This window comes from Xiphophorus maculatus, chromosome 13, assembly GCF_002775205.1.
Source record: "Xiphophorus maculatus strain JP 163 A chromosome 13, X_maculatus-5.0-male, whole genome shotgun sequence".
Classification (NCBI taxonomy): Eukaryota; Metazoa; Chordata; class Actinopteri; order Cyprinodontiformes; family Poeciliidae; genus Xiphophorus; species Xiphophorus maculatus.
Window position 1 is genome coordinate 1,449,484 of NC_036455.1, and position 142,563 is coordinate 1,592,046.

Here is a 142,563-nt window from a genome sequence, read left to right on the forward strand (position 1 = left end):
AAATTCAAATTAAAGGTTAGACTTTTTTAAAAAAAAAAGGAAAAAAAGTTACTAAAATAAGAGTGTTGTTTTTTAAGGCTTTCAAAACAAAAATAACAATACAAACATACTTTAATGTAAAAAGAATGTACAAATTGATGAATGTTACAATAAATATTTTCAAAAATATATATTTTTCTTTTTTATTTAACAGGTTAATGGCAGTCTGTATTTTTATTTATTTAAGAAAAAATAAACAGATGATCTCTATGAAAAGGAAATTATTATTTTTTTTTCCAAAGCAATTTCTTAGCATGACCTTTTTCCCTACATATTTAAATTTGTATAAAATACCATAATATTTCTCCATTTTCTGACGAGACATTATGCTACTGCAAGAAAGGATGAATGCATGGCGAGTTTGATCTCGCCTGGAAATTGACTGTTTTTATTTTCACATGATTAAAACAAAAGAAAAAATAGGTGAAATATAGCAGAGATAATTTGTATATTTTGTGGTTTAATAACATTTTTATAAACTTTTATAAATAATCTCTGCTTTGTGGTTTATATGAATAGCCGTATAAAAGGTAAGCAAACAAGACAGTAGAGTTAAAATACACCGACTTTTCACATGGGTTTTCTATTAATATCGTCTTTCCAATTCACAGATTTATTTATTTTATTTTTTTTCTATTTTTTTCCCCCTCTAGATTCAACTTCAAATCGTTGATTCAAACCTTCCCAACCATTTACCAACAAGGAGTGTCATTATTGTCTCACATCCATAATTATCGGTCACATTTTGTTTGTGTTATAAATGTGGTTAGAAAAAAAAAAAAAAAAAAAAAAAAACGCCCTAATGGGGTCGCTAATTGGTTTCCAGGAGTTTATATAACACCATCTTTACATATACCCACAAAATGATCTCTGACATCCTGAAGATGCGACAATTACTGGCAGGTATTTATGTAACGTGTTTACATAGCAGATGTCAGAATCGACAGCAGAACAATTGCTGTTGCCTCCTCACATCTGGACCTAAATGGACAGCTTTGTTCTTTCAGTGATGAGAACAGAAACCCATTAGACTTTTCAAAATGAGTCATTAGCAGTCTGTGTTTGGGCTGCTGGGATTCTTTGAACTGCAAAAAGTGAGTACTTAAGGGACATATTTACACTTTTCAGTCCAAACTCATCCTTTATAGCAAAGATGTGAAAACATGTCCTCAGTGGTGTTTATTTAAAAGAAGCCTTGCATTTGCTGTGTCTAAATGGCCTTTTTGTGTTGTTTTTACTGCACTTAATGCGCAAATAAAACAGGAAAGTCCCATTTCATTTAACTTGGACTGGTACAGCTTCACATCATTTTCTCTCCCTGAGGTTAAAGGAACATTTCATGTCACGTTTATTTAAATAAAGAATTGTAGATCCAGGAACTGGTTTTGGTTTTACGTGCTGGTTTTCTAAATAGAAGTGCTAAATATGAGAATATTGTTGCACACACTGAGCACAAACTTCGAAATCTAGTGCTTCATCCTCTGGTCATTTTCATTTCACTCAGATACTGGACATTCTGGGCTCCCAGCTGCAACAGACTTAAGGATAATCCCCCCCAGTATTTCTAGCCAGCTTTGTCTGATTTATGAAGAAGTGACTGGTGCTGGATCTGCACACTGGCTCTGCAGAGACTGGAACCAGTTTCTCTACCCTCATATTAAGGAACTGAATTGATAAAACACAGCGCATAACGAAATATTCAGATTTTGTCTGAATATTTTGGTATGAACCACCAACTTCAGTGCATATTTTGGGCACTAACAGACAGACAGTGCGGCATAATTGTAAAGTGGAAGGCTAAATTTGAAAAATATAGTTTGGCTTGTAGATCCACTTTTCAATAACATTACAGCTAGTGAATTTTTGACCATTATCTCTGCAAAATACCTCAAGATTGGTCACATTGCATAGAAAGAATCAAATTTAAATGCTGCTATATGTTCTGATTTGATCTGGACTTTGGCTGCGTCATTCTTAGACATGCATATTCTTTGGTCTGACACCATTTATTCATAGCTCTGGCATCGATGGTTAACTTCCATTATAACCCCAACACTTTAGGAGTTCCTGGAGGTTTTTTACTCCGCTCAGTCCCCTAGACTATTATTTCCCATTTTGTCGTCATCAGTCCCCTAGACTGAGCTGTTTTGGAGAAAGATTTAGCTCCATCCCTCCTCTCTCTGACCAGCCTTTCCGTCCCTGTAACCTCAGTGGAGTTTACTGCGCATAAACAGCACATTACTGCACTTTAAATTAATCTGAAAGTGAACGCTGTTGCTAAATGCTGTATGTTGCTGAGTCCATTTTCCTAAATAACAAACATGAGATGAACTCACGACAAATCTTTTTTTTTTTTTTTAACACTGTGAGCCTGGAGCTTCCCAGCTCCTTGGGGATCTTGTTATCAGAAATCAGAAGTGCCTACTGATTCACAATGGGTTGTTTTAGTCCAGTTATTTCCCATTTTGTCGCACATAAACTTTTAGGCTGCCGATGGCATCGACTTGTTGGACTAAGGGGAGCTTACGAGAAAATTTGAGCAAGGTTCAAGTTTCACAGAACTATAACAGCAGTTTATTAAAAACCAGATCAATTCTGGTGCTTGATATTAATGATGGGGTGGATAGTTGGATTTCCATAAACACTATATATATATATATATATATATATATATATATATATATATATATATATATATATATATATATATATATATAATTTATTTGAATAATAAAAAAATGAAACAAATATTATATACATTTTTTTACACAGAATTTAAGAATTTACTCTGTTAGAATATTTTTGAATAATATTTTATGTAATTATTTGTGGGTGTGCATCAAACTCATTGAAAACATAACTGTAGCTCATCATCATCATCATCATCATCATCATCATCATCATCATCATCATCATCATCATCATCATCATCATCATCAACAACAACAACAGTTAAGTATTAAATTAAAAACTAACTCATAAGTAAAACCCTCTATTATTCCTGTTACTTCCACCACCACCATTAACAATGATAATAATAACGATGGTGGCAACAATAATTTTAATTTAAATTATATAATGAAAATATTTAATAAAAAAAGCCTAATAATAAAATAGCTAATACAACTTGCAATACCACCACCTATACAACAACAACAACAATAATAATAATAATAATAATAATAATAAATACATAAAGTGGTTGAGAATTTTTTTCCTTCCCAAACTTTCTCCTTCCACTCAACTTTCCACGTGTCGTTCCTTCTGTGACCTCTCCTCCTTGTGGAGGGTTTCAGTGACTATCTGTTGACCTACAGTCAAATGATTAATCTTCCATTCACTGGCCATAGCATTTCTGTATTAAAAATACTTTATTTAGTTGTTTTAATTAATGCAATGTTTTTAAGAAAACGTATTGCCAGGTTTTTGTTAACTTTATGTCACAATCACCAAAATGAACAAAAACAATTGGAGGAACTTTTCATTTTCTAATGCACCTGTCTCTCTATCGACGGCTCATTTAGTTAAACTTCAGTTATTCCTTTTCTACCATAAACGTTTGTTGCGCTTTGACAGTAATTAAAAATCTCTCTACAGCTGGTTCTGAGTCGGGCGGACTCGGTTCCTTTTGGAGGCGTTGCATGGTTCCTGCTCACTATCTCCACCCTCCGGGGGAAGAGACTTCTCCGCGCACCGAGCAGTTCCCCCCCCTCCCTCCCGCCAAGCTCCGCCGATAAATCTAAAATAGGTGTGACTGCAGCGCTCAAGAAGGCCAGTTCGGCGTCAATTAATATCAAGATTCAACCCTCTTCCTGATTGCAGCTTTTTTGGATTATGGGGACGTCGGTGTGTGCCAACTGCAGACGCTTGCCAAGATTAAACCATCATCCGGAGGTAGAAGACAGGATCACGATTTAGAAAAACAAAACAACAACAAAAAAAAAAACAACAAACAAACCAAAAAAACCTAATAATACGTGCGTGAATGCGATTTTCTTTGAATTTTTCGGTGCGCGTTTTTTTTCTGTGATTATTCTCCGTATATTTGGACGCGTTTTGAGGGTTTGGAGCGCGCGGTGAGCGGTAGCAGCAGCAGCAGCGGGGCTGTTTCCAGCTCAGAGTTATTGGCATACCCTGCAATCATCATCGTCACCGTCATCATCTGATTGGTAACATTCATTTTAATATAACTGGCATGAGCAGCTGTCACAGTTTCCTCCCGTTTTTTTTTTTTTTTTTTTTTTTTTTTTAGCGCTACGGTGTGTGAGGAACGGTGAACCAGTCTGCTGCTGCTGCTGCTGCTGTGTGTGACGAGATTATTTCCAGATACAGAGGGGCAGTTTGGAGTCTCATGCGCCCAGATCAAACAATTAAGATGACAAAAAAGGGTGATTGTCTCCATTACCGAGCGAGCTGCGTTGGGATTGCGTTGCATTTCGTTGGGGGACAGAGAGCAGAGGAGGAGGAGGAGGAGAGGAAGGAGAAGCAGAGGAGAGCAGCTGAACCGCCGCTGACTGGCAAGCTGTGGCTTCAGTGATGGACTGATCTGGAGGTGAAGGGATCCCAGTCACAGCCTCAGTTTCATTTCTTCCCCCCCGCCCTCCTCCCTCAGGATTCTTTAACAAAAACACCTCTGGACACTCTGCAGCACAGGTGAGGCTGCAGTGAAAACCCAACGAATTGTCCTGATGACTGAAATATTCAAGCTTTCAGAGATCATACCTGGATCGCCGTCTCTGTAATGCCTTCACAATCTGATTCCTTCAGCGCACCGAGAAGGAATTAAGCCTCACAACGCTCCTCTTGCACTAAGTGCCCTGGAGACCCACCTGGATCCAGTCTGCACCCCCAGATGTTCTGATTTCTTCTCCAGAAAGTCCTGTATTTTTGGGTAAGTGCCAATAAACGTGGGTGTATTAAGGAAAGAAAAAAAAAAGTGGCAAGCAGTAATGCTTGGTCTCACTGTGAAGTGTTTAGGGAGTGTTGAATTCAGCAGCTCTAAGGAAGGTGTTAAACCTTTCCAGCCTGTATGTGGACAGCGTAGGTAGATGGTCTTAGACTACAGGTTATATGCAGAAAAGAAACCGCCGAGAGCCGTATAGAAATGTCCAGCAGCTGCTTTTTTTTTTTTTCTCCATGACCTTTGCTTTCCCAGCCGTTCAGATTACAAAAATATTATTTTCTGTTGTTTAAAAGTCTTCAGGCTGTAGCTTTTTATTTTAGAAGCCTTCTGTTGTTGATTAAACACACAAAGCCCTATAATATCACATGCAACATCAGCTCAAAACAGCTGACTGGTATAAGCTCTCATGTTTTTGTATTAAAGTTGCAGGAGGATCTGTTGCTGCTCTAATGCCCATTAGGAAAATTTCAAGTAAAGTACTACTAACTTGTGATTTTTACACTATCACCAGAACAATAACATCATTTTGTTAGCTATATGCTACGGAGAAATAAAAAAAGAAAGTATATTTTATGGTTGACACAAATAGATTTATTTCTGTTTACATACATATTGGTGCCCATACTGCAGCACAGCTAGCTGGCGCATGGAGTTAGAAGAGTAAATGGCCATGCGCTGTTCAATTGTAAAATGTATTTTAACATAATTTCACCGTGACCACTTACGCTAGCATTATCATGCTAACAGCAGTGTTAGCATGTCAGTGTGGGTTATTTTAGTGCAACTTATTTTTGTAAGTCATGAAGCTCTGACTGACTTCGGGCCACAACTTCTGGACATGCTTCGCTTCATGAAAACAAAACGCCACCTTCTTTGGGTGTTCAGCTTTTGGCTCTGATCATTTTCTTTGTGCCTGATTTATGATCCACAGTTCTGCCATGTTTGTAGTTTTCCTCAGATTTATTCTCTTTTGTGGTCTGCTTATTTATTTTAGACTGTTCCTATCATAATCTATTAGTGCTGCTGTTTTGTTTCCTTTTTGTGATTATTATTCTGGTTATTTACTGAGTTCATCACATCCATTTTGGGTTGGTTTATGCTGTTCATTCCTATGTCTTCGTTATCATTTAGAAGGATTTTGCTATGTAAGTTTTCCTTAGCCTTTGTTTATTAATTTAATATGCTACGTTCGTTTGCATGTTTGTATTTCTTAGATATGTGTTTTTTTAGGGGTAATTATCTACTTGTCTGCCTGGCAAATTCTCTGTTATGTTTGCATGTACTGTGATCTCCACGTTTCAGTTCAAGTTTACATTATTTTAACCTTTTTTACTTTTAAGAAAATGTTCAATGCCACACCTGAGTGGCTGTCTGTGCTTTGGCGTCATGCATTACGATGCAATGGTTATCTTCTAGAGCAAAAACAGATTAGACATTTGGGAATTTCAGCTGTTTTAGTTGAAATGGGATGATATGATGATAGCTGCATCTTTATCTCTCAAATATCTGGAGGGTGACCCAAAGAAATTGTCTCGATTTAAGTAGTTTAGCATATTATCTGCTTGACAATTTTATTGTTACAAACAAAGAACAAATGGAAAAAAAATCTAAATTGCTGGGAGCATAATAATTGTTAATTTGACACCGTTGTTTTGTTGAACGTGGATGATATCACGGATGAAAAGACCTTGAAATCAAGAACCATTAAGTCATTACTTGTACAAGGACAAACACTAGAATTATTTCTTAAAATTAAATATAGCTGATTTTTTCTCAGCAATATGTTTCTTTAAAAATGCTACATATTTTGTCCTCCGTCTGCTTTCAGTTGACAAGAGAAAGTTTTTTTCCAGTGGTTAGCTGATGGAAAACCAGCTAACTTTGAGCTCACTTTGAAAAGCCACACCTGCTATGTGATGTGCTACCAGTCTTCACAGTAGGAAGCGTCTGAAAAAAGTTGATAAAGTCAGAACAGGCGTCACTCAGCCGAAGCGGAAAGACAACAAGCTAATGTCGACCCTGGTTTGTTATTGTTCTGTCATCAATCGGACCTTACCCGACTGAAGCAATGACGCAGAGAGGGTGAAACAGAACAGTTCAGGATATTTGAGAGACAAGTACAGTTTGCTGGCAGCTAGTTAACCCAGGAAATAAACTTGTGCTCATGCACTGCGAACAACCGGTTCATCATTTGAAAGGTTGTGTGCACTCCACTTCCACGGTGTTAAAGTGCTGTTGTATTCTGTGCATAGTGATAGCTGTGTACATATCTGATGTAATGCTCAGGGCGTTCTTATTTCTTGATGCTTAAAGTTGACTAATTAGCTTTCTCGGGGGGCTCCACTGACACCTGCAGGCTCCACAGGGGGCCTCCGCCAGCTTTATAATTAGTGGAAAAGCTGACTCACACAAAACAACAAAATGTTGTTTTCAGGATTGTTTTAGTTGTCCAGCAGGAAGCTTGTTGTCATAATACATCCTGGCAATACATAGGTGAGAAAAATGAACCATCGATTGTGAAAATGTTCAACCAGAGAAGCTTCTTGCATCGCTGGATGGATATTACTGCAGATACCTATTCAGTGAATTATTCAATCTCTGCTGTGACAGAGTCCTTCCATCTCAGCTGGCATCAGATGCAGCGAATGTTTGGGTTTTCTGAATGGCCACAATCTTCATGGCCCATTGTGTTGCACACAGTGGGCTTTACCAAAAAAAAAAAAAAAAAAAACCCAGAAGGAAAAAGCACTAATGAAACATCAGTAGTTTCACTTTTAATGGAACAAGATAACTCCTGATTGCTCTTACTCGTTCCCCTTTGCTTCCTCTTCCTCTCCCTCATGAAGCAGCTACCAGCATGCCTCGGTGATTTTGTTGGTTGAGCTGCAATAAAAACACGTGAATCACCGACATCAATTAATTTCTCCCAATTCGTCGCAAACTGTTGAGAATCTGGACTGCTTGCTTCTCTGTCGCAGTTGTCATCTGAGAGTCTGACAGCCGGCAAAGCGTCGACTTTCCTCCAGCACTGAGTTTCCGTCATAATTCTCCCCTTCTTCAGCCATTGTCAGTGTAACGCATGGACGGAGCTTTATCGCTCTGCCAAGAACAGAAAGGATCTGTCAGTCTGCTTAACTTTCCTCTAAAAGTGTAGAAACCTATTTGAACTCATTTCCGTCCTTGAGTTTGCTCAAATTGTTTCCTCTTGCATCCAACTTTATTCCACCTCCCATCAGCATTAAAATAAAAAAAAAAAAAAATTGACCCAACAGAAAAACACAAGATTACTTTTGTCGCCATGTTTTTTGATTGAGTAAAAAAAGTAGAAAATCTATGAAATAAAAGGGTAGGGGTTTTTGATGAAGGGAATTTATTTGTAAGCAAAAAAAAAAGAGGCTTTACTGTTATGAAACATTTACAGGCCTCTCAGGAGAAAAGGGTTTCATGGAAAAATGTCAGTGTGAGGTGGAGAGTCAAGAATTTAAGGTTTCCGCCTCACCTTTGACACTGAAACCAGAAAAACACTTTAGCAGAGGAAACCTTACTTTGACCTGAGTCTTATTGTCCAGATGCAACATCTTGACCTGTGATTCTGACGTCTTGATTCTCGGCCTGCGTGATGGAGAAATAAATCTCACTGCAGCTGTTTGAACTGACCTAATGACAGTGGCTCTTTGTCCGCCGCTGGATGTTGGAACTATTTCCCATTTTGAGTCGCTTTTGTGAACTAAACTGAGTAAACACAAAATAAAACTTGGGAATTTTGGAACTTCACCCAGAAAAATAGATGAAATTATCAAAGCTTTCCTTACAGATAAAACATTTATGCCTGGTTAATTAGGCTGTAGCCTGACTCAGTTTGGCAGCGTCTTGCTGCTCGCGTTTCTCTCTGTGTGATTGTGAGAAGTCGGCTACATCTTCAGTAGAGAAGGAGTATTTATGAGGTTGTTGAAAATGTGTGGCCATTTCTCACTTTTCCACCAACAAGGAATATAATCTATTGCTTCCTCAATTACATTCCTTGGACAACAAGAAGCAAAAATGTAAACAATCTCTTATGGATAAAAAAGGCTTAGCTAAAGCTAATTCACATGCAAGGGTTTCAACATTTAGTCATTGTACTGGGTTTACCATGTTAGTCATGTCAAGTGGTGACTAATCATGGATCATTTTAAAAAGTGTTACTTTCAGACAAGCCTCTTTGAGCACAACACTTCTGAAACATTTCTAAATTCATACATTGCATGTTCAGGACAGCATCGGGGTGTGATGAGAGGTCGTTCCAGCTAAATGCAAGACCATATTGTAAGATCTAGTTGAGCACAGATAAATGTGTGAGATGTAAAATGTGGTGTGTTTGTAAACATTACAATGTAGATTTCAGTCAGAATTATGTCTCTACTCCTGCTTTTCCGCTATTTCCTTGGAGAATGTTCACCTCTCATTGTCAAGTGCAGAAGCTGCACCGGAGCTGCAAAAACAAACAAAAGAGTGTTCATTGAGTTTAAATAAAAGCTTCTCAGTTGCAGTGCAGATGTTTGCATCGCATCATCAAAGTAAGTAGACGTTTAAAGATGCAGTACGCTATGATCAAAATGAATATTCAGACTTTAAAAAGAGTGACAAAGCACGAGCAAAATCAAAAAGGTTTTCCACTTAAGCACAATCCGATCCTCTGACTGCCCACATGGCCACTACAGTCTGACAGGTTCTCATTTTTTGATGTAAATGTGTAAAAAAATAATTGAATTTTAATAACTTAAGCAATAAAAAACGGATTATTTCATTTATTTGTGCCCATTCTCCTAAAGTACTTCACAGGAGCTTCAATTTTTTGCTAATGTACCTCAGATTTTAAATAATAGGTTTGCAAAGTCTTGACAAAGTTGATGGTGTAACTTCAAGGTGAAATTTCTCCCAAATATTTTTCCCAAAGATGTGCTGGTATAAGTGTCCTGTAAGATTTTTTTTTTCTCTCTCTCTTTTTCCCCTTTCATGGTCTCAATATGTGCAATAAAATAAGATGATTGTGATTGTTTTACTAAGAAAAAGTGCATTCTGTGGAAGGAACAACTTAGGACAGCATCACACATCTAGTTCTCCCGTCGTCTTTTTGAAGCTGTGCTGTTGTAATATTAAAAAATATGCCAACATGTCATCTATAATGAAATATGTGTGGATATTCCTGGTAACAGAGCCGTCTTAAAGAGAATTCATTTCGTCTTTCAGCAAAGAGTGACAGAATTGCTTCTCGTAGGGCCCTGATGCTTTCCCACAAAGCTTGGCACTTGGACCTGTTGATGATAACAGTCCAAATGGTCCATTTTATTTTGGGTCTGGAGAACTTTCTGTCCATGTCCTTCTAAAAAGACAGAAGAATGCAGATACAAATCTCCCAAGACAGAAATCTTTTTCGAAATGGTCCAGCGCTGACATGACCTGCACCTTTCTGCGGTTTTATATGATTTTTAAATAGTTGTCGGCCAATTTTAAAGGACTTTGCTACTGTTTAGGTTTGTTCTGAATGCAGCATGCTAGTAACTGATTCAATACAACTTTGACTAACATAAAAGTAAGTAATAAAACGTTAATGACTAGTAAGCCTTATTTTTGTGCACAAAATGCTGAACTCGGTGGAGAATTGTTAGAATTTATGGATTAATAATCACACTTTCTCAACTAACAAGATATTGATCCAAATCCCAATTTGATGTTAGAAGACCTGAACTACTTTACACTGATATCTGTGAGAATTTCACCGGTGAAATGTTCTCACCCAAACACTTCTGGTCAAATAAAATGATTTCACTCGGTGCTGCTTAGAGATCCAAAGTCTTCTGCATTTCGCAAAAACACTCTAGACACAAGGAATATTCGACATCTAATAAATTGATCATGGTTTTGGATTTCTCAGTAGGCAAAGAGAAGAATATTGCATTTTAATGAACTGTTTTTAAAGCAAATATTATACCAGATTTAAGTGAAAATTCAAAGCAGAGTGTTTTCCCGCACCTGCTAACATGACTAGGAGGGGATCTCAAAACGCTGATGTGTCTGTAGGAATGCTTATCAATTAATCATGGTAGCAGCTTGTGGTTGAGTAGCTTGGTGACATTTAGTTTGGAAAGGGCAGCTATAAAAGGCTGCATGTAGAAAAACCTCCATGAAAAACATGATGTTTCAGAGTGCAATCAGGACTGATGATACGTCATTTCATTCAACTCACTCAGATAAACAGTGGCTTTTCTGAGAGGAACTTTCTGCTCACTAGAAAAAAAATAGCAAATTGCAAAAATTAACATTTTCATATTTTATTTTGCAATCACAAGCTGATGCATTTAGAAAATTATATGTGAGAGAACACAAAGTAGTGCTTAACAATGAAGAGGAAGGAAAATTTTAAAAAATGCACTGAGGATTTTAATAAGGTTTGTTTTGCAAAATAGCTAAAGTTCAGACATCAATTTTCAGGTTGTCAGATTTTCTGTTGGTCTCTTAATGCAATATTTACTGCTGCACACTTTTTAGTTTGTCTAATGTCTTTGTTTAGATGTATTTGAGCAAAATAAGCGCTCTAAAATTCCCTGTTTGATTGCCCAATTACAAATAGTAAAAAAAAAAAAACTGTTCTAAAAACTTAAAAAGAAGTGAAGTGTAATTAATCTTGAGTCTAAAGAAATGTTCAGAACCTTGATTTACTCTCACAGCTTACATAAGTTTTGCTTCTCCAACTCCAGCCACTCAAAGCTACTATTTTTCTTTTATATGCATCCCTGTTCCAACATCTGAATAAAATGAATGAATGATTATCTAGTCTGTAAATTAGACACTTGATTCAGGTGTGTTTTTGAGCCGGAATGCATCAAAACGTTGCGGGAATGTGACTGAAGTCGGAGATCCCTGGAGAAGCCGTTCGTGTCTCCAGTCTTCAGGTTCCAGTGAAGACGTTTCTCTGCTTTAACACACTTGAATCTAATAATGGAGTCATTAGCAGGACTGTGTTGAACTTGATTGGATGCTGAAGAGGTAATCAGCTTGGTGTGTTGAAATGGGGACCGGTATCCTGCAACCATCGATGATGAGTCTGACACCCTCTGATATAATCGGCTCCGATCAGAAATATGTGTTGGAATTACAAAAAAACAAAAGCAAATGGGAATCCCATTACGCTGTTGCTGATATAAAAACTGTTTGTTGTTTTATTCCACACATATACCTGATTTTATTGTTTTTATTTTTTATTGTTTTTCTTGATGGTAGCTGTTCATTTTGGCTTTTTAATAATCGTCCCCGTCTCCGAACATATAAGTAGAACGGCTTTGAACTCCGCAAGAGTCTTTTGGATTAAAAGTCCAGTTTTCCATGACAAGCTTTCTTATTTCAGAGCTAGCCTTCATAAATTCGATTATGGTATAATTTTGTCAAACTACTATTATTGTCACTCGCTGCTTGCTGGGTTTTCTCTCCCTTTGTGTGCATTACAAAGTATTCACTCCCTTGAATATTTTCCCCTTTTATTGCTACATATCAATCAACAAAATTTGGTTTTGACAAAAAAAAAGTGAAAACTGATTTCTACAAAAATAATAATAATAAATATTTAACATAAAATAAGTAATTGCATAAATATTCACCTCCATATTTAGTATATCTTCCTTTGGCTGCAGTTACAGCGTCTCTGTGTGGATAAGTCTCAGTCAGGTTTGCACTTCTGCTCGTAATTCTCCTCAATTCTTCTTTGTAAATCTTTCCAAGCTCTGTCAGGTTTTGTAGGGATTGGCTGTGTGAACTGCCCTAAACAGGCTTAGCCACACATTCTCTATCAAATTGAGGTCTGAGCTTTGACTGGGCCACTCTAGTACCTCCACCTTGTTGTCTTTAAACCAGTGTAGCTTCAGCTGGATGCTTTGGCTCACTGTCTTGCTGGAAAATAAATGTTCTCTGAAGCCACAGTTCTGAAGCAAATTATCCTCCAGGATTTTCCTGTGTTTTGCTTCATTTGTTTTATTTTCTACCGTTCCAAGCCTTCCAGGGCCTGATGCTGAGAAGCATCTCTGCATCATGATGCTGCCACTACTGTGCTCCACTGTTGTAATGGTAGCCAGGAATACTAATTGACAACTACAACTAACATCTCTTGACACACACTCACTACACTCAGATGATCTTTATTCTTTATTCTCCATTCAATTGGCTGAACCTCAGTCGAAATTGGTCAGTCCCTTTGAAGGAGATGAATGTTTATTCAATTATGTTTGTCATTATTTTGAAGAAACCAGTTTTCACTTTGACATTAAACGTTTTTTTGTCTGAATGCTTTTTGTAAACATTGTCTATGCGCACACAGTCGAACCAAACAGCCATAACTGAGCTGCTGTAAATCTGGAAACTGTTGCTCGGCTTAAAAGTAACTTCCGAGATTAAATCACTTTACAGATTAAACTGAAGCTGTTCCATCAAAATCTATTCATTGCCCAGGATCCACAAAGAAATGTATTTTGTGAAGATCTATACTATAGTTTAGCAGTTGGTGACCTTTGACCCTGACCAGTTCATTGTAGCTTTGGCTATCTGCTCCAGACTCAAATCTTTTACAGTTTCCTGTCAACTCTGAGCTATTCTGATTTTTCCCTATTATTTCTGTCCCTCCTAAAGATACAGATGCCCACAGCATGATGCTGCCACCACCACCATGTTTCATAATGTGGATAATGTGATCAGTGATGCGTGGTTTTAGTTTCCATGGAGGCCAAAGAGTTTAATTATGGTAATTATGTAACTGGAGCAACTTCTACCACATGAGAATTTTATCATTATTTTCTCTCAAAAATTGGTTTATTTAAAAGTTTAACCTTGACTTGTCTGCTGCGTTCCTCGGGTTCCATAAAACTGTTTATTTACTAGAGCTTTAAATGCATTGTTCTATTATTTTTTGATCATTATTTAGGGGTATCAGAGTAATGGGTAGTGAAAACAAATGCACATTTCAGATTCATAAAAGACTTTGAATGTAAAAAAGTAAGAACATTTTGCATTTTCCTCCCACCTCACTACTACACACCACGTTGTTTATTGATAACGTTCCATTAAGTTTGTGATAGCATAATCAAATCTGCCAAGGTTCAAAGGTGCATTTTTAAATAATATATTTTCACATTTCATGTGTTGTTTGTTTATTTTTTGCCTAACATCTACTGTATGTGACTGTTGAGGTTGTTGGTTCATTAAAACTGAAAGTGCAAACTCTACTTGTGTCTGTGCCGTATAGCTGCATGGACACTTCTTCAAAGACGTGGCTGCCGCATCAGGGTCAGTTTGGCTTGGTTGGTCAAGCGGAGGTTTGCTGTGGTGGACCGGGAGTTTTGACGCCAAGTGAGTCAGTCCAGACACAAACCCGTCTGCTTCTCTGCTCCTGTCAGCTTTGTGTCGTTGCCCAGCCTCGTCCTCCAGTCCATGCCTTGTGGTCCGCTGAGGTTTTCTGTGTTATCTGTGTTTTTTATATGTATTCGCAAGGCTGTTGTTTGCTCTGTTTTCAGTGGTGAAAGGTTTTTAATGCCCGTCTGACTTCTGCTTTTCATGTCATGACTTTTCAATCCTTTTTTCCAGAAAAAATCCCCTTGTGCACTGAAGTTTTTTTTTTTTACCCTTTTCCCTGTATCCTCCACTGGAGCGTCACGTTTCCTCTGAGCCCTGCATTGACAGACTCCTTCTGTTTTATGTTGCCATCCTCTGGGTTAGATAGTGCCATTCCCTTTTTACACTCTCTTTGATAGACTCCAAGTCTTCCTTCTCCCATCCGTGGATTAAAACGTCTTCTTCAATTGGCTCCAGGACAGTCAACTCAGCGCATAAACCTGTTGTTTTTTTTAAATATCAAAACAGTAAAATAACAGTTTAAAAAATGAAAGGCAGAAACAAACTAGAGACTGTTTGTTTGCTTCCAGCTGCTCTGGGAATTTACCTTGTTTGAGCTGCATGTCAGTGATGTAATATGGATGTCGGGGAGCTTCTAACTCACACCAGAGTTTAAGAATCTTAATACCGGTGGCGCCACCTAGGGGAGGGGGCAACAACAAACAACACAATGCTTGCAGTCAAAAAGAATGAACAGCATTAAAAACATATTGAATTACTTACAATAAGACTTTATTTTGCACATCGGAGCAAAAAAAAAAATCTGGGTGTTCACTTCACCCTTTCTGTTCCTCTCTGCTCCCCATGTTTCACACCGTGATTTGCAAGTTAATGTTAGCGTAGCTATTATTACTACTTAATAAAACATTCGATATGTTATTGCACTATAACGATGGCCGAGGTGAAATTAACATATTTGTGATTATATTTGTTGGTTCACTTCCACGTTGCCAGATAAGAGAAAAATGTGCGTTAAAAAAATTAACATTATGGAGTGTTAATGTCCTGGTTAATTAATTTAATTTATTAAATAATATTTTAAAAAATGAAGAGCGGAAGACATGAGGAGACTGGTGTAAAACTCGCCTTGACCTTTCATTTTTCAGGCAAAAATTAAATGATGGAACAAAATATTTATTTAAAACACATCAGCAAGAAATTCTAATAAACAAAATCTATTTACTAAATGCATTACATATTCATGGGTTAAAGAGAGGCGTTTTGATGTGTTGCACAGTTGATTGGTTTATTATTTTATGTGTTCTCTATTTCTTTATCCACTTTTTAACACTCATCTCCCTGTAACAGTATAACTCTGTCGATCTGTTACTGCTTTTAGTTTTGAGGTTTCTCCTCCAAAGCTGCCATTGGCTCCCGTATCTGGTCATGCCCTTGGTGCATCTGCAGAGTCACGCCTGCTTAACTCTAGTTATTTCATTTGGCTCCATCCATTCACAAGCACAGTAATGACGCTTCTAAATACATTAGCAGAAATGAAGGTAGTTTGATGGAGAGCAGTGCACACGCTAGCAAACATGTTCCTATGGTAACGAGGCCACACTCCCCTTTGGCTAGAGCTCACACACGAGCACAGAAACGGGCAGGAGGAATACAGGAATGCTGAAAAAACACACATGATGGAAAACAAGTTCTGCTTATTTATTTAGGCTGTTGTTGAGGATTTTCACTGTAGCTGCTGCCGGTCACAAAACGCTGGAAGTCCAAACTTTTTTTGTGTGTGTTTGTGAGCTTAGCCGGTTTTCTCGAAAAGCTTGTCGGGATTCAGACTGATTGCAGTTTTTTTTTTTTTTTTTTTTCTGTGGATCTCTCCTGCCCACAGTGCCGCTTCTCCCTGAACCCCTCCACCCACCACTTTTTTAAAATCCCGCTGCTCTGCCTCTTCTGTGCAGTGTGCATTTACCTCGTTACAGTGATGTTTCTAAACATAGCACCGGAGTGGCTCTGACTACAGCCAGAGGTGGACCTTTTTTTTTATTTATATAAAGTAAACATATCGGTCCAAATTACTTTCTTTAAAATCACCGTTTGGATGTACAGCACGCTCCATGCTGTCAATATCATGTTCTCTTTTGGCACTAGAGTAGCATCTAGTTTTCTACTTGGTTTGAGCACAGAGTTAGGATCATTGACCAATCCTACTTTCACAATCTCTTTTGATTTAAACATTTTTTTTTTTGAATATTGTGTCCTTTATTATGGTCATCTGATCTTGCAAGTTTCTACCAGACCTTGGTCTGCAAACTCAGCCTAACCTTTAAAAAAATGTTTATTATTTCATAGTGAACCACTTTTGTTTGGCATCCTTATTCTGCGAAAGTATTTAAGTGATCTACTTTCTATTTGCTGCTAAAATCCTTCAGTTTTCATGAAAATCTCCTGGTATTTCAAAGAGTTCATGATCCCTTGAAACTATGTGTGACAGTTTTATGTTTTACCTCATCACACTACTGCACCTCTGTGTTTTGTTGGCAGACGGTTATCACTGAACTGGACACTTAAGATGTTTTTACATCCGTGTTTGTTACCCTTTGAGGGTAGACGCAATCCCTTCGCATTTTTTCCTATAAACGGCTACAGCGCGTTTGGCATCCACGATTTCATTTCTGTGTTTTGTAAATCGCAGCTCATACTAAAACCCCCTGGAGTGTTGCTGCTGGCCTGTCAAAGAGCCACTAAGTGGTTGCCAGGCGGTTTTCCTCCTGTCAGTCATGCTGATTGTTTGGACAGCTCTGCCCATGATGTGGTTTTAACTTTCAGCACATTTGACCTATTTGGTGGTTTCAAATGGTAAAGATTGCTGAGGTTAATATGGAGAATAGCCACTTTAGTCTGAGTTATTCAAGACTGGAGTTCAGGACAAAAATCCCACACAAGTGGAAAACACTTTTATTCTTTGTTTTGTCCAAACTTCGTGGTGTCTCTTCTAAAACTTCTGCACCAGAAGTGGCTGTATAACACTTTTTACTGTGCTTAAGCACATTTATTTGGATACCTGCAGTGACTTCCCACTCAAACTGAGAAATAACACCAACCTGTCACTTTGAATGGGCCAACTTGGTCTAAAAATATGGCTTGCAGTGAGCCATTCAGATCCGAAGTGGCTCAGTTTTGACAGGCAGAGCTCAGACAGGTAATCTTCAGCCTTTTTACTTTTCCATGTCTAGCCAAAGCTTCGACATCATAACACATCCAGATGTAATCCGTTAGAAGTAGGAACTTCAAATCATTACTAGTCTTCAAACAAAGTAAGTTAACAAACTGCGTCCAGGTGTGTGCACATTAAGTATTTTAGCTGATAATTACTGTATTAATTATCGAGAACCTAATATCCAGTAGAGCTGTTCAGGTCAAATCTATAACAATAGAACATAATTACAAAGCATTTAAAAAAAAAATCTCTATAGCGATTTTCATTATGTTATTTGACCTCCTTTCAATTCTAAAGCTTCGGCTGTTTGGCTTGAATCTCAGGTTTGAATTAATTGTCACAAATTCTATTTTGGCTTCATTTTTGTTTAATAAATAATCACAGCGTTAGAACCTTGTGAAGCCTGGATGAGTTGGGCTGTAGACCACTACAATAAGAATAGGTTGTAGTTTCTTTTTATATCATGAATGTTTGGAAAACACTGAAATCCTAAGCATAAAACTTATTGTCATTGTAGCGAGACAAACTATCACATCAACACTGCAAGTTCAGATGAGTTTTAAAATTTTTGATCCTTGTATCCTCAGAGGATTAAATAAATGTTTAATTAACTCATATTAGTACACCAGAGATCTGATTATTGTGGTAACTAAAGTACAAAACATAGTTCTGGTAATAAATAAAGCTCAGTGTACAAAAAATCTTAATGGTTCTTTCTTTCAGATTTTATTCTGCTTTTGGCTTTGTTTTCTATCTTTGATTCTCACAAACTCCTCTTTTGACCTTACCTGGCTCGGTTATATTAAAGATTTTTGAGATACCTTTGCTACAAATAAGCTCATGTAACCTAAGAAAAACATTACAAATGCAAAGGTACTTCCTTTTTTGTTACAGAAGCTGTTTACTGGAAAGACTTGATACTTAAAAAATTGACATTGCTCACTTTTCATCTCTTGATTCACTACAGCGGAGTCTTTTGGGAGAACGGCCTGTATCGCCTTTTATTAGATCTGGTCTAAATGGCAAAGTTCTGCATTATCCGATTTCAGTTTCTCAACATTAAATTTACTGTTTCACAGTTTATTTTAGTCATAAAGTGCTGAATCATTTTAGCAATAACATTCACACACCTGCATTGATTTTAACACCTTAGACTGTTGACTGAATTCAGGTTTAACAGGTTTTTTTTTTTTCTTCCAGCGACAGTCCAGCTCTTTTCATCAGAGTTTTATTTTACATAACTGGTGGCAAGAATCTGGCTTGGAGAGAAATATTACGCTGCTGTGCGTCGCCTATCTGCAGAAACTGTGAAATGGATTTGATAAATAAGTGCTCTATGTGCTTTCTAATTTTAGCTAGGCCATTAGCAAATTTATTATATTATGAGACTGAAGTAATGCTTATCTTGCCACATGCTGGTGTTTCTGAAAACTTGCTTGACAGTAGTCTAAACTGGAGCTAAATAATTTGTGAAAGATCAAGCCCTGTTAGATGACTGAAGTATGTGTACAGATAATTAGTGTGTTACTTGCATTGTGTGTGTAATTTGATAGGGGTGTATAGCTGATTTTGTGCTAGAGATCTAGGAAGTTAAGTTGAATTTTGATGCCACATTTTTCTTTTTTTATCATTAAAATTGCCTGACCATCTTCGGATAAAACTTCAATACTCTATACACCGTTTATGATTCTTCTCAATTTTTATGAGTTATTTATTGAATTACTTATAAAACAAGGCTAACCTCTGTCATGTCTGTGATATTAAGCATTCAGCATGGCGAGGGGAGTAAATCCTCATCAGTGCAGACCGAGTGTCTGCATAAAGATGAAGGAGATTAAATCATTTCATTGGGTCGTTATAAGTCACTTAAAGCTACTGATATACCAATAAATATAGGACAGATAGTGTTATGATGCTATAAGTATTTTTATATCTGGTTTGGGTTTAGCTGCAAAATCTCCCTCTGCTCTTTTGTTGCAGTCTGTTGTTTACATACAAGTATAAGTCTGTATTATAGAGCTTAAGAGGGGCACAATTCACCTCGCAGCCTCTCAGGCCACCTAAAAAATGGGCAACAGTAGCTAACAGAATCACAAAGAGAAAGGTGTATAATATTTACGCTATTTTAAAGCAATGTATTAATACTTATAGTTGCAATGAACTACAATTCAGTCTATTCGTGGATAAGAAATGGGTACGGAGAAAGTGTGTTCAACCGTGGTCTCCAGTAGGCGTTTAGCTTCCCAGAGGAAAATTTGTCAAACATCCAAGAGGTGGGTGTTGCTGGCAAGTCTCATCAAAAACCAACAGAAAATCCAACATAATTTATCAGAAATGGGGAAAAAAAACCCTCAAGATTCTTAGCTGTCGTGCAAACTCAGCATCTGGCTAAGATATGTGGGAGTCACTAAGGCAGCAAACTATATGTGGGCAGTTTCAGTAGGCGTTAGTCACAATATAGTTGGAAAGAAAACCACTCATGTGACTTTTGTGCCTCGAGAGAACGTTTGTTGTCTCGAGGCACTTTACAATTATTTATGGCTTGTGTTGTCATTTATTGCTTTTGTCTCAGTTCATTAATTCTGAGAGAACATTGTTTAATGTATATGATTCCAAAAATAAAGAGTAAAAAAAAGCAAAGTTGTGCATCTGTCAACACTGTGATTTATAATAGCCAACAACATATAAATATTTGTAATGGAATTTAATGACAAAATGCGTAGCAGATGCTGAATTCAAACAGTTTTCCTCATACAAAGAAATCAAAACGGAATAGCTTCTAAATCATGTTTTGTGTAAAGTGGAACGACACAGAACTGAACATAATTTATTCTACAGCAAAGCCTCTTTTGTTCACTGATCTTTATTTATTTCCATACATTTTCAATTGAATTCAAGACACGTTATTGACTGGGAGAGTCCAGCAGTTTTATTCTCTGAAATCAAAAAAAGTTTATATTTGGCTTTTGGATTCTTATCAAGACTGTCCCTGTACAATTTTCTCTTCAGCCTTCCTTTAATTATATAAACTTTGTCACTGCGGATCAGTGGAGAAAGTAGTTGTCCCATAATCTAAAAGTTGTTTTAGTTTCAGCTTCATGTCACATAACAGTGAGCCTTTGGGCACTCAAGTTGCAAACCGAGCTTTGCATCATGTAAAAAAGTGGGAGTAATTGTCAATTCAGCTGGGTGAAAATGACACTAGATTTAAAGCACTAAGGTTCATAAGATTGGATATACATTATGTAAATTCAGCCGATGTCCCACTTTTATATTTCCTGATTATTTGACCAGACTATTGCATATTCTCCCAATATTTCTGACGTCTTCTCAAAATGTTGTGTAGCAAACTTGAAACTAGCTCCAACATAGTTTTTCTACAGAAGTTCAGTTTTGTGCAGTGTGCATAGAAGTTGTAATTGTTTAGTTCAAATGCAATACTTGATAATTCCGGGTCTTTTTGCGGCTCTACATCAGTGGTCCTTTGCCTTTGGAGCTATGGATAATAAGACCGATTTTTTTTATTTATTTTACTCTTCTGTCAGAAGCTTTTCCAAAACCACATGGGGTGAGAAATTTTAAAATATGACCATGACCAGTCCCATCAGTATGTTTTGTAATGATAAGGATTTTGAAGGTCTTGAGAGTAGTCTTTGCTTTTAATCATAATGAAATGCTCCTTGTGTGAAAGCATGGTAATGAAAAATCTTTTTATAGCCCATCCGACTGAGCTGGGCGACAATTTAATTTGTATCTGCAAAATAATTTGCAGATGAGAGCAGGAATACATTAAAAATACGGACAAAAATCAGCTATTCTTGGCTTTCTTTGCATTTGTAGAGCTTGTTTTATGTTCAGTATTACCTGCGTCATTCCATTATTAAACATAACCTAATTTAATTCAGTTCAGTTTATTTACATAGCGTAGCGCTAATTCAAAACAAATGTTATCTTGAGGCACTTTACAAGCAAGCCATTTCAATTCAGTCACACGTATATTATAATTAATCCCACTTATCAAACATTTCAATAAGTTTGGTTAATTATTTAAATTAGTTTAAGAAGTTTTCTATCTATTGAAACCCAGCAGGTTGCATTCAATTTTGTGAACTTCCGATTACACTAGCCTAACCTTAAAGTAATAAATACATGGTTCAGTTTTTTCCAGTCGCTCCTGGAAAAGATATTTCTAAAACTGGCAATGTTCCTTTTAATTTATTCTAAATTTATAGATGTATTTGTTTTTATTCCTGACTGGGTTTTCACTCGGGTCATTATCAACATCTGGCTTCAATTTCACGTCATTATCATCAAGAGAAATCTGTTTACTGACAAAATCAGGTTCAACAGTCACTATCTTTGCACTGTAATTTGAATTCAAAACATATTTTACCAACTGTAGATGGATAGAAAATATATTTTAAGGCAACCTAATTGACCTACATTGCAGATTGGAGCCATCAGAAAAAGAGCAAATGCAAATTGTCTTCCCATAATTGCTGGTTATCTGCTGTCATGGACTGTGTTTACTGGATGGAATATGGCAATTACAGACACTTCCATATGACATGAATGCAGTATCTGCCCCAGCAGGCCTGTCTGTGAATCACTGGAGGCCTGTTGTTGTCAGATGCTCCAGACCAGTCACACTGAGATCCCATGTTTGTGGCCTGTGACTGGAAATACACCATTCAAGCTAGAGTGCAATATCAACAAAACAGGCAGCCACAATGAAATCTATTTCAGTCTTACTCAGATCTATCACCTCAATAGCATTTACCTAAGTTTTATTCTTTAGTTTTTTGGAGTTAAAGACATATAATGCATGTAGCTGCTTGACTGCACTTTGCTGAAATGGACACATTTAGTTGAATTTTGTCTGTAATAACCCAACCCAGCTGAAACCTGTCTGTTTTTCTCTGGGACTTTGGGCCAGAATTTCATTCTTGACTGTGCAGTTTTCTCCAGAGAACCCGCAACTCTGATAACACTGTGAGCAAATGAAACGGAGAGAGAAGGTTAACAGCTTCTATACTATGTGCGAAAACTTGATCACGTTGAATCTTGGGACTTGTTTTTAATAAGACCTGAGAACAGGGACTTCCTTCGCTACTTTTGTTGTTTAAAACCCCCACTCCTCTATACTGATACTCTCCAAATACCATATTTAGTTCATATTAATATGCCAGTTTTTGTGGGAATAGTTCTCTAGGGATTTAAATAATTGGAAAATCTACTTTGCATGTTATTTGCAGCTTTTAGCACCACTGAAGTTGCTAAAAGAATACATTTTTACACGGGCATATTTGCATAAAGACCTGTAATTGTAGTACATAAAGCTTCGACCAATTTTATAGTTATTACATATATATTATGTATATGTGTATATGTTAAGATTAAACAGGTTCTGTCTGCTTGAAAGCATTACAAATGAAAGTTGCCCTTTTGGATCAAACATTTAACTTTAAAATATTTTAAGGAAGTCCAGCTGCTTTACCCAAATTAAAGTTTAAATAACGTTTCTGCCTCCTCTACAGGTATCGCAACATATTTTAGATCAGAAAATACCAGAAATACAATAATCTTTGGTTTGGTTCTTTAACTGTTTGACTTTGAGCCTCTATTGAATGATTGATGTTGAACTGTGTACATTACTTTTTAACAGTATAATTTAATCTAACAAGTTTATGTTCCACCATCCTGTTTAAATTCAATTAACACCTAACGGTCAAATGTCCGCCTGGATATTTTTTGCTTATTTTAATTGTACGCAGTTCTTTAAATGTCCTGTGATTAAATATATTTGCCTATTTATCCATAAAAACCAGAACTTTCAATATCTAATAAGTTATTTTCGCAATTTAGCATTTATTAAAAGATTGCCCCTCAGATTAATTCCACTCCCTGCTACTGCGGGGGTGAAATTACCGTAAAAACTCGATATTTGCTGGAAACCGCGAAGTCTGCCCTTTTAGAAACCGTTGGAACTTTTCAGATTGCGCAGTGTGGTGGAATTACGGTACTGCAAATTTGGCCGGATCTTCGGTGCTACGTTTGGTCTGGAAGGGATAATAATATAGAGAAAAGAACATCAAACACAAAATAGGCTGTATAATAATAAAAAAAAGAGTACAAGTGCAGGGCCAATAGACAGTTTATGTACATAATACTAAAATTGCATGGCTGATGGTAGCATGCATAGATGACCAGAGCTCCTTCTTCTTCATGTTTGCTTTATTCTCTACATGGCTTGTGGAAAAGTACAAACAGGACTTCTTACTTCTTCTTTTTAGCAATGAAAAGAAAAGGTGTCACTTTTTCACAAAGGACAGATTTTGTGGAGTTCACAGGTAAAAGTTCTCCAATCAAAATACTTGCTCACCTGAGCTATGGCTCTCTGCAGCTACTCCAGAGTTGTTGTTTTTTTTTTTGCATGTTTCTGGTCTCAGCTGATTTCATCTGATGCTCTGAGATTAAAGAATATTAATAATTTTGCAAGGCACTGCACAATCCACTTGTGCCTAAATTTAAATAAGATTATTCTCATTCAAACCCAATCATGTAGTCACATTATAATCCAGCTACGTATGGATCCTAATTACAATGCAGAACAATTAAAAGTAATTTCTTGGACTTTATTTCACAGTAGCTAAAGTTCTTATGTCTTCTATCCTATTAAAAATTGTGGAATCGATATCTGTTCATGCACTATTTTAGACACAAAAAGTGTCAAAAATACAAAGTTTCCCAACATTTATTAATAGATATGATAAAGGTTGACTATGTTTCTTTAACACCCACTCTTAGTCTTTCTCTCTCCGTCTTTCTCTCTCCGTATCATAGCTAGCTAGAGGCTGTTGCCACCCACACGCTCCGTCTTGAGAGCAATTTACATTCAGAATGGCTCGACCGAACACATCCATCTGTTCTAATATGTCACGTCTACTTTAATCCGTCCTCATTGGAAAGCGACTGTAGATGCACGCAAAAAAAGTTTTTTCCCCCCCCACAAGGTCATTCAATTGATTTGCTGTGTTGTGATTTAGCTCCATGTGAACACACTCATAAAAATCTGAAGTCTTTCCCCCAGCTGAGGGTGATTGCCCCTCAGAGCCTGCTGATGACTCCTTTCTTCACGTCTGGTTTGAAGAAATGCAACTCTTTGCGCTGTGTTGCTTGGTGTTTTTTTTTTATCATCGTTGCTGTGCAGCTTTTTGTGCCAATATCTTTTACACTTCAAGTAGAAGCCCTTGGAGTTGTTTCCATGGGTACCAAACAATTAGCTGTGATTCAGAATAGAACCTGAAGAGTAGCCTACTTACAGGCACCGAGAGCGAGGGAATCAAAATCATAGGATGACGGCGTGTCTTGATTCTCTTTGAGAAATAAAAAAGAAAAAAAAGGATGAAACGGCTCCTCAGGGTAATGGCCAAGTTCTAAAAAAAACCCCCGAACAGATCAGTCACTGCCCAAAATAGAACCGTGGAGTGAAAAACAACATGAGACCTGCGTCTAGATTAAAAAAAAAACAAACACGACGCCTTACAGATCAATCTGCACGTTTTATTACATAACCAGAATAATCCAGGTGTAAAACTGCAGGAATTAAGGAAATATGTTACTTTATAAGAATTTGAGTTTATACTCACATTTGTACTTAATAGGCTTATTTGTGTTTCATGGCAAATTTACAAAATGTATAAATAAATCTTGAAATGCAGATTAAGTGACATCCATTCTGTTCAGTCAATTAGCTGAAATTGACTTTTACGCTCTACATTAGTTAAGTTAAAGGCCCTCTGAAATATTTTTAGTTCCCCAGTAATTGTGACCAAATAGGTGTTATATATAAGATATAATTGGCTGCCTTGCTAAACAACAACTTAAGCTGATTAATCACATTTTCTGGTTTGATTTCACAAACCACACTTTGAAAAACGCTGTTTTGGGTAACCAGAGATCAGAAATGGGGGCCAGCATTGTGTCCAGAATTAATTTTTTTTTATTAATATTTCTGTTAGCTGGAATAATGAAACATCTGTCTGTTTGTGTAGTTAAACTGCTTCCCTTCCTGGATTCCTTGCAGATATTTAGAAGGATGCATCATTTACTTAAAGTGACATAATGGACTTTAAAAAATTTTTTTTTTTACAGTTTTTAACTGTTTTTCTGATGGAAATGTTATTACTTTTCAAACATCTTAAGGATTTACTGTCATTAACATGGGAAGAGAGGACAATAGGCAGTGTTTGGGTCCAGGAATTATTTGTTATCTCACATTTATTAAGACTTGTGCCTTTATTGATACTTGACATTATGAGAAGAAAACAGTTTCTCACATCTGATGTGTGCAAAAATTCTACTAAACAATAACAGTAAAAATGGTAAAGAGGACGGAAATTAAAATATACCATATTCCACAATGTGTGGCAGAAAGAAGCAGCATCTTAAAGTTCACAGTAAAATAATAACATATTTTACCCTTGCAGAGCTTTAGTAAGTGCAACAAATACTCACTACTGTATGGTTATCTTTAAAGTCCTGCTTAGGTCAGCCTTTAGGCAAGGAAGGAAGAGAAGAAATAAAGTTATACGTGAACAGGGTTTGCACCCTCCTCATTTAGGTTTACATTGACATCATCTTTCTTGGCCATACAGAGAAAGCGTCAGCTGAGATTTCCTAAAGATAGTTGCTCATACTTTCATAGATCCACCACCATGTTGCTGAGTTTGTGCAAGCATAAGGACAGACTAAAGCTATATGTATCCAGATGAGTCATCACAGACTGTGGGCTTCACCTCCGATATTTCTCTTGCACCAACTTTTCTTTTGCATAATTTTACACTAAGCTGTGCAGTTCGAAACATTTCCTAGGCCAAATGTTGATCATTTTCTCACAGTCGATATGTACAAGCACCTTTTGACGGCTACAGTTTGCTTTTTGTGTCGCGGGAGTCCTGAAGCTGCACAGCAGCCCCAGACCATCATACTACCACCACCATGTCCGACTGCTGACTTGATTTATTGTTTTTCTTTGAAATGCTGATAGTTGTACCACAAATGTGAACTTTTATATTCCGCCCACTCTTTCACTGTATGTTTTTGTTGTATTTCAGAGTGTTGCCAAGAAAGTTTCTTTGTACCGGCCCACCTTGTGCATAGAATGGCAATAAAGCTGTCTTATCTTCTCTGTCTTATCTGTTTAGATGTGGCTGTGTTGTGTTCCTTTGAGATTTGTTGGCCTGCTTCATGTTGTCAGAACGATTTGGATGGTTTTCGTCATTGTAAAGTTCTGGCATAAATTAAAACTGGGTGTGGTTCCTAAAATTTAACTCAGCTTTGCTAAAATCGTGGCTAGTGGCAGCAACTTGAAAAGACTTTTTTATGTATTTGAAAACTGTTGAAGTACATATATTTATGTTCTTTGTATTTCAGAAATTGCAAACGGACGCTTTATGTTCAATGTAATGAACAATATAGTATTCAATGATAAACTTTCATGAGTAATAATGAAGCGTCATGCAGTTCAACAAAGATTGAATGTGGACAAAACAATAAGGTCTAACAGACCATAAAATCTTCCACTGAAATCTTCCAATCATGTTGACTGTCAGAATTAAAATATGTGGTATCTTAAGACCATCCTTTTATAAATAAGATTTATTCTGAATATAAGATAATATAGAACATTAAAGAGCACAACTGATTAGTTAGACAATGTAAATCTTATTCATGACTGATTTTCTTGCTTCCTTTTTCATGACGTTGTCCTCTTGCAGACCAATCCCGCAGGGCAAGTTTTGCCTCTGTAAGACAGTCGAGTATGGAGACTCCTCCTAACACGACCCCTCAGCCCTTCAGGCAGCCGGTGAGTTCAGCAAAAACACCAGAATGTGTTTTTCTGGTACAGACCCATTGAGACTTTTATGGGATCTTTTGTTTGTTGTGTTTAATCTTTAGAGTTTTCTCAATCGGAGGCTGAAGGGCTCCATCAAGAGGGCGAAAAGCCAGCCGAAGCTGGACCGGACCAGCAGCTTCAAACAGATGATTCTGCCCCGGTTTCGTAGTGCTGACCAAGAGAGGTAAGTCATGAAACGAAAGCCCCGAAACTGTGAAAATTTTGCAAGCTTTACTAGTTTGGCTTGTGGAAACAAAAAAATTGATACAGGTTTTTGAGTTTTTTGGAAACATTCCCTTCACTTCTGGCTTGTTTTGGTCTATCCCAACACAAACCGGCACTCAGATGTTTGATTGGGCTGCGACAAAAACTCGGAAAAAGTCAAAAATGTTGTTAATACTTTTGAGAGGCAACATTTACAGTGGCACCTAAAATTATTCAGCCCCCACTGCTAGTTAGGTTTCTGTGCAAAATATACATGCTAGATCCAAAAAGATAAATAAAACAAGAACCACTTGACTAATTCTACAAATGCTTTCTTCAAATTCCACTCAAAATGTCAATTTTAAATACCGGCCTCAAATTATTCAACCCCATCAAGATCAGCATATTAAAAGCTCAAAAGACCAACCTTTGGTTCCTTTGACCTGCTGCAAATGTGATTCATGCCTGGACTGCAAAGTCTGGCAGGATCTCTGAGGAATCTAAGCTCACTAGATGCAGGTGAATGGACTTCAGTTCATTTATATTCCTCAGTTTCCGTGCTGTCACAACCTTTTTCCAATCCCACCAGAGACTTTCAGTAGAGTTTAAGTAAAACGACAATGAAAGCAACACTGGACGTTTTCTGAAACCGAGCCTTGATGAACTCTGAGATAAGCTTGGGAGCCGTGGGATTCTTGCTGAATCCGTCTGCTTTACACTCACTGCAGGCTCCCAGTACCAGGGGAAGAAGAGAAATCCCAGAGCATCAATGTGTTTTACTTTAGGGTTGTAATTCTGTTCAATGTAAGCTTTATTCGTCTTCATCCCGGCATACTACTGATAAGGTCTTGCTAAACGTCTTTTGCAGTCAGTCCAGCGTTTTTGACCAGCTGGATTCTGGTAGCAAAATCTGATGCCAAACAACATTACTTCTCTTGGCCCACATCCAATGGGATGCTGGAAAAGATTATTGTTGTGTCCAAGTTGTGCTAAAAGGAGCTGACCTACCACCAAAGCTGCTCAAACCTAAAATATAAAACATGTTGCAGCAGCACGGACGTCCCTAATGCTAATATCAGCATTCATAGTCCACATTTCAGAGAAGCTACATCAACGATCAGGTGTTTAAAAACAATAAATATCTTTGTTGTTGAGCTTATGTGTCTACTTATCCCCCCACTAATGAAGCCTTTGAATGTTTGCATTTGATATGCCTGAGACTACACCTGATTTACAAATGTGCGCTCTGATGCATAACGGTAACCAATGGGTAAACATTGAAACTAGGATTTATTGTTAAGTTTGGACAAAATCTCTCCAAACTATTTAAACTGTTCTTTTGCAATTTGTTTATTGCAAACATCTGAACTAAATGTGCAACTAAAACTAGTTTGCAGTGGGGCGGTTAAATAATTTTGTATGCAACTGTGACACATTTTGCCTTGATAAAAGAAGTTTAATCAGTAATGCTTTCATAATGAAATTTAATTTAGTAAAAAAAACAGAAACAAAGTGAAGCTCTAGTGATACCAGAGGAATTGTTTTCACCACATGCTTACATTTATCTTGTCTGAGAGACTTTTATTTATTTAGCCCTTTTTCTTTTTTTACATTTTGTCGGAACGCAGCAGCTCGCAGCTTTGGAGCGTCTCATGACAGACTTCTTTTGTTTTGTGTGTGTGTGGGGGGGGAGAAGGGGGAGGTCACATCCTCAGCTGGATCTTGCGCTTCAAAATTTTATGCAACCTTCACACAATCCAGTCACGAAGCCCATATGGGAAATACAAGAATGTCAAGAGGGAGTAAAAATGTATCGCTGACGGCACACTTTCCCGTCACAGCGGGAGGCGCTTTGCAGACATATTTGGGGCTGGTGTGGATGTCCGACATGGGAGAACGAAGAAAGTGTCATTTAGCAGAGGATGTGGGAAAACCTCGTGTGCTAGAATGCAATGTTTCAGATGTCGAAATAAATCATAAATTAACTCGGTGGATTGTGTGGGGGCAGCAGGGATGGAGCCTGTGAGCGAAAGCTAAATGATGTTGGGGTTTGAGTCGGCGCGCCCCTCTCACCGCTGCCTCAGACAGCTGCCCGCACAGCTCGCTTTGAGTCCTGCCCACACACGCTTAATTCACTCGGTAGCATTAAGTTGACTTTCCTGTAAACCCTCGGCATCCAACTTCACACTCGAGCTTTTCGACACAGCTGCTCTGGCTCGGCTGCCAAAGTCTGTTGATTTTATCAGAGCACTTTTTATGCGCGGCGGTCATGATTATTCAGTGATGATCGGCATTAAATCTGCATATTTATCAACTGTTTTATCCGGTATTTTTTGTTTCTGTCAGTCCTCCTGCCTTTTTAAAAAAAAATAATCCAACTTAAATTTCAACATTTTCACAGTTTCAAATAAGGAAACACGATGAGGGAGAAAACATTCCATTATCGTAGTCTGTGTGAGATGGAATAGAATTTCTGAAAACTGACCAGCCTTTTTTTTTTTTTTTGGTACTGTATTCAAATCTGTGTGTGCCGCCAAATCAATTTGCCACTTCTTATTTAGCTTCAATTAGATTCGCCTGACCCTGAAATGATTCGGGAGCCAGTGATGGAGATGATAACACTCCCATCCTTTCTCAACAATAAGGTTTATTCTCACAGAGTGCTTCAATTTGGTTCACCCTTGTGCATCCACTTCCACCACAGAGATTAGACCAGTTTTTTCAAGGCATGTACCTTGCGGTATATCTTCTGTGCACCAGTACAATTTTTAGATCAAGCTTCAACAAAAAAAAAAAATAACAAAGTGTCCACTTTAAAAGATTACAGGAATGTCTCACTGCTTTGAAGAGAAAATGCTAGACTTGACTGTAGAACCAGTTCAGCCTAAGATGCACGATAGAGAGGATTTCAGAAACATCATATTAAAATACCTAATCTTACCTCGATGTTAGTATTTAACTCCAAAAGTGAATGTGGATTTACAAAATGACAATGTTATACTGAAGAACATTCAAGCTTGTTATTTAAACCCTAATGTCAGACTAGCCCTTTCCTTGTTTTAGGTCTGTTTGGATTACCAAAATTATTTATATTTGTTTCCTTTTTCTCAGAACAGTTTGCTGAGATGTTGGCTCATTCCTTTCTGCAGTATTTTATTTTCATCTCTACCTACAATTTTTTTTATGGAACAGAAATCAAGGCTTTGTGATGATCAAACATTGAGTTTATTTTCCTGAAGACTTGTGTAACAAACTGGACACTGAGGGATCATTCCTCATTTGGAAGACCAGTTTTCATGAAAGCTGCAGCTCTCTATCTGAGATGTTGCTTCAGTATTTCCACAAAACGGTATTTTCTCTTGATGCGATTTATTTGGTGAAGTGCACCAGTCCCTCCTGCAGCAAACAGCTCAGTAACATAATGCTGCCACCCTCACAGTTGGGATTGTTTTCTCAGCTTTGCAAGTTTACCCCTTTTTTGTCCAAATGAAAAATGGTCAATAAATAAACACTTTAAGTTTAGTTTCACCAACTAAAAGCTAAGATCAGGACTCCACAGCTAAGATCTATTTCTCTGAGTGCATCTGCAAACTTCATTATATACGTCTTTTGGATTATTGACTATTTCATCAGGGAGTGGCCTTTGTTGGCATACGAGTGGATTCAATGTTTATAATTGTCCCACTCAGGTATCTTTTTTTTTAAAAAAAGATGAGCATTCACACCAGTCTAGTCGGGGTCCAACATATTCTTTTAAACTTTCACCTTGATTTATTTAGATTTTTCCATGTCATACTTAGTATGTGGTCTGTTTGACATGTTGCTTTACAAAAACATTAAAATTTGTGCCTCCTTGTCTTTCAAATGTTGTGAACAAGCTATTAGAAGCTTGTGACATAATTATCAGCTTTATGTCTCCATCTTTAATGTCATCTCTCTCCAACCTTTCAGTTCATTGCTGTTTTGTTTGCAGAGGTACTATTAGCTAAAATACAAACATTTTGTTTGCCCTTAAAAGAGAAAGTGGGAAAGCAAATCAGAGAAGTGTGTTTTCCAACCATCAGCACAGTAGCAGCCACTGCGGGCTATTTTCTAGCACTAAGCACCAGCCACAACAATAACTCATTCTGCCTGATATTGTGTAGGTCTACCTCGGGACACCTCTTACCCATCAGGGCATCCTGCAGTTGTGCCATATTCTGTGTGAAATCAAGGTGTCTTTGTTATGATTCTGCTGCTCCAGAGCCTTTTTATGATGCTGCAAAACTACATTGTCCTGCTGAGGATATGGAGCAATTTTAAAACCAAGCACAAGCGAATAAAGGACATCTGACACAACTTCCCAAGGACAAACAACCACACACACACAGGCCCCCACACACACCCCCACACACACACGCACACACACTGCAGTTAAACTTTGTCGTTCATTTTCTCCAACATTTCATGTCACACCATACATCGCTTTATTTCTGTTTTGTAATTAGCCTGCTCTAAAATGGCACACTATATTTAATCACTAGGATCATTTTAATATCAATGTGTGCAACATCAGAAACTATAACTTTCAGTATGTGGCAGGATAAGATTGTTTATTTGTTAAGCACTCCCTATTTCACTGTGTTTTCTCCCCACAGCCAGTTTATTTTAGTTTTCAAGATGTTAAAGTTCAGAGGTAGAGATGGACACATTGTTATTGCAGAAAAACAATCTTTATTATTTGATCCTAATACCAAATGAAATATGTTGAAGGTTCTGAATGTCGTGTGGGGTGTTAATATTTTTTTAAGGGTGTGTAGGTGTTGATGGGCGGTAAAGTAACATCCATATGAATCCCAGGAACCTGAGCTTCGCCAGGCCGGCCAGAGCATTGATGAATTTATTTTTCTTTTTTTCTACTGTTTTTAAATGTCATCCCCGATGAACTGATGCAAGCACAACATTCAAAGACATCAATTTTTGCATGTGTTCCAGCTCCAAGTGGTAAAAATAAATCAGCAGGTTAAGTGAAATTTTCTGAAATACACACCAACACTCGATGATTTTCCTCTGCTGTGACTCGCGTTGTAAAAACATCCATATGAATTCTGAATCCAAGTCGATGTCTCCTTCTCTCACCAGGACTCGGTTGATGCAAAGCTTCAAAGAATCCCACTCCCATGAGTCCCTCCTTTCCCCCAGCAGTGCTGCAGAGGCTTTAGACCTAGTTCTGGATGAAGATGCCATTATCAAGCCTGTCCACTCTAGCATTTTAGGACAAGAGTACTGCTTTGAGGTGTGTTAATCTCTCTAACCTTTTCCTTTTCTGTGTTTTTTTTGCCTGCCTGTCACTTTTTTTCTCTTTTTCTCCAGCTGAAATTATGTAACATTTGCGCTACGGCTGCACAGCCTCTTCATTTCTGTCTGGAGCTTATATTTTTGATAAATATAGTTCATTAGTTAATTAGAGCTAATATAATGAAACAGATTGTTGGAGTTACAAGTTTTGTTGAGCAGAGATATTTAACGATTAAGGCTTGCAGGTTTGGGGGTTTGTGTCGTATGTCATCTTCGAAAAACACGTTATAAAATAAGCATATTTAAATCAAGTGGAATTCATCCCCTACGCCTACTAAATGCATGACGTTTTGGGGATATTTGCAGGTTGCCAATCCATCACAGGGTAATACAGATCCCCTCTGGGCTAATTAAAGTGGTTAATTATTCTAACGTGCATATTTATGGACTGTGGGAGGAAGCCAGAGAAGCAACAATTTCAAAATGCCATTAACGAAGGCCTCTGACTGGAATTCAACCCCAGCACCTTCTTTCTGCAAGGCAACAATGCTGATAACTGTGCAGCCTAGATGCAGCACAATGCAGTAAAGTTCGGTTTATTATGCCAGTATTTTGTTGACATAGCGATCAGTTTAGGGGCCAGTATTGAAGAATAGGCTTCATTAATCTAATTTTAGAGAAATTCTATTCATTTTAGATTAGTCTAGATCAGCTCTTTCCCGTCTAAGTGCTCTTACCACATTTGTGCTTGTCCCTGAGGTAAGAGTGGCTTTTCATACTATTTTTAGTTCAGCAGAACAGCTGCATTTCACTCAAGAGATATACAGATTTCACTTAAGCCTCTTAGGAGGCAAAAATTGGTTTACACTTTGTATAATCAGGGGAGGATAAAAAGAAAAGACCTGAAGTGAAAAACTCAAGTGAAAACTAATAAGCCTGTCCTCCACGGAGTGTTTTAATTTAGTTGCAATCTGCATCTTTACCCCTAAATGTTTCTGAATCTTACAACTTGGATTGGAAAAACAAATCAGTCGCAAAGAAATCAGTGTCATTAAAAATGCTTGGTCTTCAGGTAACCACCAATTCAGGGACAAAATGTTTTGCCTGCCGATCAGCTTCTGAAAGAGACAAATGGATTGAGAATCTGCAACGAGCGGTCAAACCAAACAAGGTATTCTCAGTGGATTTTTTTTTGTGTGTGTCCAGTTAAGTTTAACATTCAAGCCTCCTGGGTTGTTTAACGCAGTTATAGCACTCTTTTCAGGACAACAGCAGGCGGGTGGAGAATGTGCTCAAGTTGTGGATAATTGAGGCTCGAGATCTTCCAGCTAAGAAACGCTACTACTGCGAGCTTTGTCTGGACGACATGCTGTACGCGCGCACCACCAGCAAACCCCGCACCGACACGGTCTTCTGGGGAGAACATTTTGAGTTTAACAATTTGCCAACCATTCGTAGCCTTCGTTTGCACCTTTACAAAGAGACAGATAAAAAGAGACGCAAGGTAAGCATTTCGTTTCAGCACTTTTTATATGTTTGATCTAAAAAATACAAAGCATATCAGGGTTAAAATCCGTCTTGCTTGCAAACTAGGAGAAAAGCACATACATCGGCCTCGTCAGCATCCCAATATCCAGCATCACGGGCCGGCAGTTTGTTGAGCAGTGGTACCCGGTGATACAGTCCAGTGTTTTAGCCAAAGGTGGCGGCGTTGGAAGTGCCAAAGTGATCAATGCTTCGCTGCGTGTCAAGTCGCGCTATCAGACTATGAATATTCTCCCAATGGAGCTGTACAAGGAGTTTGCCGAGTACATCACCAACAACTACCGAACACTGTGCGCGGTGCTGGAGCCGCTGCTGAGCGTGAAGAGTAAAGAGGAGGTGGCGTTTGCTCTGGTGCACATTCTTCAGAGCACAGGGAAAACAAAGGTAAATAAAGAATCAACCAACAAAATATTTGGGCTGTGTTTAGCAAATATCGTTCAAAAGACGATTTATTAGCAAATCAACAAATTTACTCCTGTAAATATTACTGTTTACGGCAACTTTTCTTAAAACTTCCTAATAAATAAATATCTTAGTCATTTATTTATTAGAAATTAGCATTTTAAATGCAATAGTTATGTTTTAATATTACTCAACTTTTTTTTGCAATGTTTTTCTTTTAAATGTATTTTTTTCTGACAGCTGTAGCTAAATTACCTTTGAGATTAATGATACTATAAACTCCCCTTGCTTGCAACTTTTCTGTTTTATTGAACTTCACGTTGTGTCTCCTCGTAGGAGTTTCTTTCAGACATGGCGATGTGTGAGGTAGATCGATTTATGGACCGTGAACATTTGATCTTTCGGGAAAACACACTGGCTACAAAGGCTGTGGAAGAGTACCTCAAACTAATAGGTCACAGATACCTCAAGGAAGCTATAGGTAAGACCGCCAGTAGCTCCGGTGTTAAAAATATCTAATTTAAAAAATGACCAAAAATGAGATGATCGCTTACAACATCGTGGTGTCTTCCTTGTATAGATCCCTAAATACATTCAGTAGTTGCCATCTGATTGGTTAAGTCACCATTTGTGTTTACAAATAGCTTAAAAGGTGTATCCAATAAAGACTGTTGACTAGATCTTTCAAAATGTACTATCTCTACTTTTACTTCCTATCTAAGTTTTCTAGCCATCTTAGCAGATGTTTGACAAATCTCATACCATTTACTCCTTAGCCTTATTTAAAAGGTAATGCTCATTTTCCACCTTACTGACCTCCAGTAAGAGATATTTTCCTTATGTTTTATTATGTTGAGAATAATATTAACACTATTATTCAGCCTTGATTCAACTGGTTTACTGACCAGATGAAACTGATTTAAGTGAGACCGTTCATTTTTTTCTATCTACCTTAGTCAGGATTGCAGTAGCTTTAATGACTTGGCCTTTGATGTACTCTGAAATGTGATGTTCTGAATTTTAAGTTTAAATACGACAACAACAAAAATAACACCTCCCTGAAGTCATAATTCTGATTTGACAATTGGGGATCCTCAAGCAAACCTGAATTCAGTACTAAATGTGGTTGACGTGCATGTCAGATATTGTAAGGGTTGCAGGTGCTACTTTGTCTCTGATGGTTTGCATTTCATATGAGCAGAAACACAAACAGCACTGTATGGCAGTCTTTGTAAACATTTGTGTTTTGCAGATTAAATGGATGAAAAAACTCCTCAGGTTGTGTTGCTAATAGCAGTAAGCAATCCAAAGTAAGCAAAAGACAATGTGTTATGAATCTTTGATGAATCCTAGACCTAGTAAAACGCCTTGTTCCGAACTGAGTTAGCCTTAGTGATAATATATATAAATCCTAGAATACCTGTCTCTGTACATCCTCAGTATATCTATCAGTAAAAGGTGAGAAGAGGAAAAAAGAGGATTACTGATGATTTTTGGCTGGAGTTGGTGGCATTTTTCCATGCAAGCTGGACAGGCCTGGAACCCCCTGGTTGTTAAGGAAAGATTTATGAAGATAAAATTTGACTTGTAGGAGAAATGCAATGGGCTGTTTTTGCACTGTGGTGAATTGTGTACCTGTTAGTACTTCATGGGTGATCTTTTACATAAATTCAAATTATACCAAAACGTCCTTTAAAAACCAATGCATTTTGCCCTTGAAGTGTAAACAGTGGGGTTCATGTCGCCTTTAAAGAATGCCGATGTGAGGAGGCTCCGAGACCGAGTAATTTTAATAAAATAAGGATTTATTTCAATCAAGCCCATCACCCAGACATTGCCATTTTTGTCATTCTCCACTCTTCAGGCACGATCAGGCATTCCTTACCAGGCATTTTTTAGCCTCTCGGCATATATCTTTGGCTTCGGAATTTCCTCTAAGTCCCAGATCTCTGTTGTCCACTTTCCAGGTGATTTCATTCGAGCCTTATACGAGTCTGAGGAGAACTGTGAGGTGGACCCAATGCGTGTCCCACCATCAGTCCTTGCTGACCACCAAGCCAACCTCCGGATGTGCTGCGAGCTTTTACTCTGCAAGATCATCAACTCCCTCTGGTCAGTTCTTATTCCATATTCATTGTTGAGGATAAATTTATGATTATTTGCATTTGAAGACTCTGTGACCATGTGCTGCACTCTCAACAATTCAAGCCCTGAAAATCTGTAAAACGCCTCAAACTTGATTAATCTTTTGTCAAAAATCAATGTATTTTACATTATATCATATGAACAGAAGCACAAATAATTAGATCTTTCTAAAAAAGTCTTAACATTTTTTTTCAAACACCAAATATATCCTAATATGTATGGTGAAAATGGAAACTGTCAGTAAAAGCTAAAATCCACAGTCTTCCTTATTTCCGCTCTTGGCATTACAGCCAATCAAAGGCAACAAAAATGTCAAGTAGCAGTTCACCTCATTATTCATGTTCATGTTGTCGGACTGCTTCTGCTTAAGTGATTTCATTTTATTTTTATTTTTTTCCCCCAATTCCAGCAGTAATCAGAGCTGGATGTGACTCGTAACGTTGAACTAAGAAATTGTGGTTAATCACAATTAATTCTTAATTGAATAAGGGAAAATCTGTTACGGAGAAAATACTTTTTTCACTGCACTTCAGGTAACAGAGCCTGTGCTCCACCTCATTTTCACATGTCAAGGATACAGAAAGTGATAGATTACTGGCTAAAGTTCATTTTGATCAAGTGTACATTAAACAATGGTTTCAGCTGCATATATTTTTGATAAATTGTGAAATTACAGCTATTTCCTTTGAATATGTGTGCTCAGATTAATGTTTTGTTTTTATATAACAATTGCTTTTACTTAAGTTGGGGTAACATTGATTAAACACACCGGATGCTGTTTTGATGTTGCATGTTTCAAGATAAGGTTAAGAAGTCTGTTTGATTTCAAGTGAAATTGTTCGTCTGTGTAACAGAGAGGTATAGAAAAAACAACAACAGCACAAGACTTCACTGTAAAAAAAGAAAAGAAAAGTATTCAACAGAAATGTTTCCTCTTGAAGAGAGTAATATGGCTGGGTAACTTTCTATAACTTTCAGTCTCCCGGCATTTCCACCTCGCTGTTCTCCCTGACAGCTGCTGTAATAAGAACAATGTTCTTGTTTCAGCATCTTTCCCCGGGAGCTGAAGGAGGTTTTTGCCTCTTGGAGAGCCAGATGCGCCGAGCGAGGAAGAGAGGATCTCGCCGACAGCCTCATCAGCTCCTCCCTGTTCCTGCGCTTCATGTGCCCGGCCATCATGTCACCGTCCCTGTTCAACCTGATGCAGGAGTACCCGGCCGAGCGCACGTCCCGCACGCTCACGCTCATCGCCAAGGTGATGCAGAACCTGGCCAGCTTCACCAAGTGAGTCTCCTCGGCTCTGCTGCGCTGATTCGATGTGGTTAATTTTTAGACCTGCAGACGCTCGGGTGGGATGGCCTAACCTCGCCGAAATAGAGGATTGCAGTTTTGCCTGCGAGGGTTTAAGCTGTTACTCACACGCAGTGAGCTCAGAGCCTCTCTTCAGTGACACATTTCTTTCAGTTTGCTCTCTTTACTGACACTCTGATTAAAGCGAGAACACCGATGTGTTTATTTAAACCTCTGGCTTACAGAAGCACCGGCTTCAACAATCTAGTTGCACGTCATCAGTAGAATTTATCCAACTCAGTCGAAGGACATTGAAACTTCTCCTCACACTCATCTTATTGTGCTTAACTGGATGCTCACTAAACAAAATGTGATTTTAAGGATACAGTGTAGTAAAGAAGTTATTGCCCTGATTTCTTCGGTTTTTGCGTTTTTGTCACTTAAATGTTGTAGTCAGAGAGAAAAACTATCCAAACCAATAAAGTTATTGTATTATAAACCAGGTAACTGACTTGATGCAGCAGCTGCATCTTTTTGCCTACTTCATGTTGCCAGACAAGTTCTATTTAATTGATATGTGTTCTGCAGAGCAGGTTATAGTCTTTAAATTTAACGACGCTAGTTTTTCAATTATGGCCTGATTGGTTATGACCAATTTTTACCCCAAATACATGAAAAACGGCCCTTTCCATTTTCCTCTGGTTATCTTTGTTTGATACTAAAGAAAGTAAACAGAAATAACATTCAAATGACTTTTGACAATGCTGCCTACTTTATCCTACATTTGCTTTAAAGGTCCTTAAAAACACTTTTATGTCCAAGCAGTTCTGACATAAAGTTACTGCAATGTCATTGGTACTGCAGTACTCTGCAGTACTATATATAGTGCAGTATTTAGATGTGAATATGTTTGTTCCTATTGAGTCAAATTCAGTTGAATTCTGCTCAATTTAGTTTAATGGATTTTTCTAATTTAAAACAAATGAATCTGTAGATAAAGCACTTTGAATAAAGTAAATAAACCTGATTGAGATCTAGCTAAATACAATCTCATCGAATTCATTTGTGGTCCGCTTCGGTTAGGAATAGCCTCATTTAATGTATTTATTCAGTATAATTATGAAACGGCAGTTTGAAAGTGGAGAGATTGTGTGAATCATCCCTTCGATTTAATATCTCATCCTGAGGGCGCGCAGCGAGGCAGAGTGGGGGGTAAGAAGGAGAAACTCACTCCAGCAGAATCAGAAATAGCCTCTGTCTGTCTTGTCCACCTGGGAGGTGAGAGGACAGAAAAGCCAAACAAACAAGAACAAAAGCACCAGGTTAGAAATGCCTGGTTGCTTCCAGCACAACTGCAGGAGGTTCAAGGTAATCTGATGGATCGCCAGTCAAGACTTTGGGCTTCATAAATGTTTTTGGTCTCTTCCTAAACACAGGATGGTGGTACTTTTTAATCCAGTTACATGCTAGAGATTTGAATTCTCCGAGATGTATATCTAATTCACTTAGGATTATTTATTCACCAATAGTGAGGCTCATTCTGATATGTCACCAGAGACGGACAGAGCAGCCAAAAATGTTGCTCAAGAGCAGCGATACTGTCATGATATTACTCAAGTAAAGGTCAAAATTATGGCGCAGTAAAAAAACTCCAAGAAGTATTTTTCCCCCCAAAAAAGTTAAGTAAATGTAACTGTCAAGAATAAAAGTAGCGTTTGACAATAGCAACTTGTAGGCAGCTATTGACTTTTTATTAAGCTCACATTTTTGTTTTTATCTTTTTTTATTACTCTGATGTAATATTCTGATCTTAAATGTTTTGTTAGCAGAAAATCATCCTAATTAACAGAAATAAGGACTCTCAAACACCCATCCGTCCAGCAAAAACACAAAATCTGACTATGTACTTCTGTTTAATTTCTAGTGCAAATATCTTGGGATGCTTGAAATGGGACAAAACTAACTTACAAGTAACTTTTCATCTTAATATTGCAGCTTGTTTAAAGTAAATAATGTCTTTATATTGATGAAAAAGTACTAGTTAAAAATGTAAACGCAATATGATATCGCTTTTATTCCTTCAGTGCTCTTCTAATCATCGCCTTTTCAGATTTGGACCCAAGGAGGAATACATGTATTTCATGAACGAGTTCCTGGAGATGGAGTGGGGCTCCATGCAACAGTTCCTCTATGAGATTTCCAACATGGACACTGGAGGAAACGCCGGAGGCTTTGAGGGCTACATCGACCTTGGTAGGGAGCTGTCCATGCTGCACAGCTTGCTGTGGGAAGTCATGGGACAGCTCAGTAAGGTGGGTCAAATTTTATTATTAGTCAACTGTGAAGGCTCACCACTGTTCCATGTTTGTTTGAAAAATAAAATAAAATAGCACAAAATGTTAAAGCTCACTGAATGAAGAATTTGAATTCTTGTTTATTGCATTGAGCAAATAAAAATATCTTTCTTCTTAGACCCGTTTCTCGAACTGATAAAGGCATAACATTAACTTATTCATTTCTGGTCATGCTTGTTCATGTTTGTAGCGCCAACAAAAGGTTAAGGAGTGTATTTTATTGTTTTTTACTTTAAAAAATAAAAAAAATCTCCCTGCAGGATGCAATTCTCAAACTCGGACCCCTGCCACGGCTGCTGAACGACATCAGCGTTGCCCTGAGGAATCCGCAGCTCCACATGCCCACAAACCACCAACCGGAGAGACCGAAGGACAGACTCTTCTCCCGCCCATCCTTCAATCGCCTTATGTCCTCTGATTTCCAAAGCCTTATGATGCGTGATTTAAACAGGTATCTTGTCATGGCCCCCTGTCGTTTCCCCACATTTTCTGTTGTCATTACTTCTGGGCACGAAACTTGCATTTGCATGTCCCCGAATAGAACAAAGCGCCAGCAGGATCGGTCCCCGCTGTGGCTCTATAAAGACCCGGCGCATGGCTGTGATTGCTAATGTGCACCTAGGCTGCATAAAGAGAGGATTTACAGCTACACAAGGGTGTTATTAACAGGGACTCATAAAAAGGCCAAGTGTACACAGGAAGTGAGAGTTCAGCAGCTCATAACAACCCTGGTGTATTTCTAAAAGGCCCGTAATGCTAATGCTAATGCACCTCAACCGGCTGTCAGAGCGTTCATCATTCCCTAATTGCCAGCACCATCTGTTTTCCCAGAGTCTTTTCTCACCTTGTTTTTGATTCTTTAGTTCTCCAGAATTGTCGGGAGACATTGGACTGGGTTTTAATAACAATATTAAAGGAGATCATTTAGACCAGGGTGCTCACGTCGATCGCGGGAAGGTTTTCAGTCGATCTCAGCAGTAGGTGACAAACTGAACGCCGCCAGGAAGCTGAGACCAGCACTTCCTTTACTGACAGGCTTATCAGAAATATTCACCAAGATCCAAAACGTTTGTAGCTTCATCAAAGAATAAAAATGAAAAAAAAAAAAATAAAATAAAAATCAACAAAACGTGTTAAAAATGAATAATCTCAGTAGTTATTGTTTCAACTAGGTGTTGCGCAATTTAGTGCGTTTCGGCTCCATTAACAAAAGAAGGCGAATCAAAGACCGACTGACTAACAGAGCAGGAGTTTAAATTAGCCAATCAACCACCGCTGTGTTCAGGGAAGCGCTGATTAATAATCGAGAAATAAATATTAAGCCTGGAAACCTGATATCGTAACGGACTGAATGTTATGTTTTTAACCTAATCTTTGCTCGTCTTGCGGGGCGCAGGCAATTGCCATGGCAACGGGTGTGCTTAAATGACAGAGACTAAAAAGGTAGGAGTGGTTTTGAGTTGATCACCTGTTCGGGTTATTTTACCTTTGTTTACCTTTGCTGTGGCGCATTACAGTTTCTGAACGTTCATTAAACGACAAACTTGGCTTAATTACCTCGTTCGTTTGCAGTATACGTCACAACAAACATCAAATAGGACAAATATATTTGATTAAGTTTTACCAAACAAATGGCTTCTACCACGATAATTATGTGAAATTAAATTAATTATATCCCAACTTCAGAAGATTTGCCTTTACCTTTACAGAGCTCTTTGGTTCCTCCTATCAGTCTGTAGCTTCTCATATTGACGTCATCAAACCAAATGTCAGATCTACCATAACTGACTGACACCTGCTGGCCTCAGGTTTGCAACCAGCTTCTGACTGAGAAACCAGTAACCTCCTCCCAGTGTCAGAATCTCACTGAGGAAGAAACTGCATTAGGTTTTCTATCACTTTATTATTTCTGCTATAACTGATGTATATTCGCATATAAAATAAGTCAGTAGGGTTTAACTTACAATTTTTATGTCTTCATGTCATGAGGTAGATCTCAGCCGGCTGGTGAGAGAAAAAGTAGATCTTGGTCTCAAAAAGTTTGGGCACCCCTGATTTAGAGGGTCAGCATGAAAGGATTACTCAGCACTTTAGTGACGCAAATCTGGTGCAGGTGGAAAAGTGACGGGTAATGCCAGAGTGATGCCGTCTCACTTTGTTTGTTCCCTCTGCCCTTGTGTTTTCAATTCCTTACTTGTGTCCTGTCATCCCTTATTTTCTCCCTCATTTCTATCTCTCTTCCTCCTTGTAATTTTTTTTTGCCCCCATCTGATTTCTTTTGTCTTTTCCCATCATACTTGTCCATTTTGTTTTGCTATTTAGTGTTTTTCTCCTCTCCTTCGCCTGTCTTCCTTTCCTTCTACCCTTCTTTGTATACTTCTTCTTTCCCTTTTTCCTTGTGTATTTCTTCCTGTTTTGCTTCACTCCTTTTTAGTGTCCCGACTCTCTTTCTTCTGTTTCATCTATCCTTCTTTTCATGCCTTTTTGTCTTTCCTTCCTTCACTGCTTTGTTGTGGCCTACTTCTCTTCCTTCCGATTATCCATTCTTTCCTTTATTCCTTGCACTCTTCCTTCTTTCCTTCCCTTTTTTCTGATGTTTTTCCCGGTTCCATATGAAAACCTTTCTCAGTCTGCCATTTATTCATAGTGAAATAAATATCAACTACTGAGAACTTTAGACAGTTGGGTTTTGAAGGTCTGGAAATATTGTGCATGAAAAATTGTGTAGGAACCCTATTACGCGCTTGTTATATAATCACACATATATACTGTGAAGCCTCACAGACGAGTGTGTGGGATCAAAACCAAGCAATTCTTCAGCCTCAGTCCCAAAATAAGTGAATAACATCAAGCTGCACATAATCCATCAGATCTGAGGGACATCCTTCCACAGTATAGTCTCTTCTTCTGCCTGTCTGCAGCTCGATAGACATCTCGCGCCTCCCGTCGCCCACGACCGGAGTCTCAGCTGTAGAATCCCTCTCCTCCAATCTGAACATGAGGCGTCAGGCCGAGCGAGACCTCCGTTCTTCGTCCAGGGAGGTGTTCTACGTCACCCGCCCACCTCTGGCTCGATCCAGCCCTGCGTACTGCACCAGCAGCTCGGACATCACAGAACCCGATCCGAAGGTAGAGTGTGTAAATGTTTATTTCGTCAACTGATGGCATGATGGTGTTTTAACTCAAATTTCAATAAAAATGGCCAATGTTTGCACATGCTACATTATAAAAGATAAAAAACAGGTGACATTGAGAAGTAATTGAAAGTCGATGTTTTTTTTTAATTTTGATTAAGTTAAATTGCATCCAGATCTTTGCCTTGTTTTTATTTGGCTAGCCTCATTGGTTGTTTAAAAATCTCTGATTGCATTTGAAAAGAAAGTTTCCACATTTCTCATGACCGCTGAGGCGCAGCGGCTTGCTAAAACATTCATCCTGGATGAACGTTTTCACATTTTGTCACCACACAACAGACATCAGTGCATTTTAGTGAATGACCAACACAAAGTAGACCCTCCTTTCACATTAACTTTAACCTTTAACCTTTAACTGCTTTAAATCTTGTGTGAAAAGGCTGGAACAGAAAGCACATTGAAACATAAATGTTTTGCCAATTCTACTTTGCAAAACAGTCCAATCTCCTTCAGATTGGACAGAGTACGTCTGAGGGCTTCAATTCTCCAGTCTTGCCGCCAATTCTCAATTGAATTTAGCTCCACACGTTCACTGGACCATTCTAACATGAACGCACTTTTAACTGTTCCATTATAGATCTGACCGTATTGCATTCAACATTGTCAAACCTTTTCTGATGTCATGTAACCAGGACATCGTCTTCCACAGATTAATTGTAATCCTTGTGTGGCTTTTGGCAAGACGCAAATGGGACTCATCCTTCCATGGCGATCAGATTTTTGGAGTGGATGACTAATAAACATTAGTTTATAAACCTGGCTTTGACAGATTGTCAAGCCAGGTTTTGGATCTCAGTGTTTCCTTTAGCGGTTTCATAGACCTCCAGGCTTCTGACCTAATTAATGCTCTCCTGCAATCAATGAATCAGCCAGTCAATCAATTAATGAATGATTGCTTACTGTCCAGGTCACCATGACCACTCCAAAACTTCCTGTTGCATATCTGCCTGTCTGCTCCATATGAAGTGGGCTGTTTTGTTCACACTGTAAGGAAATATTGGAGAAGAGTGGCTTACCCAGGGTGCCGAGTAACACAACTGTAAGTGGTTGGTGTGCCACATAAAATCTTGATGAAATACATTTATCAAGAGTCTCCTCATTTAGAAACAAGAGAACAGTGTCAGAAAAAATCGCCAGGCAGCAGTTTACTTTCCAAATGAAGAACTAAATTAGAGCCCAAGAGGTTTCAACACAGCACTGTTTGCAACCAGCTCCGTTACCTGTTTTAATTGGAGTTTTCTCTGCAGATTATAAAGTTTTAGGGGGAAAAAAGCATTTCAGTGATTCACTAAGTTTAATGGCCCAATTTGAAGGAGACAAATAATAGTAAATGATATTTTGTAGCATTGTGAGCATTGTGTGTTACAATGCTGGCATTATAACACACTCCAACCAGCAAGAATTATTTGTCTTAATGTTATGATTTGTTTGAAATTAGAAATTACTGTTTTTGTTTTTGTTTATACATTTTTTAAAACATAAAGATGAGTGAAGTTTCAATAAATATTAATGTATTCACAATGCCTGTGTCCCTAGTTTGGGTTCCTGTTACGTGAAACCAAAATTTATTTCACTAGGTTTAGAATCCAGCCTAATGAGGAGAAAATTAAATTTATTTGACTAAAATTCAAAAATATAGTTCTTTGATTTTAATTCATGAGCAAGTTGAAGTTTCAAACTTATCATTTACCAAAGTCAATTTCTTGTAAGAAATTTGATTTAAATTCCAGGTAATTATGTTTTTATAGAAGTTAGTTCATGTAAGTATTTTCTCCACTGTTTGTTCAGTGGAGAACAAAATCTTTCCATAAAAATATTTTCATATTTTTGTGAAAATATGAAAATGTTTTCAATAAATTTTAAAATGGGATCAAATGCAGATATAGTGAGCAATGTAGACACAAATTGCGTTTCTTTAGGTGAAAAGTAATAAATGGCTCTTATTGTCACTTTCACTGTTGTTACAATCCTACCGCTAAATATCTTATATGTAAATATTTGTGTCTATTATTTTGTTGACAGGTTCATATAAATAAGTGCCTTTGCTGCAGATATAAAAAGTGAATATTCATTTTGTTTCTCTCTCAGGTCCACAGTGTCAACAAAAGCGTCTCCATGATGGACCTTCAGGACTCCCGAATGAACAGCATCTCCAACCTGAACTCCGTTGGAGACATGCTAGCCTCCTCTCAGGCCTCCATTGCTGGCCTCGGCCACAGCTTCGGGAACCTGGGCGCCCCGCTTCGTATGGGGGGCCACTTGCCCCCGGGGTCATCTGGCTCTGGCCTCAGACTGAGCCAGATGGGCCACGTAGGGGCCCCAACAGAATCCATCTCCCAGCAGCAGCAGCAGGCAGCTGCAGCGATGCATTTCCCCCTTTCTTTCCAGAATCCTCTATTCCATCTGGCTGCCCAGAACTCCCCAGCTCAGTCCCAGGCTCCTCCTCCAGCTGCCGCCCCTCCTCCGCTGCTCCTCACCCCGGAGGCTGAGAACGGCCACCCCGACTACCCGCCCGCCTTTGGCAACAGCGCTTTCTCCCGCAGCGAGGACCTTTCTGCCCTGCAGTCGCAGAGCAGCCTGGTGCAGCCCAGCATCGTACATTCGCACAGCTACAGCGACGACTTCACCCGGCAGAATCAGAACAACGACTACGCCTGGCACCAGCTGTCTCTGCAGGTGCAGGTAGGAGCCGCTCCACTGGTTTCACACATGGAGAACGATGGTTTGATGCTGTGAATATGTGTCTGCATTCAGCTTTAAACATTTATTACAAGTTATCTACTTAACTGTCACCATTAAAATGCTTACATTTAATTCAATAGGTCGAGGAGGATCCAAGTGTAATGATGACAGTAAAGGGGTTAATAAATAAGTTAAATAAGAACATCCCTTTAAATTTTTATGAATAAAACCAGTATTTACAGATGTAAATCTTAAACAATCCATTTAATACTGTAAGATAACATCAATTCTCTCCATGATATGTAGACTGTGGCACACAACATTTTAATTTTTCATTTAAATTATTTTTATTGGTCTTATGTAATATTCAAATGTTAGTAATAATCATCAAAACCAGAAATAAATGCTCGAATTATGTATCCCAGTGTGTGATTGATCCACATTAGAAAGCAGTTAATTCGCATACCTTTTTTGTCACTGTATGACATTAATTCAAACTAAGTCATTCATATTTTAGAATCTTAATCTAATATTACCAAAATTGATAATAACTAAATGCCAAAGTAATAAGAGTCTTTTAGTTTTAATTCGGAAGTGAGCACTGCATATGTTTACTCAGAATTTGGAAGAATTGCATGTTAAACTGTATAACTTGGGCCAAAAGTCAACAAGATTGTCGAAATAGTTTGTTTGAACAAAACAGAAACTAGTATGGCTTGGTCAGGTCTGTAGGCCACCTTGCTCACACACCTTTTCAGCTCTGTCCACAAATTGTTTATGGGACCAGACATTCAAAACGTTGAATTTGGTGTTTTTAAATCACTTTAAACAGATTTAATGGTATGATTAGTTCTATTTGTGACTAAGCTTTACCTTCCTGGCTCATGTCTTGAGATATTGCTCCAATATTTTTCACATATGGTTATTTCCTCATGATGCCATCCACTATTTTGCGTAAGTCCTACTAGCAGCAAAACACATTAGCAGCATGATGCTTCCCACACCGCCCCTGTATTTAACAGTTGTGATGGTATGCTTAAATCTTTAGAAATAATGACTTCTTCCTTGTTGAGCAGCCTTTCAGCCCATGTTGTTTTAGCTCTTATTTCACCGTGGATAATGATAATGGTATTCTGTAACAGCTTCAGCGAGCATCTTGACAGGGTTTTATTTTTTTGTGGGGGAGGGCGGGATTGATGCATACATTGCACCAAAACATGATTATCTTGGAGACACAGGTTCCGTCTCCTTTCTGAATTATGTGAAACCTTGACATTTCCACACTGTTTATACTTGCTAAGTATATGACAGATGTTTTGTTTAGAAATTTTACCCAAGGATGAATCAGACTTTTGATTCGTGATTCTCTTCCAGATACGTCAATGTTTTAAATTGATTCAGTATTGTTAAAAGTTTCTAAACTTAACAGCATAGTGATGTTACAGTAGTGTATGTAAATTGTCAATACAAATATTGTTATATTGTCTATGTAAATAACTGTTGTCAGAGTCAGCAAATATGTGAAATTTACTTTTTTTAATGGAAAAATTGTAAAACAACTTTTTTTATGATCTGCTGAGATGCACTAGTATATGACTCAGCTGTTTAATACAAAACAGTCCCAAAATTATTTGTGTGATGAGCCAAAAAGATAGTCGAGAGATGCCGAGTGCACAGAGAATAACATCAGAAACATGCGCCTGATGAACTGTGCTAAATGTGTCAATAATTCTGCTTTCATTCAAAACATGTTTTCATGCATCTTTTACAGTTTTTGGTCATAACTTGCTTTATTTTCGACTGAGTTTTTTTGGTCAAGTTAAATCAATGAAAACACACAGAAGTACTGCAGTTAACAATCCAATTACATTATTTAAAATTTTGTTTTACACTATTTAAAGCAGTTTTGCTTGATCTTATGTCTACACTAAATGTTTGGGGTTGTTAATAGGGTACCTATTTTTGCATGTTGTTTTATTCAGTTTTAATTAGCTCATTTTATTTCCACAAATCTACACCTATCTAAAAAACAAAAGCTGCTTAAACGGATCAGTGTGGCATCTCTTGAAATCATTGTAATATGCTTATAGAGATGTAGGAACTTTGTGGTTTTCTGTTGCATAATTTGGCATTTATTAATTACAGAATAAGTCGACTTAAATTTGAGTGACTGATATCTGCAGGGTTATCAAACACATGAAGTGTTTGATCAAGGACCTCTGATTGAGCAACATAATAAGCAAATCCTACTGTAAAGTTTGAGGCTCTCGTTGTGCTGCCATCTGAATCCAGACGTTTGTCCTGTGCCCGCGTCATCTGGACTCTGTGAGAATGCTTCACAGCCGCTGCACTGTGCGTCCTTTTTTTAACAGTTCTGGTTATTAGCTGTCGGCCAACCGGGCAGATAACAGTGTTGAAGCTGCTGATGCTGCATTATCATTATCTTTCTTAGCCACGCATGTCCTGTAGATGTGGTGCAGCTCCTCCACTAAAGAGTAAAGACAGAGAAGTTTCAATCGGAAAACGTTTCGGCGTTAATTAGACTGCTTGATGGGGTCAAGAGAAGCGTGCGTTTTCTGATGCATGTTTAAATGAATTCTGCGGCTGAGGATTGGTTGGTGTGAACTCGGGCCGTTGATCCGTCAGGCTGATGAGCTTACTATAAGGCGTGGATGTAAAATTACGGTGTTTAATGATGCTTTCGTGTCGTATTGAGCTATTTCCGTCCCGCTGTGTGGGCTTTAATGGAACAAACATCACAAGCCACCTGCTTATTTATACAGATGGTGCATTCAGGAAAGAGCTTTAAGAATTAATGAATAATCTATCCATCCATCACATATGATTGCAGTTATTTAGGATGCTAATCAAAACTAAACTTGCAAATTCCTTTGCGTTTACACAAATATGAGAGCAAAATAGAGATCATTCTTAAGTAGTGTCATCTTAAATTAGAAAAAAAATCGAAAAGGTTGCGTCTCCATGAGCATCTGCTGACCCAGTTGTCGTCAACTGTGATTGTGGAACAGATGGAGGGTCTCAGTCGGAGGCTGCTTAAGGTGTGAGCAGCTTATAAGCAGGTGAAAGATCTTGAATTTTGAATCATGTTGCTCCTTCTGGTGGAAGTATTTCTAACACTTTTACACTTATAGTAAGATACACAGAAAGGGTGAACTGACTAGGGTATTGAAGCAAAACTGCTCCATCCCTCACATTAAAGATTAATTTTGAAAAAATGGGGCATACCTTTAAACATTAATTATCACTTTGGCCCTAATGGGTTTTTTTTAGGAAGCAAAGTTTTCTCTTTGTAAAGGAAAGAACTTACACATCAACAGTAACCTCTTGTTATTGGAGATGTGTTTTAGGATCTTGTGGTCTGCTGTTAAGGGGAACTTGCTTGGAGCAACAACTGCAAAGTGGGGTTGTTTCAGATTTCCTCCACTTGCAGACTGTTTTCAAATAATTTTGATACTTCTTTAAATGATCAGCTGCTATATTCTTCTTTTTCAATAATCAACTCTTTGTTGGATCTCCTCATGGAGCTCGCTCGCATTTCAATTGTAAAGACCACACCAAACTTAATGTCTGAGATTTAACAAGGGAAACCTTCAAAACTCACAGACCTATGTTTGGTTGCAGTCATTTTAAGTGACTTAATCTATTACTTACCAGAAATTTATCTTTTGAAAATGACATTTTTACAGAGAATGTCAAGATTATTATTATTATTTTTTTTTCAATTGATACCTAGTATTTTCTAACGTTTACATACGTTAGAAAATACTCAGGCTGTTGTAGGTTGTCCTATTTTTTTTGTCATGGCTGTATGTAGGAATTCAGTGCCACAGCAACAAAAATGAACGCTCCTCTTAAAATAGACAGATAATCTTTCCCGCGTTGTGACTCATACTGTTTTCTTTTTTTTGCATCCATTTCCCTCTCAGGAGTCTCTGCAGCAGCATCACCTGATGGGAGTCACATCTCAGACAGGCACCGGCACAGGCACTCCTGCTTCCTTGGCTACACCTCCGACCACAGTTCATCCGTCCCGCCAGTCATCTATTGCTGCTCAGCACCTCAAGTCCCAGCGCTCCATCAACACACCTGCCACTGCCACGCCTCCAAAGGTTCGTCCACAGAGCAGGAACCTCCTCCTCAACTCCTCGGATGCGAGCTTCAGCGGCAGTCAGCCAAAGTCCCGCCCATCGAAGCAAATGACACAGCAGCAGCAACAGCAGCCGCCGCCACAGCAGGACGGGCAGCTGCTGGTCACCGACAGTCCGGCTCCAGGGCTACCCTTCCAGACAAGCTCCGCTAAAGAAAACCAGGCTCCGGCAGCAGCTGCAGAGGAGTCCACAGACACGCCCACAAAAAGCAGCAAGAAGCCTCAGCAGTCACAGCTGCAGCCGCCGCAGCAGCATCTCCTGAAACCGGTCGCAAACAAACAGGTGAATGCTGCAAGTCCCTGAACAAAAACAAAAACAATAAAAGGTCTTTAAGCTGAAACTATTTAATGGTTAAAACAGGATTTGAAATCTTTTTCTTTTTTTTTCTTGATTGATGTTTCAGGGTAACAGCCAGGGAATGAACGAGCGGACGGTCGCATGGGTCTCCAACATGCCACACCTCTCTGCCGACATCGAGAGCCTGCGGCCGGACCGCGAGGGCCAGCTGAAAGAGTACTCTAAGAGCATGGATGAGTCACGACTAGAAAGGGTCAGCTGCTTTTTCTTCTGTCAGAATATTTTATTATTGTTTGTGATTAAATAACTGTAATAATAATTGTGTTTTGAATGACCTTGATTTTAGAAATTAGAGACAAAAGAGGAGCCTTATGGGGTTTTAGTCAGATAGGTGTTAGCTTCATGCATGGACTGTTGCAAAAGTATTTAAACTTGGGATTTTAAGTGATACAGAGTAGCACATAATTTAGAAGTGAAATGAATCTAGCACATATTTTTAAATATCTTCAAACACACAAATTGGAAAAGTGTGGTATTTTCATTTTAGGATCTCATTATTTCAGTATCTCAGAAAAAAAAGTTGTAGAGAAAGTTAAAACAGGGCTAGATAATAAAACAATATGCCAAACTTACACACCACCAACGTCCTCACAGTGAAACATGGTGATGGCAGCATAATGCTTTATGGGCACATTTGTTATAATTCTTCAAGTTCTTCTGTAAGATAGCAGTATACTGTACTGTATGTAAACACTTCCATTTCCAGAAGCATGAATACTTTTCCAGTGCAATGTTTTGGTGAAGTCATATTTGTAATATCTGGTTCACCTTTCAGGTGAGGGAATACGAAGAGGAAATTCACTCTCTGAAGGAGCGGCTGAAGATGTCGCATCGCAAACTGGAAGAGTACGAGCAGAGGCTTCTGAGCCAGGAGCAGCAGACCAGCAAGATCCTGCAGCAGTACCAGAACCGCCTCGAAGACAGCGAGCGGCGCCTGAAGCAGCAGCAGCTGGAAAAAGACTCTCAAATCAAAGGCATCATCAGCAGGTGATTAGCTTTCAGGCTCAGCAGGCAGTCATACCTGGTTTCTTCTGTTTTGTTATGTTTGCTTCACAAAACAAACGTGCATTTGTTCAGGTGAGTGTCACACATTGTTTGCCACAGCCAAGATCCACAAAAATATCCATATCTAACTACTATGAGGAGTGTTAAACATAAGATTTCATTTTAATCCTGCAGAAACATAATCCTTTTTAATGCCGCTCATAATCACGCAAGAAGATAAAACACAAAACCTTATTTGTTAATTAAACTCTGCACCTTTTAAATTTTAAATGTTCTATTTACATAAAGTTGAGGGAAACATATCTTAAGAGTATGAAAACACAAAAAAATGCATAATTATACAAGTATGAGCTGATAGCAGAATATTAGAGTTTTTTATTAAAGAAACTGATAGAAAAAGATCGCAGATGTCGCTTTATTCATGTCTGACGGCTTGGTAATGTAGGTGTGTGTGAGAGACATTGTGGAAGAAGCACTATCAGTGTGGTTAAAGTGCCTTTATTGAACCTGTAGTGGCTCCCAGTAGGAGAGGGGAAGCCATGTAAGTGTTCCCTGTTGAGAGGCAGAGGAGAAAAGAAGGCCAGCTTGTGATGCTCTAAAGCCTCCTGCTTTCTACTTCAGTGCAGCTGAAGGTCATCTCTGCTCTCTCATTGGAGAAGCAGTGGAGCACAATGAGCTGTTGTATTCAGCTTGTTTTTATTAGAAATCTGTGTGGAAATAGAGGGCAGGTCCTATTGAAGGCCGCTGTTATGTGTTCAGTCCAGGAGAGGTCAGCAGAGATGAAGAAACGCAGGATAGCTCTGATTTGGCGTGTGCTGATATGAGAACCTGAAGGCATCATTTCCCTCTTCAGAATTATTAGTTGTCATGTATGATAGTATTAAAAATACATTAAAAATATGCAATCATGTTTGATGAATAAAAATATTCCTGAAAAGTATATTTATTTCAGTAGCTAAATTCATATGAAACACATAATTACACACTGACTGGCTTATTCAAGGCTTTAATTCTGTTAAATGAATTCCAGCTTACTGTTAATGAAAACATTACATTTAATATTAGAATTTCATACCAGATATAGAAAAAAAAATATTTTTACTAAAGGAATAAGGGATGAATGTGTTATATTTTCAAAAGGTTCTTTTAATCTTGCAATCTGAATGCATATCATAATTTCTTGAACATGACTGTATATTACATATCTCCTTAAAATGTTCAAATACCATTAGCTTAACTACTAAAATAATACTTACTGACACACACACACAGATTATTAATGTAGCTTTTTTTTAAAACTGCAATGAATAATATTTGCGACTTACAAATTTCCTCTGTTTTTTGCCTTTTTGTCACAATCGCAAATAATTGTTTCTGATTATTGAATGCTTTCAATAATCAGAAACAATTATTTGGGACAAGGAATGTTCATGTTGAAATGAAAATTTGTAGCTAGAAGAAGGGCATTTAGCTTAGAATTGATTAAATTAGAAGTAAGTTCCTATGTGTTTAGGATGTATCAGTGAAAAGTGCAACATTTGACTCGGGACCTCATATTTGTAAGAAGAATTTTGTCTCTTGTTGGACTGAACTGCATTTATAGAAGAAACATATTTAGGGGCTCAGCTAATTTGTCGTGGAGAGCTGAGCAGGCGGATAGAGGAACATTAAGAACCTATTTACCCAGAGGCAGAGGACTATCAGCCAGCTTACCAACAAGAATGTTTCAGATTATGTCGCCAAATGTTGAGCTACAGTCATTGAAAAGCATTTACAGCAACAAAACTCCCAAAGCGGTCCAAAAAGCTTGACGAGCTTTGGATATGGCTTCTTCAGTGAATCTGTTTGTCTTCTTCAAAAACTAATGAGGATCAAATGTGGGAGGGAGGCTGGCTTTGATTAGATGGAAAAAATGGACTCTGAAGGCACTTTATGGGATGGATGTGTTTATTTGCTGTCATTTCAGTTTTTTCTTTGGGTGTGCAAATGGGGTTGCAAACTTCAGGGAGTCTGGAATAGAGGTTTGTCTCAGGGATGGAATTACATGAACATGTAAAAACTTGTGTTCTGAATCAAGGTTCCAGCTGGAATTAGCTGACATCTATCATCTTCAGGGTCATTTGGGTGAATATGTAGTTTTCAGCAGTTGCATTGAGTCGCAGAAGTATTCAAATCCCTAGAACGTTTTTTTAAAAGTTTATTGCGTTACAAACACAAACATTATTTCTTGTTGGGATTTAATGTATTAAAGCAACACAAAATAGTCACAATATTAGGTGTCAGGTTCTATGCTGGATTCTGATATAAACTTTGACTGGACCATTTTGACACGTGAATATATGGTTCAGTTGAAACCCATTTCATCGTAGCTCTCGTTGAATGTTTAGTGTTGTGAACTCCATCCTGGTCTCAAGTCATTTATAGGCTCTAGCAGGTTTTCTTCCAGGATTCAATCTGTAGCTCCATCCACCTTTCCATCAACTCTGACCAGTCTCCCTGCTCTGCTGTGTTTCATCATGGGAAGAGAGTTTTCATTTTGATGTCCTCTGTGTGGCTTGCAGTGTTTTTCATGTAATTTTGGTCTTATTTGACCTTCTTTACTTACTGTGTCCATAACTGAGGTGTAGAAAACTGGGATCAACACTTCTTATAATCTTCTTTCAATAATTGTGTTCATTTTGCCACTCAGTAAAGGCCTGAAATGGTTTGTTTGCCTTTCAGCTGAGCCGTTTAAAAGTGTTTGGAAGATAGATTTAGATAAATACTGCACAGCCCTGGAAGAAAAAACTGTGCAATACTTGAGACCTTCCAGCAGGAACACGACCCCAGACTTCCTGACAGAATTACAATGGAGTAGTTCAGCTCAAACATTCCTAGTTCACTGAATCAAACTGCTGAATTAGATTCAGCTGTATTGAAACAGAGTAACATCTAGCAGCTTTAGGACACAAATCCCAGAGGACTAAAGTTTGACATCCTTGGTTTAGATCATGTTTTGGAATGGACCAGTCAAAGTCCAACCTATATTAAGTTGTAAATCTGTGGCAAGACATATTTTATAGTCAGATGCATATTCCAGACAAATGGGCAAAAATAATTAACATTCCAAATGTATAAAGCAGAGAGACACAGGCTAAAAGACATGAAGCTGAAATTACAGCTAAAACTGGTTCTGCAAAGCCACTTTTCATTTTCCTACCACTACAGTAATTGCTTATTTCATGCTGGCTATCACACAGAAATTCAAGGGTTGTTACTACTTTTGTGTAGCCTAAAGTCAAGGTGACTTGTTGTTCTGCATCCCAGTAATCCCACTGTCAAAAACATTCTGAAGAAAACCAGTTTTGTTTTTCTTTTTAATAACATGTTCATTCATTTTCAACATGATGATTTGAATTACCTTCATATTTTGTTAGTTGTCATTGACTTTTGTATATTTATGTTGTTGACTTTGTACTGCCATAAGGAGAAGACTGTAACATCTAGTCTTTCACTTTAAGGGTTTTCAATGGATTTTTCTTTTTTTCAAACAGAATAATCAGTTTGAATCAACTAATGAAGCTGAAATTGTGGCCAAGTCTCTAATGTAAAGTTAAAAATAAAGATTATCTAAACCTAGACAGGCTGATTGTGACAGAAATTAATACTTGGAAGAAATTATCATAATAATAATAATAGTGAGCAGACAATACATGACCGTACACTTCACTCATCCACAATTTCATTTTACATTTTCTGCACCTGAACAAAGATTAGATTCACTTTTGGGCTCCTCAGAGGATGCCCAGGAACACTTCAGGACCTTAATATCATCATATGGCTGCACAATCTCACAGTACATCTGAAGAACGCCGGCTTCATAACTCTACTTTTGTCAACCGGTCTGTTTGTTTCTATTTCCCTGTTGTCAGACTCATGGCTGTGGAAGATGAGCTGAGAGGGGGTGCCATTCCTGATATTAAGCCTCGAATCCTCACAGACCAGGTTTGTGCCTGTGTCTACACCACCAGTCATGTCCTAAATCATTATTGCATCACATCCAAGAGCGTTTTTCGTAGAAGCCAGCACAGGTTGAGATGTTTGCAGCAGCTTCCACATACGTCAGCCACCTCCATCGTTCAGTCCACGCTTTTTTGTCTGATCAAAAAGCAACATTTCACCGCATCTTGCACACACTTGGCGGGTGGGCATAAGGATCAGGCGAAGCAGAAATCACGAATCCTAAAAACTGCGAAGGAACAGCAAATCTTCCGAGCAGAAATTAAATATTATTTACCTCGAAGAGCTTATGATTCTCTGGAATGCATTTATCACTGAGGAACTGTGACTCACCAGCAGCGTCAGTGCAATTCAAGTTGCTGAATGCACCATGTGGGATGATTGGTGACGCAGGTGAAGAGGCTGTTTGTGCTTAAATAATATAGAGAAACTTAAAGGTGCCTAAACTCATGGAATATATAAATAAGGAAATACACGACTCGGAATTCCTTCTGCTCATAGTTAAACGGGAAGAGATTTTAATGCACATCTGCGGAACCAAAACATCCCATTCACATCGTTACAGAAATCCAAAATCTCTTGACTTCTACTTCTGACATCAGTTTTTTATAGAGTCCCAGCTCTACTGGTGTGTATTGGGAAACTTTGACCAATGGCGTTACTCCCCTCCATTTGCGTAGCACTTCTGGCTCGTTTTACACTGGATGTGTATTGGAAGTTCCGAGAATTAGGAGTTGACCTCCTGGAATTAGAGACGTCTTGACCTCAACATCTGCTCCAATTCAGATGAACTATTAGTCAAATTGTTTGTTCCTTATCTGTCCAAACAGAGGTTATTTCCCAAGTCTTGGGCTCCGGCCCGGTTCCTTTGCAGGCGAGCAGGGGAAGGATTGGGTGCCAGAATTTTCTTGCACAACAGCTTAAAACTAACAACTTTCCTCTCTTAAGTGATTGTTATTCCACAACTCTCCAAATCTGAATTCCTTCCTGACTTCTAGGTCAGATTGACCCAACCATTTGACACAGTACATTTCTTTTAGGTTAAACATACATTAGTGCGAACCAACCAAGCAACATAATTTTTAACTATCAATATAATTATATTCCTCTACAATAACTCGGAGGAAATATTTGCTATCCTTGAAATATACCGTCACCTTCTCTGCAGCTCCGAAGAGCACAAGCAAACCGATCAAATTGTGTCTTGAAAGACAGACAAATACGGAAACATTTCAGCACCGGGCCTGCTGTGAAATTTTTACACCAGAAACCTAAAATAAATAAAATGTGATGGGATTAAATGTCCAAACTGTGCAATCTAATTTGGAGTCTGGCGAGACTTCTGCTGGATTAGCCTCCAATCTTTGGTTTAAAGTCCTGTCAGAAGAGGAGTATTGTAGAATTAAAATCATCCGTCATTTCATTAAGACCTTTTAAAGTTCTCTTTTTCATATTAAGTTAATATTTTTTTATTATTATTAAAACATTCAACCTAAAAAGATTAAATCCTATTTTAACCCTCACTTTCCAGACACATAACTTCAATAACTTTAAAATTAAATAATGGCTTCAATATAGATAGATTTCAAAACCTCACCGTTTCCTTTTTATAACATCATGAAATAATCAAAAAAATTGGAAAAGATATCACGTAGAGAATTACGTGATCTTCCAAAATATTAACAGCTGATTTTTTTATTCCTGTTTTCCTACGAGACAAATCAGCCACAACTTTCAGTCCGGTCCTCTGAGACGAGAGAAACCAGGCAGTAAGTTTGGCACAAGTTTGGCTGATCTTTGGGTTTCCAGATGCTTCAAGGTGCGACATACATCATCGAGAAATTATATATTAGTATTAGTACAGTATTCTCCATGATGTTTGAATTCATGAGTCCTGAGACTTTACCCTCACATATTCCTACCCAATCTCAATGCAAAAGTAAATAAAAAAATAAATGTACTGCTGTTTGGGATTAGTTGTAGATTAAATTTATTTATCCTCAACTAAGAAATGTGCCTTTTAAAATAATATCACAGCACATTTCTTGTCATATCAAAACCATGTTTATTTATTTCCCCATCATGTCATTCCATTCTGTCTTCAGAGTCTTGCTATCAAGCCCTTTAAGCCTCTGTTGAGGGGTTATGTTATCAGACATTAGGCCAAGATTTTCCAAAAAGTAAATTGGTAATTTTCATGTCAAGTTAAAATATTCAAATATGTAAAGGGATCTGGTGATCATGTGGACTGGAGAATAGTTCTCATCAATGCTAGGACTACAAAAGAGAAGACCTCTCTGCTTCTTTGTACTGACAGAAATAACCCATCTAATTTTTCATTATGGCAAAGTTTAGCACACATTAAGATGCGACTTAAGATAAAGTTTTTATGTACCTGTGATTTTAAATATTTTTGTCTGAATTTAGACTTTTTAACTTTATTTAAATGTGCAAAGTTAAAACAGGGGAACACTTTTAAATATCACAGTAAAACTAGGCCTGGATAAACTTGGAGAACCCTGAAGTTTCCCACATGTTCAGTTACTGTAAGTTAACCAGCTGTTATGTCTTAGCAACACAGTTATTCTACTGTCAAATTTAACTTAATATAAAAGAAAAACCTCATTTGAATAAATATTAGGCTAAGATTCTGAATGTTTGTCACCTTTCAGCTGTAAATGTAGAAAAATGGTAATTGTATCTATTTTGTCTTCTGCAGTCTCTCAGCCAGGTCTATGGGGGCCTCCCTGGATCCTGACTGCTAGCTCCAAAGTGACCAGAATTCATGATGGTCACTCGGGTGTAAGAAGGTGGATAAAAACGGCTCCTACAGACTGACTCGAGTCAAAGGCCTACAAAGGACCAACGATGGTGTCATCGCACAACATTATCCATTAAGAAATATTTTCAAAGTTGTTGCAAATATTAAAACTAAGCCTGTAACAGAACTTGACAATCAACTCAGCAAGAGGACCAACGTGTGCAGCAAATGCTTTGCACGGTTTGGTTGAAATATAAGCCAGTGCCACAATAACGACAATACTGTTCCTAAAGAGTTTTTGTAACTGTGGTGAAGAAGTTGTGGAAAACAGTGGGATGAAGACGGATTTAAGATTACTTCCCCTCTTCTACAAGAAGCTTCCCACTTCAGTGGCTGAGGATAAAATGTATAGAAGAGGATTTTACCAGGCACAATATTCCTTCATGGTGACGCCTTCAACAAGCAACAAGCATGTTGTTGAATCATCAAATATTTTCTACTTTAGATTTAGTAGAATTTAGCTTTTTTATTTTTCTTTATATTATAGCCATCTCATCTTAAAAAGCCAGACAAGTTCTACAATCAGCTGATTTGAGTACAATCTGAGGTCTGTGATTTAACTTTTTAAGTTTGAAAGATATCGCTAAAACTTGACTTTCAATGTGTATAAAAATGTATTCGTAAATATTCTAAATCCATTTAATAATGGGGACACTTAAACTAATCTAATTTTATAAAAGTGATGGATATAATGACAACATGGTGACTTTTCAAAACAGTGATACAGATTGCTATTTTTCTAAGGAAAATTCTGGGCAAATTAAACACATTACAGTATTGTAACAATTTCATCCAGTACTAGATGTAAGGAGTCTTGGAACCAAAGGTGGGTTGAATGGCAACCAAATTAAAATTCATGTATGTCCTTGGGTATTTTAAAATATGGTTTGGGTGATATAATGTAGGCATGAGGAATCTGTATCTAAACTGTTGTATGCATTTCTCAGAACAGACTCATTTTGGAGTATGGGGGAGAGATTCTAATTGGAGAGTGAAGCTAACACAGCATCACAGAAATGGGCCAAATCAATACAACACATACTCAAATCTTTTTGGACAGGTTAAGTGTCAAATTTTAGTAGTTATACCCTGCCCCTTTTTTAATTAGATGTAAACGCCACCACCTTCCAAACCAAACAACTCTCTGAGTAGCTGCTAGCTTGACTCCGAGTAGCTGCTAGCTTGACTCCGAGTAGCTGCTAGCTTGACTCCGGGTAGCTGCTAGCTTGACTCCGGGTAGCTGCTAGCTTGACTTCGAGTAGCTGCTAGCTTGACTTCGAGTAGCTGCTAGCTTGACTCCGGGTAGCTGCTAGCTTGACTCCGAGTAGCTGCTAGCTTGACTCCGAGTAGCTGCTAGCTTGACTTCGAGTAGCTGCTAGCTTGGCTCCGGGTAGCTGCTAGCTTGACTTCGAGTAGCTGCTAGCTTGACTTCGAGTAGCTGCTAGCTTGACTTCGAGTAGCTGCTAGCTTGACTTCGAGTAGCTGCTAGCTTGACTCCGGGTAGCTGCTAGCTTGACTCCGAGTAGCTGCTAGCTTGACTTCGAGTAGCTGCTAGCTTGACTCTCAGTCACTTTGTAACGCTGTTTTGAAAATGTGCCATAAGATTTTATGTTAATAGCTTTGACTATAAATTTACTGTGTCCCTGCTTATAGCTAACACATTAACAAGCATTGGAATACTCATGTTTTTTTGTTTGTTTTTAAATGTCTCTGAAGCATACATCTGCAACAATTCTGCATGTGCTTTTGGTGGCAAGAATAAGTAAGTCAGTAATTCTATGATTTTGCTACAATTATCACGCGTTGAGACAGCTTTTCATTGTAAGGCATATTTTTTAAGCTAACCTGTCAGCTCCTCCAGTTTTTATTCGGAAGAGTGTGGCACTGAGCCTTTTGCATTATAGCTACAATATGATGGATGGAGAGAAACGGATTGATTAAAACATGAAAAGACTAAGAAACAGGGATATGTAGTATATGTGCATAAGATTTGACTGCCTTACAGTCTGTAATACAGGGCCCAAAAATAACAAAACCAATACAAAGAAAAAGGAAAAAAACAACAACCTGTAAACTTTGTATATTAAATGTACTTTTTGTAGTCAGGTGATGAATTAATAAGCAGTGTGTTGGTTAACTCTATTAGAATCATTTACATTACAAATTTCATGGTTGATATATTTTATCTTAACCTCTTGCCTTTAAAAATACATTTTACTTCAAGATAAATTATAAAAAATTACATGTTTATGTTACCAGAAATGTATAAAATAGCTTAATGTATATCTATTCTTATATGTAAAATGTATTAAAATCAAGGGTAGGCCCTCAGGCATGTTAAAGTTGTGGCAAAAACTAATTCTTATATTCTATGATGACTCTTAATGCTGCAATCCAGAAACAACAGTTGCGGGCGGAGTGTTTTTCTTTTCTTCCGGAGGAATTGATGATTATTATACTAGCTCGCCTGTGTTGTGTAACCAAAACAGTTGTGGTGCTTTCATCAATGCTGGATTGCAGTTTTAAGTTCTTTTTGAAATATGTATCTATTTGTTTACTTGGCCTGCATTGCAATACAGTATTCTAAAATGTTAAATTTCATATCTGTTTTTATTTTTCTGGACGCTGCAATCCTTGGTCTGTGAGAAATGTTTTCAACGAAAGCAAATATAAACTACTTAAAGTTATGCCTACATATTATTGAAGGTTTATCTGTGTTGGCTGCATTGGGCTACCTCTTAAATAAAGCCCTTGCCAGTTGTCTGCTTTATACCATACAAAGTAAGGAAATATTTTTGTTTTATTTGGTTAGAACAACTTGTTTTTTTTAAATTACCCCAAGTACAAACTAGTTAAATCTTTACTACTAACCAAATAGGGAAATAAATCAGGTTCAGATCTTGGTTGCTTGCTTATTGCTATTTCTGGACGTTCCACGCTTTCTGAGGTTTCTCATATTTAAGTGCCGTTACCATCACAGTCAAACTAATATTATTTGCATTCCAAAAATTTGTCATACTCTCAGGTGTTATGATGAGCACAGAGGAAACAAAACAAATATTGCATTTCTATTAAATTAACACAGAGGGATGCACTTGTACATTTGGTTGACCAAAAAAAGTTTATCTTTAGTCACTAATCTAGAGCTAAAAAAATTGAATATGTCATTAAGTTTGCAAAAGCATATCTGTAAGGTCTGAGGAAGCACAAAAACTATGAGACAATTAAAAGGAAACTGTATTTTCAGTCAAAATGTCTGCCAGTTATGCCAGTCAGAGCTTTTAAAAATCTGAAAAAGTAATGGGGCCCAGAAAACTGCAGCTTGTTCCCTGATACAGAACATTCAGAGACTTTTTGCAGATGGGAATTTTGGTTAATCCAGATACCCATAAATATGAAACCCTTTTACCCTCAGTCACTCTTTGTGCTCTACATGTACATTATTGTGATGGACCAGAAGTTGAATTTATATTTGGCACACAAGTTTACCAGTAACTGAAGAAAGACCCACTGTAATAACGTATTTAAAGAATTTATATGGAGAATTCTATTGAAAAGTGTTTGTTTGCAAAATTGTGAAATCTTAGATAATTTATGAAATTTTGTGAGATAAAGGGTTTGGGGGAGGGAAACTGCCATATTCCTGAAGGCAAAGCAGGACCTAACGGAGTAAGATTATCTTATATATTTTAAGAAAGAATATACAACATCAGTCAACCTATTCATGTTTCTAAAATGGATGTATAACATTATGGAGTGGAAAAATTATTTTTTTCTTGGCAGCTATTACTCTGCACAATTGATCTACTGTGTCACAAATATATTGCTGGTGGGATTTTTGACTTGAATTAGGCCTCCTGGATGTAATACCTTAATTTACTTGAGGTTTCTTTTGAAATAAGCCATGCCCCATTGATAAGCCATACCCTCCAGACCCCTGATGTTGTGTGGTGGATGTTTAACGTTGGTAATTTTATTTATAATGGTAGTAATCGTAGGTATGATTGCGCTTGTAATTATTATTAGTGTAAGTATACTTGATTGATATGACTTGTTTTGAACAAAGGGAATGTATTCATATTTCAGGTGATTTTTTTCCGAGTGATTTAAATAAATTATTAAATCCCTAATTCTTGATTATCTCTTGTTTCACAAGACAAGCGTCTGGATCTGGGCAATTTCGCCCCTTTACAAATTTATTTCCCTATTTTGTATCTGCATGTTTCCATTCGGTCCCTTCCTACTTCTATGTCTTAACTATATTTAGCCATAGGCCGTTACTTGGTTTCAAAATTTGCTCAAAGGTCACATGTATTTTGACTTTACATGTTATATTCTGAAATCTTTGTATTACACCTTTTTTATATTAATTTTGTTTCTGATTTGCTGCCATCTGATTGTTTCTGTTTTCTTCCGTTATGTCATACAACACATTAGCAATCCTGATCAAACCAATATGAATGTAAGTAGATTGCATTTATGTTGAATTATTGGTAGATAATGAATTTCTCAAAGCTACACTTCCCTAGAGTAGAATATAAAGAATGTAATTAAAATGTTAAGGCAGTTACTACGCATTTCCTTTATGGGTACAAGTTATCTTTTCTGTATTTTCTAGTTGAATACAGAAAATGCATTTTTTTTAAATCTTTGGTACAAAAGATTTTAGGGCAACTGCTGGTATTCAGGTTGACTTTAAATATTACAGTAGGCAGCATGTAGACAGCCATTTGTGTTGTCTGGCTCTGAATGTCAACTCCAATTGAAATATTTAGTTAAAGTCAGCAGGATTCTGTTTTATAATATATACTGGAAAATCTGATTAATTTTAAAATTTAGCTTGACGACCAGTCAGTCGGTCAGTTTTGGACATGAGGCAGATTTTCTGTAGACGTAGTCGGTGCCTATTTTTACGTTTTGTAATGAACTGAAGTCACTGGTTGGAAGTGGTCTTACCAATTTTGTGCAAAAACGTGTGCAATACGGTCACAACCTGGTAATGCTGGTGTTGGCCGTTCATTTCTGTTTACAAGAGGGATGGGTCCCAACTCAACCCTAAAACACAGCCTGGATCCCACTGCAGCAACTAAACACCTCCAGTGATTCCTTGTTTTACTGCTGGAAAACAAAGGAATCACAAAGAGGCTGTTCATTACAAACAGCCTCTTTGTAATGAATGAAAAAGTGATGAAACGCCACCAAGCATATTTCCTCTATCAGCTCACAGCTTCGTCCTGTGCCGCAGCTAATCAAAGCCAGCACAAGTCACTCATCCGAACGTGGCTCAGCATTCAGTAGCATCATCTCAGTGGCTGTAGGAATAATGAGATGTCAGCTGTTTCCCATCAGAGTTCTGCACAGAGACAACAGATGTACACCAGCCAGGACTCTGACAGGCTTCGAGAGGATGAAGGAGGATCAGTTTCATAAATCTTACTGCTCTTCCTCAACGGCAGTCACACTCCATTATGTGTGTTATTTAGGCTTATCAGAAAGAAATCTCTATACACCTGGCAATGCTGCTGCATTTTCTCGTAAGAATTAAAATCTAAAAATATAAAAACCGTTTCATCTGAACAAATTTCAAGTTTTGCAAAAAAAAAAAAAAATTTTTAGAAATCTGAATCTTATGTGGTAAAGCAACACGACAAAGCACAAAATGTACATAAAAAATAAGAAATCAGTCATACTGAGTCAATACTCCCCCCTCAGCATCAATCAACCACCATCTTTTGTTTCTGTGTATAAATACATTTCTAGAAGCTATGTATTGTTTACAATTAACATATAAGAAGTGACAGATCTTTTCAAAAAACTATTTTCATGTGGACAAGACCTTAACTGTGATGTCTGAACAGCAGGAACAATGAGCTGCAAAACAATGAGGAAAAAGGCACCAGACATATTAATTCTAAAATATATATTTTTAGGTATCTTATTGACAAAAAATCCGGACTGTTAATTACAGCCCCAGAAAAATAGAAATTATTACAAACTAATTTGCAAATATCGGTTATACATGATAAAGTGGAATTACAGAGCTAATAAGAACTTTATACATTATGCAAATAAGATAAGAAAATGGCTGAAATGTGTTACAGTTTTTAAAGCAATCCTGCCCCCTATTGATAAATAATGTTGCCTGGAATAGTCTTTCAGAGGTGCCAAAGTTTAGTACTCAAGAATTATCTTGCAACTTGGATGCATCCCTGCTCTAACACATCTGAATCTAAAACTGATTCAGTTTTTGCTCAGGAGCTTTGCTCCTTTGCTCAGGAGCTTTGCAGACTCAATCAGATGATTCAGCTTTGCAGAGTCCTGGTCCTGGTAATGAGTCATTCATTTGATTCAGGTGTGTTGGAGAAGGGATGCATGTAAAATAGTACACAATAGTAGAGCTGAAGATCAAAGTGTATAAAGGAGGTCACCAGAACCTTCAATATTTGTATGTTGTTGTTGTTGTGAAAGTATGGGTCAAGTCACACTCACTCCCAAACAATGCATTTAGTCAATTGTTTTTGTATAGGAGACCATTTAGAGTTTTCATTACCAACAAAGTGTCCACTAAGTACTGAATACATTTCAGTACTTAGTACTAATTTGAGTTAGTACTAACCTAATTTGAGTTATTTGTGTCTCTTTCTCATTTGTGAATAATTGCTTAATTACAAATGGCTTACAATTTCTTGTCACTAGGTCCCATGACAAAAATTTGTACAGTTAAATACTTATGGTCTTTGCAGTATTACTGTAAAAATGCCAAAGTTTTGAAAATGGAATCCACAAATAAGCACAGATTCCACAAAAAGTTATGATAAAGAAACTTAATACATATGTATGCAATGTACAAACACAAAGTAATGAATAAAATTCACAACACACAAATGTTTGACCATAACATTACCAAGGCAACCTGCTCATTTACCACAAAGAAAACACAAAAGAGACAGAGTATGACAAAAAAATAATAAATACAAAATTGGTTCACACATACTGTCTTGTAAAAAAAGAAAAACAGCAATGCAGATTCACCAAGGCTAATGTGACCACGCAAAGTTCCAGACAAAAATATGCAAGTTGAGAAAAAGCCACTAAATAGTCATTGCTTTTCTAGTTCACATCTTCCCTGACTAAAAAAGGAGTATCAGCACCATCTTGTGGTGTATTAGAGAATATAAATAATGGCTGAGATTTTTTCAAAGTTCTAAAATATTTCTCATTGTGAAACTTAAAAAGTCTCATTAGAGGACTAAAACTCAAATGTGCATTTTGGCTCTGTAATTATACAAGGCAATTAATATTTTAACGTTTCAATAATATTTGACTGACCGGTTTTGTTCTTGGTTCAAAGAGTTAAAAGTTGCTGATGCAAAGTGTAAAGCAAAAAACACAAAGGATGAACAAATTGTTGTTTACGTTCAGTTGGTTTTATTTTTACATTTCAATTCAACATTTTCACACTTTACACTGAAATAAACAAGCACAACCACAGTTAAACCGTTCCTGCAACAGCAGAATACAAAAGAGGAGATATATATTTTTTCCCACAAAAGTTATCAACAACTACAAAATATTGTTTATTCTTTCCAATCAAATAATAAAGAAGAAGGAAAGAAAAGACGCTGGCACAATATCTTTAGGTAATATTTTAGCATATGCTACTTTGAAAAATTTCAAAACATTTACATTTTTATGCAGAAGCGCAGAAGCTAAGTACCTGCATCGACATGAACATTCTCATATAGACACTACTGACCATTAGGGGGAAAAGTGAAATGTTTATACAACGTGCAGTCAGAAGTCTTAAAAGAACAGCATGACTTTCTTTAAGGGAGGCTTTCTGGAGTTCATATGGAGCAGTCAGTGTCTTACCTGCTGTAGGTAGATGAACAGTCTCAATTCAAGACAAGACATGGTTGTGAATGCATAAAATACAAAAACATGTTTTTATTGTCTGGTATTACTAATAATGGTTTTCCTGATAACAGAGAAATTCCTTCAGTACAACTTTGCATTTCACCTTATTGTGTGAAAGTGTGGTGTGTGGTAGTAGCAGAAGGTTACTTCTGTTTACTGCCTGCCTGTGTTTTTCTGCCCTGCACCACTTCAACCATAGACAGTAAATGCTCAACCCTGATATGACACTGACTGGTGGAATCATCATAAAAATGATGGTGAGAAACAGAAGTTTGAGGATAATACATATTTTTCAAAGCTGATATTGTTGCCTTCTCAAAAACAATTGCAATTGCTTGCTTTTCAAAACTGAGCGACTCTGTCTCAGACTGCTGCTGCAGGCAAGATACTATCTGCTCCTAATGTCCCCACAGAACACAAAGATCGCAGAAAAAGACTGAGGAAACATTGTGTTGAGACTTTACAGTGGTGATGCTCCAGCTGGAAGTGTTGTCAGCGGTGTGTAGCCCCTTGAGTCAGTTTGGCACGTCTGGCTGTAGACGTTGCTGAGAGGAATACCAAGCTGACTACCTTGCCCTAAACCCTCCTCGGAGTTAAGCGCATAAGGCATCTTGGAAATGATGGCCAAACTCAGCTTGAAGAAAACATTACGCAGAGCTGTGCGGTATTCCTTCCTGACCAGACAATAGATGACAGGGTTGAAACAGCTGCTGGTGAAAGCTAAACAGTTGGCCAGAGGGAAGAAGTACGTCTGAGCAGTGTAGAACGATTTGCTCATATCAATGATGTCAAGCTGTATCAGGACGCTCCAGAGAGTGAGGATATTGTAGGGAAACCAGCAGGCACAGAAGGACAGCACCACCACAGCCACAGATTTTGAGATGTCGGCTTTTCGCCGAGTGCTGCTGCTGCCTTTCAGTTTGTGCCTGCAGAGGAATCGCAGCAAGAGCAAGTAGGAGAGGATGATGATGGTGTACGGTAGCAGAAATCCCAGAACCACTCGCAGGAGTTGGTTTATTCCGAGCCAAGCCGTGCCTTCTGGGAAGCGGAGCAAGCATGCTGCGTCATTGCCGCTGCCCACACGGCTGAGGTCTGCGAACACGGCCCTGGGTACCGCCACGATGAGAGCCCCAACCCAAATGATAGCTGTGGTTACCGGGAAGGTACAAGATCTGTTGCACAGGGACGATCCAGGTTTGAGAGCTGTTGCCACATAGCAGTAGCGTGTCAGACTCATAGCTGTCAGGAAAAAGCAACTTGCAAAAACGTTCAGTCCAGTTAGTAAGGACACAGCCTTGCATGTGGCTAAGCCAAAAGGCCAACTGTAGTCCAGAGCAATGTCCACTGCCCAAAACGGTAAGGCAAGAGAAAACAGCAGGTCGGCCAAAGCTAGGTTGAAAACAAGGAAGTTGATGGTGCCTGTGGTAATGGTGTGAGTTGAATAAAGTAGGAACATGACCAGCAAGTTGCCCAACACTCCAGCTGTAGCCACAATGAAGTACACCACAGAGATGAACACTCTCAGCGTTCCATCATCCGGACTCTCCATCCCACTCTCATTGTTTGAATTGTGAAATGACAGCAGAGAGTTGTTGCAAAATGCACCCAAACTACAACTGCTCAGGAGGTTGTAGAAAACCTCGAGCCTCTTCAAATCAAGATTTGACATGTTTTAACCTCTAAAACTCACGTTTTTAAGGACAGCTTTTTTTCTTTTTTTTTTAGAGGTGGAGGTGTTTCCGCTTACCCTCTCTGAGACAACTATAAATCAGATAGGCAAGTTCCGGCTGCGTGTTTATTAGATGACAATCGTCTGCTCCTGCGAGGGAAGAGGAAATTATAATTACATCATAGACGCAGCAGTTTATGAGTAAATAAGTGGATTAGCTTGGTCAGATAAACTAATTATACTGAAGTGTCAGATCGTGCTGCCCAGATGTTAATGAAAGAAACAAAGTATCTAAATTTTTTTTATCAAAGTCTTGTGGTTGATTTCATTGCCTAACAGAGGAAACATTTCAAGATTTGTTCAGTATAATTTTTAACCATACTTGCTTAAAAAAATTCATGACCACACAGCATGTACAAACATCCATCCTCTAATAACTGATTATGATGTTCGATTTCAAACTAATCGCATTATTTGAACAGGAGATGATCTGCCAAGTAACCCAAATGGGTTTTCCTCAAAGATCTGCCAGATAAAGAATTCTTGACTTGTAGATGTTAAATTAATATTAATATTGAAATCTATAGTTTTTTTTGTCTCTAATTTTCTTCTCTATCTTTTGCTTGTTTGAAATTAAAAAGGCAAGGAACTTGGAACTTGTGCTCAACCCTCTAACATTACTTACTGCCTTATTTATTTATCGATCCAGTTTTCATTTATCCAGCTGTTTATCTAAATTTCTCCCAGTCTTAAATCTACCGGCTTTATTTAAAAGTCTTGCAACTTTGAGCAAGACTCTTAAATAGAAAACACAGTTAATCACTGACATAAATCTGTTACTTAGGCACATCTAGTGTTCGTTAAGTACTGAAGACCAGAATCAGTTTAAATTTCCATTTATTTCAAATAATTTGACTAGAAATTAAATATTACATTCGAATGTAAATCAAATGACAAACCTCACAAGCACAAGCTTTACATCTTCCTGTAGTTTCTATTGCTATTTTCCATGAAAGAAACAAAACAAATCTTACCTGGGAAATGAATGATGGAAAACCTTTAGCTGGGCTTACTGTCATCGCTATGAGCTCTGCTGAAGAACACGGAAAACAGCAATATTCATTGTCCCCTTCCCTTGTTTTAGGCTCCACCTTCTAGAGAAGGATCAACAAGGGTCTCATAAATGGTTGATCATTAACTGTAGGAACCTACTAATATTTAAGTATCGACAATCATATCAGTCTTGTTAAATAAACAATAAAAAAAAACTATCAAATGTCAATTTGAAGGGTAAATCCTTTTTGTCTGTGAGAATAAAAATTTTTATGGAAAGGAAAACTAACATCTAGTTTTCAAAATCAACATTAACACTTCAATTGGAACTGATTAGCTATCAGGAGCTAGTCTTTAATTGAAGATTAAGCTATTGGTAATCACTACCATGTTATAATGACTAAATCAAGACAGAAGGATCTACCATAAGCAAACAAGAAACCGTATTACTTAGAGGGAAGTTCCGAAATTAACTGAGAATGAAGGTTATCTTTAGCGTTATCAAACTGCGGTTTTTTTGCGACATAATTTGTTGCTACAATTACATGGTTTGACATCAAGGAAAGGTTGGAGAGTAAAGATGAGGAAGGCGTTACCTCTCTCACTCTCTGCTAGATTGATATCCTGTAGCAAATATGTACAAATACTTAAGTACTGGTTCGCTGTGCTGGTCTGTATGCACTTCATTTCACTAGATTATCTGTTATGCAGTGAAGTTTTATATATACATAAATATTTGTATTGCACTGCACGCACTGTGACTGAGTTTTCAGTTGTATGTTTGAAACAGTGTTGCAATACATGTGTGGGGAATGTGCTGTTAATGAAAAGATCCATGTTGGGATCTGCTCCACTGAATTCTTTCACTTCCAGGAAATTATAATGTGGCATTATTATTATTATTATTATTATTATAGTCAGAACTGTAACTATAATAATAATAATGGAGGAAGTGGGTTGCGGTCTAAGAGAGAAATTCAAATGATTGACTTTTTTTTTTTATTTGATCAGCTTTATTGGAAGTGGATGGAAAACAGTGCACTGATGTATTGTTTTCCATCCATAGTTACCAACAGCCATCGCTGCATCTTTTTATAAAACTAATTCATTAAACACCAGACTTTTACCACATGTGCTTCATTCTCCTGCACAGTTTTACTCTATGTACAGTATATGTATTGTATTTGTTATACAGTATTTTGCCTACAGTTAGACAATGAATGGACTGCAAAAACACAAAGTATTATTGGTCTAGATTCAAGTGCAAAGTTTTGGGAATACATAAAATACGACAAAACTAAATTAAAGTACAATTTCTGACCCTAATTAAAACACTCCTTCCACTCCTCATTCTCGCCTTCCTTCCAACCCTCCTTCAGCATTCAAATAAATTCTAAAATAAAGTGTAGCAAAGTATAACAACTCTGATTTGATTTGCATTTTGTTTATCTCTATTTATATGAAAGGCATTATTGCTTTCAGATTAGACCAAGCAGCAGAAATGATTCTTCATTATAAAACCCTGATAGTGGAAAGAACATCAGCAGTGAATGACTAAATGAGATCAGGATGCAAAAGGCGGAAGAGTGAAGAGTCTGATTTATACTGGTCTGCATGCACAGAGTTTTCATAAATGGACTGAAAAACACATGCCACTCCCTGAGCTTTCTGCCGGCAACATCCCGCAGAAACACGTTTCCAACATTAGACGTGCTGTGTAAAAAAAACAAAAATAAGATATCTGACATCATCTCTATCTAAGTGCTTCTTGTTTGATTTACAAAACTATGTCTATTTGCTAAATGTGAGGATATTTAGAGAAATTATTTTAAGACATGCTGAGATGATTAAAACTCTAAAAGATCAGTGAAGTCCCAGGTGATAAAGTCAATGATTTTAAGGTTCTGATTGAGGAACTCCTGCTGATCTGTTTTAAAGTAACACCTTAAATATATTTTTTTTCTTCACATTGAAAACATCTAATTAAATAAGCCAAAATAAAGAGAATTATGGACCTTCACATGTTTGGGTTCAATTTCCAGACGCCTGATGGTACTACTGCCTATGCAAGTAGGCATAGACCACTGACTATTTTCAAGGTACACTATGGCTTTACAAAGTTACTGTCAGTGAATAACTAACATTTTTTCAATCAGACAATTCCTACAGTTTAAAGTAATCTAATAATAGAGAAAATAGTGGAGAGAACCGTTTGCAGTGTGCATTTCTCAGTATGACGTTGAAACAGGGAATGGTTTTGTACGGAGTAGAGCGAACAAGTGACCAGACTTGTTCGCCCCTGAGGACCCATTTTAAGATCAGCACTTCAACATGAATTATTGCTAATATTACAATTAAATTTGAGAACTATAAAAAATAATTTGAACTGCTTAAAGAAAAACATGTCAATTTCTCTTTAGTAAAAAGAAAAATTGTGAGATGAAACAGACCTGAACCCTAACTTGGTAATATTTGTTTTGGCAACAAATATGTAATTGGCATGCGCTATATTACTGTTGTTTTAGATGTTGGCTGTAACATCTAAAACGGGTTTCTGTAACTCCTTTATCTCTGGTATCTTGTCTGTGACCCAAACAAGATACCTACTTTCTGAATGAAAGGTCCTGTCTGCTTTAAACTTCAATTTTTCAATGCACAACAGTGACACCCACTGGCTGTTTTTGTGTACGGTTGTACACAAAACTCAAAAATGGCTTCCTCAAATGGAATGAGTTTCCTAGTTTGATTGCCAAGCAGAAAACTTCCTGAAAGACTATTACTTTAAGGAAGTCATTGCTGGATCACTAGTTGACTTTAAATCACACTGTTAAATGCAGAATGTAAAAAAAAAAAAATTAGGCAAAATTAAACAATCTGAAGCAGACCCCCAAATGCTGAAGCAAAACTGAGCTCACCTATATGAAAACTTAAGAAACCAATGGAGATAGCAAGGTGACTGGACAAAAACAGCAGTGGAAGAGAGTGAATACACATATTTTGTGACAGTTCTACTTCTAAATAAACTACAACTACTTTCTAATAAAGCAGTTGTTTGAAGCAACCGCCACGTTACTTCAAAATGACACCAACACCACAGTATAGCCAGAAGAACAATCATCTATAATTCTGCATGTACCTGGTGTGATATATGACAGAAATGATTTTGAGTTCAGATTAATGAGATTGACTACAAGCGCTGAGAACTGCTAACACGTCTGTTAACATGTCTGCTGACATTTACATATTTTATTTACATATTTACATCATAATTTTTAGACACCCAGAAATTGAAAATACGACTTAATCTACATATCCACTTTAGCAAATAGAACTTTGCTAAACGTATTTTTTTTTACTGTGGTAATAATTGTAATGATACTCAGTTTATTTGGTCTTATTTATGTATTTAAATAATACTTAATAGACAGAGGAAACTTGTCTTTGTGTGAAGCACCTACACATTTAGAAAGGTGGAGCTAATAAAACTCTACTCATTCCTGAACTTTATCTGAAATCTGTTCAAGTATAAATACATAATTTTTTATTTAAAAAAATGTTTCTTTTACTGTACTTTCAGCAGCATCACTCAACAGCTGTGTACACACGGACTTGCCAGATGTTTTGTTATTATGTGGTGTGCTCTTCCTAACACGACTGTGAGCCGGAATTAAACCAGCCACCTAATTGAACTTTCTGTTAAAGAGGGTTAAATTACTTCTGCTGTGATCTGGCAACTTAATAGGAAATAACTTGATCTTCAACAGAACCCACTGTCCCTCCCTAACAATATAAGCTAATAAGGAAAACAACAATAATAATAATAATAATAAAAATAAAACTGTAGGAGATAATAGATACTCTTTCAATTATTCATTAAGTAACTTTATTATTTAATTGTAGCATAGTTGACCTTCAATAGTGCTCAACATTCTTTAAATTTGTTTTGTTATTTAGGGATCACATTCATGACCTCCTAATTGAAGGTTGACGACCCCCAGTGGGATCCCCACCCCATGTTTTAGAACCGCTGTTCTAAACTAAAACTACCTTAATCTAATCTGAACCTCCGCGCACGCGCCCACCCTTCACCCCCCCTCCCCTCTCCCCCCCCAGCGAATGGGACAGACCCGCGCGCTCACGCACGTATCACTTATTAACGTTAATAACGTTACCTCTCGCGTCACTCACGTCCCCCCCCCCCCCTTCACCCTCCTCCCAACAACAACGGTCTGCCGCTGCCGCCGCGGAGCCTCCTGAGGACGGAACTGCGGTTCAGGTGCACCGCTGTGATTTAAATAACAACTCAAGTTTATGTTAGCGTTGCGAGAGGAGAAGGAGACGAGGGGAGATTAGCACAGTGCTGAAAGACAGCTCTCTGATTTTGTCGACAAGTGTTTATCCGCTGAAGGGAGCTCGCCATTGTTTTATCTGTGATGGGATTCCTTCAGGAGCAACCTGCCGCCTGACGTTAACTCCCCCGCTGGAGGTAAGAGCTGAAGCTAGGCGACAGTTAACTGACAAAAGCACAGTGTTTCCTTGAGGCGCAGGACGGTGTGCTGGCTGGGACACTTCGCTATTGGAGTTAGTGTCGGCGAAAGTTAACTACAACATCCCATCTAACTATTATGACTGTCAGTTACCAGTGCGGCACTCGGCGAAGTCCCATCTTATAGCCCACTCAAACAGCCGTTGCAGGAATAATTGGCGATTAATCACACGTTTGTGAGCGTCTTTGTTGCACCAGCAATAAGCGAACATGTTCAACGCTGCTGAACGTGTGTTAGGTGAGCGCAAACGGGACAGACAACAAGGCTGCCATTGTACCGGATCAGAGGCGGATTAACGGAATTCCTTTTCTCTGCACTGTCTGAACGGCCTCCAGCCCCTCTCTCTCTCTGGTCTCTGTCGGTGCTGGATGTTTTGAGAAGCTCTCACCTCTTGAACTTTTTAGAAACTAAACTTGAACTCCATCAGCAGATATGCACACACTAATCAGTTGATAATGTCAAAATGAAGGTGTTGGGGAAACATGTGGATGGGGACAATGCTTTTAAAAGGCATTAGCTTCCTGAATTGTGATCCAAACACAAGAAGACTTACAACTGTAACTTAATGTGCATTTTTCTTAATTGGTACTCACATCTCTCACATCTTAATGTGAGGGACGTTTATAGAGTCTTCAGGATTCAACAATAAATATCAAACAACCAAGAACATGTAGATTTAGAAATAAAGTTATAGTATTTTCAAATTCCTGAAATTCTAGGGTTTTTGTTTAAAAGGTTGTGATCCAAAATAGTATATTTATCACAAAATTGACAAGTTTTCTATATATTTTAAGATTTTTGCCATGAATCACTCAGCAAATATTCTTTGATCAATGTTCTTGTTTTTTCAGTGGTTATATTAAACTGTTAACTGTTTTCTAAAAGTCCACCATTGATGCAGAAGGTCAAAGTTTGTCACAAATATGATATTTGTAAATTGTGCTGCTATCTTGCCAGGTCCCTCTTAAAAAAACTGTAGACTTCAGTGAGATTTTTTTTTATCTAGTTAAGTGTTGTTATTAGAAAATTGTATTTTCACATTTTAAAAACAGGAAAAGAGAACTTGTATAAAACAAAAATGCATTCTCCTTGGATCTTTTTATAAGAGCAAACATTTTAAATTGCTACCTGAACAGTAAGTGTCAGAAAAGTGAGTGCACTGAAGCGACATATTGATTGACTTTTGGAACTTAAGTTTGGTTTTAAAAAGTTTGATTTTGTGCCCCAGCTACGACAGAAAGTAAATAATTTAAAAAATGAATTCTGAATTCCTATTTTGTTATCATTCACCATACTTAAAACTTTAATATGCAAGTGTTCTTGTTTTTAGAATGAAATGAAATGAAATGAAACAAAAACTGCAGCCAGCGACTCCGTTCTCGTTTAAACAGAAGCGGTTTCAGTGGAATCATAACGATTAGTTACTATCCAGTCGCTGATTTACATGTCTCCAATGATTGGAGAGTCTCTGACAACGTGTTTTCATCATAAAATTAAAAATGTCTTAAGTAATTCTTGTCATGATGCTCTTATAAGTTTGTAAATGGTCTACAGAAAATAACTGCTTTGTATTCTTGACCATTTGTTTTATCTACAAGGAATAGGTCAGGCTTTTTAGCATCAGTGAATGACTCTCTTGGTGTCTTTATTTAGCATAAAGCCAGAGCAATGTGCTCAGAGGCTGGAGCTAATGACAGGTCACAGAGGGGCCAAGATCATCGTGAACTTCTACCTGTCTTGAACTTCAAAGTTTGAACTTCACAAAGTTTTTGTCACAGCTGTTTAATGAACCGTCATAATGTGTTCTCTTTACCTGTTCAGCACAGTAATATCACTTGTGGCAGACTACCTCCTATCTTAATTTCCTATGTCAGTAGTTAAAAGTTTCTTTGTAATTAACTTGCAGATGCAAACTGGAGTGTGATCATTAAAAACAGTTTGCATAATTTGAAATGACTTTTTATTTGGATTGGAATTTGTTTACAATGGTAGATTTCCACTTTCATGTGGACTAACTGTTCATTTCAGCCTTTTAGACCTTCTAATATGGATTGATTCTAAATGAAGATGCAAAGAGAGTTATATACAGAAGGCAAGATATTTACTGATATTTGACTTAGATTCAAAAATCAAAAGTTATCAATTTATTGATATAGTTTTAATAGGCTTTAATATTGAATGCATTAAAAAACAGGTTTCATTTGTTTTGTTTCTGGCTGTTGCTGTTTTTCTTGGTGCTTTAAGGCTTTTTTCACATAATTATGAAAAAAGTTTTTATAGGAGTGTAAAAACTGACATGTTGCTTCCATAAACATCCAGATGTTATATTAGTTGTGGCCTTTTACAATCCACTACTCACTGGAAATAAACAAATAGGCCCAGATTTTTCGTTTCTTACTCCTCCTCCCCTCCCCTGCGTAAATTTGCACAACATGCACCATCCCCAGCTCTCCCCTCCTCCCCTGCAGTATGTGGCTGACCAACATGTGGGGAGGTAATCCCAGCTATTAGGGTAATCTCCTCAGCATGACGATCAATAGGGGAGGGTGTGCTGCCCGACTACCAGACAAGAGTTGTGGTGTGGGGAGGGGGACAAAATTTGTGCTAAAGAAAAATGATTTAATCATCTAGATTAGGTCAGGAGACGAAGGGGCTGGACAAAGGGGGAAGGGTGCAGACAGAGGCGACAGGAGGATGTGAGGGGGTGAGGCCATCTCGACTTTGGAACAAGATCTATTTGGTGACAATGGACTGAAAAATTCTGGTTTCAGGAGCTGATGAAGGCAACAGCAACTGGCAGTATGGTGCTTGAGATAAGACTGCTGCTACAGATACTGGGCAGAAATGTTAAAAGTAAGAGTTAGCTGTGTCTAAGTATTTAAAATTCTAACTTAAAGCTAAAATCCTAATGGAGACAGCTTCAATAAAAGTAGATTTAAAAGTTGGTGAAACAGACCAAAATATTTCTTTGAGTTATTTGCATTGTAGTTCAAATATAGGCTGCACTTAGGGCTAATTTACAGAGTAAATCAAAATTAGGCAAACTAGCCAGACTGTAGTTTGTTATTCTAAGGAGTTTGACCTCAAAACGATATGAATACACTTTTTTAAATTCTAAACATGGCTCCATGTTGCTTTACAAATTCTGAATTATTCCAAAAATCATACTACCTTCCTTAAATGTGGTCCCACCACCGTTATCAGGTAGGCATGGACAAGTCAAAATATAGCAAGGTTTTAAAGATTTCAATACTATTCTGATAGTTTAAAGTCTTTTTAATGAGATGCCAGAGAAGGAGCTGCAGTGACTGGAGCTCTCTCCAAACTGTGTGGAGCAAAGCATAAAGCAGTTCTGCCCCTCCTAAACCTGCTGCTGCACACTACTGGTTAGCTTACTGAAGGAATGCTATTACACCTTTCCCATGCTTATAAGACAGAAATGGTGTTACTACTTTTGGTGTGTTTTGTGATTTTTTTTTTTATGTTTATATTTCTGATGTTTGTGTGTAACACTCTGGGGTAATTGGCATAATAAGTTTTAAACCATTATTAAAATTGTGACTGAGTTGTTTTCTGACAAGAGGGAGTTTGGAAATGACTTATTTCCCATCAGAAAGTTGTTTTCCCCAATGATACAGACACCAAATGAACACTGTGCAGGTCTCAAGCAGAAGTGGGAGTGCTTGATTAAAGAAAAAAAAATAAAACACACACACACACACACCACTTAACAGTTATTGGTGGTATTCATTATAATATTGTATAAGAATGATGCCATAATTTCTTGACATCAGGGTTATGGAAAATAATGGAAAATTGAATTTGACTTGGTAAATCTCTCTGTAAAGTGGCCTGGTTTGACTTCTGTTTTATAGCAGTGCTATAAAAATAGAGTAACTGAATTTATTGCTTCATTGTTTTACTACATCTGTTTTAAGACAGTAAAAAGATAACATCATACACAAACCAAAAGAATCACTTTACTCAGCACATCTCATGCAACATACATCCAAAGAAAAATACCAAAAATACATTTTAAAAAGTTAAAATAAAACTAGAAAGAAAGGTTTCTATCCAGGAATTTCATTGAAATATACCAGATCAAGATAAGTATGGAAAAGGAAAATAGAGCTTTGTATTTGAAGATGTCATGTATTTCTTTCCATCCATCCATCCATCCATCCATCCATCCATCCATCCATCCATCCATCCATCCATCCATCCACTAACCCCAACCACTCTTGTACAACAACACACAACAACTTCAAGGAATTAATGGTGTTTCCCAGTTGACTTTTTTCTTAAATTTTAACATTATGCCCAACTTAAACCTGTTTCCTTTGGAAAGTAATTTGATTTTCCAAATGTGCTAAGCAACTGGCACATGTAAAATAAGAATACATAAAATAATTTCTTCAAACACAGATTCAACATGTCAGTGCAATACTACTCATTTGCACTGACTAAACTAACAGAATGGATAATTCATTTATTACATAAAAAAAATCGCAAAGGTCAGTGCTGGTGAGGAACTGAAGAAGATCAACATTTTTCATACGCATTTTTGAAGTATCACATTAGAAACAGTTGATGAAAATGGCAAGATTGGAAAAAAAAAAGACTTGCTCAATCTTGCAAAGCGTTTTTATGCTTGGTGGCTTTTGGCTTTTCCGAAAAACAGTTAATTCGCAAATTTGTGTAAAAGAAAAAAAAGGGAGGGTAACTTCCTCTTTAAGTCTCCAGCGGAGGAGCTGGAGTTCAAACACTGGCATAGTGTCCAGATGGAAGATGGAAGGGATGAGTAAGGCGTTCACAGATCCCTTCTGTTTGGTCCCATTGAGACAGAGGGAGACGAGATTGGATGAGTCTGAGGGAATCAGGTTACTATCGGCCCATTCTATTCCAGAGAAACGCTGGTGTAAAAGATGCAACACCCCGATGGGAAACCTAATCCGGACCCTCCTGCCAGCTGTCATTCTTTTGCTCTAGGGTAAAATCGCAGAGTAGCTATCACCTTACCTTTCTTAAAACCTTACTTTAATCATGAGCGAAAATGGGAAATTATTCACATGTTCTTACAGATCAGCATTTACTTTGTAACTTGAGAGTTTTGAGAGAACAATTTGCTGTATATCACAAGTACAATGGCATGAAAGTCATTTTAATCCTCTTAAGACACAAGCGTGAGACACTAACTTGTTTTTCATTTATGAAGGAACTGTGTGAAGCAGCACTGCAAAATATAGTATTAACTTAAAATTTGTTTTAGCAAAGTTCAGGAAAACCATATTAGGCTGAAAAGAAATGAGAAATAAAGTAAATGCTAAAACCAAAGAGCAGACAGCGAAACTTAAATTCACAATAGTAAAGGGTTAAAAAAACAGATTTAAAAATATTGTACTTAAATTATTATGCATTTTTGTATTTTGAAGTTTTCCCCTCCATTTATTGCTATTGTAGGACTCGGTTTGGGGTTCAGGGTTGCAGAGGCTGCAGTTTCGAGTAATCTGCATGTTCTTTTGCATGCAGAATAACAGTTAATCTCAGTATAGAGCTGAAATCAGGGCCACAAGAGAGAGAAATACTTTAATGGGATTTAGAAATTTGCAAAGCAAAAGCCAGCATCTCCTGGTGAACATCAGGCATACAAGAATAAGAGACAATCATAAATAACTCATAAAAACTAAGTTAAAACTGGAACTGTCATAACTAAAGAAAATAAATAAAATAAAACAGAAAATGAATTACTTGTAAACTGTAAATATCATACCTGGCTAAAGTGATGTTTATATATGGTCTGATTTTTTCAGCTTCACTTCCAGAATGGCATGTAACAGAGTTTTATTTGCACATTTAAAAAGAAAAAAGTGTATTTTAGATGGTTCATGTTGTTTATTGATCTGATATTGTTTTGTTGATCTGAGGAGCCTCTGTTTTTGCTGAATTTGCCGTTCAGTTTCCCGTCCGTCTGTCCTCAGTTGTTAGTGTAGGGAAGAGCTGCACTGACTCATAAATCAGTCAGAAATCTTATGATTTATGACTGTTAAATCATAAGATTTAACAGTCATTAAATCTTATGATGTTGAAAGGAAAGTGTTATGTTATTAAATCTAAAGTTTTTCCCCAAGGCATTATTAAGAGGAATTATGCTGAATTATCTAGACATAAAAATATGCATATACATAACTGATGGTACTTTAATGACAAATGTTTTTGTACAAAATAATTTATTAATATACTTAAATGTTTACCTTATGATTAATCTTTATATTGTCGAAAAATGGGGAAGTTGTAAAAAGACAATACATTTTTATTGCCATAGATAAGCTCAAGGATAAATTCTGCTTACAGTGTGATATCCATTCTGTAAATTTAATCTTTGGCAGGTTGTCTTTGTTTCTCTAACATTAACATCATGATCTTAAATGAAAAGACTTGAGATTTCCTCCTGAGGATAGGAGCACAGATGATTGTGTGTGGATGTGGTGGATTGGGGGTGGGATGCTGTAAAAAGACACAAACCAGAGTGACAGAGACACATAAAGGGAGACAGTGTGAGTCTGAGTTGACCTTGGCATGATAATCTAATCCCTGTCGAGAGTGCTTTTTTTAGAGAGCAACTTAATGCTAGCAGATTATACTCCAGTGTCTCCCACACTAGCCAATACACACAGAAAACAGAATGGGTCCACAGTGGATCCCTCAACCCACCACAGGTGAACTCTAATATTTGAAAATACCCTTAAATATGTCATCCTTCCATCCTTTCTTTTCTGCTTTCAGAGGCAGTCCTTTGTTAATCTCTAAGGTCTGTAATCTACATCTGCATCTGTATCAGATATTTGGCTATCCGGTCTAACCTTTGCAGTGAGTATTTTCTGTCATTTCTTTGTCCTGTTATGGATACCTCTTAATGCACTAAGGGGGCATCCATGATAAAAGGCCACTCATGGAGCAGCTCATGTCATGCAGTGAAGAGTAATCCCTATATATGTTGTGTAACCAAGCAGAGAGCTGCATGAGGAGGGGGATGGGCACCAGCGTGCACAAGTTTGTCCGTGCCTGTGACTGCTGAGCTCATGGCTGTCTAATCTTTTAGGTACATTAGGCTGTTCACCAACAGTAGACTATTACTTCACTGTTTACCTTTCAATTACAGGAAGTCACTCTAGAAGCATTGTAAATCTTCAGTAAGATTTACTTCAGTAAGATTTTCTGTGATCAGAAAATTTGGGTTGTGCTTATCAAATATGTTACAATGCTTACCTGAATTTTGTACAGTGGGATGCTGGCTGAACAGAGAAAGTATCTTGTTTCTATGACTTAGTACGGTTTTGATGTATTTATAAGAAAAAAGCTGTAGGAAACATAAGTCCTGTTGAAATCGTAGGAAAATCCATCATTAAACCAGACGTCATCTCAAATATTTAGCCCATTACCAAGTCTTTTGAAGCATTTTTGTAGTTCTTGGGCCTTGTGACGTGCCAGATATGTGATGTTGAACACAACTGGCGAAGGAACCATTATTAAACTCACTTCTTCTGTAAGAAGTGAGTTTAAAGTAGGCCAGCTAGGTATCATGAACTGATACTCCAAAAAGATGCACTGCATTTACACATCTTGGACCTTTACTATGTTGTCCCATTACAACCTCAATCTTTTATTTATTTCATAGATTTTATGTGATAGTCCAGCTCAAACTATTACCTGATTTTTAAGTAGAAGAGACCGATGGTTCACAAAAGCATTTATAAAAACCTGAAGAGTGGTTAGCATTTCACTCAATATTATTTTTCTGATATCCTTGAATAAAACTCAAGGCAACCAATTATCTTCAAAATTTGCTTAATTAGTAGATAGTGTGTAATTTATTCTTAGTATAAATCCAGCTGTTGCATGAAGTCCTCTGAGAAGTATGTTTAATAAACAGCATCAGGAGTGTGAAAGGATTCCTCTGTTTGTGCTTTTATGATTTAGCTTTTCAATTGAATGTTATTTTGAGACAAAGATATATTGGGTAAATCCAAAAAGGATGTCTTAAACAAAGATTTAATTTTTAAATGAATCAAGCTATCCAAACCAACACAATGTAATAAATACTTCCCTCCTAAACGTAGTAAATGGTTATATTATTCTTGGCGACAACAACTGCATGACCTAAGTGCTTACAAACTGACAACAGATTGTAGGAGACTGACCACTCCTCTGTTTGTTACCTCAAGACCTGAAATGCTGTTTAATACTAAATGTATTGGGACATCTTGGGGATCATTAAGGCATTATTTGGCAAATGTCACACAGGCTGTTGTGTTCTTTTTGATTAGTAGTGCCTGTGAGCACAAAACCCGATGATGGAGATCAGTTTGGTCTTCTCTCTGTAATAAAACAGCTGTGACTATTGACCATAACTGAAGCAAGTGAGGTATGGATTTAGATGTTGTTCTTGGTTCTTTGAATGAAACTATTTGCCAAGGAAGATTCATATTTATTGTTCCTCAATTTCTTTTGATCAAGACCTGTTGTGTTGATATTTAGGATATTTTAGCCTTCTTTATGTTGCCAGAGATGTTTCTTTATGTCATTCTTTTTTCTACAATTCTGGCAAGTATCAAGCATGAGAATGGCTAGCAAAATTTAACTCAGCTTTCAAAATTTTTCCCTTAATAAATAAGTGTCATCACTTGAAATCATTGTTTTCTGACTCGTATGAAAAAAAAATTATATCAGAAAATAGCAATCAGTTTAGTGTGACAAAAGCAAAGACAGAAGAAATCTGTAAGCAGGCTCTTTTCCTTCTGAGGGTGGATGGAGTGCAGTTTAGAGGATTTGCCAAATTTGAAAAATTGGACCTTAAAGTTGGATATATAAATCTAACCTTCACTCTTTGACTGCTTTTAGCAAATACTCACCCTCGGTTTATGTGCTGGTTTTGTTTGCTGCTTCAGCTGTGTTAGTGGAAACGGGCAGGATTACTGGACACAAAGCGTAGATGTGAGGTGAGGCTTAGTGAGCGACTATGGCTTTGAACACTAGCATAAGGACAGTCACATGCTATCTCCAGTCAGGGGTATGTTGGCACCGACTTGTGGATGTGAATATTTGGACGACTTCAGCACAAACACACAGGCACTGAGACAGGCTCATTCTGGGGGCATTTTAGCAAACATTTGCGCATCATTTTTTCACTTGTATGCCAATCCTGGGTTAAATAAAACAGAGACATTTATTTTAAAATCAAATTAAAATATGATTCATTCATTCTTGGGAGTGTCATGCAGAATAAGGGAGATGCTATTTTCTGTCCACAGCAGCAACCGGACACACAGGCGGCGCACAAACATACGACCCACCGAAAGCGGATATTTTCACACACATCGCAGCACACAGGCTCTCAGCATCCATGCCCTGACCATAGGGAGTTTGTGCTGAGCTGGTTGGGACGTCAGGATGAATCAATGCGAGGACAGCTGACTGGACATGCCTATTCATCTGCCAAAGAAAAGAGAGAGGAAAAAAAAGGGGGAGCAAGGGATTCTAAAAGAAATGAGCCGAGCCCTGAAGCAACACGTTTTGTGTGCATTACTTATTTTATCCTTCAGAGAACACTTAATGTTTTTGGAGTGGAAAGAGAGGAAGTGGACAGTTGAATAGGGTTTTTTTTTGTACATGTAAATGTGGGCTGCTGTGACAAAGACATAAGGTCCTTATGTTATACTGTCAATGCGCCTAACGCCATACTGATGGCCCGTTTATACCCATCTGTTGCCATCAGCCCTCTGACTTTATCCCCATTGTGTTAACTCGTTTCATTCGCCTTAACATTAAACCCTTAATTGCCGCCCCCCAGTTTCTCTTGCACATGCCCCCCAGTGCTCTTATAGACAGTGTGCCGCATTGCCTGTGCACTAATCTGGTAGCGTCTGCCTACAAAACACCTGCCATATCCAAAAAGACCCTGTGAGCCCCTCCATCCACCCATGCCAGTGTGAGCGGATCAGCATAGATGACAACATGCATGTAGGCAGATGCGCCTGTGGATGCAGATAATAAGACAGCCAAATTACTTCGAAGTTAAAATACAAATCTTGTTTCTTTTTCTCACATTTGTGAACTGAAATAAGAGTTGTTGGGGTTTTTTTCGCCCCTCCTATTTGCTCAGACATATATTGGAAGAGAGTGACGTAGAGGCCCAGGCCTCTTTCATTTAACAATAACTCCCTGGACCCCCTAATGAGGGTTGAGGGCCAGACTTGAGGCGATGTGACAGTTCTGGTGCTGCCAACACAATAGCAGGTTTCTCTTTTGACTGCCTGGCTGGCTGTACACCACAAAGTATCTTCTTTGACTAAAAGAGTCCAACAAATGCTGATATTTGCATAAAATATATGTCTGACCCTGCCTGTCGGGGTTAGAACTTTTCTTGTGGAGTACGATAACGGTGCTGTTCCACTGTTCTGTGATTAGAGGATTTCTATGCTGTAATTCTTTGAAATAAAGACGTTTAGTAAATAATAAAACTAAATGAATAAAGTTAACGTTGGTCTTTATGAGTAAGTCACTATTTCACAGCAGTTGCTCCAGAAATATCTCTCTGTCTCTGCCTGTTTTACTCTGTGAGTTTCTGAAATCAAGTTTGTTGATAGCGGTTTATTGATTGGGAATTAGAGTGGATGGCCCCTGAGGGTTCATCCTGGTTGGGCCAGGAATGAATACATCTCTTCATGCTTCACCTCACACACTCAATTTAGGCATAGGAAACCAAAGGACTGATAGACATGCATGTTGAGACACTGACCCGCGCTCTAATATGTACAGACAGGCATCGTTCATCTACTGTGGGACAAAAACACTGTCCCAGTATCAGTTGGATGCAGATGCATGAAATTGCTTTTGTCATTGTTGGGGTGTGTTTTCGCTTAAAATAGAGCTGTACACTTGCTGGAAAAGATGTAAATGCAATACTATTGCTAAAAATTGCAATAATGAAACTGATTGTGATTAAGCCTCATTTTCTGTAGACATTTCTTTCTTTTCTATTACACAATATCCCCACAACTCTCCATAAGCTTTAGCATGTCAGTCACTAAAGAAACACCTGTGTTGCTGCCATTAACCTAGGGCCATTCAAATAGCTAAATACACTGTAAACATCAAAAGCATGACTTCATAACATGTGGAATTACATGTCCTAACAATTATTACATCCAAGCAGTTCTTTGTGACTGCTATATTTACCACAGAGCTTTTGCAAGGACAATTGGGATTTGATATGTTGTGCAGCTCTGCTCTAAAACTTTGCATTAGGAAAAGGACCCAACCAACAATTCATATGTGAATCAATTACATTGTTCTGTAACTATTATCTAGTAATACCAATATTATTATATACTGTTTTATAAGTAACAGTTGAAATGTTTGTGTATGGGACTTCTAAAACACAAATGTTAATTTTATGCTAATCATATTATTGAAAACTGCAAACAGCTGTGATTTATTTATCTTTTTTACCTTATGGTGATGATAATGCTAGTGATGAAGATAATCATTGGAAACACAGTGTTTTGCACATTTTATCAAGTTACTTCTACTTTTATACAAATCTGAAAAGTGACATTTGTATTCACCTTCAGATTTTAAGATCTGTCAGGTTGTTAACATTAATATTCTTTCATTTTCAGGTAAATTACTGGAAACATACTTTCTTCAGAGGTCGGGATGGACCTTAAAGCAGAGTCTTTTTTAAGATTCCAGATGCCAGCTTTGAGAACTTAATGACTTTTCTGGGTTAAACGTTGACGATTCATCAGATTAACTACACAGCTGCTAACCCGTGAGATTTTCACAAAAAGTAATGGAGACAGAGGAGAAAGAGGATGTATCACAAAAACAAGCTTTAAGTACAAAAGAAGTGGAAGAAGATGCAACAACGTGCCACACATGTGGAGTGTGTGGTCGTAGTTTTCCTCTGCTCAGCTCTCTCTCTCAGCACATGAGACGACACACACGGGAGAAGCCGTATAAGTGTCCCTACTGTGAGCACCGGACAGCGCAGAAAGGCAGCCTGAAGGCTCACATCCGAAGCCATAAACTGGGCCTACTCAGCAAAAACTCTGGAGACAATGAGGTGAAAGAAGATAAGGAACAGAAAGATGAGCCTGATGTTCTTGACCTCCCTGAAGTCATCAGCACATCTGACAAAGCTCATCACATCAATGGGAAGGTGAAGAAGAAAGTAACAAAGAAAAAAGTTAAAAGTAAAAATGGGATTGAGTTTGGAGACGGGCCTTTCTCCTGCATCTTTTGCGGCCAAGTTTTCCCTCAGGTATTGCTCCTTAAATCCCACATTAAGCTGCACCACGGTTCCCATGATCATGGATGCCGCATTTGTGGACGACGCTTCCGCCAAGCATGGTTCCTCCAAAGCCACATGCGCATTCATCGGGTCAAAGCACAGCTTCAAGGCAGTAAAAACAATGAGCTGCCTGCCACAATCAATGGGACTCCTCAGGACCCAGCGTCACTGATAAACGAAGAGTGCCTCTACGAGCTCTGCGCCGGCTGCGGGAACTTCTTCAAAGACCGCACCACATTGCGGGTTCATGAAAAGCTGCATAATCTGAACCCAAATCCAAAAATTGAAGACCTGATGCCCTCTGAGTTGCAAGTTCATAAGAAGCACTTTTTGGAACTCCTGAACCTCAAAAGTGCTAACTCTAAAGAACCACCAGAGGAAAAATTTCAGGGTGGAAGAATTCAAGAGCTAGACCCAGTTTGTAGTTACCAAGCCTGGCAGTTAGCTACAAGGGGACGGCTAGTGGAGTCCTCTGAAAAATGTCTGGGCTGGGAGGAGAGACTGGCTGATGCAGAAGTGGCATATGACACAGAGAAAGGAGAATACGTACCCCTGAAGCAGGAAAAGAAGAGGAAACAAACTGACAGCTCCAACTCTAGTGTCAAGAAGAAGAAGGGTGATACAGGCTACGATCACACCCCTAACACTCTGAATCACGGCAGAAGTGGAGACAAAAAGATTTTCCAAAAAGACCGTATCATTTTGAATGGACTCGGTCAAGCGTTTTATGAGGCACTGCAGACAAAGAAGGTCAGAGAACAATCATCTAAGCAGAGTAAGAACATCAGGAGCCAAGAGCATGGAGGTGAGCCTAGAAAAACACTCACACTGTCGTTCTGTAGACCTGAAATTATGTTTGCAAGATTAAAATTGGAAAATTGAAAGCAGACAGCTGCTTAAAAGAAATGTCTTTGTTACGCTGCTCTCTGTAAGGTTAGGTTAGAACGAGACACCCATCAAGGTGAAGTTTCAAAACTCAACCATGGTGTAGTCTTTTGTCACTAAAGGGGTAGTCGCCCTCTAGTGGATTTATAATTGAATTACACCAGCTGTTGCAGCATTGAACAGATGGATTTGAGCCTATTTTCAGAGTGAAACAACAAGCTTATGTTATTTTTGTTGTAAGTTTGAAGTTAATACATGGTTCTAGATGTTTAATCCCTTCATTTATCATAAATAGGAGGCAAGTTAAAGTCATTGGTTTCCTGGAACTGACTTGGTTTTAGGCTTATTATAAAACTGTTTTGAACTTCTTCTTGTTCGTACAGATAAAAAGTCCTACTCCTGTGAGTACTGTGATTTCCAGACTGATGACTCCTCACTGCTCAGGTCCCACCTATACAACCATCGCCTCGGCCCCTGCAGCAAACAGAGCACCACTACTGGCAACATCAGTAAAAGTGGTTCTTCGAAATATATGGACTACCTCAGGAGCAGGAGTGTGTTGCTCAGTCAGCCATATTGGAATCAGTACACATATCCTCCTGGTCAGAAGTTTGCAGAGGGAAACATTAAGATGGAAAACTCAAACGGGATTGAGATGAAAGAGGAGGTACACACTGGTGGCGAAAATTTCAGTCTTCTTAATCTTTCTTCATCCTCTGCTGCTGTTGAAAATTCAAATTATCTGGTAAAAACTGAGGGGCTGGTGCAACATCAGTGTCTATACTGCTCGCACACTAGCAATTACCCAGAAGTCCTGTGGATTCATCAGCGTGTCACCCACAGGGTGGATGGCAGCAGCTCTGTAGCACCAAAGTGGGCACCCTGCATTAGCATTTTAAAGAGTTTGAAAGCGGGTTCTTCTCAATGGAGGCGCACAGGACCTCCACCGTTCCTTGAAGGCAAGGACTGCCCAGCTTTACCCACTCCACGAACACAGCGTACACAACCTCCAGGTGTCACAGCCCAAACCAGCAGCAAGGTCTCATCCTCAAAAATCCAGTCAAGCATCCCAAAGCCCAAGCGTCACCCGAAGGACTCACATTCCTCAGATGCAACACACTCTCGTGGGAAGGTTGTGTTCCAACCTCAAAGGAAGTCTGGTGAACATAAACGAGTTGTAGATAGTGTAAGTAAAGCCTCCATTGCCCAGGTTACTTCTGTAAACAGTTCTGTGCACACCAAGAGTCTCTCGAACTTCCAAACTTCAAGCAGCCCCAAGCACAGAGGCAACAGAGTTGCTGTGGAGGGTGTCTTCCCCCAGGAGGGTTTGGGGTTTATGTTAGCAAGAAATCAAAGTGGGACTTCTTCTAACACAGCAGCAGACAAAACCTACTCCCGAAGGCAATCATGGGACTTTTCCTCTGGTCTTAAAGGCCCTGATCTTTGGGCAGCCATGAACATGTGGGGGCTACATGGTGGGAAAGCCTATTTAGAGCCACACCTTTTTGCTCAGGGAAAGAGTGACTCAACAGGAGACACCCCTAAGGAGATGGACCTTTTAAGTCTTTTGAAGAGCTACAGTCCCCATGAGCTGGCAGCTCTTTATCAGCACTGGGGATATGTCGATCCAAGACTGGATCCACAAGGTAAGAGTTTTATGAGCCAAACTAACTAGAATGACTGAGAGATGGAAAAGAAAAAGGATTTATTCAAAATATACTGTCTACAACTATTCACTCGTTTCCTCATTTGTCATAGTAACAAACTTCAGTTTATTATAGTGAGATTTGATAAGCCAGCACAAATTAATGCATAAATATGAAGTGGAAGGAAATTATGTTTTACCAAAAAAAATCTGTAAAGTTATACATTTGTCTTCAGCCAAGTACTTTGTAGCATCACTTTTTGCTAGTCACAGCTGTATGTCTATTGAGGTGTGTAGAACTTTGCACATCTAGAATGAATTTTTTGTCAATTCTTGGCAACACAGCTCAGACTCAGTAAAGCTGGATCTGTGAACATTGACTTTAAACACCTACTGCTGATTACCAACTGGAATTAAGTCTGAATTTTGATGACCATATTTGAGTTTCAACTCTTAACTTACCTCTAGTAGGTCACATCAGATGACCACTCACACTCAGGTTCTCCTGGAGGTTAAAGGGGGTTTCTCCTCACCACTGTCCCTAAATTCATTCTCAACATGTGGGATTGCTGCAAAGTTAACAACTTAATGCAACTGACTGTCCATTGATGGTACATGAATGATTGCTAAAACTCAGAGGCTCAGTGGAGTCTGCTAGGTTTCTTCATATAGAAAACTTTTTACCATTTTTAATATTAAACTAAAGAAAACACAATCAAATTAGAATGTCTTTAAATATATTGGTACGATTGGATTGATTTTATGTTTCTGTAAAAAAAAAAATTATATGTGATGTGCCATGACGCAACATTTGATGTGAAATGGCGCTATATTGAATTTAATTGAATTTGTTTGTAAAGAATTTTGAAAAACAAAACTCCCTTCCCCTTCACAATATTAAATGTTTTTGTGTTCTATCACACAAAATCCCAGTAAAATGGACCAATGCTTGTGACCATAATATTTGGGGTAGGAATACTTTTGCAAGACACTGGGCTAAAATATTACAACTCGTTTTGTTTGGGGTTTTTTAGTGTATGCAGATCACTATTAATGTCTTATGGTTTGTCAGCATGATGCCTTTGCTAAGTTTCTGAACCATGCAGGATTTGAGATACAGTATTTATGTTTAATTGCTGTTTTAAAATCCTTTTACAGCAACACTGCAGTTGAATGGGAGTTTTGGGAATGAAGTTCATTCTTCCACTGAATCTTCCAAACAGGTATTCCAAACTTTTCCTAAACAAAAACTCCTTAAATCTAAATGTTTTAAAAATAAAACTGTTATTTAGAATAGAGTAGAGTAGAGTAGAGTAGAGTAGAATAGAATAGAATAGAATAGAATAGAATAGAATAGCACGTCAATTTTACTTGACGTGCTATATGTCAATTGTATTCAAGAATCACTTTTTGGGCTCAGTCCAAACACAATATCACACCATTCAGGTAGAACTTTTTCTTAAAATTAATTTTACTTTTAAAAATGACTCATTAAAAAAAATCTTCAACTTATATGTTCCCAATTGTGTAAAAAGAACTGTACTACTATATATAAAAACATAACACACTGACATTGGCATAAGAGCTGCACAACTTTATGGCCATTGAGATCATACAGACTGTGGGTTGGTGTTGATTTGATGACGAGGGTTTAATAACTGTGTTTAGAATAATAAGGCACTTCAGAAAGATTGAAGTGGCACTGGTGGTTTTGACTCCTCGGATATTTTTTTAAGTGTGAGCAAACATATCTGTGCTTTGATCCAGTGTGAATTGTTTAAAACAATAGTGTAAACTGAGGTTATTTCTTGTCCAAATTATTAAATTCATTATAATAAACCATTTTTAACTTAAATGAATGTTATATCTGGGCTTGCAGGGCGTTGATGATTGTGGAAGTAGCTGATTTTGAAAAGCACAATCCTTTTTCCTGAGCAAATATTGAAGATGAAAGTCAGATTGCACATTGTGTATCACTAATTTAAACTACTGATTATAACCGAGTATCAAAATAAATCAGATATGTTATCATTTTTGTGTCGTATGTTTTGCCTTCTAAGACATCCTAATCATTTGGGTTAGAGAACAGCACAGAAATCCCTAATTTCCTCAAACGTCTCTGCAGCAGCACTGTGTGCCTGCTCTGCTGTCTGTTCTTCGTCTCTGTCCGAGTACAGCCTGTCATCCCCGTGCACACTCGTGTCTGCAGATGCACTTCTGTCTGTGTGCGTAGCTGTCAGCTCTTGCAACCTGGCTGCCGCTTTCCTTCACCATGCGTAAGGGAGGCTGACAGGAACGAGGCAAACAAATAATAAAAAGACATCGTCGGTCCCCCCTCGGGGTAAAACTCACCCGGCGTCTCCATATGTTGTGTCAGTTAGGCCTGTCACTCAGGCCTACCGTCATGACACCTACAACTGCTTACTTTCTCCTCTGTTCCCTCCTTAAATCAGTTTGTCTCAAACTTTTCAGCCTTTGCTTCCACTTAAAGGCAGACATTTCTCCTAACCACGCTGCCTTAACAAGACCACACAGATGGGTTAGGTTTCACTTTAATTACAAATGAATAAATAAATCATTTCTCTCTGTTTGTGTTTTGGCTTGAGAAATGAGGGAGACTGAGCATTTTTTCAAAAATAATAATTATTAAATATTAGAACAATATGATGTACAGTATTGTAAAGAAAGCTTTTCTCCTTCATAGATTTCATTTTTTTGTCACACATAAATGTTTCAGATCAGCTATCCATGATTTATCTGTACCCACTTATCTTATATGGTCCCTAGGGGCCAGGTTGCCAGTCCATCACAGGGCAACAGAGACACACACACAGAATAAATGACCACACATACCCATAGCATGAGATGATAGATTTTTTTTTTTTACCGTGGAGAAGCTTTAGCCCTCCCTTTTTTGCACAATCTTTTCTTAATTAGGCAGGTAATTAATACATTTCCTAATTAATTTCTTAGGCAGGTTCGTAGGAAAACTCTCCAATATATTGAAGACTTACACAGACATAAATAGCCTGTGAATAACGTTATGTTTCAAGCTTTGAATTAGATATAAATTCAAACTTTGACTACGCCAATCCAATCCACCTTCATTTAGATTTTTGAGCCCCTCCTCCAGTGCTGCCTCATTTAAAGCAACACTTTCTTTAACATAGAAATACATGAGCTTTTACTCAGAAAAATCATGTAAGGTGGTGAAAGGGTATAATGTGCAGAATTAGTATGCTGGATTTCCAGAACCACTGACATGTCTATGGCCTAGGATACGCACTCCACACTCTGAGAACCGCTACCTCACAGGAACATGAAGCAGTCTTTGCCCAAACAGCAGTAGATGTTGTACTTTTAACTTTTACTTTACAAATAAATAAATAATAATAAAAAAAATATATATGTATATAAATTTTTTAAACGACAGTTATTCCAACACAGTTGTGTGTGTGATGTAACCTCTGAGCTTTCTGTCTCCTGCAGAAGAGCAGCCGCTCCACTCCGTCTTCAGGATCTCTGCATAAAGGAACGTGAGGTTCTGCTGCTGATCTCCGCTGCCACCATCCTACCTGCTGAATATAAACATATGTTGTTCTTTGAAGGAAGCAGCTAAAAATGCAGAGGCAACTGTGAAAAATGCACAATTTATTGGAAGCAATGAGGTCAATTCTTTACTTTGCAACATGATTATTTTATTTGAGGTCTTCCGCATGTTTTCTTTGCTCGGTAAACCTTTAGATGATGATAGCTGATGTGCACACATGGTGAGGTGTTTGGAAACTTTGTAGAGATAATGCTAAAGTCCAGATGGAAATAAAATGTGTTGCTTCAGTCGTGTAGCTACATAGAAGATGTCTTTAGTTGTAGTGATACTGTAAAACGGATCCGTCAAAACAACAGAAAAGGCGTAATACCATGTAAGGATTGAAAAACACTCTTACTGCAAAAATGTATTATTCATTGTATATCACTGTCATGTTTCAGTTTGTTGTTTCATCTCCTGTAAATGTTTTTGTTTTTAATATTATTATCTTTGCTAAGTTTGTTATTGTTACCACTTTCAGAATTACAGATAAACTAACATCACTTCAGATTTGAACCTAAGTCCACCAATAAACTCTGACATGAGAGGAGGGATGTGCAGCTCAATGTGCCAGTTCATGATTCACTTTTATATGAGGCATAGTTGTGGTACTGTATGGTTTCTATTTTTAGACCCAATCTGTTTAGATTGTACCCATAAATTGTTGCCCATCATACAGCTAGTCTGTAGCGTCCAAAAAGGTGCCCGCCGTTTTACGTTCAGATTTAAATTACAAATGCAGTATTTGCCTCTGTGTTTCAGTTAGATTGATTCTGTGAACATCTAGTCGTCTTTCATACTTTGTATGTGACGTAGCGACTGAATGCTGTGATTTATTTTTCTAGAATTAAAAATGGTAGTGAAAAACAGTTTATACTGATGTGACTCCTACAAGCCTCCGCTAGTCAAGCTACTGAAAAAAAAAAAAAAAAGTATGGTATGTATTCATTTTTAATAATTCACTTTACTCTCCTTTTGTGTTCCATGTGTACTCTGTTTGCTGGTTTCTTCTAGTATGTTTACATTTTAGTACATCTCATTTATCTTCTCCCTTACATAAAATGTCTATGCATTTGACAAAGCCATAAGCGTATGATTGTTGGGAGATCCAAACTATTACAATGAGTGTTAGCAGAAAATATATTCTCCTTGTTGATAAATATTGTAAATGGACTTTTACTTTAGGGGCTTTTTCTTTTCTAAAAGTGAAATTTAAGAACCCATAGATACTTGATATTTGTAGAGAGAAAACAAAAATTGTGGAGGGCCGCTTTCTGAAACAACAGGAAATGGTGAGCCACTGTTTTTCATACAAATCCAAACATTTAGCAAACATCAAGCTTTAAATTGAGCTCTGAGTGGTTTCATTTTTGTGACTGTAAACATGTTTCGTAGGTAATTATGTTGGTATCAGAAGGAATATTTTCAACAGCTTCAGTGTTTGTAAAATTATTTGAATAAAGTTGATTAATGTTGATTTATATACACAGTGTTTTTGGTACGTTTTATAATACATCCGTGTGTCCTTTTTTGGGTAATATTAGAAGAGCAAATGCAATAGTATTGTTTGTAGTGCAGTGTAAATATGTCATGTCAATATCTTTTGCATTTAATCACTATTTGCAGCAAATTCTTACATGACCAGATTAAAGTACTACATGTGCTAGTAACATAACCCAACAGTAAATTTTTGTTTTCGTCTCTTTAAAACCAAAAAAGAAGCAAAGATATATATTTTCTATAAATAAAACGTCGAATTGATGGATCTATCCACATATCCATGTGGTAGCTCATGTCGTAAATTACATAGTGCGGTTTTTAAATTAGAAATCAGATTTAAAAATCAAATCGTTAGAGAGCATATATCAATAATTACTGACTTACTAATAATAACTGAGGATTATCTTGTGCCTTACTTTCTGTTTTACATAAGCTTGAAGGTGCTAAGATGATAGTAATGATTAGGAGGTTCATCCTTGTTGCAGTTTTACTTCTACCAGCAGATGGCAGACTACATCAACAAATGAGGCAAAAGCTTTCCAGTTCACATTGCACTCAGAGTTTAGGTATTTTTCCTTACTTGGTCTTCATCTATGATTTCAGTCTTCTTTGCTCTACAGTTTTGTGAAAACCGCCAACTTTAGACCTTCAACTTATTCAAAACCAAATCAACATCGACTCCCTCAAAGTTGGTTTACAATGGTACATTTAATCATTTATGTTCAGCACCTGTAGTTGCCGTTACTACTAAGCGAGCTCACAAGTCATGGTCCCACACATGACTCACATCCAAGTGCAGCTCTGAGCCCACTGGTGAGCCCACATGTCCCTGTCACCATGCATTTGCCAGCTACTTGTGTTATGTCTTGCTGGAGTGACAGCATCAGTTATGCTGCCTGCGAGACATCACGGATCATGTTCGCTGTGCCACCAGCAAGAGAGCTGCGACGCGGAGACGGCCACGGGGTCTCGGAGTAGATAATGTCAGGCTACTCGGAGCGGATAGAGCTGCTGTGGGATATGCCGTCTGACAGGGAGACGCCTGCACGTCGCCGAGCTGAGCGGGGAGATGTTCTGGTGGCCGATGGGACTGACGGCTGTCACGATCCATTCCCTACATTTTGTATTTCTGCAAAAGCAAACGACTCGGTTCAAGAGTCAGTGCTTTCCTCCATGCTGCAAGTCATTTTGATGTTTTGAGTTCAAATAATATTCGGTGCACTCGTTAATATTTGTGGAACAAAACTGTGTCAGATTTGATTAAGCAAATTAGCTTTGGAGTGACACTGTCTCGGTTTAAGATCTTTAAACATCACTGAAGCTCCAGCAAGAACACAGCAGGATAAAAACATTCAGGGTCTCCTCAGGCAGGTGGTCAACAGGAAGTAGATTTCACAGACCACACCATGCAACTGAAAATCCTATTTTTAACACCCTGGCAGTTAGAGCAATTAAAAACACATTTATGAAACATAAAATACTAACATCAGCAGGATATGAACATTTTCACAGTGAAGAGACTGTATATCTGTAAATCAGTGGTGAATTGCACATGAAATAGAGTCGAAATAAAGGAAATATTTCAACTTTATTTCATGTGCAAGTTCGCCGTGTTGTCTATGGCTTGTGGTAAGCAAAAAAGTGTCATTCTCTCAATTGCTTTCTAGCTGCTCTAAATCAAAAGGCCAGATTTGTGGAGGCGATACACTAATTCTTATTCCAGTTGACTTGTGAATCTCTGCAGCTCTTCCAAAGTATCCAAGAGTCCCTTGGCTTCTTTAACTCTTCCTGTCTTGTTTTGTCTCAGACGTTTTGCAGTTGTGCCATACAATTTATATTTTTAGATGTCTGTCTGCTGTGTTCATTCATCTTCACGATGCTGTTTGCTCAGTAATTTTCTCTCACAAATGCCTGATATTTTCAGAGGACAGCTGGATTTATACCGAGATTTATTTACTAACATGTTCAGCTCTGGATACTATTTAGAAGTATAATAATACCATTGCATTGCAGATCTTTATAAAGTAACTTGAAAAATATGCACAATTTTCTTACACTTTATAACCATGTGCACTGTTCAGTTTTTTACATTACTAAATGTAAAATACTTTTTACACTTACACACAAATATGTAAAATACAAATATATGGATTTTATAAGAATTATTTGTGTCATTATTTTATCAGTTAATGCAGACAAAAGTCTGCAAAAAAAATAAATACATCAAAATAGAAAAGCAACAACTAATTTACAAAATGTCAGGAACACAATATAAATCCCTCAAGATTTTTAGTAGAATAAAACATTCAACAACGGCTGCTTCTCCTTTAATAGTTCGATTTGTAAATTCGTAAACGAAAACGTTGAATCAAACAAAGCTGGACCAAGGTTAGGCTTAGTGGAGATATTGTTATGAAAGACATTTATATGCAGCAACAACCCGCTGCTGTGGCAGCACGATCAGAGCCAAGCAGGAAGAAGCAGGTATATCCATCAGATTAACACACAGTAATGTCTTCCTGCTCTGGCCTCCAGCATCAGTAATTTATCAATGCAAAGCTAATAGCATCAATATGAATCTAACTAAAAATCAATATTTCATTATCTAATTGTTAGTGGGAATGAAGAGGGATGATTGTGGGAGAAAAAGCGTCAGAGAGCATCTGGAGTTCACAGAGACATCTGGAGGACAAACTCATACCGGAGCTGCACTCTGTTCCAGGCACGAGGGAAAGAGGAGGAATTACTTTGACTTTTCTTTAAAAAAAAAAAAAAATAATAATAATAATAATATCAAATATTTAGTTGTACAATGCTCCTAAAAGGTTAAAGCTGTGCTAGGGAATGTGCCAAACAAACAATGCTGCAGTCTGAGCTGGAGCATTAAAAATACAGACACATGAAACTGGCACAATCATCCCGGGCCTCTTACATCCATAACTTATGTGTTGGGAAAAGTCAATAGGATCCAGTCTGGGAAACCAGCAGAAAATCCATTCCGTTTCATCCTTTCTGTAGCTTTTACGCCGAGCATTGGCAACCGAAAGAATCAGAAACAAACAGTGTATGTATTTTTTCATAAAACCTTTAGCCAGAAGTGCATCTGATTTTTCTTTTACTAAGGTTTTCTACTCTTCCAGCCTTTGTCATGTTGAACTCTCTTAATTGGGTTAGTTTGCACATGAGATAAGAGGCAGGAGGGCAGCTTTAGCATATGTAATTAAATGCAAAATGGTGACCATCAAATCAATTTTTACTTTATTGATGCGACAATAATAAGATTATTGATGAGATTATTAACTCAAACACAATGCTGAGTTAATTCCTTCCTGGTCCTCCCATATGACTCATCCTCTTGTTGCATTTTGATTATTTTAATTAGTATTCAAAGCCCTTGAACTTTTCACAAGTTATAATATTACAACTGTTAACTCGAATGTGTGTTTTTGTGCAGTAGACCATCAACCAGAATAATTTTGGGTTTTTTCTCCACTGCCTTTGCACATCTAGAGCAAAATTTATTCCCACTGTTCTTTGCAAATACAAATTCATTGGACTTAGGTCTGGACGTTGACTGGGCCATGTTGTTGCCCTCAAGTATTTCACACCCTCTTACTGTTTTTCTTCCAGGATCCCCTTTTCATTGAGCTCCATCCATCATTGAACATCTTCTTCTACATGCTTGCTGTGTTTCCTACATAGTTTATGACAAACTGCAACTTTACTCTTCCATAAAGTATAGATCTTTGGCGTGCAAGGCTAATAGTTGTCATGTTAACAGACTTTCCCTGCTGCCGTCCCAGAATTAGTTTGGTCTGTTTGGATGCTTCTCTGATTGTGCATGTTTCAGAATAATCCTCTCCTTGCTCATGCAGGTGGCTGGTCATGTTTTGGTTGGACTACCACTGAGCCACGCCCTTTCCATTCTCACATAAACTGAATTCTGCTAGAACTTTATCCCTGATCCAACTCCTCTGTTCTTCATCATGCCGTTTGTTCAGTTCTGTTTTCTAAGGTTTTCACAGAACAGCTGTGCTTGTGCAGAAATTTAATTACAAATAGTTTCACTAATTAAGTGATATCTGAAGGAAAATAGTTGCACTGATTTTTAGAGTAAGGTGACCTGAACAATGTATGACAAACTTCGTGATGACCTATCGCATGAAATCCCCATAAGATACATTACAGTTTTTGCTTATAGCACGACAAAATGTAGACAAGCTCAAGGGGGATCTGCAACTAAGATCAGATAAGTTTTTGCACTTGTGGAAGTGATGTCGGTTGGTTAGGAAAGGAATTATATTTGTTAACTGTGATGGTTTGTATTAAGGACTCTGCAAAACATTAAAGTTGTATTATGTTGTTCAGGCTCTGCAAACATACAAAATAGCACAAAAATGCTAAGTTATGTTATTGTTAAGTAAAGCTCAAGGAGAGTGTGTTTTCAGCATAAATTCAAGATTTTTCTGTTTTATTTAAATAATTTTACTGGGTTACTTGAAGGATTTAATCTGAACACACAGTGACCTCCTGCTAGTATTCTTTGACCTCACTTGACATCCTGCAGGGATTTCTAAAAATATAACACTTAGAGGTAATCCTGTGCACTGACATAGGCTAAAATCAATTCCTGCCAGCGGTTACACCTTTTAACAAGTCAAACAGAGCAGCAGTTTTGTGCTGTTCCTGCTTGAGCTCAGAAATGAGAATATAGCTGAGCTTCCTGGGATGCCTGCTGTATTCATCAGAAACAGGATTCATGTAAAGCCTCTTGGTACCTCGGGGTATGCTGTAACATCATTTGGTTCCTAAAGGTGGGGAAAGACATTAAAATCCTGGCTGTGAGTATGAACGTAGGAGAGAGACTATCTGCATTATACAGGTCCTTGGAGGCATCACAGCTGTATACTGCAGTTGTTTGAAAGCCAGAGCATAGATCTCTGAGGTAAAGGTGTTATTTGTTATGTTAGGGGAGCCCATCATGCTCCAACACTTGTTAATGTATGTTGTAATTTATGAAATGGTTATTTACAGGCTTTAAATCTGGAGCTTAAAGAGGAAAGAGGGGCTTCTGGTATAATTGCTGTGGAGCAAAGTACGTGACAAAGCCGGGGAACTGGAAGGAAGCCAGATCGCTCTTCTGTCAGGCACTAATAACACATCACGGTGACAGAGACGGGGCCTCCTCTCTACCTTGCTGTATTGATCTCCCATCTCTCTGTTAATAGTCCTGTTAAACACCAGCTCTCGGCTCTTAGCTGTATCCAAGCCCACTTAACAATGAAATTCCCAACCCCCTCACATCTCGCAGTTTAAAATGTCTCTGAGGCAGAGAAAACAGCCGGGGGCGAAACCGTTGGATTTCAGGCTTGGAAATTCACCTTTTACCGCACTATAATACGCTTTGCCCTCTGTATAAGTCTGTCTTCATTTTAAGGTAAATCACTTACAGGAAAATCAAACATTTTATAATAATAAACAGCTGCAAACAGCACAGAAACTAAAGAGCATATGTGTGTACAGGTAGGAGAATCGTTGCTGGACCGGTTGGAGGAAAGCCACCATGACGCACCAAATTTACATTACATTTAAAGCAAAATAAAGGGTGTGAGGCTAGAAAAAAACAGATTTATAAACTATTAAATAAAATCCCAACTACTGGATAAACCACAACATTTTAAAGAAGCGAGAAGGGATTGTTTAGTACTCTGCAAAATGTCTTGGTCATTTGGGAATTCAAGATAATCGTAGCAAACAAAAATCACATGTGGGGTTCATCAAGGATTCAATCTGGGGTCTCTCTCATTCAATATAAATAAGCTCCGCCCAACTGAGGTCATGGGGACCACAACTTGTCTTACCTAGAATTTGCTGATTCCACTTAACTTTATATCTCAGTGTCACTATGTAACTTAATCACTTAATGTGTCCTATCAAAGAATTGATTAATCAGAATTTTCTCCAGCTTGATAATTTAATATTTACAAATTATTTTTGGGCCCAGAAATTCAAGGACTTGGTTTTGAGCTGACAGATTTCACAGCAGAGCCCCAAAAGGAGCAATGACACCAACTCGCTCACAAATAGATTAAAAACAATCTTCTCATAAGCATCAAGCCTAAAACCTGTCTAATATACAACAAATGAATATGTTTAGGCAGTAAACTTTGCATTAGATATTTGCAGAAGTGAGAGGAGGGAGCAAGTCTAAGAATAATCAAAGATGTCCATACAGCACAAAGTCCAGAGGGAGTCCAAGTCTTTAGTCAAGGACTTATGTTTTATTAGTTGAATGATATAAAACATGACAAAATGCCTGCTCAAAGAGAATCAAAGACTCTCAGCCTTTCCCACAAGGGCGTCTATGTAGGCCAAAAGCTCCTCCTGGTTCTCCCTGCATGTCTGTTTCTCTCCTGTGCAGCGGAAGCTGCTTTGGAAACAGACTAAGAAGCTCCTCCTCCAACAAGACTTACTGAGAAAATATTTCTAATGTAGCCGTAAAGAGCATCTTTAAATTCCTTATTTGTGCCTGCCTTTTTAAACCACGGTTCAATCCATTTAGCTGAACAGGACTCAGGTTTTTATTGTAGGATTTTAATTATCAAAGATAACACTTGACGTCAATCGGAAATTAAGAGAACACTAATTTGTCACAATTTGCAACCCTTTTAAGAGAAATCAACACAACAAAAACAGTCTCTGAAACACTTGAAACAAAAGGGAAAAGAAAAGCTGGGCGAATTTAACTTTGTGTTTGTAGTTTGAAACTTTTTTTGATAATGCGTTTGCTCTCCGACAGCAGCAAGAATTTTTCCAGAAAAAAAAAAAACCTCACACATCTTTGTAACTAAACAGGAGCATAAATGTGATGTTGGTTGTTTTTGATTTCACCGATGCTTCAAGAAGGAAATTCTGGCTTTGGTTGAGGGGCTTTGAAGAAAGCTTTCTTAAAGGTGTGCAATGTTTTTCTCCTCTCAAAGCAGCATTTGATTTTTATTTATCCTGCTAATGTCAGACAAACACGCACACACATCCACACACTGAGATCAGAGGAATCTTAAGACACAGAATGTGGTACTCCAGACTTTCAGACTAGAAATCTTCCTAGACAGACGGAAAAAGCAACTAATATTTATCAGCTATAGCTTAGCTGAAAGTGTTTCTGAGAGGGAAGAATGCTTCTCGTCTGTACAAAGGACAAAAGTACATACTTTTTATAGTTTTAGTTTTAGTGAGAAAGTGAGCAGCAGCATGCTGGTGATGCATCAACCTTCCAGACCCCTCAGGTCTTCTGGTTCTGCTCTGCATCCACAGAACCAGAACCAAACATGGAGAAGCAGCATCCAGCTTCTATGCGCCACAAATCTGGAACAAACTTCCAGAAAACAATGAGTTCCTTTAAATCTTTACTAAAAATCTACCTTTTTGTAGCTGTCTTTGATTAATAGTAACTGGAACACTGATTAATATATCTGATATTTTTGTGATGATAATTATTTTTAATGAGTGTTTGACAAAATGTATTGTTTGCTGTTAGTTCACAACTGGTTACAGTGTTGTGTGTTCATCATGTGCAGCCCTTTAAACTGCTTTGTTGCTGAAATGAGCCACACAAATAAAGTTGGTGTGACTTAATGACTGAGCAGAAGCTCACTTAAAAATAATCCAAGTGAAATTAAAGCCTTGAAGCTTTGACGGTACAGTCGGAATCTTTGTATTTATGGAGACAAGACTTTCCAGCTACAAAGGAATAGCTTTAAATCTAAATGTTGTTGAGCTGTAATCATCCATTACAGTTTATGAAAAGGTAAAAGTTTATTTCTTGAATAAAGCAGCCCTTTCACAGGCTATTAAATGCAACATATTTCCTTAAGCCTTGCTGGGCATTTAGTTGGTAGCTTTGGCACTTTTAGCAGGTCTGCAGTTTCTGCATGGTGATCTCATGCTCATATGCACCGTTTAGTAAATCTTGTCCACGTGCAAAATTTTTTTGGTATTATCCTCTGAGAACATAATCACTCGCGGTTAATTTGGCTGCAACTTAAACGCGATTAAATTAGATCATTTTTATTTTTCTCTTTGACCGTTGAAGCGATCAGCAGAACATTTCCTTTTTGTGCTGCAACGACATTGCCGCATATGCATTTTATCTTCCGTTTGTGGGCTAAACATTTGTCCCACGTATCTTGTGTTCTGCGATAGGAGATACTTATTCACATGAAGACCAGCAGACAGAATGCATCTAAGTTTTGCTGCCAGCTTGCAGACGACTCTTTAGTGCTGTAATTCAAACCCTCATTTTCCCAGTAGATTTTGTGCCCACTGGCATCCAGCATTGTGTGGTTAAAGCCAAGTTTTTTTTTTCAGGAGCTATTCTAAAAGCAGATGGTCTCATTATTTTAAGGCTTTTGCATTGTGCAATCAGCATTCATGTCCTAATGACAAGTTAAAGGGGGCGGAGGGAAATGTGTCCCTTTACTGTGGAACACACACAAATACAGGAGTTTATAACATCTCAACCCCCGACTTTGCTTTTAAATGCTTTTCTATTTAAAGTGTTGTACAATACGATTACATTTTTCCCCCACTGATGTGAAGTATTCATCACAGCGGCTGTAAAACTCCAGCGCTCTGATTCTGTTCCTGTCGTGTTGCCAAATGATTCATAAACTCTGCTGAGCCGGCAATTTGCTGCAACGTGAACAATTTTTTTTTTTTTTACCCCTGAAATGTGCGGCGTAACGGCCTCATTCTGAATTATGGCGTTGCTGAAAGTGGCAATCATGTTGCCGAATTACTCATACCTGTTTGAATGAAAAAGAATTAGAGGACAGAGAATGACAATGCACGTCTCGGGTTTTGCAGGAAAGCAGCAGCTGCCTCCTCCTAACTCTTCTTTATGAATTTCCTTCCTCTGGAACTACGAGATTTTGTGCACATCTTTCTCTTTGTCTCGTGGAAAAATCTGTGAACCATTTCTCAGAGCAACAGCAGATCAATATCTTTGGCTGGAGGAAAAAAACAACAAACTATCAATATGAAAAGATCCAGCAGCTGTAGATTATCTTTTTCTTTCTTTTATGGAGTTATTTGAAAGGACTGAACAGAGAGATGAAAGATAAAAAATAGGGTTTCTCACAGAGAGGGCCCCCGAGGCTCAGCGTTCGGATCCTTTGCTGCTGCTCAGGACTCGTCATGCTTGTCATGTTGATGTTCCTGAAGGTGGCTTCATTGGAAGGGCTGGGAGGGAAAAGGAGATGAAATATTCACTGATAAAGTTCTCGCTGTAAAACAGACCTGCATCACAAAATACACTGCTTTGCACAGATATTAAGAAGGTTTTAACCCTTCCACAATTTGTCTCGTCACAACTGCAGTTTCTTAATACATATTAATGAGGTTAAATATGTTCAATATAAAATTTCAATTTATTCTGGTAGATTACATGTGCATATGTACTCATTTCCCTTCAGCTCTGAATCTGACATTGTTCACAGCAACTTTGGAGAAGCTCCAATGAGACCAAAGTGAAACTTTCTGAATTGTATGCAAAATACTAACTGCGGGAGAAAACTAACACACATCTTTCTGAACACATCACCCTTTACTGTGAAACACGGTGGTGGCAGCATCATGGTGCAGGAATGCTATTCTTCAGCATGAAGAAAGAAGCTAATCGGAGTTCAAGCGAACAGTGACACAAGTAAACAAAGAAATGTTGGAAGAAAACCTGTTGGAGGCAGCGGAAGACTTGAGACTGGGACAGGTATGCATTACTTTGTGTTCCATCAGAAAAAATATTAATACAATACTCTAAAGGTTTGAAATAAGAGCAACAAGCAAGGATAGTTTTGAAAAGCTCTGGATACATTAAACATTTACTGCAGTATGTCTAAAAAAAGCTGGTAATCCTTTCAACCTATCAGAAAGCTGGATGCTGATAATGCTGCTCTCATTTCCATTCTCATCAGTTTCTCATTGCGACTTCCTCTGTTTATCATTTAAAATGATCAAAAATCAAAAAATGCACTTAAGCTCACATAAGAATTTTTTATTGGTATAGCAGATACATTTTAAATGACATCCGAGTCATGCAGCTTTCACCAACCAATAGTGATTTTGCCCAGTTGAAAACATCTGTGTTTAATACTATTGTTTTGTTTTTGTTTTTGTGCCTGTGTGGAGTGTAATATGAAGTGACATTTACCTACAAAAGTCTATAAATCATGTCTTGACTCAGCATACTGACTAACTTATAGCCATGCAAACAAAACTCTTCAGGATATTTTCCCGTTCATTTCTCATTGACTTCTAAAGTCTGAATAAAAACAATAATATTTTAAATAATGGTGCGTTGTTGTTATAGGATTCCTTTTTAAGAATCTCCGATTCATTCTCAAACTTTATCAGATTAAAAACAGAATTTTTTTTTAACTCAATATCAATACTGAATAAAAATAGTGCACTTAAAAAGTAATAATCCCACACAAATTTCCAACTGTCAAACCTATGGCCTTACCTGTCAAATCATGAATTAATGGGGATTAACTACATTTATCATTCACTTTGAACAGATGTGATTCCTGCCAGACCTGTAGAATCAAGATATTCCTTAAGTTGGACCTGTCTGACAACATGAAGTAGGTTAAAATAAAACACATCATGACCATCAGTGAGGAACAAGACACACATTCACTCCTCCACTTGAGGCAGAGACTGACTTCTGACCCGGAGCGAGCCGTTCTGTTCTGAGTCACACAGCAGCACAGCAACTCTTCTTGTGCTAACTTTATATCATGTTTCGCAGTCGTCTTTCAAGCCGTCTTTGTAGGAATGTGCAGAACAATTCTGGTGCTTTCCAACCTCCTAAGTTCCAACTGATGGAAACATTACAGAAGTATCCCCTGCAGCTGTTGCTGCAGTTCCCGCTGGTCACCAACAGGGGGCGATAGCATGGCTTAATGCCCTGCGCGGCACATACTGACATAGCACCAGAAACAAGGAAAAGTAATATGATATGTACAATCTGTTACGTGTCCTTTGCTGGTTCCAATCTTTCCCCAGCTTTCTTTAATTGTCTCTGTTTTAATTGCTCCCTTGTCTCCCTCTCTACTCTTTTTGATTCTGTCTCTTTTCTTCCTCTTTCTCCTCAGCTCACCCCACCCTGTCCACATTTCCTTTGGCCTCGAGTCAGGCAGGGCAGCTGCAAAAGGCCTCTCCAATGCAGGCTGATGAGAAGTGACAGCTCTCTGTATCACTCCCTGGCACTGACAACTGACAGATGGATAGCACTCACACACACTGCAGGGGGAGAGGGAGGGAAGAGAGGGAAGCGCCACAGAGGAGGATGGTTCTCCGGCGTTATTCTCTTTCCTCATGGAGCGGCTGCGTGACTGAGGACTGGGTAGAAAAACAAACCGTGCCAAACCTTAAGCTCTTTTATCCTCACAGGCACAAACAGAAACGGGGCTCAAGCACAATGAAACTGCTTGCATGTACAAAGAACAACACCTGCACTAAAATCCTGACAAAAGTAAACAAATCGTCAGTTAGCCTGTAACTTAAATTAGAAAAATACAATTTCAGCCCGTCAGATTATTATTTTTTTCCCCCCACTTCTAAGGTATCGTTTTCCTTGCATCCTTGCAGTCTCAGAGGCTCTCTTTGTTTTTCTGATCACTCACATGCCAGATGTTTAACACATTATCACGGCTGTGAAAATGCTGCCTGGCGGATGCCATCACATTCGACTTGTGAATGTGAGGATATTTGAGTTTTTGACACATTGATGAAGTATGATGAACCATCACGGCTTTGTAATCGAGTTCCATATTGGGAAAACAAACAAAACTACCTGATAGAATGAGTTTTTTTTTTTTTTTATTTAAATCTTGATTAACATGGGAAAGTAAAAAGAAAAGAAGTCAAGATAGATTTTTGACCATCCTGTTCAGGATCTCAACTTGGCAGATTATTAATTAAGGGTGTTTATGCAACTGGTTTTTGAGATATACATGCTGCATCGTCATACAAGTAGTTTTAATACGGAAGGAATTGCATGTGCACTAAATTGTGATCAATACAATTTTCCCATATGCTGAATAAATAAAAAAATGTGGTACCAGCAATGTCTGTGTGTGAGGGTGTTAATAATTGTAGATGCTGTACTTGTATATAAGACTTATAACTTTACTCCTCCATTCACTCCCACTTAGTGGAAAGACAACAATTATTTGGTCATTTTTCAAATCTAAAGGGCCTCCAATCAGTATACTGATTTGATTTGGACTAAGATAAAGAAATAGATATCAGTAATAGTTAGATGAGACCAGAAATTAAACTTTTTCCAACACATATAGGCATTAAATATATGTTTACTTGGGTCGTTAGTTTTGGTTCAAGTTTTACTCTCTTTTACTAAAGTGTGTAGAAAAATTTGATTTGAGGTTTGACCAGTATATGGAGTAGTACTTAGTTCAGTCTCTGATGAGTCTAATACCAATAAAGCATTGAAAATATACTTTTATTTTGTTTTTTGCATAGAAAATGTCTTTTTTTTATGAATCCCCAATGATATTTTAAATAATCTTTGTCCTGTGTAACATAATCCTAATGAGGTGTAACTATTTTAAACATGGAATATTTTAACCAGGCATGGTCAACCGCACTATGAACTCTACAAATCTGGAGCAATCCTTTAATGTAGTCTTGATCCTGACATCATCTTAACAAGGAAAAGAGCTGAAAAGTATGAGGTAAAAGGAAAAAGATTACAACTGGAACACAATGTCCATGTTTTGTTATAATCCAAAGACAGAACTTTCATTGAACATATGTGATTTTAGGATCAATCTTGGAGTATTCCAGAGAGTTTGTAGCTTCCTGGATATAATTTCGTCTCATTCTTCAGGAAATACTCATCATCAAGACCAAGTGCCCAAAGACTTCAGGCGTCAATTTGAGGAGGAGACGTTTTTCAGCGCTCACATGATCTGAAGATAAATTTAACAAAAGTCAAACAGGAGACCACAGTCAGTTTGACGACAGAACTTGACGACAGCTTGGGGTGAAGGCAGCTGGGCACAGACCAGTTAGTCATTAAAGCTGACGCTACTAAGCGACCCACAAATTGTATGAAACACACTGACAGATGTCAAGTTCTTACTAAACGTTCTCATGTTTAGTAAGAAATGTTCTTAAATGCCATCTTTTCCAAAAAAACTACCTCAGTAGAAAGGAAAAAAACAAAAAGACTAAAACATTGATTGGTTTGTAAGATAAATATCCATTCAAGCAAAGACTCCTTTAGCACAAACCACATTATATCTAATGAGTCCTTTGTTTTATGGTTGTGTGCTGCACTGAATAGTCTTGTAATTAATACGTCAGCCCTTCTCATCAGATCCAGTGGGCAGGGTTAGCACTTGCTCTGGTCAGGGAAAGCTTTTAAAACATGGTGGCTGCCTTTATAGGAAACGAAACTGCCCTCTCAGTTTTACTCTTACTCTAAAATAGAGAAGCAGCAGCTTTTAATAAACAACAAATAATATATGAGCGTGTTTTCTATTATCATTCTGCTTCTATCTGCTTTATTGTGCAGCACACAATGCCAATTTGAGTCTCAGTTCATTTATTGGGCACATTTAAGTCATGTGAGCTGGATCAAAGTGCATTAAAACACATAATTAAAGTAAAAACTGGACAAATAAATAAACAATTCAATTTGATCTCGCAGATTTATTTTTCTTCAGTTTAAATTTTTTCTTCCATGTTTGAAAAGATTTGTATTTAGGCTATCTGTAGTGACACTCAGAAAGTTTGGACTTTGACTAGATTCTCCAAACTTCTTCCGAGACATTCAGAGACTGTGTTCCTGGGGTTCTTCAAAAGCTTTAGGCACAAACATACGAGCTCTGGACTGACACAACCAAACGTTCTGTCAGTCATCGAGATGTTGTATTTTTGTTTTTTAAAGAAAAGTGTCTAATTCTTGGCTTAACAAGGAGGATTTACTCTCATAAAGATAAAACCCAACACTGATATGAATCACCTTTCCTTTATATGACAACAGCGGTTGATAATGACTCTCTAAATGCTGCTTGTGTTGATAATAATATGACATGCATCTAAACGCATTCACCGTGGCAAGGTGTGAGAGCGAAGCTACATCCAGTTCAGCAGAGAAGAGTTTCGAGCAGTAATCAAACCACACACACACCCATGCACGCCTACACTCCTCCCTGTAAGAAATCAAATTTTACACTTAACAGACTCACACGGAGATTTGGCAAAGTTGGCTTTCAAACAAAGCGAGCCCACACTTGATTTTAAGTTGGCACTCACTAAGCATCCACGCTGAGTCTGATTGAACTAATAAGCTCATGCCTGAAACCACAAGTGACACTCTAAAACAGCAGCAGTGTCATGTCTGAAACAGGCGGCGCCACACCGAGGCAGCGATGACACAAGCATTGTGTACAGGGGGGTGAGGAGTATGGTAATGTTGTCAGAGAACCCCGGAGGCTTCAGAGCCATCACACAGCAAAACAAGAAGCCTGGCAATATGCTGTCTTGTTACTGGCTGGCACATATTCCGTCAGTCTTCCAAACGCCAGCCTGCTCCTCCGATTACTTCCTCTCCACTTCCTGCGTCTCTCTCAGACTGTTTGACCCTTTCTAATTATGTAAAAAGTTATTTATTTCTGTCTGGAGGGCAAAACTCCCCATTAGATCATCATAAATCATGATCTTTTCTAAAAAAGTATGATTGTTTATGTGTTGATCCCTATAGGCGGCTTGCTTTCTTGAAACAGAGGCCAGATTTGCCGATTTTGACTCTCAGCCAGGAGGGCTGGACTGTGGAGCCAGCGGCCGCATGGCTGCCAGGAAAACCTGAGAACAGACGGTTTGATCGGACGCTGCAGCTTGTTCCTTTGCTCTTCCTGGAGTGATAGAGCTGGACTTATTTTAACAGCTTCCACATTATAAACTAAAGTGTCATCAAAAAAACCAAACAATAAAGCCACAGTAGTTTATACAGTTGCATCATATAGAAACACCCATCTTATTAAGTAGCACCCCAGAAAGATGCATGGACATAAAAAACATGAAAAAACAAACAATTAAAACAATTCAATCTTGTAGATGATTTCATAGGAGTATTTTGGAGATTAAAATGTGACTTTTTCAGTTGTTTTAATTTTTGTACACAGCAAAAGGACAAAATCTTACCAAGTATTTATGGATAGTCTAAATATCTCAGTGCTCTTAAAATAAGACAAAAACTTGCAAATAGCTTTTCAGGAAGCTGTAGGATTTTCCTTTAAGTCAATAATTACTTAATATTAACTTTTAATAAGTTCCACTGGCAGATTATTTCACTTATAACAAGACATGTTGCCCATGTTGTAAGTGAAATAATCTCCCAGTGGAACTTGTATTTTTCTCCCATATGCAAATTTCTTACATGCAAATTTCTGATCCAACAGCGTTAATTTTAGACAGTAAGAAGCAAACAAAAAATAATGTACTGTGTCCTTTTATACACCGTTTCTAATATCTGGTTACAGTGTATGTTGCTTAAAAACTCAGAGAATATACGGCGACACAATAAGCAAGATTTGGTCCTTGCATTCTGAATCCCTGTCTGCAGTAAAACACAACAAGTGTTCCAACTTAAGTCCTGAAATGAACCTTTCCTTGTGCATTCAAACCCAAATGAACCCACAACGTGAACAAAGCAGAAATCTCCCTCAAAGCTTAATCACAAAAGGTCAGCTTGTGAAGTGAGAAACAGATTAAATTAGCATAGTATTAGACATGTAAAATGATTCCTGTCAAATCAAAGTGCAGCACAATTATAATATGTTAATTACTTATTTCATTAAGGGAGCTGATTGCAGAGCGGTGAGGAAATCATGCGGCCAGAAACACCTGGAACAGAGGTTATGGAGCTCGAAACATACTCTTCCTCTTTTGTCCCTCCTCTCCAACTCTTTTCCTTCTCTGCTCGTCTCTTCTCACAGATTCACACTTTGGATTTACGCGCACAATCATTAATTGCCTGACTGTGCCGCACAAAAATGTTTCAAAGGGCGAAGGACTTCTCATTTGTTCATCAAAGGGGAGCTGATGAGCAGTGTGTGATTATATGACCTACCCACAATTATCCTCAAGGGAACAGAGCGGCAAAAACAGAAAGCAGGGAGTTTTTTTTATACTGAAAAATAAAATCAGATTTTACCAGTGAAATCCAAAATTACATTTCTCTAGGGATGCAAAAATTAAACTGTCAATTCTAAGTAAAATAATAAAGCAAAGTGATGTTTGTGGTTCTTTCTTTTTGGAACTTATAGACAAATTATAGACACACTTTGCTTTGCAAATGGAAATTTTGATCATATAAAGAAATTGTGAGCAAAAATCCTCACCTTAAATACTTTGGTTTTTTATATTGATGTCCATCTGCCTAAGCTGCTAATGCTGGTAACTCAAAATTGTATGATTCTGGCGTTGTGGTAGAGAAATGTCTAGTTTATATTACAGCTTATTCATGTGTCTGAATGAACTACAAGTAAACATAATGGGGAATTTACCTTTTCCTTCTACAATTCACTTACACTTTAAAAAAAATTGCTGATAAGAATACAGCTATAGGCACTTCAAACTACTTAAATAGTCAGAAATAATTACCAAACTACCATGCATTTACACGTAGTGAGTAAAAAAAGTGTGTTAGTATCCTAGGAAACGAACTATGCTAGAAACTTTTCACAAATATTTGTTGTCTGCGAATAGAAGATCTTGCTTATGATCCCAAAGCAAGCATACAACGTCAACAACTCCTACATAGCTGGAAGAAAAAGAGCTTGGGAGAAAATGTATCTCAAAGTTTGATCCGACATCTAAAGTAAAAACATTATATATTTTTGTAAAACTCCAAAGAGAAAGCAATATATCAATATACTGAGGTCATAGGGAGCACAGTTTGCAGAAACAGCTTTGAGTCCTCAATTGTTATCCACATCCGGATCTCAAGCACTTCAGCATGAGGCTCATCAGCAAAACCGCTGTTTGTTTTAGAGTGCAACAGTTATGGCAAACAAAAAATCTGAAGTTGTAAACTTCGAGTTGTAACCCTAATTGAAACTTGCCTTCATCTCCTTCTTGCCAAAAATACAGTGAAGACAGAACTCCCTAAAATAAATGTTAAACATTTAAGGTAAAACTAAATACACAGGGGATACTGCTTGGACGAAAGCACACAACAAACCATTCAGTGAGTAATGGGAAACTAATATGAGTCACAAGTACTTCCCATGTATCAAATAAGTGAATTATGGTGGCTACTGTTTTTTACAGTTGTTAAAAAAAAGAATACCTAAAGCAACACCGGCATTGACACAATCAGTACTACAATAATTGTTCTAAGTAGTTGATATGAGGAGAAAATCAGTAAATAGATCATGGTCACTCCAACAACTTTTAAGATGATGCCTCGTTAAGAGTTTTAAACTGCTACTTTTCTGACTTCCTGCAGTCACTAGCTGTGCTGCAATGCAAAAATGTACAAAATTTAGAACACTCTTTTCTCTATCTGAGCATTTTCCAACAGAATATGTTAAACTAACCTGCCGATGGTATTGAAGACAGTCTTTAGGATTCTTTTGGGTACCGTTATAGTTCAGGTAAAGGAACAAAACATCACGAATTAGTGTGCTTCACAAAATATCAATGTTTTCAATCCCTGGGAACTAAATGACGCGGTAAGCAATGCAAGTTTTATACCTATAGGACAGTAACTGTTTAAGACATTTAAGCTTTAATTAATTAGAGAAAGGATTGTGTTCCTCTGGATTTTGAGAAGAGAAAGCTTCATATCTAGGGTGAGTAATCTTTATTGTAGTCCGTGAGTTTCTCTTAGCTGTTCTTCAAAGTTCCTGATTGGCTCAATGGGAAACAAAATCAATTCCTTTTGGCCTTAAGGTTTTTCAGATTTACTACAATGAGCTCCTTCAGCTGCAGCTGCTAAAAATTACAAATGATTTTTATTTTTAAAGTTGGCAATTTGTAGATCATTCAAGGCCCGTATGAAACAGGATAGACATTAATGAACAAATAAGATCTGCGGCTATTGTGTGAAAAAATAGCCAAGTAAAAAGTATCACCACCAGCCTCTCTCTTCCCAGGATAACACATTTAACACAGCAGAGTAATTAGTCAATTTTTGTCCGCGGGATATGAAACAATAGCCCTGTTTTTTTTTTTTTTTAAGTGTGCCATGTAAATTCATATGGGTAAAGAAATGCTTCAACTTCTGATCATGTAGTTTTTCAGGGCACATTAAATGCAGGTTGATTTGGCTGCTAAAGTTTGAAAGAAATACAAGGAGAGATAATTTTACCCCCCAGATGAAAACTGCTGACTGAGAAGGCATGAAAAAAGGATCAAAAAGTCAAAGTTTTTTTGGGTTGACATTTACTTAAACATTTAAAATATACATGATGACGCACAGAAAATGCTACTACTCTTATTATAAGTGCCCTTTAAGTATATAAAATAGAATAAAGAACAAGATGTTTTGGATATAGGGTATGTTGAAGCCAGCAGAATTTGTCCATGTGCAGGCACTGTTCAGTTCAGGTATTTTTTATCTGAACTTGAGTACAACACCTGCTTATGTAACTGGAAAGACTAACAGAGATGTGAGGCAGAGGAGATATTGATTATAGAGGTTTTTAAAATAATGTAACTCTTTTTTTTTACTTTTCTATGTGAGGTTTTTGTTTAAAGTTGGATTCCTTTAAAATCAGACTAAACTGAGCAACACATCATAATAGAGATAAACAGAAGGTGCAAGTAAGTGTAAGTAAAATAATTTCATAACTGGTAAGATAATAGAAAAATAAAATAACACAAAAAATTGAGCTCCGACAGCTTTCAGTCACTTTATAATCCATCAACAGATGTTTGTGTTTTCGTTTTTCAATTATTTTACGTGAAATGATTATTCTCACTATTTTAGCTTTTACACTAACATTGGATCTAGAGTAAATAAAAAATATTTTAATTTGCATTTCAGAGACGTAAACATTAGCAAGAGGCATAATTATAATAATGATGTCAACTTTCTTCGGCGTCAGCAGACATAGTTTGGAAAAGCTTTTTTCTTAGCACTTCAAGACAACATCATAAACACACTTGTGTGACATCATGGGGGAAAAAAACAAACAAAAAACGCCAAGATGGGAGTGAACTGTGAACCTCCATAATTCTGCTTCATTCTTAGATACAATGTCCAGATGCCTGAAGGTGCCATATTCATCTGTCCGGACAATTACATGCCAGTTTGAACAGTATCAGTATGTGCAACCATCAAACTGGAAGGAGATGGGCTCTGATGCGAGCATGAGTCCGTGGGGGAAGTGCATATCAGGTCCCAAAAAAAAAACAACTAAAGATCTTGTGAAAATACTGACAGAAACTAGTAAGATAATGTCAGTATCCACAGTAAGATGAGTCCTGTATTGACAAGTACTGAAAGGGAACTCAGTGATGAAGAAGCTATTACTCAAAAATCAACATTAAATGCCAAATCACAGTTTGAAAATGCACTGTTACCTTTATTCTTGGAGACGCATCTTCTTGTCTGATGAAATTAAAACTGAAGTGTTTGCCCATAGCAACCTTCATTACATTTGGAGGAAGAAGAGGGAAGCTGGCATGCCTGAGAACACCATCCCAACGATGAAATATGGGAGTTGGCAGAGACATCTTGTCACAGGAGGGACCAGTAAACTTCACAAAGTAGATGGCATCATGAGGAAAGAACATCAGGTGGAAATATTGACGTAGCATCCCCAGACATCCTACAGGATGTTAAAGCTGAAGGATGCAACTTTTATAGATTGTTTTTCTTTTACATATTTGTTGAAGCTATCACTACGTCCTGACAGTATGGTACAAGATCAATAATCTGTGTAAAAAAAAAATAAAAAATCAAGCTCCTCTGCTTTCTCCCATTGCCAACTAGAAGCAACCAATCAGAGCCCAGAGGCAGGTCTTAGTGTTGTCAGTCACAATCTTGTGTGGCGCCGCTCATTCCCCTCCACCTTCCCGATGGCTCTTTGTTAGGGGGGAACCACTACAGCTTCTCCTAGTCAAGCAGATCCTGTTGTGAATGCTCCGGCTAGTTAGCATGCTCACCGATGATAGCGGATAAATGTTTTTTCTATAAAAGGTTATTTAGTCAGCCAGAGGCACATTTAGCAGTGAATAAATGATGTTGAGTGACAGCGTTAAGACCTTCCTCCTGGTTCTGATTGGTTACTTTTGGTTGGGAAAGGTCCATTTCCCAACCAAAGCAATGGTAGCTCAGAGAGGAGGTCCATCTTTTCACAGATTATCTGTCTCATATTATACTGTCAAGACACAGTGACAGTAGTAAAAAACATTATTTACAGACGTTACATACTGCACCTTTAAAGGGGGTCTGCCGATCTACATTTACCTATAACATACCCCCAAGTTGGTTACTAAGTGGCCATGACACTTAGTAACCATCTCAGCTGCATCGACAAATTTGTGGACAAAGCTTAAAGAGTATGTGTGAGTAGAGTGATCCATAAACCTGAATCAGTTGAACAATTTCAATCAGGCTTTGATAAAGTCAAAGTTCCCCAAAAATATTGTAAAGATCTTGTGGACTGAGATGAAAAATATTTAACCCAATTCCAACAAGATTACCATACACTAAAGTAACAGATGTAAAGATCAATGTTTGATAAAGGTGACAACTAAAAAAAACAAACAAACAAAAAACAACAATTTTGTTAATCCCAACTGATTTATATCAGGTACATTTAAGTCTGGTTTAAAGTAAGACACATTTTGTGTGTAAATATCTGGTAATAACTGTAGCTACATGACATCGATGAGCAGGAAAGGTTTAAAGTGAAGAGTGCATTTGCTCTCATCCCAACTCCAGGAGGCAAAATCTTGCTTAAATAAACAAATATGGAATAAAATAAAAACAGCAAGCTTTCTGGTATCCATTTTCCTTAAAATGTATTTGGTCTCTACTCAGTTCTGGGTGGACCTACCCAGTACAGTCCTTTTCTAAACCTCTAAATCATTTCACAAAGTCTTCAAATTGTTCCAAATTGGAAGCGTTTCTGGCATAATTTATTATCTAATCAGCAGCCCGAAAACTTTAAGCCGATCCGAGTCCTCTTTCTCTTGATTGAAAGACTGACTCGTCTTGTGCGAGTCAATGAGAGACTGAGATGATGGCAGTGCTAAATGACACTTGCCGCTGACAAGTGGCAAATAGAGAGGATTAACATAAGCCAATGAGCTACAGAATGAATATATGTTCAAACCTCATTTGAAGTGGCATCTGTGACATTGCCATGCCAATTTAGTGAGAATTCAATCTGCTGGCATCGGCGCTCCGAAAGTGTGATTGGACTTGTGAAGAGACCAATTTGTTTCTAAATGTGTGCCGTCGGGCCGCTTTGTGATTATGATACCATATCTGCATCTATTCTGGAGCTTCAGCTGTAGTCTCAGCTCCATCACTGCTCAAATTAGCCTTTCCTATTAGGTTTTTGAGCCAAGATTAGAACATAATGCAGCGTGTCATTTGAAGAGGCAGGGTTAATGTTTGCCGGGATGTTTGAGAGGTTATCGGCTGTCAGTAGAAGTTGCTAGAAAACTTGATGAAGCCTGTGTTTCATTTGTGACCAGTAGCTAATCCAATGAACGTGCTAGTATTCAGAGATGAAGTATTGCAAGTATGGTTGAAATTCCTTCTTTGTGTCAACTTTATGCATGTTCATAAATGTGAATGTCACTGTCCAAATTTCTGCTGAAAAGCTGCAGCTTTCCATGTTTTCCTCCACTGCTGCGTTCAAGGATGTCTGGACAGTCTGTTCCCCTCCACACTGGTACATCTGAGTCAACATTCCTACAAATTTAATTTCAATAATCTAAATAGGGTCAAATACATTCAGACATTTTGTTGCTTTTGTTAGATGGCGTTGTAGTTATACGCAGGTGCCAACAAATTACTGTTTGGGTCCGAAGTTAGTTCAAATTCAAATAGAAATGAAAAAATACTTTACTGATCCCAAAGGGAAATTAAATGTCGTTGTAACTCATATTAGTTCAAATTCTTCTAAGAGTTATAGTAAATATTGATTATAGCAAAAAGCATTATTGGGCATAAATATCTTTTTTTAATAATGCACTTAAATGGGTGTTTTCCTGGTATGACATTATAATATCCAGTACTTTATGAACAAAATATTTCCTTGTGGATTTTTCCTAACCAACACACTGCCTTATAGCAAGTTGAGCCACATGGTTTTTCTAATGATAAACAGGCTGTGAGTTGTAGATTCTCAGCTGGAATTAGGTCTGAATTTTGACTGGGCCATTGCAGAACCCAAATAAGATCTAAAGCATTTTCTTGTGGCTCTGTTTTGAGTAATTACCAGTTGACAGGTGAATTCAGACCTAGTTTCATGTCTGCTGCAGCATTCAACATGTTTTCCTCCAGGATTGTTTTGCATCTAGCTCCATCCAGGTTAACTCTGACCAGCTTTTCTCCATGCTGACAGAATACAAACCCTTCACATCTGAAGGCAATTAGCTGAACTGGACTATTTAGTGATATCAGTGCAAAGTGAGAGCTGAATGAAGATGCCTGGCACACTTTCCAGATTGATATTTTGAAAGTGTTTTGAAAGCAGTTTATCAAATTCTTCTACTTCACAGCTATGTACAACTTTGTAATGTTCTATAACAAAAAATATTCATAAAATGACAAAGTTTTTGGTCTGCAAACTGACAACCTATAAAAATGTTCAACTGGATGTTTCAACAGGACAACAATCGCAAACTCAAATCAAAAATGGTTTTGGGTTGGATAAGGCGAGCTCAATGTGTTTCCGGAATGGTCAGGAATGTTACAATTTTGGAGAATAATTTGAAAAGCTGGGATTATGTGTAAAGAAATATTAAGATAAATTCATCCAATTCAAGCAAAGAGTGTACATAGCATATCTGAGTCAAATGCACATTGTTGAACTGCTGCAAACTTGCATGTTCCAATAATTTCAATAAAAGCACAAGTTCTTTTAAACATTCAGTTGGACTGAATGTACGAAATCTCTGTCAAATGCATGACAATAATAATCAGCTGGATGAATTTTATTAACCAGATTTGCTCTTTTTTAATGTAATCTGCTATGTTGTTTTAGATGCTAATATTTTCTACAGCAGGAAACTATAGATGAACATTAACATATAAAGGTAAACCTCTCAGAAAATAAAAAAAACTTCAGAAGAAAAAAAAAGTTTTAGAATTAGGGATTTGACTAATTGAAACATACTAAAATCACAAAGTTCATACCAAATTACCGATACCAAGAAATCATATGTTTTATGGCATATGATTAATATTGATATTGCTTAATTACTGCATCGGGCTTTTTAAATAATAAAAACCCCAATGATTTAAGAATGATGTTTTTCTTTATGGCAAAAAGAAGCATCATTCTTTAAAAAAAAATCACCATCTATTAAATATATAGAATTATTAATTAAATTAATTTTGTTATCTCTAGTTTTAATATATAAACGGTTTTAGTGGATGTTATAAACTGCAGCTCGTGCTGTATGGCATAAATGTGATTTCACCTACTCTAAGTGATATAAATGGGGTTAATGAGACAACAACAACAAAAAAAAAACACACAAAAGGAAAAAAAAATCTCAAAGTAAATTAAGTTAAATAATTAACTCTTTAAATTAAATAACACTGCAATTAGCCAAACACAAAGTCTGGGTTCAGATGTTACAGGAACCTGAATAACAGTGTGGGGGTGTGCATGTGTGTGTTTGGTGGTTTGATTATTATGATGGATTATTATCATCTGTCTGGCTCTTTGAGGGCAGCAGAGTATAGAAATGGCCAGTTTCTTAGACTATTATCGCTCATCAGTTTGTGTAAATGGCACTTTAATGCTTCAGAGATATGTGATTAAAATTAGAATAAGTGGATGTGAAAGAGGAGGTCCACTCTGGTGAGGTCTGCTTTTAAAACAAATCGTGTGTGCACGATGGTGGGGGTGTGTGTGCGTATGCTTAGGAACCAGAAGTGTTTGTGTGTGTTGTGTGCGCAGGAGAGCTTGTGTATGGCCCTGTCATATGATAAATGTTCTCTCTCCTATAATCTATGTGCTTCAAAATATGATGTATGTGAGGATGAACTTTGAATTATAACCTAAAGAGTGACTCATTAATCTTCTGACTTTGGTGGGGAGTGGACCAGAGGAATCCATTTTGCCTGTTTATGTTTTATGAATAATGCAATATTGCAGCTGGCCAGTTGGATCCAGGCAACAATGTCCAGACACACAGAAGACAAGAAACAAGCAAACAGCTCTGTTTGCTGGAATGTAAAGGAAGGATGCCTGTTGGCATTCACAAAGAAGGTCAACAAATCTTATTGAGGTTTCACTGGACGGTGATACATGACTAGTGTCTCCTGGAATTATGTTTGTGATCAAAGTGCTGCTTCTTTATTCCTTAGACTTAACTTTACAACTTTGTGTGATCCTTCATGTGTTCTGTCTCCAGCAAGCTGCCAAAAACGTTCCCACCGAGACTCTGCACTGGAATTTCCACTATCCTGCTGCCAGAAGCACTTGCATACCGTTCAAAACAGATATTTACAGAGACTACTAAAAATGACATTTAACCTTTTCTCCTCACTGCCTGACATTTTTTCAGACTAAAGATTTCTTGTCTTAGTCCAGTTAGTACCATCAAAATTATTTATATTTGCTAAATGTCAGAATAATTAAAATATATATGATTTTGAAGGACTTCTTAAATTACTTTCTTTCATACAGTTAGGTCGCCATACCTTAAAACACTTTGGAAAAGCAGGTGATAATATCATAGCTTAGAAATTGTTTACTAAGATTTTCACACATTTTACCATAATTTTTTTAAGGTTTTTCTTTTTATGTCTCTTTTTTTTTATTTCATTTTAAATTTACAAATACAGAATATGCAACTATTTGACTAATATTGAGTCTTTTTCATTTGTAATGTAATTCTCTTTGCCTCTATTTTGTTATTTTGAATAATTTTGTGCATGAATAGTGTTATCCAAATACAATGGCAATGCCCATTTTGCTGCAATGATAAGAGCAATCTTTGTAGGAGTCTACATGAAGCGTTTAACCATTTAAAAAGTAGATAGAAACTGGTGCTCTAGCAGGACAATGTCCTCAAACCACTAAAAACTGGTTTGATCTGAAATTAATGAAGCACACTGATATTAATGCAATTGAATGAACCTGACCTCAATGCTGTGGAAAATTTAGAGTTTATGCTGAAAAACTAGATCTATGCCAGGAAACAAAATTTACTTAAATGAACAGTTTTGCCAAAAAGAGTGGCATCCAGTTAGATTTACTGTAGAAGTGTTTTGATGGCTGCAAAAAACATGAGGCCAAGTATGAACTTACTAAGAAACATTTCACCAGATATTATGGGCTTGAGTACATAGTTGAGCCAGGAGCAATTATTTTGACAAAGGCAGATTAGAGAACATCTGCAACAAATTCTAAGTTATGGTCACTCCAAATTTATCAATATTGCAGTTTGACTAATTATTCCACCATATAAGAAGAACTTTTCAAGCAAAACATCAAAAACCCAAAATTAACACGACATTAATGTCAAAGTAGTGTGTATGTTCAACCATGACTTTACATTTCCTTACCCTTTCTCAGCCCAAACAGTTTTGATTGTCAAATTCCAACAAGTTAGAAAAAATTAGCATATCTTAAGAATTTCTCAAACCACTTTTTTCATTTCTATGCCATGAAACAGGAGCCATCTATTTGTTTAGGAAGCATTTGCTGTTAAATTGTGCTATAAACAGGCAATATGAGGCCTGCAGAGCTCATTTTTAACAGGAATATGCTTTGCCACAGTTTTAAAGGCAGATGTGCATCTTCTTAGTCAATTATTGTTTTCCGCAGGGATCCATGATTGTCTGCGCTGCTAGTCCAAATAGTCATTAAAGGTCTCGAGTCCCTGGTGGGGTCCTCAACTAGAGTGACAAAATCCTCTTCGCGAGGAAATGTAAAAGCCTAACAACTTATCAGGTGAGTGCAGACACAATGTAAGAGGTGATTTACTCTGAGCAGGCTACATGTCACTAGGGCTTTCTTCGTGTCCCTCAGGTCTGATTTGAACTTAAATTGCCTATGTGAAGACCTGGGTTTGCTTCTCATTATCTTACCTCTCCTCCTGCTCAAATATTAAGGAGCCCCATGTGTTGCACTGCAGCGCATTTGCAACTGGTAATGTCCTTATTCTGTACCTTTTCCAACTTTACAACATCTGCCATCCTGTTATGGAAGATTTTTAAAAGTCTTGCTCTCCTGTTTATCAGAGAAAAGAATTTGAAGAAAAAAAAACTGAAAGGAAAAGTTTAAAGATTGAGAAAAACAATTCTCAATCTCACACAGATATTTTTTTTCCTCTTACCTGATTTTAAGATTTAACTTTGAATGAGATACAATATCTTACTTGACGACTACTGATGACTTTTTTCAGTGTAAGTAGTGTCAAAACATTTGCCTAAAACTGTATCAAGTAAATTAGTACATAAAATTTAAATTACAACAATGAAAGCATTCAAAAATAACTGAATTAAAAGTAAATTATTTGTATCTTGTCTTTCACTGTTACTTTATTTGATCTGCTAACCAAAATACAGCCACAAAAACTTTAATTGCAATGGTAAAATCTGTTTTCAGCCAATCTAACGGTCTCTCTTTATTAGTTGACTCTGTCCCCACAACCTGCAGTGCAGGAACTATTTCCCTTCTTACGCCAAAATAGGAATCTCAAACATAGAAACAGAATATCGAAAACCGGGGTTCATAAAAATGGCTTAAATCAAACTTCACTAGACAAAGTCAAACTGGATAGTACTTCAGAAGGCAGGTTTAATTTGACAAAAATCATAGTTACTCCCCTCATTATGAAGCATACAAGAGGAAATCAACTGAAAAATGGGCACAAATGAACAGATTGGGAATATGAAGCAGATGTCAAAATAAGTATTAAAAAAAACTACAGATATCTAGAGATAATCACAAGAATCAAAGCTCTAAGCAGCCATAAATGCTGTGCCTTAGAGTTATAACCTGAACCCCCCTTTAAAAAACTCCTCCACAGAAACCTTTATTATGTCTATATTAATATTAAATACATTTCTACCCCAATTTCCCAGCAGAACAGACAACACACACCTCTACAGACAATCTTTCACAACTGTACAGACGGCTGACCCATCACAATCATGCGCAACAAGATGGAGAAGGATATAGGAGCAGGAAAGTCTACATTAACAAACTTCTAACTGCTGGCAGAGCGACTCTTCACACTTCCTGCAAGAAGCCAGGCAGCCACAACCAGATGCATCAGGCATACATTACATCCCTGTTCCCTGTGTATTTACTCTGCCATCCAGTCAGAAAGATTTGTTTAGCAGCAGAGTTGATTTATGGACGACAAAAAGTAATCCCTTCTTGTCTTGCGTGCTGTAGCTGGGCCTCCTCCTTTGCCATTGAGCCAAGCTAGCACAGTCTGAAAGCCCTTGATACCGTGTTCGCCCTAAGGTGTAATGTTTGATAATATAACTACTGCTTCTGTCATCCAGACCTCCCCGCACCCTCCACCCCGTCTGCACCCACCCATGGCACTCCTCCCCACCCCCACAAATACATTACAGCCCCACAATGCTCTGAGATTTATGAGGGAGTGGTGGAACAGGAGAGAGGAAGAGAGAGAATATGCATTGATTGAAAGCCAAAGATAGTCCCATCCAATCCCGCCCCGAAGAACATCAGTTATTTTGCATCCTGACACAGCGATTGATAACTCGTAAATGTGTGCGGGGGGATGACGAATGCAGATGGAAACCGACTCTGACAAAAATGATAACGGCATCGTTCTCTTGGGGGGTTGACAGAGGTGGAGGTGGGATGCTTCTTAAAATATTTAATAATTGATACGGAGGCTCTGAGATGTTGTTTGACCCTGGAGGAGTGTGAATGTCACAGAAAAAAAGGAAAGACTTTGAAGTGAAATATATTAATAGGGTATATATGAGTGAGTCTGATAACAAAAAGACCAGAGCTTAGGGATTAAAATGGCCAGTAAACTTTTTGTATTACAAATAAAGTGGTTATGTTCTAATCAGCAAGTCTTCAGCTTCTGTTTTTGTCAATTACTCAATTTGTGCTGCACCATTTCCTCCAAAGCTTTTATTTGCTTCTGTGGGTTTCAGTTTGAAGAATCTTTGTCGTTAATAAATTAAAACATTCCCAGAATAAGATGCATCTACTTTTTAAATTATGTTTAATGACAAAGTTAGACCACAATGTGGAACTTTAGGCATGAGAAAAATGTTTCATTAACTTGAAGATGAGTAATAAAGAAATTCTAATAGGAAAATCATTATACTCTACTCCAGACTCTCTCAGTTGGTGGGTTCTTACATAAAAGTGGGTTCTGGTCTTCAGTAAGAACACAGAATGCCAAGACAAACACTATGGATTCACATCTATTTATACTCGGTAATGATAATGCCTTGGAGTGCAGATTTACATTCCTTGATTCACACCAAAGACAAAAGACACAATGTTTGCTTATGATGAGTTTCATGAAATGCAGGTGAAACGCTGACTATGTGATTCTGATTCAATGAGAAACTAAGAAATGACAACTGTGTGAACAATACCTTCAGAATGCATCGTGTGACCAGATGTTGAGATTTTCAGAGGTTAGCCTCTCGTACGTCTTGTGATTCACTGTGATGTGCCAGTATCCTTTCCTTGCTACTTTCCCATTCAGCTCCACACATCTCTGTGAGTGAGTGTGGCTTCTCAGCAGTGGCCTACCTTAAGATAAAACACAGAAAACAGAAGAAAACAGGCTGGTCATTGAGAATGAACTGAAAGCTGCTTTGCTTACAGTTATTTCTATTGAATGTTATAATTGTTAAGTAGACTGTATTATTGTTTTTATGTCATTTTTTGTGATTTATCTGACAGGACTGTTGTAAATGAGACAATGAGTCTCAAAAAATAATTTCTGCACAAATAAAGGATTAAATACTTTGATGCTCTCATCGGGACCACAAAACATGCTCTATTTTCACATTAACTTTTACAACTTCAAGTATGTGATGGAGTTCCACTAATGAACCCTAAAAATATTTAATTTGGTAAACTCACATGCTTTTAAACTGCACTCCCCCCATCATTAATTTTTCAGGTTTTTAGCAATAAACTGCTACTGAAGAGTGTGATTTCTTTCAACAATGAAGAAATGCCTATAGTTTCAGACGGAGGATTCTTAGCTTAAGTTACACTGTTTGAGTTTTAGGATCTGCAGTTCCAGCTTGGAGTCTTTACAGATTTATTTATCCCAAAATTGTTCAAACTCAGTGAGATATTTGACCCAAAAACATGACTTTGGGGTCTTCGGGGTTTTGGGGTCATTGCCCTCCTTGAAGGTGAATTTCCTCCCTCTTAGCAAATCAGTTTCCCCTGATGACAAAAAGATGTGGTGTAACAGTGATGTATAGTGCAGATTCACTCCATAAGTAGTGTTTACATGCATGCCAAGAAGTTCTACTATGGTTTCATCGGTCACACCGTCCAAACCATTTATACTGGCTATGTAGCCAACATGGCATGAGGCGAACTGCAAACATGACTTCTTTCAACAATACTGCCACTAGTTTTTGCCACTAGTGGCGTTTAGTGAAGTTTAAAGATGACAAACTCCTACCTGACCTACAAATTTAAGCAGTTCCTCCAGAGACTCATGTTCTCTTTAAGTGACCAGTCTGCTGGTGGTGGTTTGGTGGGTTTGCAACTAAGCATTCATGTCATTCTCTACTTGAAAATTAAAATGCAGCTCCAAATATATGTGCAAATCTAATGCCTCGGAATGGAAAAAAAAATAATACAGCTTTTATAGATAAATTAGTGTTAATAGAAGGCAGGTTTGCAGTTTCCACTTTTCTTGGTCCATTGGTCTGTTTCTGCGCATCTTGCAGGTTAGAGTTCTCTTTCATGTAGAAACAGAAACAGTGATGAACTTTAGATTAAACAAGGAATCCAAAAATATCTCAGTAAAACATCTAAATCCCTGTCCATATGGTAAGCGGCGGACCCCCGTGGTGGACACAGTAGGGAGCTGAGCAGTCTTGATGCCATCTCGTCTCATACCTCCCAAACAAACCTCAAAAATCTCTCTCCCATCTAGTTTGAGACAAATCAGTCTCAAACGTGCAGTTTGTGAAGCATTTCAATCCTCTTACAGGAGTCTGAAACATCAGACAGTTAAGAAGGCCCAATTAACAAATGCAGGAGATTAAGCATCACAGTTGATAAAGTCTAATATCATTATACAGCATCAACAGGGGAATAAAATCTGCTTTAAATCTTTACTGAGTAAAACTAGAATAGTCATAAAGATCTATGTACACATGTGCAAAAAGTCACGATGCAATAAATTATTGGCTATTTTTGCTATACGTAAACCAAAATCAAGATACTAAAATACAGCAGAGGTATTTCTTGCATCTCTTTCTGTTTGGCTCGCAGTAAGTCATGAGGAAGCTGCTTTTCTTATACTGCAACCATGCTGAACGCTTCTAATAGAGGAAAACTTGGAGTGACTCGCTCTGCTGTCCTCTGGGAATACAAGGTGTTAAAGCAGTTTTCTGCAAATGCCATCACTTTAATAAATGAACCTCTCCATAAAGCTGAAGAAATTCTGATTAAAGTTGGACTGATGTTCCCCAGAAGTTAGTTCAAGCACCTTCTCCCCCACGCCCCGGTAATACGCTTGACAACGCCTACCTCCAAAGAGAAGGTGGAAGAGAGGGAAGAAGCCACAGAGAGAGAGAGAGGAAAAAAAAGAAGGACGACAAGAGCAGAATGTGAAGAGACATTAAAACATTTCAAATGAAAGGTGCGTCAGAGGGGCTTGTCAGTGCATTACCGCCAAGATTAAAGGGGTCTCGGTGTCTTCTGTCGGGTTCAAGGGAGACTGCATAAGGATTTGGCTCAGACTCTTAAATACTTCTGTCGACTAAGATTCAAACAAACACTTCCACAATAATTACATGTTGACTTTTCTTCATTTCAACAGGAGGTTTTTTCTCTCTTTTTTAAAAAAAAATAAACTCCTACATTGTGATCATAAGCACTCAATTTGATTCGTTTTCTTAAACACCGCCATTTACTGATTGCAGAACACAGTATGGGAAATAATATAATAATGCTTGCACTTTATAAGCCTTTGAGGTTCAAGAGGAGTAAGGCATTTAGTTCAGGTATTAGTTAGGGAAATGAATGTGTCATAGGTTGTCGTCAGAGTAAATTGGCAGCCGTGCCAAAATTGTTTCTTCAATGTGTCATTCTGCATATTTTGCACTTTTAGCTCTTAAATTTGAGCTTAATGCATTTTTTAAGTACAAAAAGTTAATACCTGAAGAAGCTGTCAAACCTGCTGCAACTTTTAACACAGCCATAAAATTAAATCTCCATCCAAGTTTTGATTTAAATTAGTAAAATAATGCACAACTTTACACTGCTTTGTTACTCGAAAATCTTAAAGACACTCGCTACTCATCCTTGCTCCTTTACCCCAGGCAGAAAACCATTTGGATGCTACGAACTACAACTGTCCTGAATATCAGCAGCTGTCAGAACAGACATGGAGACTGACCTCTGGATGTGGTGTCATATGTCAGAGCATCCGCACGCATCTGACACGAATCCAAACATGAATAGCCATTTGTACAAACCCAGCAGGTCCAAAGGTGACTGTCAGAATCCTACCAGATTTATACTTTCCTACAGAAAGACTGGCTGTTTCAAAGCATTCACAGAACTTTTCTAAATTTTAATGTGTAATTTTGCAGAATGATGCTGGATTTGCTCAGGGTCTATAACGTTTCCTGGCATGTTCAACCAGGTGAAGTCTGATAAGAAGAACTTACTCTGGTTCTGTTTTTTTTTTTTTTTAACTCCTTACATAAACAAAATTGTTGCCATGATTAGATGTATATAAGACCCAAGTGCAGAGACAGTCTAAAGTAAAAGTGTGAAGAATGACTCAAAGAACTAAAGGGGAAAAAACAAAGAAAAACGGGTTCAGAAACATCAGCAGGGCAACTCAAGGACCAGTGAACAACAATGAAAAACAAGGAGCTCACATAAAGACGCAGGGCGGAGAGAGACAAAGAACCAGATCAGCTAATCAGGGGAAATGTGGTACAGCTGTGGCTGGAGGAAAGCAGGGGAACTGAGGAGAGAAGACTAATTAGCACAGAGGAAGTGCTGAACCAAAAACTGAAATCAAAAGGGGAATGCCTGGTAATAATCTAAGAAAATACGGTCAAATGTAACAGGAGCAAAACACAAGAATAAACTAAGAAAATAAATACAAAGGAATACACTTATGTACAGCAGCTTTTTAACAATAATAAATACAATGAACTGAATAGAATATAACAAGACCTATCTGGCTATAAACAAGGAAATGAAAAAAGTACAAAGACGAACTATAACCGAAACCCAAACATTCCAGGATAGTGACAATTGTTAGCATTTGTGTTTTAACCCGTAGCCCTGGAAAATAAGTCCGATAAACGTCATGCGGGCATTGCACTGCATGTTAAGAGGTTAATAAAATTAAAAAAAAGATTAACTCTATCTTTATGGATCTGACTTTATCTTTTCTTTGCATTTCTTTTCTGTAAGTGCCTCTGACCTGGTGCTTCTTTGTTAATGTCTCTGTCTTGGTTGGAGCCTTTCAATAAAGACGCTACGGGCGCTATCTATCTGTTTAGGATTACTTGTGTGTATAATATTAGAGCTTAGATCCACAGTGAAGCAGTTGGTAGCACTGTTTTGTGTGTCCTGTGATGGACTGGGACCCCAACTCTTGGTCAATGACTGGTGAAGACGGACACCAGCGCTCCAGGGGATCCTACAACAGTAAGCAGGTATAGACAACATGGAGCAATGATGGATTAGTTCTGAATTTTCCTTCCTATAAATATCCCTTCTGTTTAGAGATAATTTGCTAGTGACAAATTATCTCTAAACAAATGACAAATGTAATTTATAAAGAATTTGGCATAAAAAAGTACTGACCTGGAGATGGTTTTCATGCAAATCTTCTATGAAATGATAATAAATGTGTATTTTTATGAGATAGTTGAGGCTCCACGCAGTTGGGAGAGGCGAGGTGGTTTGTACATGTGCAGAGGAAAGATGGTGTACATATTGGATACAGGATGTTAAATATTAAGCAGTCCATACGGAGGAAAAGAAACAACAGAAGGTTCATGGATGAATGTGTTTAGAGGAGGATACTAGAGACAGGCTGAGATGAGGCCAGATGATCTGCTGTGGCGACCCCTAAAGGGAGCGAGCAGAACCGGCTTCTCACACAGTGCAGTTGTCCTGCATTAGCAGAACCTTTACCGCCAAGACATGTTCAAAAGCAATACATATTACCAAGCTGCTGATGCATGTTACATATTCCTGACTGCAAAGTGTTACACAGCCTGAGTTATATTCGGTTTGACTTTCTTGTCTGCTCTAAACAGAATCCTTGCTATGCATGATTCCAATAAAGCAAAGTGCAGTGTGTGAATAAATCCCCCGAAACAATTTCTCTAAGATATTTACATGCTTTATTTATTTATTTTAAAAAGAAAGATGAACAAAATACTTTAAATGTCAAGGTTAGCAAAAGCCTTCCAAAACAAATGGGCCTATCTTTGTCAGAACAAGAAAGAAAAATGGCAACAAATAACAACCTACTGTGATGCTAAGCTACTTAGAGGAAATTCTGCCCTGAAGGAGAACACTGTGCTCCCCTTATTTGTCCGGTGCAAGTGCACACATCACAGAATGAAGACAAAGAGTGAATTTCTCTCTCTTTAAACAACAACAACAACAACAAAAAAAACATATATATACTGAAACAGAAAGGGATGAAATTGATTTCAAGTTGTGTCAGTGGTGGTGAAGAAAACAGAACATAAAAACAAGCTCGCTCTCGTCAGCTGCCTTGAGAAAACAAAACTGCGCCATTAAAAAAAAATAAATAATAGGATTATCGTTTCTGTTTGTTTGTCACGGTGGATCAAGAAAATTACAGTTAAGAGAAGAGCTTAGAGCCACATTGTTATCACCACTTCAGAAGAGGAGGCACAGACTCACAATATTTGCATATTCATTTACCGCTTTTTGAAATGCACCTTTTTTTTTTTTTTTTTAATTAGTCTCCGCGTAGCAAACACTTAATATCCGCGAGCACCTTGACACAGCGAGACGCCGCAAACAAAACGTCCTCAGCTGCCGCCGAGCACTTAACTCGGGGATCATCAAACAGCGCGAGGCCTGATGCGTGTCAGAGAGACGGCTGAGTGGGAGGAAGAGGAATGAAGAAGGAACGGAATGAAGGCTAACAGTCAGCCGCGAGGTTGTGGGAGCTGTGATTGCTTGTTTGTTTTGCTGTTAGCGCCAGGAACAAAAACAAACAAAAGAACGAGACAAAAGCTTGTGAGTCTCTGATTTAGATCATAGCAGCAAGTTGTATTGCTGTTCTGTTTTTTTTTTCCCTCTTAGGTTGCTCATGTTTCAGAAGGTGGTTGCTTCAGAGGGTGACAGGAACTAGAGGGAGGTTTGTTAACATTGCTTTACCTGTGACACAATGTGGCCATCCACTCCTGCCTCTGCTCTGGTGACTAGCAGCTTGATGAGGACGACAAACAAATGAGAATCTGCTCGATGAAAGCCGCTTCCGCATAGAACTATGCTACCTAGACACGCTGTGCTTTGTGTTCAGATACAAACAGGTGTGTAAATCAATGAAACTCTACACTTGTGAAACAAACTGTTGGGAAATTAACCTCTAACAGTAGTGTATTAATATGCATTCATTTTATTAGGGTAACTTTTCCCTGATTAGCCTGAGTCAAAGTTATGTAATTTCAATCGATAAGAGAAACTTAAATATCTATTTAATTCTTAAACAAGCAAGTCATGCAAAAAAGGGTCTAAAATAGACTGCAAAACACAGACGCTTGTCCCTTCAGGTGCAAAGAACAACGCTATTTGTGGTTGGACATTTAATTTGTACTCTTATAGGTTCTTCCTATTCCAGCATTTGGCATGGTAGAAATCACAGACGCTTCAAATTTCTGATCATTTGCACAATATTTTTCTGACAACACAACATAATAGAGCTCTGCCCAGAATATGGGTCAAGACCAATCTGCAAGAACAGAATCATATCCATGTGGGAGGCTAACAAACTTTATTCCCCTCAGACATTTTATTGTGCAAGTACAAATAATTTTGGCTCATATTTGGTCCAAGTTTATATTATTCTGAAAGTTCAGTTTTAAGATCATCCTTACACTTCAGCTTAGAATGATAAAATTCTAACTCAACAGATTATGACACAGTTGCATAGAAAGTCATAGTGCAGAGGCACAGAGTTTCAAAAGTGATCATATTCATTTGATTTCAGACATAGATATTTTTTAACATCACAGGGTTGAAACTGACAGCTGTCGGTCCAGCTGTCTCAAACGTAATCCGCAGCAGTGACAGACGTGCAGTTATTGAACAGAACTGTTGGACACAGACGCCCTTTGAGTCATCACAGCTTTGAAGAAAACACCACTTAGTTTTGGCAGACGCTTTGTCCGTTAAATTGATATGCACCGCAAAACTGACGAATACAAACACCGTTTACAGAGCTGGAGGTTTAACAGTGAAAGAATATTATAATTAGTGCTTTTGTCTTTGCCAAATTATACTTTTGATCAACAATTTACTAAATTAACGATGATCAAAAAGTGATTGTGATCACTGAAAAAACAAAGAAAACTTTTATAAACCAGAAAGCCAATCAGTCAATTCCAAATAGTTCCTGGAACTATTTGGGAAAACAGTCAAGTTGAATAAAGTTAAAGTTTATTTATATAGTGCATTACAACTACATCAGCTGACCAAACTGCTTCACAATAAACAGGAACCATCCCAAACTGTGTTGGAGGGATCTGCAAACCCAGACAATGTTGCCAACCATTGTAATGAGCACTTTGAAGATCTCCTCAACCACATCGTCATGTCCAAGGTAGGCAGAATCTGAGAACTCAAGTGAAGTTAAGTCTATTACCATGGGAAAATTTGCTGAAATTTTTAAAAAGCCTCCGTACTGACGGGGATCAAGGGGTGGATGAGATTCATCCCAAGATGAAGAAAGCTCTTGACTTTGTGGAGATATTGTGGTAGACATGACTCTACAAAGTTACACTGGAGATCTTGGACACACCTTATCTTGAACCTTATCTTTGGAAAGGATGACCAAGGACTATCCTTCAACTATTAAAGAATACTTGCTTTAGGGTGTAGGACATTTGGCTCTGACCAATTATTACATTTTGGATCCAGGATCCAAAGGTGTGGCTTTTATCTTTGCTGAGAAAAATTGGACTGAATCTTTATCCTCACTGAAGTGCTGAGGGGGTTCTGAGAGTTCGGTAGTCCACTCCACCAGCACTTTTGTGGGCCAGGAGAAGGTTTACAGCCATAATCCTTGAGGAATTTTATGGGGCTTGCTGATGGACTGTGGAGAGCCGGGGTTGTTTTTCAGGAATATTGGGTTTAATCTCATTGTCGCCGACATGCTGTAGCATTTGTGACAAGGATCCCATTGCATAGAATTAGAAATTAGGGTGCCTACTTTGAGAAATCCAAGGTCTTACCCTTACCTACTGTGGATAATATGCATCCATTGCTTTTCTTTATGCCAAGACCCACGGTGTGCATGAATTACACTCACAACTGGGGATCAATCTCTTCCTCAAGTTGAAGTTTCTTGGTGTATTGTTCGTCAGTGGGGGTAGGAAGGAACGAGAAATGTATTTCCAGATTGAAACCTCGAGTGTGGTAATGTGAGCATTGCTGTGGTAAAAACTGAAGATGGTTCTTCCATTTCCCAATCCTCACTTGCAATCATCAGATATGGATCAAGACAGAAAGATCCCAGATGAAAAATGGTGAAATAAATTTTACCCATTGGGGTGACAGGACTCAACCTTACAGTGAAGATCAATAGAGGATTTAGAGTAGAGTCACAATTTAGATGCTTCAAGCATCTGATCAGGAGAACTTAATTTGAAGCTTCATAGATACTTTCACTTTGGAGGACACCTTGGGATCCCCCAGGATGTGAAATAGAGATGGCTGGTTGGATGGATGAGCTAACAGAGTTAGATGAGTATCAGTCATGTGTTTTTACTCTAGTGGTGCTTTTGAAAATTTGTTTTGACAAAAAACACAATCAGACTGTCATCTTATGAAAAGATGATGTAGTGTACCGTAGACAACTCCACCCCATGGGGCTGCATTTGTTCAAACTATCTCAGATTAAAATGATATCCAACTACAATAGAAAGATAAACTGACTGACTTTCCTCAAAATTGTGGAAGCAAGTGAGAAGCTATCCTCCCACCACTTTGTGTCTTTAAATAATTCAAACAAAAAATGCTTTTAAGATCCCCTTCTATTTCCATCACTCCCGCAGATGGCAGCTTGGCTCCTCTGACTGGCAGTCAGGCTCAGATGACATGACAGATGTTATTTCATCTCTCTGTTTCTTGTTTTTCTCTGTTTGGACAAAGAATAATAATTGGATCTGTTGAATGGGACTCACAGTTTTGGCTCCATTTTGTTTCTCGGTTGCCATAGTTTTTATTTAATTTTTTCTTTCTTTTTTTTTTAAAAGCAGACGCTGTGCCTTTGATTTTGTTTGTCTTAATCTATAATTTTTTGGGGGTGGAGGGATGAGAGCCATAGTTTGACCAGAATCTTACTTATACTTTCAGTCAGACTTAAAACGATTCATCCAGGTTTTTCTGAAGGACTTTAACTTCCTCATCCGTCAGTCTAAGAATTCACTGCATGCTGCCTTTTTTTGGACTGTCCCCGTCTCGGTAGAGCGCAGCTAATTGACTCTATAGCATGCTACCAAACCTGTTTTATTCCCCCTTTCTGACATATCTGATGTGTTTGCATGTCTCTTTGTGATATGTGTGTACATAAATAACACAACTCTGAATATCTGTGTGCAGTAAGGAGGGCTGGTGGGGATGGGAAAGGGAGAGGTGGGCAGGCGGATGTTCCTTCCGCAGCAGTGCTGTCGTGTCGCCGCATTTCTTGCTGACAGGTCTGATCAGAAAGTGATGACAGCCTATGATTGTCAAAACGCCCGCAGCTGAGTGGCAGATCGGCTTTGGCTCTGCCTTATTTTCCCACTTCCCTTCCCCCTGGTTTTGTCACATCTCTTTCCCAGCCGCGGTGTTGGCTTAACTCGGAGTGAAGGTAAGAAGTGACGCGCACAAGGCAGCATGAGGAACTCAATCTCGGCGTGTTGTGTTAGGGCCATTGTAGATGTCATGCGTTAATACTCCCACGGCTGTGGAGAGGCGAGCCGGATAGTGACAGTGTGGGAGTTAAACTGGGAGCTGGAGAACTGAGTTTGGTGGGGATCTTGACAAACAAAGCAGTGCGGCGCCTTTGCATTGTGTGTTAGAAAGGTATGACAAGAGCTGTGCGTGTAGTTTCCCTAAAAGACAGCCTGAAACAGAGGCTTCAAATCACGCAACAACAGGTAAATTCACAAAAAACTCCCAGTTTTAGCACTCAAAGTGGTCAAACAAGTTTAAACATGCATTTTCAAGAAAAAACTTTTACTAATAGTGGTGAAGCCCAATATCCATTTGCTAAAACATGGAATTATAATTTCATGACATTTATTAGATAAACATCTAATGAGACTGAGCATCAAATAAAGCCAAGATTAAATATGTACTTTTTCCAACATAATATACAGACACGGTGTCCATCTTTGATCACTAAATAATAGACCTCTGGCCTTTCCATTAGCACAGTGGGCTAAACTGAAGTTAGGATTTAAAATGCAAGCTTAAAAATATGTTCATCTTTAACTGCGAGGACAGCAGCAAGTACTGTAGGCTATAGTCAGTTATGGTATTTTAAACACTTGGATTTAAAGCCATCAAATATTTCCATCATACCATCATACTTACAGTTTAAGGTCATTTCAATAAGAAGCAAGGCAAAGTGCCGGAGTGATTTATGACTTTATGGAGCATGGAGTAATGCAGCATTGACCCTTCCCCACACATTGCTGTACACTGCCAATCAACTGGCTGATAGAAGGCTATTACACTTTGCCTCCCTTACAAGATTGAAAAACTAGCTTGTTCCAATGTGGAAACTAAAATAACATTCCTCTTATTTAACTAGTCTTACTACTGGTGTGCCTACAAAGTAGCAGACTGCTTCTTGAAGCCCACTTTAACGTGGTATTATTTGTCTTTTGGCTGTTATTGTGACTAGTACATATTAATTTACCATGGAGGTTTCTGTTTTTGAATAAACATGAGATAAAATAAGATTAAGTCTACTTTTGTTGGATGCACATTTGAAGTAAATTCCATTACAGGTTCCCAATTATGTTCACATGATTACATCAGTGAAGTAGGAAAAAGAAGTAGGAGCACTCTTCTGTTTTAGTTTATTTTTCAGAGATAAATGTTTAAGGTTAAACAAATAATTTTTTTTAAATACAAAGTAACACAAAAAATAACCTTTAAATTATTTCACATACTGAGAGGGGGGGAAAGCCACACAAACATAAAAATAGATATGCCCTCTTATTAAATCAAAAATTAACAAATTTCCTTGGAAAGCTGTGTTCAATTTCAATAGCAACACCACAATAGCAACTGTTTGACATGTAGAATCAGGAATTCACTTTGATAGAACCTTTTTAACATTTAATAGAGGTTTAAAATGTCCAAAGGAACACATTGTGCCCTGAACTGCAACAAAAATCAAGAACAGATGAAACACAAAGTCAAAGGAATTTTTAAAGGTTTGGAACACCAGAGAACCACAGTGAAAACCAATATCCTGGATGGAGAAACACACAGCTGATATGAAGGTTTACTAGAGAGGCCTGCCTACCAAAATTATTCTAAAAGTACGTTCATGGCTTAGCGAGAAGGTCGCAAAAATCCCCCCCCCAAAAAAATCCAACCCAGGGCATAAATTTAAAGCCCTTCAGGTGTTATTTGGCTCAGTTAAGATCAGTGTTCATGATCCAGTTTTGGTAAAAAAAAAAAAAAAAAACTGGGCAGCATCTATGAAAGAATCCCTAAACCAGTGTTCAAACTTACTTGACATGCAGTGACCTTACCTTAAGCAGTTTGTTCGTACTCAAAGTGACATTTATGATTGATGAATGGATGGATGGATCCAATTCTGCAAATGACATTGGACATAAGTCACTCCACAGGATAAAAAGACTTATTAGCAATTATAAAAACTTGATATTGGCTGCAGCACCCAAGAGTGGCACCATCAGTAACTAGGTGTGAGGAAAATTACTTTTTCACATCAGACCAGGTTGGTTTGAATATTTTTTTTCTCTTTTATCATTTCATATCTGCATATCCTTATGCCAGATATTGGAATATCTATGATGATCTCAAACATGTAATTGTGGCAATAAAGCAAAAAGCGAAAATTTGCAAAGGGCAAATATTTATTCACAGCACTGTAAATGGGAAATCTTTTAATCTAAGAATGCGTATGTACTGTACTAATTTGTCCAACAGTGCTGTGCTTTTAGCAGCATTAGGCCTTATGTAACGTGATAAACATCTCTATAGTTGACTGCTAATGGTCTCAGATTAGATCTACTCAGATACAGTTGCCCCTTTCTGTGAAAACAGCTGTTTGGGTGTGTTTGGCTCATTTAACTAACTCATCATATTAATGCAGTTTTGCACAAAGTCCACACTTGTCTCCGTCTCACGGCTCCTCCACCGCCCTCCTGTCATTCCTCTGTCACTCTCACTCCTACTGTGATCATGATTGTTGGATAACTGTTAATTAATGAGATGTCAAACTCATCCTAATGATAGTGGCTTAATTTTGGGGCTGGAAAAAATAAAACACTAATACATCGTGCTGCGGTGCCCTTAACTGAGTAGCAAAAGACGAAAAGAAGGTTAGCCTCTTCTGGCTTTTCCAGGGAGCCGGTTGTGTTAACAGATCCAGGACATGGCTCATCCTCAGTGGAGATGTTAGGCAAGACAAAAGTGACAGGCCAACATTCATCCGCCTCCTCATCTTGTCTATTTATAAGTATATTCATATTCATAAGCTACTGGACCATGTGCATTTAGCTTTATTGGAAAAACTGAATCTCAGTCCTTATTCCTGGCAACTGACAGAGAAAGATTGCAGTGCCCAAGTGACAAAGGACTGGCAGTGTCTGGTGCTACATCATTGTATTGACGTGGGCAATGAAAGCAGGATTTCCTCCTTGAACTTGCAAAAATGACTTCACCCATCACTTTGGAATCAAATGGAGTTATTAGTTCCTCTTATATAAATTTCAAAATGGTGGTAAAGACTGAAATTTACAGAGTTCTGGATCCTGTTTACCCTTTTTTTTAAACAAATTGATGGTAGCGGAAAGATATTTTAAATATCTGTATGAATATTTAAACTAAAAAACTGTATATGTATATGAAACTAGCAAAAATGTAAGATTAAAAATTATAATTAGTTTTAGCTTATTTAACAAGCTTCAAAATCCTTTTAGTAAAAATGAGAAGAAAATCCTCCAAACATGACACAGTGCAGGGTAAAGTGAGAAAGTGAATGACATGAACACTGTGATTAACATGCATTAACTAGTGGCATGTATAAGAAGACCTGTATACATTATGAAACTGACCACATTTAGACGGTACAATCTATCTTTGCAGATCTACCAAAGACTAAAATCCAGAACTCAAACTTCAAATAACTCACACACTGTGAGGCCTTTAGTGGTCTAAGCAGGTAGGAAGGATGTAGTCCACCACACTGCCATGACAGCACTGCAGAACTTGATCAGTAATGACACATTCCCCCACAGTGTCTAAACTGAACCAAGTCCAACTCGGAGTAAGTCATTAAAATGCCAGAAGGCACAGGTGAAGAAGAAACACTGTGGTCTCCTGAAAACCGGAACATCAAACCCCTCGATTTGAGTGTAGAGCAAAAAAAAAAAAAAGCTTCGTAATGAACTCGTTTTTCTCCGTCTTCCTTCACAGACTGATATATTTATTCAGGTAATCATGACTTCCTCTGTTTCTCTTATTGATTTGCAGCTTGTCTCGCTCCTGTTCCTCCCCTCTCCCTTACCCCCAGTCCCCCTGCTCCTACTCTCTCAGTTCTTCAAGCAGTGACAGTCGCGCTGCTCATAGACACTGCTGCCTTTGCATAATGCGTATGCGCCTTCTGTAGGTCGAATGAAGCTCCTTCGACATGTGTCAGAAGCTTGCCGTGTAGGTTTGGACTAATGATGGCATAACGGCCAGCCCACTGCCCCCTCAGCGTATGCCCACTCTCCTGCATGCATGTGTGTGCAGGGGGGTGGCAGGTTTCGTCATACTGATTAAAAGCAACCCCCCCCTTCCAGCTCACTCACAAAGCCCTGCACAAAAAGACAGTGGGGAACATGAACCACTGTCAGGTTGGCCCAGATGAGGACACAGGATCCATGTCACCTGAATTTACCGGCCTAATATGACAGCCAAGTTGTGATCCCCTGTCTGGGACGTGTCACGTTTGCAGAGTTTGGGCTTATTCTCATGCAAATGATGTCAGGTTTGGACAGAATGTGAATGAGACTCGTCACACTGTCCGAGAGTCTGAATCCCAACCACATGACAGTAGTTCCTCGAGCCAGCGCCGGATGAAATAAATACGACATTTGACATTCAAACCAGGCAACTAGGAAAAAGAAGAAAAAAACCCCAGAAATAGTTCAGAATAATGAGGAATTTGAGGGAGGAACCACAGCGCTGAGACTGTAACCTTTTTCCTTTTTCTGAGGTGCTAAATAGCACATGTCCAAACACTGAGGACATGAAGTCTCTTCACAGACTCATACTGGCATTTAGAAGATGCAAACAAGTCTTTGTGGTTTAAATAAAGATAATAAAAGACTTTCAAGTTAATTAGACCATCATGGATTGCATAACATGATATATTCTTTACAATAAAACTGAAAAAAAAAATCAACTTATTCGTCAAGAAGAAAGCATAAAAAATAATCTGGTTGCATAGTTAGACTTATTTAATACAATTTCATCATCATTTGCCCACTCTGCCTAATAAAAGTAATTTAAATGTTCCAGGTCAAAACAACATCTTGTGTCCACCGAACTTGCAAGATTCACTTCTGGACTCTCATCTGACCTGGCCATTCAAAAAATAAATAAATATAAAAATAAATCATTTTGTTGAGGCTGCCAGACATCCAAGTCAAAGATTTCGCACACTCAAGCTGCATTTAAAATAAAAGTTGCTTTTATTCAGCCAAAAAATTGTTTCTGGTTGGAAATGATACAGGCATCGCTCAAAAGAAAGGACAACAAAAGGTGTAAAATTATTTCCAATCCTGTATAACATACATTTTTCTCAACAGCCTTACAAGGCATTGCAGGAGTCAAACGGTAAATATAATAGCTGACAAGCTTTTAAATGTCTCCAATCGTGTTTCTGATGATTTGTCTTTTATGATAAATTCCAATTTCTTGGGGTTTGAAACAACAAGATGGTATCAGTAAAATTGTTGTGTTTCGATGGACAAAACTGATGATTGACAAAAATGAAAGGGAGACAGAAGACCCCGTTTAGATATGCATGTGTGTTTCACGTTGAGCACAAGTGTCCCTTGAAAGAGAATAGTCAAAAACACAGCTGCACAACACAGCATATGCGTGCCACTACCCAGCTTGATCAGCCCGCATCACAAAAGCGCAAAGTGCCGCCATTTAAACAAAAAACATTATAGGTGTATGTTAATTTTGCTGCTGCAAAAATGGACTCTTGGTCTTCACTGCTGGTAAACTTCCAGAGGAAAAAGGTTGGGAATCTATAATGAGAAGACGATCTGAACGAAATATTAAAAGCAGTTGATTATTTGCAATAAGTCATAAAAGCATGAAGCTAATCTGGAATATTTTACAGAATAAATGTCAATTTTACATAAGAAAAACTTTGAAAATGATACACTCATTCCATATCAGAGAAACCCAGCATGTTCACCGAAGTGTGGACACTTTTGAGACTCGCTGTAAACATCTCAATTTTTTAAAAAGATAGTTTAACAGAACTGTGATGTGCAGCACCTCGCACCCGTGGGCCAGGAGGAAGACTTTGATAGATCCTAAAAGGCGCTCCATTCATTCACAACGAAGGCAGCCGTCATTATTCTCAAAAGAATCCACTTTGTCACTTCTCCATTCTTCAAGCACTTCCGCCTTGGCCTGATGAATTATGGCGTCTGTATCTTCGGAAACAAGGCTCTTCTCCTGACAGGTAACACAACACTTTACAAGACGCCTTTGACTGCTCGCAGATCTCAACAGGGACGAACGTGTCAACAAGCAATCGGATTCTCAACCCTCTGTCCATGATGAGACGTCTCGGGCGGTTTTAAGCCTTCAGCTTCTCTTGAAAACTGCCACTGAGTTCTTCTTCTTTTTTTTAAAGCTATAACTTGAAGTGCTACATTGTCTCACTGTCAGGATGAGTGCAGCAGGAAGAAATTAGTCTGACACCTCGGGTAGATTTATTTCTGCTCTGATCGACACCTCAACTTCTGTACGTGTTCATTTGTGATGAAATGATGAGTTAGATTTACACAGGAGGTGAAACATTTTAACATGTACGACAACAAGAGCGTTTCAAGAGAATGGACCACAAGAAACTGGAAAGAGGACTGCAAGACCAAGGTAAGTGGTTTAGATTAAATGCCAAAGGCAGTTACCACAACTGTGCTGTTTAATGGTTGGAAATATGTGCAAAATTGTGCATTAAGTCAAATTCTTAACTAGACAACATAATTTGAACATGACGCAAATCTTGTTAAGCGTCACATATATTAAAAGAAATCTCTTCCGTCTTTAAAGTTTGAATCAGTCGGTTTTACGATATTTAAACTAGTACAAACTTTCTTAATTTTTATGTGTTTTACAGATAAAAACTCTTATAACAAAAGATAAAATTAGGGAAAACACCTTAGTCTCTGCTCCACCAGAAAATTCACCACTTAGGAATCATATGATTTTAGTTTTGCTTTGAGAAAACAAAACAATAATCAGGTTACTTTTAGCTCATAAGCACTCACCTTTGCTACACTGTGGCTTTCATGGTGGATTTCTAGGATGTTAAGCTTTATGCCAGAGGTGTCCAACCTCGGTCCTTGAGGCCTGGTATCCTATGTGTTTAGTTCGCTCCTTGGTTCAACACACCTGGATCAAATGACGGCTCGTTAGCAGGCGGCTGCAGAACATTGATATGCTGTGGAGGTTGTTACCACCACCAGGGAGAGGACTAAAACATGCAGGATACCGGCCCCTGGACACCACTGCTTTATACCAAACAGATGCTACGTTCTGGTGTCCAAATAATTATATTTTAGTCCAATTTGTCCAAATAGCATTACTGAAGAGGTCCTGGTCTTTGTCTTTGTCTCCCTGGCAAACTTTAGGCTACAGTTTCATTTTTATGCTCTCACAGACAAATTGCAGTTTAAATGTGTCCATCATGTAAAATCGCATTTTTCGAGCCTTATGTTATAATGCTATCCCCTCATCCCAGCGTACCTGGAGTGTTGCTTTGATTCTGTCATACATGTTTGAGAAATCCTTCAATCTCCTGTGGCAGCCATTCAGGGACGAATAAACCCCAACTCATGCAAAGAGCGGTGCATTTCCATTTCTACGAAGCCCCACCTCTGAGCGCCAGTTCCAAGCTGAGCTTCCGCTTCACAGTGCACACCTCCTTCAGACTAGCCAGCAGCAATTAGCATCACCTTATGGAGCTGCCAGTCTGATGAGCTCATCAGATGAACTACTTCTCAGTCCAGCGCTCCTTAGCGCGGCTGTAGACGACGTAACAGAAATGCATTGTGATGATGTGTTGAAGGCGGAGTTTCATAAACAGGAGAACAAAGACAAGTTTCATAGCGTCGAGTTTCTTTTAAGTTTTACATTTTAAAACTAAAAGTAATCATTGCTTTATTTTCTAGCGATATATGCCTTGAGAATACATAATACTGCCCTTTAAACAAAATCAGAACAAGCAGGTCAAAGCTTTGCAAAAATCTCAACACAAAAACTTTATTTGCATCAAATCTATTTTTTTTTTCTCACATCGTCTAGTTCTACAATAAAACAATTACTACATGACTCCACTAGCTGCTTATTCCCACAGGAATTTTTCTCTTCCTTGTATTGTGCATGTTTGTTCAACAACATAATCAGCAGAACGTTGCTCCTGAAAGCAGCAGGAAAGGAAGAGGTTAACTCACTGAATCCCTGCTGTCGACATCAGTGTACTGTCTACACCAACATGAGCTCCCCTCTGACACGTTCTTCATGGATGTACAGATGTTTGTACTCAGTACCAGGACAGCTTACCGTAACCCCAAACCCTCCACGTTGATTATTATAAATGGATAACAGGCTGCGCAGTGACGCCTCTTGTCATAAACAGCCTTTTGTTTTAACATCAGATTTGTGCCGCTGTCTTGTAAGTCTCTGTGCGTCTCGTAACGCTGATGACACGAAGCCAATTTATTTTGGTTATTTATTTATTTTTTTAACACAAACAAGAGTCATGCAAGAACAAACAAAAGACTGACTGTCTTATGCCGCCGTACGTGGAGCTGTTTTGTCTGTTGTGACAAGATGGCTTGTTTCAGAGCTCGCATATGAAGCAACATGCCTATGCTATTTATTTGCAACATACTAATAAATGTGCAGTGGCTTGATGCAGATGTGGAGACAGTGCAAGAGTTGCTCTGCTACAGACACTGTAGCATCTGAAATATACTTAAATATAAAGCAATCAGATCAATAGTATGACACAGGAGTCATCAAATGTCGGCTGGTTGTGGTATTTTTATTTTTGTAAAGCTGTAATTAAGCAATTTAGGCAGATTCCATTCCAAATTGAATAAAAACAGCATTAAAGAGTTATTTTCCTAATTTCCAACATTTTTTAAATTTTCTCAAAAGCAGATTTTCTTTGTCAATCCCAAAAATTTTAACACGTTTGCACAAATCACCTAAAGAACAACGAGAATCTCTCTCTTAGAAGTGGGATTATTATTGTTTGCACTAACTTGCAACATTGTGCTGTACTGTAATTTTACAGATGGTAATTTACAGCTTGTTAATTAAAACACGTATGCTGTCAATCTTTAAATCAGTCTGTATTTACAGAGCTTGTTTTTCCCATGTACCATAAAGAAAAGACAAAGTGCTTTACATAAGCTATACCAGGAGGCAATGACAACTGAATTATGAGAATATTTAAAATAAATAAATAAATATATTTCTTCTATATTGAAGTTCATCTGTGTAAAAGCAAGTAAGCTTTTAATATATGCAAAATAATGGATCTACAAAACTGCTTAGTGTGTGGTTAATGTCAAAGAAGGCTGCGGAAATGTGAAAATGTATGTTGAATTTATGCCTAAATATTTCACTGTTCTCTGTCCGTCAGTGGCTCCTAATGCTGTTGCTATTCTGTGTAGCACAGAAGGACCTTAATAGAGACACATAGAGGCAGGGAGTAATGTCTAAAAGCTGCGACTTTCCATTCTCATATAATTTATCAATGAGAATCTCACAGCAAGGTCAACTGTGCAATATTGGTTATAACTTTTACTAAAACTATCCTGGATCGATACGAAGACCTTGAAATGTAATTCTTTTGTCAATTGTTATTTAAAGGTTTAAAATTAACTTTGATGTTTGATTTGGTGGTATAGGACTTTGCAGAGTTTTGGAGATGTACACCAATGTAACATACTGTCTCAATGAAATGAAATCCAGTTTTTACCCAGTTTGGTAGCAGTAGGAGCCATTTTGACTGTTTTTCCAACACGTTGGGTCATGCCAAAGCACAGTTAAGCACATTGCAAAAGTGATCATAACCATCAGGAATCTCACAAACTCAATCATTTTATAGTCATAAAACTATGTATTTTATTGGGATTGGAAGTGATGAACCATGAAAAAGTGGCTTATAACTGTGAAATGGGGTAATAATAAAATATTTTGAGATACTCTTTATTTACAAATAGATTCTAAAAGTGTTCAACCACCTTAAGTCAATACTTTATAATAGGATTACTCAATTACATGTTTCTAACAAAGAAATGTCACTGGCCAGACATTGCCTGTAACAGATACAGAAATGTGAAGTTAACAAAAATAAATGATTGA

The 142,563-nt window shown here is 37.9% G+C and overlaps 3 protein-coding genes across 8 annotated transcripts; 2 read left to right on the forward strand and 1 right to left on the reverse strand.

The window, feature by feature from the left end:
* The first annotated feature begins 3,758 nt into the window (after positions 1 to 3,758).
* LOC102230100 (ras/Rap GTPase-activating protein SynGAP-like) lies at positions 3,759 to 60,090 on the forward strand. Of its 4 annotated transcripts, XM_023345352.1 has the most exons (21): positions 3,759 to 4,692; positions 4,807 to 4,930; positions 14,211 to 14,314; positions 27,305 to 27,393; positions 27,486 to 27,607; positions 32,749 to 32,902; positions 33,977 to 34,075; positions 34,157 to 34,408; positions 34,498 to 34,833; positions 35,188 to 35,332; positions 36,819 to 36,963; positions 38,044 to 38,280; positions 40,397 to 40,598; positions 40,901 to 41,091; positions 43,562 to 43,769; positions 45,923 to 46,516; positions 50,464 to 50,967; positions 51,089 to 51,235; positions 51,818 to 52,029; positions 55,959 to 56,031; positions 58,766 to 60,090. In XM_023345352.1, the coding sequence occupies exons 3-21, from the start codon at positions 14,215 to 14,217 to the stop codon at positions 58,802 to 58,804; spliced, it is 3,849 nt and encodes a 1,282-aa protein (XP_023201120.1). In that variant the 5' UTR covers positions 3,759 to 4,692; positions 4,807 to 4,930; positions 14,211 to 14,214; the 3' UTR covers positions 58,805 to 60,090. The 4 variants fall into 4 exon arrangements, with proteins under 4 accessions (XP_023201120.1, XP_023201121.1, XP_023201122.1 ...); XM_023345353.1 differs by having other exon boundaries at positions 3,759 to 4,930; positions 34,169 to 34,408; XM_023345354.1 differs by lacking the exon at positions 55,959 to 56,031 and having other exon boundaries at positions 3,759 to 4,930.
* A 6,239-nt stretch (positions 60,091 to 66,329) lies between these two features.
* On the reverse strand, positions 66,330 to 69,567 carry LOC102228011 (relaxin-3 receptor 1-like). Its single transcript, XM_005796542.2, has 2 exons — positions 69,488 to 69,567; positions 66,330 to 68,603 (listed from the first exon to the last, which is right to left on the reverse strand). Exon 2 carries the CDS (start codon positions 68,451 to 68,453, stop codon positions 67,245 to 67,247), a length of 1,209 nt encoding a protein of 402 aa, XP_005796599.1. The 5' UTR covers positions 68,454 to 68,603; positions 69,488 to 69,567; the 3' UTR covers positions 66,330 to 67,244.
* A 4,153-nt stretch (positions 69,568 to 73,720) lies between these two features.
* LOC102227493 (zinc finger protein 516-like) lies at positions 73,721 to 94,009 on the forward strand. 3 transcript variants are annotated; one of them, XM_023344408.1, is made up of 6 exons: positions 73,721 to 73,992; positions 80,837 to 80,920; positions 85,732 to 87,210; positions 87,674 to 88,936; positions 90,094 to 90,158; positions 92,425 to 94,009. In XM_023344408.1, the coding sequence occupies exons 3-6, from the start codon at positions 85,905 to 85,907 to the stop codon at positions 92,473 to 92,475; spliced, it is 2,685 nt and encodes an 894-aa protein (XP_023200176.1). In that variant the 5' UTR covers positions 73,721 to 73,992; positions 80,837 to 80,920; positions 85,732 to 85,904; the 3' UTR covers positions 92,476 to 94,009. The 3 variants fall into 3 exon arrangements, with proteins under 3 accessions (XP_023200176.1, XP_023200175.1, XP_023200178.1); XM_023344407.1 differs by lacking the exon at positions 80,837 to 80,920; XM_023344410.1 differs by lacking the exons at positions 73,721 to 73,992; positions 80,837 to 80,920 and adding an exon at positions 81,097 to 81,152.
* Positions 94,010 to 142,563: the final 48,554 nt, after the last annotated feature.

What these genes read in the sequence shown, in the direction of transcription:
- LOC102230100 (XM_023345352.1), top strand. Translation starts at nt 14,215, where the DNA reads ATGGACACTTCTTCAAAGACGTGGCTGCCGCATCAGGGTCAGTTTGGC. An exon ending in CAGATAAAAAGAGACGCAAG is followed by an intron (nt 34,409 to 34,497) that starts GTAAGCATTTCG and finishes CTTGCAAACTAG; the next exon opens with GAGAAAAGCACATACATCGG. An exon ending in TCACAGAACCCGATCCGAAG is followed by an intron (nt 43,770 to 45,922) that starts GTAGAGTGTGTA and finishes TTTCTCTCTCAG; the next exon opens with GTCCACAGTGTCAACAAAAG.
- LOC102228011 (XM_005796542.2), bottom strand. Translation starts at nt 68,453, where the DNA reads ATGTCAAATCTTGATTTGAAGAGGCTCGAGGTTTTCTACAACCTCCTG.
- LOC102227493 (XM_023344408.1), top strand. Translation starts at nt 85,905, where the DNA reads ATGGAGACAGAGGAGAAAGAGGATGTATCACAAAAACAAGCTTTAAGT. An exon ending in TCCAAGACTGGATCCACAAG is followed by an intron (nt 88,937 to 90,093) that starts GTAAGAGTTTTA and finishes ATCCTTTTACAG; the next exon opens with CAACACTGCAGTTGAATGGG. An exon ending in CCACTGAATCTTCCAAACAG is followed by an intron (nt 90,159 to 92,424) that starts GTATTCCAAACT and finishes TGTCTCCTGCAG; the next exon opens with AAGAGCAGCCGCTCCACTCC.